Below are 102,428 nucleotides of genomic sequence, written 5' to 3'. Positions count from 1 at the left end.
AGACCTCTTCAGTGGTCTGCAGCATCTTTGGGATAAAGCCAGACTCCTTGGTGGGCCCTTCAGGGCCACAGGACTCCGCTAACCCTCCAGACACCTGCTGCATTGCCGTAATCAGGCGCCTGAAATCACGCTGCCTGGCCTCGGGCTTCCCACCCGTGCCGCCTTCACTACACCGCAGAGACCGTGGCCTTGCCGGCTGCCCTCCCACTGGCTGGGGCGGCGGGACAACCAGACCCGAATCCGGAAAGCCCTAGTACACATTGGTAAAGATGGGCCGCCCGGGGAGCGGGGGTCAGATGCGCCATCTCCTGAGAGATGGGCAAGCGGGGGTCCCGGGAGCGCGGCCGTCCTGCGGGGCAGCACCCCCGTCTGCGCGGCAGCCAGCCCGGCCTGCCCTGGGCACGGGCCCCCCTACTTCGCGAGTCCACAAACTCCCTCCCAACTCCCGGTCTCCGTCCGCAGCCCGCGCTCTCCTCCCACCCGGGGGACCCAGGCCAGCCAGTGGGGGCCGGATCCGGTGGGTGAGGAGGCCAGGTGAGCCCTGAAAGGTGGGGCGGGGCGGGAGCGCCCTGGGCCCCACCCCGGGATCCGGTGACGCCGGCGCTGGAATTTGACACCGGACGGCGGCAGGCAGGAGGCTGCTAAGGGATGGAGCTGGGCTCGGCCCCCAGACACGGCCCGCGGGCCCCGCCAGCAGCCAGTCCCTCGGGCCCCAGCCCTGGCTGCCACTGGGGCTCGGAGCCCCGCGCCCGAGGTAAGCCCGCCGTTTGCCCACCCCCAAAGTGGACGCTCCCGGGGCCGGGGGAAGGGACAGGACGGCCTTCCTCCTCTCGCTCTCATCCTCCCTCTCCCGGGCCCTCTCAGCACAGCCCTCCGCCCCTCCCAGCCCTTCCAGTCCCCGGGTTAGACTGTGCTAGCCCTGCTGCTCCGCTGCCACTGCAGGGCACCGACCGGCTGCCGCGGCCTCACTTTGGGCTAGAAGAGGTGCCGCCAGGTGCACAGCCCTGGGCATGAGCCACCCGAGCTGCCGGAGGAAGTCGAGCACTGGCCCCAGGAAAGGCGCCTAGAAGAAACCTCGTGCGGGACCCCCCGTGGTGAGTAGTGGGCCGGGGAGCGGGATGGCCACCGCGGGAGGACCCGGCAGCCGGCCTGGCAGGCACGAAGAACGACGTGCTCCTGGGCGCCCCCTAGCGCAGAGGCTGCCTGGCCTGGCCTGGCCTGCCCTCCATCCCTCAGGTCGGTCCCCGGCCTGAGTCCAGTTAGCCAACAGGCACGCACCTGGCCCTGGGGGACCATTTACTACAGGAAGTGGGCGGTCTGTCCCACAGATGTGCAGCCATTCTGTGTGCTGTGACCCACAAGGAGGAGGCTAGCTAAGGAGGCCTCATGGCTTGGGGGGTCCCCAAGGCTTGAGAGCGCAGGCCAGTGGGGCTCACAAAAGCTGGCAGCACTCAAGCAGGCTAGCTGGTATGGGGAAGGATGGTTGGTGGGGGAAACGAAGCACAAGGCTGGGCCCTACAGGAGATGGCAGGCCTGAATCAGCTCTGAGAGTAACTCAGCTTTACAGCCAGGCTGCTACGGAGGGTTGGCTGGCTCTCTGGGGTGGGGGAGGGAGAGGGAGGGGAAGAGGCTGAGACCTGAGAGCTCTGAGGGTACTTTTAAAGCCCACCTCCCCCTTTGAGTTCTGCACGGACTGGCAGACTCTGCCCCCCGGTGGCCATCAGAAGTCATGGCACAGTCCTTGTGTTTTCAGATGGACCATCCACCCCAGTAATCTGGCTTCTAAGAGACATCTGTAATTAGAAAAGAGGGCAGGGGCTGGGAAGGTGGCTCAGTGGTAGAGCGCTTGCCTTGCATGCATGAGGCCCTGGGTTCTATTCCTCAGCACCACATAAGAAAAAAGCTGGAAGTGGTGCTGTGGCTCAAGTGGTAGAGCGCTAGCCTTGAGCTGAAGAGCTGAGGGACAGCGCCCAGGCCCAGAGTTCAGGCCCCACGACCGGACCCAAAAAAAAAAAAAAAAAAGAAAAGAGGGCAGAAGTGGTCCAGAATAGAAATGACAAAGGAGCAAGTTACACAGGCTTTACTGCCATTAAATAACCCTCAGAGTGACCATCAGACACTCTTAATTCCCCAGGCCTTTGCTTCCTTCCCTGTGATGTAAAGGCTCGATGTAGGACCTAGAGTGGCCAGCTAGTCCTGGAAGCTCCAGGCCTACACCACAGAGCAGAAATGTTCTGCTATGTGGCTCTACACTTGTGACCTTAGACAATCTCTGACCTTCTTCTAGTCTTGTTTGCTAATCTGGAAAAAAGAAATTAAACCATTTACCTCATGAAGTTGTGAAAGAGGAAATAGCTCCATGTTACACATAAGTAAGGTTCTCAATGCAACTACTTCTGCTGAGTTTGAATCTAGCTACCCAAATCTCCTAGCTTAGAGACACTTAGGTGGAAGGATGATCTCCCCAAAAGATAACTCATCCCTCAGTTTGCAAACCACATCAAGAGGAGGGTTGGGAAACATGTCAACAAAGGCTGATGGGAGCTCCTGGTGTTGCTAGAGATGGAACTTGGACTTGGAGACCACACAGCTTGGAGACCCTACTGTCCCTTGCCTAATCGACAGGTGAGTGATTTTTCCCAGCAAATCCCAGCTGGTATCAAGAGAGGGTGATTTGATTGGGGAAGGAAGAAGATGGGACCTGGTCAGGGGTCAGATGTGAGAGGGGAAATAGTCAAGGAGGCTGGAACGAAGCACAAAGAAGGAACAGGGCTTATCTGGAAGGGCCGTGAGTCCAGGAGATTCTTTCCCTGGGCTCCAAGAAGCAGTGCACCCATTATTCTTGAATCTAAGCTCTTCCCGGACTCCGGCCACCCAAGTAGGAGCCCGCGCCCATCTCTGATCTCGACTGAAAATAGCCCCTCCCTGAGTTCCTCCCTCCGCAGCCCCGGCCCGGTGCCATCTTCTTCCTCCCTGACGCTCCACTTGGTTGGTCTCTTGCGCAGCCTGCCCTGTGGCCAACCCTGGCCGCCCTGGCTCTACTGAGCAGCGTCACCGAGGCCTCTCTGGACCCTGCACCCCGTAGCCCTGCCACCCGTGAAGGCCCCGCGCCAGTGCTGGCGCCCCCCACCGGTCCCCTCCCGGGTAGGTAGGAGCACAAGAGGGCGGCCCAGGGATGGGGCTGGGCCAGGGCCCCCCGCGTGTGACTCAATCTCCTTCCAGGGGGACATTCGGCGCGTTTGTGCGGCGCAAGAACCCGGCGGCCACCGCCACAGTCTCCCCAACCCGCACCGCCGCCGCCCGAGTCCCCGCTGCAGTCACTTCCCGCCGCTGCCCACCGAGGGGGCCGCGCGGCGCGAGCGGAGACCCGGGGGGCCCGGCAGCCGGCGGCCGGGGCGCGGAGCTGCCGCCTGCGCTCGCAGCTGGTGCCGGTGCGCGCGCTCGGCCTGGGCCACAGCTCGGACGAGCTGGTGCGATTCCGCTTCTGCAGCGGCTCGTGCCGCCGCGCGCGCTCCCCGCACGACCTGAGCCTGGCCAGTCTGCTGGACGCCGGCGCCCTGCGGCCGCCCCCCGGCTCCCGGCCGCTCAGCCAGCCCTGCTGCCGGCCCACTCGCTACGAGGCGGTCTCCTTCATGGACGTGAACAGCACCTGGAGGACCGTGGACCGCCTTTCCGCCACCGCCTGCGGCTGCCTGGGCTGAAAACGCTCTCCAAGGCCCTGCAGACTCAGCCTTCACCCGCGCATCCGCCTGGCCTGGGATCCAGACTCGCCAGGGCCAGCAGCTAGGGATGGGAGGCCTCGGAGCTGAGGTTCCAGCCTGGTGAGGGACAGACACCTGCCCTGGAGAGATGAAGAGACAATGGATCTGCAGCCTCAAAGCGCTCACCTTGCGATTCCAGCCCTACAGACACCAGAGAACTCTGCTGTGGAGACCGAAGGACAGACTTCTTACAGACTCTGGCACTGGTCAGGCCTTGGACCTGGAACCCACATCCTCAGGAGAATCCAGCAATGGCCCCGGGCCCTAGAGGAACAGAATCTCCAGGAGACACATTGCAGTCACATGTCTGAAAGTGCCTGGTGTGCTGGAGCTTGTACCTACTCGTGGGAACTGGACCCCTATTTATTATTATTTCTAAGTTATTTATTTACCTTGCTGGTTTGTCAGATCTTTTTCTGGGCGTGGGGGATGGGTAGGAGTGGCTGGATGGAGATGTGCCCTGACTTGGCCAATGTCACATTTCACACTGACTCAGCAATGATAGGCCTGGCCCAGATCTCTTGCTGTTGCCTCAGCCCCCCTCTGGGATGGGAAGCCAAGAAGGCAGCCGAGTGGGTGGCAGAGGTGTATTTGCAAGCCGCCTCATACCTTCTGCACTTAGGTTTTGTATTGCCCATGGGAAAAGAAACTACAGCGCCTTCTGTGAGCAGTGGTACTCTTGAGGACCCTGCTTTGTGAGGACACAGACAACCAGGTGTTGCCCCTCCCCACTGTCACTGATTAGTGGCTTACCATCCAAGGAACTGTTTTGAAGGCACCTGACCAGTGCAAACACTGCCTCCACTTGCATATGGTCCTGCACAGGGAGCTCACTACCGTCATTCCATGAAGTAGCCCAGGGCAAGAAAGCATTTGAAGATAGGCCAAGGGTAGGAAGAGGGTACACTGGAAAACTGGTGTGGGATAATGAAGCACGGAGCTTTATCAGGAGGATACAAAGGCAGGAAAGAACAGAGGGCCCCAAGGGACCTACAGTTTGGGTGATAAACAGGATACTCATTTATTCATCCAATAAATACTGAGTAGGTACTAAGGACACAGAAGTGAAAAGAACATAATCCTACAAGGAGAGACAGACAAGTAATCCTGTGCATAATTATTTAAATACAATTTTATGAATAGTATGTAAAAGAATGGAAAGGTAAGAGGTACACACTTTCATCTGAATGGAATATTAGTGCTGGGGCTGGGAAGGTGGCTCAGTGGTAGAGTGCTTGCCTTGCATGCATGAGGCCCTAGGCTCAATTCCTCAGCACCACATAAGCAGAAAAAGCCAGAAGTGGTGCTGTGGCTCAAGTGGTAGAGTGCTTGCCTTGAGCTGAAGAGCTGAGGGACAGCACCCAGGCCCAGAGTTCAGGCTCAACAACTGACAAACAAAAACAACAACAACAACAACAACAAAAAACGTGGAATATTAGTGCTGACCCTGGCCTCTCAATCCCCAGTCACCTCCCAAAGACCAAATGATTCCACTGAGAGTTTTGGGATTGTTGTTTTTTTGGCCAGTCCTGGGGCTTGAACTCGACCTGGGCACTGTTCCTGAGCTTCTTTTGCTCAAAGCTAGCACTCTACCACTTAGGCCACAGTGCCACTTCAGGTTTTTTCTGTTTATGTGGTACTGAGGAATTGAACCTAGGGCTTCATGCATGCTAGGCAAGCACTCTACCATAAGCCACATTCCCAGCCCGACTGAGAGTTTTTTTTTCTATGCCCTTTGCATTTGTATTTGAGAGATCCATGTGATTTTTCTTCTTGTTGGGAGGCAGTAGGATATGGTGGCTGGAGTGGAGGAGGGGGGTCTGGGCATGGATTTGAGAGCTATCTGCACAGAAGCCATGGTCAAAGGATGATGAGAGCATCCTCAGAGTGAAACAGGGTTGAGGGTAGGGTAAAAATCCTTCTGACAAATTTCTTCCAGTCTTTCCATGAGCCTGCCTGTTTTGGTACAGGTGCCCCATAACCCAAGCTAGTGAGGAGCAGCAGGAGCTCCGAAGGCTAGGCCCATTTGGGATCAAGAAGGTAAGCTGCCTGCCTGTGCTTCCTCCTTTGTCCCTTCACTGCCTCCAAACAGATTCAAGATCCTAAGTTCACACACACACACACACACACCCCAGAGAAAACAACACCATGTAGCCAAACATGGTGGAACACATCTGTAACCTATAATACTAATATTGGAAAGACTTAGACAGGAGGATCTTGAGTCAGGACCTGTCTGGGTTTCATATAGAGCCTTTATCTCAAATAAAATAAAAATAAAGCTGAGTGCCAATGGCTCACACCTGTAATCCTACTCAGAAAGTTGAGATCTGAGGCTCTCAACTGGAAGTCAGTTTAGACAAGAAGGTCTGCAAGACTTTTTTTTTTAACCCAATCCTGGAGCTTGAACTCATGGGCCTGGGCACTATGCCTGAGATCCTTTTTTTTTTTTTTTTTTTTTTTGTCTTTTGTGGGGCCTGAACTCTAGGCCTGGGTGCTGTCCCTCAGCTCTTCAGCTCAAGGCAAGCACTCTACCACTAAGCTACATTCCCAGCCCCTGTGAGACTCTTACCACCAATTAAACACCAAAAAAGCTGGAAGTAGAGCTGTGGCTCAAGTGGTAGAGCGCTATCTTTGGGCATAAAAAGTTCTGGGAAATAGCCAGGTGCTCATGGCTCATGCCTGTAATCCTAGTTACTCATGAGGCTTAGATCTGAGGATCATGATTCAAAGTCAGCCAGGGCAGGAAAGTTGGTGAGACTCTTATCTCCCATAAACTACTCAGAAAAAGCCAGCTTTTTTCCCTCCCCTTATGGCTCAAGTAGAAGAATGTTAGCCTTGAGCAAAAAAAAGTTCAGGGACAGTGCCCAGGCCCTGAGTTCAAGCCCCAGAACTGACACCAATAATAATAAGAATACAATAAACCAAAAGAGAATCTTGCAAGTTTGGGGCTGGCAAGAACATTCCACCAATTCTAGAGTGATCTGGGCTAGGGAGCACCCAGCCAAGGACACTGAAGCCTAGCCTAGTGTCCACATCCTCTAGGTCCTGCCAGTCAGTGTACATTGCTGCTCTTAGAGTTAGTCCAAGGAGAATGATGGCGGCCACCTTTGAAAATGCTCACAGATGGTCAGATGAGAGGCCATTCCAAGTGCTGGCTCTTGATACTGGCCAAATTGCCAGTCCCTGAGTCTATCCCTAACTCAAAGATACATGGTAGGCCCTAGAGAGCTTGTACTCAACATCTCAAAGTACTAGAGGAAAACAACAACCTCTCCCAGAATGCATTTGCACAAGAAATAGCCTGTTTGCAAATCAGAACAATCCAGAGCCCTCAAAGGGAACAGACTGCAGAGCTGCCCCACCATGTCCAACCTCACAGAGTAACCTATTATATGATCACGTCAGGATGCTCACTGGGGTCCTGAATCTGGTAGTGCCATTCACACTGGTCTCTGTTTCATATTTGTGAAACCACAAATATTTCCTCTTCAGTGGTCTAGAACTAGGGCATGGTTTTCAAAAGGGTATCCGTCTTACAAGACAGAAAACTATAGGCAACTTAGAAATGACTGCTTTTCTATCTACAGTAAACACCTCAACCTCTCTTCCCAGTCCACTTCTTCTGGATGGTTCCATTGAATCATAGTTCCAGATCCACTTGCTGCCCCCTGCCCAAAGCTTCTGGGACTGACAGATGCTCTTGTCAATGACATTCTTTCTTGTCTGAGATTGCCATCTTGTCTCCATCTAGATAGCCCTGTGACACAAATTATGTGGATTAGCATTATTGACTGAAGTCTCAGCTTGGAAAGAAGAGGCTGGGTAGAAGGTCAAGTATCAGAAAAAAGGTTTAAAAGAATCTGAGTCAGGTGATGGCCTGTTGTCCACTAGAGTGGGTCTCAATCTGGGTTGGAGTTTTGGGGTCCTTCAAGAACTCAGTGAAAGCTATGTACCTTCCCTCCAAAGTGTCAGAAAGGTCACTAAAGCATAAGACTGGTCAACAATTTTAGGAAGGTCTATAGGCTTTCTGAAGCTCATAGCCCTCATATACTGATATCTTATTCTATCTATAGTCAATGTCATGTAGCTGGATTGATTCCTCCATCTGTACTCAGGCAGGCTCCCATTATTTACTGTTATCCACTCTTCAATCTTTTCCTATCTTATATCTCCTTTCCTTCCATATTTATACTGGCTCAAATACATCCCATCACTTAAAAATTGATGTTGTGCCAGGCACCAGTGGCTCACACCTGTAATCCTAGCTACTCAGGAGGTTGATCTATGGATTATGGTTTGAAGCCAGCTGGTCAAAAAAGTCTATGAAACTCTTATTTTCAATTAATCACCAAAAAGCCAAATGTGGAGCTGTAGCTCAAGTGGTAGAGTACTAGCCTTGAGACAGTGCACAAAGCTCAGAGGCAGTGCACAAGCCCTAAGTTCAAGCCACATGACTGGCACACAAAAAAATGATGTTATGGGCTGGGAATGTGACTTAGTAGTAGAGTGCTTGTCTAGCATTCATAAAGCCCTATCGGTCTGATTCCTCAGTTCCACATAAACAGAAAAAACTGGAAGTAGCACTGTGGCTCAAATGGTAGAGCGCTAGCCTTGAGCAAAAAGCTCAGGGACATTGCCCAGGCCCTTTCAAGTCCTAGGACTGGCACACACAAAAAAATTGATGATGTGATGAGAGAGGGAGAGGGTAGGTGGGGAATATGTCTGTTTGTCTGTTTGCACCCGTCCTTCATTGAAAGAGCTTTTGTCATGCTCACTGGCAGCCTCACCTGTTAAACCTTAAGTCTATTTCTCAGTTTGTAGTCCTTGGAATGCTCGATGTTGCCAGGCCTCCTTGGAATCCTGTCTTCCTTTGACTTTCTTGATCCCATGTTCTCCTGGTTTCCATGCTTTCCTCCAACTGCTCATTCTGACTACTTTTGAGTTCCTCTTCCTTTCTCTGCTTCTTCCCTGGGACTGGGACACTGAAATCAGTTATCTTCCTCCCCCTACCATCTCTGCAGGGTTGATTTTTGTTGTTGTTGTTGTTGCTTTTGGTCAGTTGTAGGGCTTGAACTCAGGGCTTGAGTGCTGTCCCTGAGCTTTTCTGCTCAAGGCTAGTGCTCTACCACTTTGAACCACAGATCTACTTCTAGTTGTCTGGTGGTTAATTGAAGATAAGGGTCTCACAGACTTTCCTGCCTGGGCTGGCTTTGAACTGTGATCCTCAGGTCTCAGCCTCCTGAGTGGCTAAGATTACAGGCCTGAGCTACCAGCGCTTGGCTTCTTGGCAGCATTATATATACACTTATGGTTGCATTGGGCTAGTTGTGGCAATTCCAAGACCAGTGAGAAGCATGTGCTACATCAAGATTTAGCACATAGGGGCTGGGAAGGTGGCTCAGTGGTAGAGCGCTTGCCTTGCATGCCTGAGGCCCTGGGTTCAATTCCTCAGCACCACATAAGCAAAAAGAAAAAAGCCGGAAGTGACGCTGTGGCTCAAGAGGTAGAGCACTAGCCTTGAGCTGAAGAGCTGAGGGACAGTGCCCAGGCCCAGAGTTCAGGCCCCATGACTGGACCCCCCACCAAAAAAAAAAAAAAAACAAACATGTTTGTTGCTTAGCTGATGTTTAAATTTGGGACACTGGGTGCTCTCAATTTTTTTCTGATAATCTTATTCAATCACATTACAATTCAAAATTCTTATATTAGTTGGGTGTAGTGGTAAGTGCCTATAACTCTAGCTCTCAGGAGGCTTAGGCAGGCAAATTGAGAGTTCAAGGCCAGCCTGCACTACATAAAGAGAACTTGTCCCCCAATCCCAAATAACAAAACAAAATTTCCATATTAGACTTTTCCTGTGGGTTTCCTTCTTCTGATTAAACCCAGACTGGCACAGAGCCTTTTTGACAGAAACAGTAGCATGAATAAAGTTAGAGAAGTATGAAACAAGATCCTGTGTTATGGGCTGGGAAGGTAGCTCAGTGGTAGAGCGCTTGCCTTTCATGCCTTTCGATTCCTCAGCACCACATAAGCAAAAAGAAAAAAGCTGGAAGTGGCGCTGTGGCTCAAGTGGTAGAGCGCTAGCCTTGAGCTGAAGAGCTGAGGGACAGCGCCCAAGCCCAGAGTTCAGGCCCCACGACCGGACCCCCCCCAAAAAATATCCTGTGTTGTCAGGATTGAGAATGGTCACTCATTAAGATGAAGGACTTTGGAGAGCGTATGAGGTCTTGAATATACCGAGGAGCTTAGACTTTGACCTCTAGGAGCCACTGAAGGGTTGTAAGGCATGTTTCAAATGGCACTGGCAACTGTGTAGCATGGATGAGAAGAGGTAAGACAGGGACCAACTAACGCCATGAGTTGTGGCAGTAGAGCTATGCAGGCAACACATCCTGGTGGCTGGAGATAGGGCAGATACCGTATGTAAAGACAGAAGAGAATTAAGGCACAAAAAGGCATCATTTAGTGACAAACTGATTTTGTGAGGGTGTGATGAAAGGACAGATTCCAGTATCTGGCTTGGGTGACTGGCAAAGAAAACATGGGATTGTTATCACATGACAGTTTGGTAAGGTGTGGAGGGATTAGGGTTTTTTGTGTTTGTGTGTGTGGTTTGTTTTCACTTTATTCCTTTTTTTTTTTTTTTTTTTTTTGGTGCCAGACGAGGCTTGAAATCAGGGCCTAGGTGCCATCCCTGAGCGAGTATAGGGGTCTACTTGAGCTCCACCTCCACTTCCAGCTTTTTGGTTTTTAATTGAAGATCAGAATCTCAATGGACTTTCTTGCCCATGCTGGCTTTGAACCACAATCCTCAGATCTCAGCCTCCTGAGTAGCTAGGATTATGGGCATGAGCCACCAGCACCAGGAGCTTTATTCCTTTTCTTAAAATAACTTTTTGTTCACTGTCTCACTTTCTCACTTTAGCGTTTAACTCAGTCAAGTTCTTGATGAACAGTGAATGGCCATGAAGACCAAAAATGTGTTTTATGGTACAAAAACACAAAAGAAAATTAATGGGTTAATTAGCATAAAAGAAATCTAACTTCTTACATCATCAATCCCTTTCCAAGGATAAAGAATGGATATTATCACAGACAAAAACAGCAAGTATTTGATAAAAAGTACTTGATAATAATTAACAAGTGAATACTTACATATTGTTGCTGGGAATGTAAATTAGTACAGCCATTATGGAACATAGTTTGGAGGTACTTCGGAAACCTGGAAACAGAACTACCAGGCTGGGGGTAGAGCTTAATAGTAGAGAACTTGTCTACCATGTGCAATGTCCTGGGTTCAATGCCTAATGAGTTCAGTTTTGTTCATGCTCAATTTAAGGTACCAGTGACACCTTCAGGAGGCACAGAGGCTGGAGGCAGCTGAAGGTGTGAGTCTGAAACTCAGAGCAATCATCATTCCCCACTTGAAACCCCATCATGGTTCCATATTGCACTTTTCCTTCAGCGTTCAAACTCCTACAAGAGTCTATTGCATCCACCTTGTCTATTTTCCAGGCTCTCATCCTCTCCCTCACCCCACAAATATTCCCTTAAACTGATCAGAAATGACTAGTGTTCTTTAAACTTTTTTTTTTTTTAATCAGTTGTGGGGCTTGAACTCTGGGCTTGGGCACTCTCCCAGTGCTCTTCAGCTCAAGGTGAGCACTCTACCTCGAGAGCCACAGGCTACTTCCAGTTTTCTAGTGGTTTATTGGAGATAAGAGTCTCACGGACTATCCTATCTGGGCTGACTTTGAACTGTGATCCTCAGATATCAGCCTCTCGAGTAGCTAGGATTACCGGCTTGAGACACCGCCCTGGCTAAACATTTTCTTGATAAAAGACTTAATGAGTAAAGAGTACTAATGGATTTTGTTTGACCAATTAAGTGAGTACTCCCCCTTCCCAGTTTTCTCTGTTCATTCTTCAAGCTCAGATCAAGTATCTATCTCCTCCACGGGGAAGCTTTCATTCACCTTCTCAGGCCTCAGCAGCTGCTGCTAATGCCAATGTCCTCAATTTTTAATCATTTTTTTCTTCCCTGATGGAATAACTGGCATGAATTGATATAAGGACAACTGGAAGGGTGAGAGGCCAGGACCTCGGCTGGAGCCTGCAGATCAGGTGTCTGGGTACATGCTGCCCCCTTAGTTCAGCTTTCTCCAATCTTGGTTTCCTCATCTCATCTGAAAATGATGAGTTAAAATAAACCTAGCTCAGATTGTTGAGGGAATTGAAGATGAGGGGCAAAGTACTGCCCCTAGTACTCAAATGTGAGTTTTTGTTGTTGTTTTTTCATTTGTGCCAGTCCTGGGGCTTGAACTCAGGGCCTGAGCACTGTCCTGGGATTTTTTTGCTCTAGGCTAGTGGTTTACAACTTGAGTCACAGCTCCACTGCTTGCTTTTTTGATAGTTAATTGGAGATAAGATTCTCTCACACCTCTAATCCTAGCTACTCAAGAGGCTGAGATCTGGTTCAAAGGCAGCCCAGGTGGGAAAGTCCACGAGACTGATCTTCAATTAGCCTCCAGAAAACCGGAAGTGGCACTGTGGCTCAAAGTGGTGAAGTTCTAGCCTTGAGCAAAAGAGCTCAGGGACTCAGGGACAGTGCTCAGACTCTGAGTTCAAGCCCCATGACAGGAAACAACAAACAAAACTCCTAGGCTTTCTTGTCCGGGCTGGCTTCGAACCACGATCATCAGCTCTCAGCCTCTGGAATAGCTAGAAGCTAGAATTGCAGGTATGAACTACCAGCACTAAGCAGTGAGATACTTTTATTCACATTACACATAAAAAGTTCTTAAGTCACCTGAGCACTGTCCATGGTAGGTAGTTTCCTGGTTGCTTATTGGGAGTCCCCAGCCATCTTTTTTCATTATTATTATTTTTTAATTCTCTTCACTGGGTGATGTTGACACCCCCATCCCCCAGAAGCAGTCACTTTCCTGTCAGCAGTGGGGCATCAGAGTTTCTTGACCCCTGCTTCCACCTCCATCCATTGACCTCCACCTACCCACCCACCCAGAGTGCTGAGCTTAAGCCCACCTCGTGGGAAAACTAGGCAGGTGTCTCCGACGCTGTAGGCCTGCAACTGTCACCACGGCTCAGGTCCCCCAAACCCACGTGTTCCCAGTCTCCCGTCCCAGGCACCGCCTTCCGACCAGGCGCAATAAGAACTACACTTCCCAGGGTGCATAGCGGAGGGGCCTTGGCTCCGCAGGGTCCTCGGGTGGCGCGCCACTCCGACGCCTGCTGGGAGCGCGCTGGCAGGCGCGAGATCCGGGGCCAAGGACCCGGAATGAGTTTCCGCGTAGTTCCGCTGGGTCGTGCCGGGCTGTGCCGGGTCTTGTCGGGCCGGGCTAGAATAGGCGGGGATCGGAGCCCGAGTTGTCAGTGCCGGGAGCAGGCGCTTGGGACAGCCTGCACCTTGCCGGAGTCTCCGCCCAGTTCCAGCCGGCTAGCTTGTCTGTCAGTCACCGGGGCGGAGGCAGCTTTGGTAGCGGCCCGGGAGCCGGGCGGAGAGAGCGGAACGCGGGCTAGGCCGACCGGAGGAGACCTGCCACAGCCCCGCAACTCCACGGACTCCGACCGCTCCAGACCCGCGCACCTGCACCCCGGGCGCTTCTGTGGACGCCTTCGTAACCCGCGGATCTCCGCCGTGATCCTCCAGCGCCGTGACCCCCTCAGAGCACCCAGACCGCACTCAGACGAGGCTGTTGTGGGTGCAGGCCTTCGACCCCGTGACCCCTCACGGGCCAGGGGCTCGGTTTCCCTCGTAGGCCTCCCGCCCCTATGTCTGCGCCTCAGATTCTGGTGACAGAGCCGTGACCTACCACTGGGACCTCTGTCTTAAGGCGCCTCGTGGACGGCCCCCCTGGCTGGAGTCCCCATAGAAGGGGTCTCCAAAGAGCAACACCTTCTGACCTCTGGCAAGCCCCCCACCGCCAAGCGAGGTGGGGAGGCCTCGGCAACCATGCCCACCCTGGGCACCGCTTCACCCCACCGTTCCCCGGGCACCCAAGCCGGGATCTAGCAGGGGCCCAGCAGCCAAGGGGCTGGGACAAGAGACAGATCCGGGTCCTCCTTTTTGTCGAGGGAGGGAGCAAAGATGGAGCGGCGGGAGGAGCAGCCAGGGGCTGCAGGGGCTGGAGCAGCATCAGCCTTGGACTTCACTGTGGAGAACGTGGAGAAGGTATGAGGGCTTTGGGGGTGGGCACTCCGGTGACAGAGCAGAAGTTCTGGGACTGACACTAATGCCAGAGCTCAGGCCTGGCCTGGCTGCCTGCTAGAATAGTGCCCCAGAGCACCTGGCAGTTGCTGTCTCTCTGGCAGGCAGGACAGCACTGTTGTGCGGTGTCGACTGGGCTATTTTTGGTTTTCCTTAGGCATAGATCTCCTGTGGACTGATACCCTAGGGTCTCAGGCTATTCCCTTCAGGATGCTGGTGCCTTAGACTAACGCAGCCATACTGGCTGTCCTCCAGCTCCATGGGAAATACATGAACAGTGCTGTAGGAAACTGGGGACTAAAAACACCCAAACTCAGTGCAACCCATCCCCCCCCCCTTAGGAATCCACGGATGCCCAACCGTCCTAAACCTGACTGGTTCAGCCAAGGGGCCCAGAAAATATATCTGGAACCAAAACAATCTGGGTTATGTTTTCACTCTTTGGAAAGGGGCCTTCCTTTACTGGGGAGAAGCCAAACCAGTCCTGGGCAAGCAGGAGTGGGGCTGGCTCCAAGGGGCTTGACTGCTGGCAGCCTTAAGGGCCCTTCCTTACTCACCTGTCCACATGGCTCCCTGCCTCAGCTTTCTGGCACTCATACTACCCAGTCCGATCTTTTCTAAACTGCTTCTCTTCAGGCTGTCATTTCTCCACCCCCCCAGCCTAGAATGCAGAGATACATGACAGTCCTTGGGGCTATCTTGTTGGAAAGGTGGAGATAGTTGTGGAAGTTCACTTTGTTGTTGTTGTTTGAGCCCTGTTTGTGTAACAAACATGGAGAATACTTTTTTGTTGTTGTTGTTTTCTGCCTCCCTTGGTATTCCTAAGGGACTAAACATGGAACAGTGGCCATAACTAGCTGTATCCGGTACAGATAGAAACTAAGCCTTGTTGGTTGGAACTTGTAGAGGGGCCGGGGTCCTGGGCTCACTCCCTAGCCCTTGAGGCTGGCAGTGTTGACATGGTGGCTCCAAGTTCTATGTGCTACCAGGGAGATAAGCCACTGTTTTCTTGCTGTGTGAGGTCCCATTAGAATTGAGGCCCTTGGGATCCTTTTAGCTGACAGCTGCAGGTTTAGGTATTTGCCTGGGATGCCTATGGCCAAGGCTTGTCTTGACCAGTGTTTATTGGACCCCTCTGTGTGTTCTCTGAAGGGCATTCTCAGCATTGCCTCTAGTATGACTCTACCCCAGACTTGCCTTGCTTAGTCTCAGATTTCACACTCACTTTGGTGCCAGCATTTGTGTGACCAGAGATGATCCTAGGGGAGCAAGGGAGCTAGCTGTTGGAGCTGATGGGAGGGGCCATGCATGGTCGAGTCAGAGCCCCTAAGGCTTAGCTTCATTCCGTCTACCTGGCCCTGGCCCTCATGTGCCTCCAAGTGGGGAACTCAGCCTTTCTTTTCTGTTTTTCTGGGATTTCCTCTCTGAATCCATATTGTTTTTGTATGAGAAGAGGATATGGTAGAACATGGGTAAGATTCAGGCTTTCAAGATACCTGTAGGAAGGACCTGGGACCCAGGGAACATTTCAAGGTTCCAAGCTCTCCCTTTTTCGCTTAGCATACCCCCACTCCCACCCCTCAGTCAGAAAGAGGGAAAAATCTTGCAAGACCAAGTCATGGGCCCTCTGTTCTGGGCTCTGGAAGGATTCAGGGTAGCCAGCACCTGCTTAGTCCTATGCTCTCCTACAGGCGCTGCACCAGCTCTACTACGACCCCAACATTGAGAACAAGAACCTGGCTCAGAAGTGGCTAATGCAGGCCCAGGTCTCTCCACAAGCCTGGCACTTCAGTTGGCAGCTCCTGCAGCCTGACAAGGTACCTGAGATCCAGTACTTTGGGGCCAGTGCCCTGCACATCAAGATCTCTCGCTACTGGAGTGACATCCCCACTGACCAGTATGAAAGCTTAAAGGCGCAGCTCTTCACCCAGATCACCCACTTTGCCAGTGGCTCCAAGATTGTGCTGACTCGGCTGTGCGTGGCACTAGCCTCACTGGCTCTCAGCATGATGCCTGACGCTTGGCCATGTGCCGTGGCAGATATGGTACGACTCTTCCAGGCTGAGGACTCACCGGTGGATGGCCAGGGCCGATGCCTGGCCCTGCTAGAGCTGCTGACAGTACTTCCTGAGGAGTTCCAGACTAGCCGCCTGCCCCAGTATCGTAAAGGCTTGGTACGGGCCAGCTTGGCTGTTGAGTGCGGGGCCGTCTTCCCATTACTGGAGCAGCTGCTACAGCAGCCCAGCTCACCCAGTTGTGTGCGTCAGAAGGTGCTCAAGTGCTTCTCCAGCTGGGTGCAGCTCGAGGTGCCTCTGCAGGACTGTGAGGCCCTCATTCAGGCTGCCTTCACTGCTCTTCAGGACTCAGAGCTCTTTGACAGCAGTGTGGAGGCCATTGTCAATGCTATCTCACAGCCTGATGCCCAGAGGTGAGCTGATTTCCAACTGCCCAGAGAGGAACAACCTGTTTGGACAGCCACACATCCATCCATTTGCTCAGTAAACATTAGTGGAAGCCAGGTACTGGTGGCTCACCCCCATAATGCTAGCTACCCAGGAGGCAGAGATCTGAAGATCTTTTTTTTTTTTTTTTGGTCCGGTCGTGGTGCCTGAACTCTGGGCCTGGGCACTGTCCCTCAGCTCTTCAGCTCAAGGCTAGTGCTCTACCACTTGAGCCACAGCACCACTTTCAGCTTTTTTCTTTTTGCTTATGTGGTGCTGAGGAATCGAACCCAGGGCCTCATGCATGCAAGGCAAGCACTCTACCACTGAGCCACCTTCCCAGCCCCAGATCTGAAGATCTTTGTTTGAAACCATTTAAACAAACAAATTCTTGTGGTTCTTGTATCTCCAATTAACCATCAAAAAAGCTGAAAGTGGCCGTGCTCTGGTGGCTCACGCCTGTAATCCTAGCTACTCAGGAGGCTAAGATCTGAGGATCGAGGTTCAAAGCCAGCCCGGGCAGGAAAGTCCATGAGACTCTTATCTCCAATAAACCACTCAAAAACCGGAAGTGGCGCTGTGGCTCAAGTGGTAGAGTGCTCGCCTTGAGCTGAAGAGCTGAGGGATAGTGCCCGAGCCCAGAGTTCAAGCCCCCCCCCCCCCAAAAGCTGAAAGTGGAGGTGTGGTTCAAGTGATAGAGCACTAACCTATGTAAGAGCACAAGGCCCTCAGTTTAAGTCCCAATACTGGCACATACACAAAAAGCAAACAATGGAGTACCTATTGTATCTTGATCATTAGGCCCAAGCAACCAAATAAGACATGGTCTCTGTGCTCATGGTTCAGAGCAAGGCTGATATTAAACAACTAATCATCTAGAAAATTATCCAGTTAAAATATTTGACCCTTTTTCTCTCAGCTAATCCTGGCTGTTCTACTCTTGACCATATTACAAATCTATATTATTCAATTTTCACTGCACCATCCGAGTCCAAGTTGTCATCATTTCTGTTCCTGATTTCAGGAAAACTTTCTGACTAGTCCCTTAGTTTTTATTGTTATTTTGTTTTATTTACTTAATATTTTGTCAGTCTTGTGGTTTGAACTCAGGGCCTGGACACTATTCCTGAGGTTGTTTTTTGTGGTGGTTGTTCAAGGCTAGCGCTCTACAACTTGAGTCACAGCTCCATATCTGACCTTCTGGTAGATAATTGGAGGTGAGAGTTTCACAGACTTTCTTGCTCAGCTAGCTTCAAGCCATAAGCCTCAGATCTCAGCCTCCCGAGTAGCTAGGATTACAGACAGATATGAACCAATGGCGCCAAGCTGGTTTTTATTTTTATACCCTTTATTGTCCTAGAACTTGAGTGATCTTTTGAAAATGAGTCATCTTGTTTTCCTTGCTGATCAGAATCCTTCAGTGGCTTTTTTTTTTCTGCTTTTAGGATAATCTTTAAGGTATTCATAAAGAAGCTGCATAATATGGCGAACACTGGCCTCATCTATGTCACTCTCCTTGCTTTCTCCACTCTTTATTTTTTCACTTCCTTATGCTCCACATTCCCTCCAGCTTTTGAATATCTACTTGACACATTACCTCCACCTCAATTTCCACTTCCATAGAAAAGACCTCAATAACTTTGAAGCCTAATCTTCTCTGTTACATTATCTCAGAGCTCTTAGTATTTTTCCTGTGTCATATTCTTAGCCCATAATTTATTATTTCATTATAAATTAATGTGTGTCTCCACATTATCCACTCAAACCTGTGAGGAAAGAGACATTGTCATTTTACTTCATCTCATTGTGCCTTCAGCATTTCTTTTTTTTTGAAAGAATGGAAAGTAGGAGTTGCCTGCTGAAGAGAGTAGGAGAAATTGGGCTAGGAGAAGAAATGTTTCAAGCTTTGCCCTTTCTGGGTACTAGGAGCCTATACATAAGTGCTTTGACTTCTGTGTGCCATGTGTCAGACACTCACAATCGTGTATGCATAAGAGTAGGCTGGTACCATCAATGTGATGAAGACTGCTGGGGAAAGCAGAGTGCTCTAGAATCCCAAGGGAGGCATTTAACCCAGTCAGAGTTTTGAAAGCCTTCCCAGAGAAAGTAACAACTAGGCTATGCTTGGAAGGCTGCATAAGAGTTAGCCAGAGGGAAGCAATAGATATGGGGAGAACATTCTAGACAGATAAAGGAGCCCAAGTAAGAGGAGGATGTGAGAAAACCTAATGAGTGGTGATTTGTACATAACGATTGTGATTAGACAGTAAGGTTTAAGGTCCAGAATTGCAGGAGATCTAAGACCAAATCATGCAAGGACCTTGTCAGCCACATTTAAGATTTGATCTTTATGCTGAGGATAGTGCAGAGTTATTAAAGGATTTTAATCAGAGAAAATGGTCAGCTAAGGTTTTTGGTATAAGTTGGATTGTAAAATGCAAAACTTGGAGACATCTTAGAGGTGGGGTTCTGGGAATTCTTAGCAGAGTTGGAGGGGAAAGCCACAGAAAGAGGAGTGCCATTAGTCATGTCTGAGTGAATCCCAGAGGTCCACTTATTAAATCTGAGACCTTGATTTCTGAGCCAAAATAGAGATAATCATATCAGTAGACATGATGGGAAGCTGTAAGCAAGATAGGGTGCACAGAATAGGGCAGTTCTTTTGTGTCCTCTGCTTGGGCAGAGGAATCAGCAGCTCCTATTTGTACATATAGATTATTTTTAAATTTTAAATTAACTGTGTGCTTGTGTTCTATTTCTTTATCATGTGATATGATTAATAGTAACTTTTTTTTTCTTTTAAAGAGAAACACACCTTGTTACTATTAAACCAGTTAAGGATTTTTACTTTTAGAATAGAATTGGTCAAAAAGTAGAAACTGAATCATGCATTAGACAGTGGGTCTATTTGACCAGTGACTAGAACACAGAGAAAGAGAGAGAGAAAGAGAAAGCAAGAGCGCGAAGCAATATGTGTTTAGTCACTGCCTTTTGAACTTAAAATATTAGGGTTGGCTTTAATATGAGAATTAAATAAAGGAATCAGAAGTGGGTAGCCTGGTTCCTTTATACTCAATAAACAACAGTTGCTAATATTGGGTATTATGATTGCATTGGCAATTAGTATGAGAAACTGTCCCCCAACTTCCCAGGTTTTTTCAGCCTAAGGTGGATACCAAGTCCTAAGAGAAGTCTCTCATGGCAGCCTGAAGCTCAAGTGTCAGGTGGTTTCAGAGCTCAGACAATTGGTGTTTAAGAAAAATTAATCAGGGCAAATTCCTGGGTAGTATGGGGTGCCCGTGGATATACCCAAGTTTACTCAACCTAATCTGTAAGAAGGGCTTTAGCAAGTAATTGATGCCCCCTTCTCCTGAACAAATGAACGAGCAAGGAGCTGATGAGGGAACCCACAGCCTCCTGGGTGCCCATTGGCTGCAGCCCCTTGGTTGCTTAGCAACTCTTCCTATTTTCTCAGCTCTTCTCTTATAGCTCTCTCTAATTGCAGGTCTGGGCTGAGCTCAGTATGAGCCAACAGCTTAGGAGTCCCTAGCAGCCCTGGCCCAGCTGCTTGAACTGACCAACTCAGCCAGGCCTCTTGAACCCAGTCATAGCCATGGTATCTTTAGATACCTTCCCAGTTTTCCTCCTCTGTATCTTGGGGCCTCAGGCTTGTTCTGTCTGCTCACAGGTCACAGGAATGTGTACTCAGGTGGTAGGGAATATATGCAGCAATTTCCTTCGTGGATGGGCTATAAACAGTGCAGAGTCAGAGCTTTGGCCTTGCTCTATGTATCTGACGTAGCTTCTACTGTTTAGCTTGAGAAGGTCACCTTCAGTGGTTTTGATTCCTAGGTTATCCAGGCATCCACCATACCCAGGTGTCCTGACATCTGGCTGAGTCTGCACTCCAATCACTCCCTATAGCTACTGCTGCTTCCTCACTCTCCTTTGAAATGTACTCCCCCCACCCCCAAGATGTGTTTTAATCCAGGAATAGATTTTCATAGAAAGTTGGGGGATAGGGAGAAGAGATGAATTAGATTGGCTGTTGCAGGCTTCCACCAGTAAGCACTGGAGAGATCTAGAAGGAGATCACACAGGTCCTTTGGGGAAATTGTTTGGGCTCTGAAAGGGAAACTGACTCCAGTTTAAGGGGTTATCTCAACCTGGCATCTGCTGTTTGACCTTGAAAACTCTTCTGGGCAATGTTTTTTATGAGGATAAGATGAGACAAATCAGGCGCCTTCATTGAAGGTCTTCATGAAGTTTGGCAGGAGGAGAGGTACTTGAAATACAGTGGGATGCTCTGGAATTCGGGTACCACCTTCTGCTTCCAACTCAGCTACTGAGACGCTTGTGGGCAATAGTCTTGGCTCTGCCCCTGCTCCTTGTGCCAGAGCCTGGCCTGAAGGTGCCCATTGTCTAGTGGTGCAGCCCGTGTCAGGATCATGGGATTGAAGCTATCTCAGCTGTCTCCAGACAGCACCCTCTGCAGCTGTCTCTGGCTTAAGGTGTCCTGATATAGATGATTTTTCCTAACAAAATGGGCATGTGGAGAAAGAAGCAAGGAAGGAACAAGTAGATCTTTGTGAGGCTATTGCCTAGATACTTAGGAAAAATATAACTCCTGGGTCCTCAGTCCTTCATCCCTCCCTAAACTGCTGTGAGGACACAATCACTGACTATAGGGGGGTCCCAAGCATGATTATCTGTGACAATATGGCTTCTTCTGCTTAGTTGGATCCCAAAGAATAGTATAGAGCTAGTTTTCTCTCAGTCTTTCTCTGTTCCTTTTTGTTTGTTTGTTTGTTTTGTTTGGTCAGTTGTAGGGCTTGACCTCAGGGCCCAGGTACTGTCCCCTGAGCTCTTTTTGCTCAAGGTTAGCACTCTACCACTTTGAGTCACAGTGCCACTGTGGTAAATTAGAGATGAGAGTCTCACAGACTTTCCTGACCAGGCTGGCTTTAAACTGTGATCCTCAGATCTCAGCCTCCTTAGTAGCTAGGATTCCAGGCATAAGCCATCAGCACCCAGCTCTCTCTTCCTTCTTTAGGGATTATGGGCTCTGACCTGCACATTTTCCTCTTAGTCAATACTTTGTACTCTGGGGCAGTTGAGTGTATGAGAGTGACATAAAATTTGGGGAACTAGAAGGCAAATTGTTATTGAAGTATATCTCTACCAAAAGAATATGTTGATGTCCTCACCCCTAGTACCTCAAAATGTGACTCTATTTGCAAAAAAGAGTCATTGAAGATGAAATCATACTATTGGAGTGAGTGCTCCTAATTCAGTAGCACTGATGTCTTTACAAGACAACCATGTAAAGACAGACATAATGGGAGAACGCTAAGAACGAACAGAGGTAGAAGTCAAGAGTTACATAGCTGCAACCAAGGAATACCAAAGACTGACAGCAAATTATCAGAAGCCAGGAAGAGGCAAGGGAAGAGTCTCTACTAGGTTTCAGAGGAAACATAGCCTTACCTTCTACTTCATTTCAGACTTCTAGGTTTTTGAAGCCATCCTGTTTGTGGTATTTTGTTACGGAAGCCCTGGGAAACTAAGAAATCAGTGTGAAGGATGACTGGACGAGAATGTGCCTGTCAGGAACTCTTACAGAAGACTCTAGAAAGTAGCAACAACTAATGAGAGCACCATTGCCCACCCTCTACCATCAAATCCCAACTCCTGTGAAGTCTGGTGGCAGGAGGAAGTGAGAGAAGTATATGCTGAAGTCAGAGAGCTAAGAAGCAAACTGGACAGCACTGGGAGACTGGTTAGATATAAAAATGGCAAAAATCAAGGACAACTAAGTAAAGGATAAACTACTTCTGAGACCTTGGGAGGGTAGAGGAGAGCAGTCAATATTGGGCATGGAATGCAAATAAAGATGTTTATAAAGAACAGGAATTGGTGGCTCACACCTGTAAGCCTAGCTACTCAGGGGGCTATGATCTGAGGATCAGGGTTTGAAGCTCTCCCAGGAAGGAAAGTCAGTGAAACTTCCAATAACCACCTGAAAAAAAAAAAAAAAAAAAGGAACTAGAGCTATGGCTTCAGTGGTAGAGCACTAGCCTTGAGTTCAAGCCCCAGTAATTCACTAACTAGAACAGACTAGGATAAGATAGGATAGGATATCAAACCTTGAAGCCAACACAGTGGCTAAAGCAGGATGCATAGATTCTGGAGTCATCAGCTAATATCTAGAAATTGAAGCTAAAGGGAGTAAATAAGAATTTCCTAGGGACTAGGAGCGGGTGACTCATGCCTGTAATCCTAGCTACTCAGGAAGCTGAGGTCTATATGATTGTGGTTCAAAGCCAAACAAAGTAGGAAAGTCTGCAAGAATCTATCTCCTAGCCTGGCACTGGTGACTCATGCCTATAATCCTAGCTACACAGGAGGCTGAGATCTGAGGATCATGGTTCAAAGCCAGCCCTGTCAGGAAACTCCGTGAGACTTCAATAAACCACTAGAAAACTGGAAGTGACACTGTGTGTTAGTCGGTAGAGCACTCACCTTGAGCTGAAGAGCACAGGGACAGCGCCTAAGCCCAGGTTCAAGCCCCATGACTGACTCCCCCCCCAAAAAAAAATCTATCTCCAGATAACAAGCAAATGCTGGAATAGAGGTGTAGTTACAATAGTCTGCTGTGACTGGTGTGTATGTGTGTGTGTGTGTGTGTGTGTGTGTGTGTGTGTGTGTGTGTCTCACACTAACCTCTAAAGTCAATCCATCCTAGCATTAGCTTTCAGTTGTCATTCAGTCTGAAACACTGACTTCATATTTCCTTCCCACAGTCCTCTTGGAGATCTTTGACCTAATATTCTTCTCAACATGAGCAATATCAAAGATACCATAAAGGCTCTAATCTCTTTTTTTGCTTAGATTTGATAAGAGGCAGAGAAATTGTGCCTTTCTCTCAAAGCTGGTGGGTAGCAGGCAGATATCTCTGATTACCATCCTCATCTCATGCTTTTAGGTATGTGAACACACTTCTGAAACTCATCCCACTGGTGCTGGGGCTCCAGGAACAACTACGACAAGCAGTGCAGAATGGGGACATGGAGACCTCCCATGGCATCTGTCGCATTGCTGTAGCCTTGGGCGAGAACCACTCTCGGTAAGGAGTGGGGAGCTGGTAGGATAGCATGGCCCTCTAAGAGGTGGAGTTATGGAACCCCCTTGGAAAAGTACAATGAACATGATTTTGTTTTCTCTTTCCCAGGGCCTTGCTAGACCAAGTAGAGCACTGGCAGAGCTTCCTGGCACTTGTCAACATGATCATGTTTTGCACGGGCATCCCAGGCCATTATCCTGTCAACGAGACCACCAGCTCCCTAACGCTTACCTTCTGGTACACGCTGCAGGTGTGTCTGTTACCACCAGTAGGATTGGGCTGTTATGGAAGAAGGTGGATCATGGGCTTCTATGGCTGCTGCTGAAGGGGCTAACTGTCTTCCCTGGCTCTCTCAGGATGACATTCTGTCTTTTGAGGCAGAGAAGCAGGCTGTGTACCAGCAGGTATACCGGCCAGTCTACTTCCAGCTGGTGGATGTGCTTCTGCACAAGGCCCAGTTCCCTTCTGATGAGGAATATGGATTTTGGTCCTCAGACGAGAAGGAGCAGTTCCGAATTTACAGGTGATGGTGGCAGACCAACCCTAGCTCTAAATGGAGCCCTGAAATAATAAATTCAATAAGGGAAGGGGCCCAAGGCCAGGCTTTCTGACTTTTGGGGCTCCTTTCTCTTATTCTTTAGGCAATTTTACAGGGTTATGAGGGTGCTGGGGCAGGCCCTTGGTCTTGGATTCAGAATCCAATAATGAAAGGCCTTCATCTGCTTTTCAGGGTTGATATCTCAGACACACTCATGTATGTCTATGAGATGCTGGGGGCTGAGCTGCTCAGTAACCTCTATGACAAGCTGGGCCGTTTGCTAACCAGCTCAGAGGAGCCCTACTCCTGGCAGGTACCTCCCACACCTGATTCCCCCAGCCCTCCCTGACCTGTTACACCTTCCTCCTCATCAAGCCAGTGGCACCCTCTTTCCCCAGCACACAGAGGCCCTGCTCTATGGCTTCCAATCCATCGCCGAGACCATCGATGTCAACTATTCTGATGTGGTGCCTGGACTCATTGGGCTCATCCCACGGATCAGCATCAGCAATGTGCAGCTGGCAGATACTGTCATGTTCACCATTGGTGAGACCTAGCGTATATATCCATGAGCACATTCCTTCACCATGGCCAGCCTGCTGGGATCTGTCCAAGCTGGGAGAGATATAAGCTCCCATATACAATGAGGGTTACAGCCAACTGACTGTCCTAGGTCTTGGGATCCTGCATTTCAGTGAGGCTATTTCTCTGTCAATGAAATAGCAGGGCTGGGCCTCTGTTGAGTGATTTTTTTTTTGGGGGGGGGTCCAGTTGTGGGGCCTGAACTCTGGGCCTGGGCACTGTCCCTCAGCTCTTCAGCTCAAGGCTAGTGCTCTACCACTTGAGCCACAGTGAATACTTGCAGCTTTTTTCTTTGTGCTTATGTGGTGCTAAGGAATCGAACCCAGGGCCTCATGCATGCAAGGCAAGCACTCTACCACTGAGCCACCTTCCCAGCCCTTGAGTAACTTTTTTGTTTCTCAGCTGGGAGGCTCATGTTTGAGCCTCTGTATGCATAGTTGCCCACTTGATCTTCTGAATGAGCACTCTTCTGTGCTGGGATAGAAATTTGACCCTGCTAGGAGCTCTGCCAGCCTCTGGGGCATGGTATAAAGCCAGTGTGGCCTGTCTCAGAGAGCCTTCCCTTTCTCCTCTTCTCCTAGGAGCTCTGTCGGAATGGTTGGCTGATCACCCTGTCATGATCAACAGTGTTCTGCCCCTTGTACTACATGCGTTAGGCAATCCTGAGCTCTCTGTCTCTTCAGTGTCCACCCTCAAGAAGATCTGCCGAGAGTGCAAGTATGACCTACCACCCTATGCTGCCAACATCGTAGCTGTCTCCCAGGTAGGAAGCAGCCCTGGGTGGTGCTGGACCTCAGTGTGCATTCTCTTTTGCTCAAACCATGTTCCTCTTTTCTACTTCCAGGATGTACTGATGAAACAGATCCACAAGGTGGGGCTCAAAAGTTTCTGGCTTGGTCCCTTGGGAAGGGAGGGTTGTAGGAATCCTTACCCTATCCCCAAATCCTTTCTTCTCTATTCTCTAGCCCGTCTCCTATCCTTTAGTTTCTATTCTTGGAGCCTTCTCCAAAGAGGCTCACCCTTCTTTCCCACTCACAACTAGGTGTGGTCAGGACAAACCATCCCTATTTGTTGCTCCACAGACAAGCCAGTGCATGTGGCTGATGCAGGCGTTGGGCTTCCTGCTGTCAGCCCTGCAAGTGGAGGAGATTCTTAAGAACTTACACTCGCTCATCTCGCCCTATATCCAGCAGTTGGAGAAACTGGCGGAGGAGATAGTGAGTGAGCTTTGGAGGGCAGGGACAATGCTGAGTTCTGGGGCTTTCCCTTTTATGACTAGTGATTGCTGAGAAATAGGATTTGAAAGTGGCACTCAGAGTTGAGGTTGTAAGATCTGGAGATTGATTCACTTCTCTCCGTAGCCGAATCCCTCCAACAAGCTGGCCATTGTCCACATCTTGGGGCTTCTCTCCAACCTCTTTACTACGCTGGATGTCAGTCATCACGAGGATGATCACGAAGGCTCTGAGCTCCGGAAGCTGCCAGTGCCACAGGGACCCAACCCAGTGGGTGACTTTGTCTTTGCCATTTTCCCCTCCCCCATGGGAATGTCTTTGTCATTCCCCAACTCTGAGTAATGTCATTGCTTCCCAGGCCCTAGAGGGGCCATGTATTTGGTCTTCTGACCCTGTAAATGACATGTTGTCCTCTACTTTGTATGTATCAATGTCATTGTCTGATTCAACCCCACTTTGCTTATCCCCAGCTCAATTGGTATGATGGTCATTAAGGTTCATTTATCCTCCTGTGATACTACGCTACAACCCCAAAGAGTTGTTATTATGGGCCTTTGTTCAACCCCTAACTCTTTGGGGCCTTCTACTTCTACAGAATTCACTTGTCCTTGAAAACATTGATTATGTTTATATACTTCTCACATAACAGTACTCTTGCCTGAGGTCCTCCTTGTCTCGAGAAAACACACAGAATGCTGCAAAGCAGTGTGATAGGTACTATGATGAACTTGGACACAGGGGTTTCTATAAGCTGTTTCATCTGGGACAAGCCTCAACTTCTCACTTAAAACTAAAAACATCAGAATACCTGGCTTGCTCATTTCATTGGCATTTTTTTATTAGCATCAATTAATTATATATAAGAAGTTTCATTTGGACGTGTTCATATACATATATATATATATATATATATACATATATATATATACAGTTCATATATGCAAAAACTCCTATCCCCTCCTCCATCACTCCCTTTTCTCACACATAGATATGGTATCTATAGATATAGTCTTGAGTGAGAATAGTTTTCATATTGTAAAGATATTTATGAAAGACTGCTTTGGTCATTGTCCCTGAACCCTTTAGGTTTTCTAATGAAGAAAAGAAAACTTGTGGGTTTTCTGTCCCTTTGCTCAACTCAACACTGCAATTTCAGTTACCTTCAGACCAAGCTTGGATGGCCATCACCCGACACAGCCTGTTCTTTTTTTCTTTTTCTTTTTCTTTGTTATACCAGTCTCGGGACTTGAACTTAGGACCTGGGGTGCTGTCCTGGAGCTTTTTAGCTCAAGGCTAGTGCTCTACCACTTGAGCCACAGCTCCACTTCAGGCTTTTTAGTGCTTAATTGGAGATAAGAGTCTCACAGACTTTTCTGCCTGGACTGGCTTTAAACCATGATCTTCCTTTGATTTGATTCTTTTTTTTTTGGGGGGGGGGTCCGGTCGTGGGGCCTGAACTCTGGGCCTGGGCACTGTCCCTCAGCTCTTCAGCTCAAGGCTAGCGCTCTACCACTTGAGCCACAGTGCCACTTCTGGCTTTTTTCTTTTTTGCTTATGTGGTGCTGAGGAATCGAACCCAGGGCCTCATGCATGCAAGGCAAGCACTCTACCACTGAGCCACCTTCCCAGCCCTTTGATTTGATTCTTAAGAGTTGAAAATTTTCTTCTCTTTTATTTCTGGGGGTCCCATCCATTGAGACCTCAATATGCAGTCAGGGGTAATGGGTTTGAACTACCCATCTATTGCCTATTTACCTGTCCCTTCTCAGGTGGGTGACAGTGATGGTAGGGTACCTCACTTTTCCCTATATCTTCAGGTGGTGGTGGTGCTGCAGCAGGTCTTCCAGCTTATCCAGAAGGTGCTGAGCAAGTGGTTGAATGATGCCCAAGTAGTTGAGGTGAGCCCTGATCCTTCTTCTCTACTACCATGATCATTTTACTGACAGACGGAGCAGGAGTTGCTGTCCCATTTTGGCTTGAACAATGATCTGAAGAGAATAAAAGGAAATCTTGCCCCACAAACACAAGGAATTTCTGTTTGTACATGTGTGTACTGATACTGGGGCTTGAACTCATCCTGTATGCTGTCTGTTAGCTATTTTGCTTAAGCTTGGTGCTCTATCACTTGGGATACAGCTCAAGTTGATTAACGGAGATAAGAATCTTCACAGACTTTCCTGCCTGGGCTGGTTTCAAACTCTGATCCTCAGATCTCAGCCTCCTGAATAGCTAGGATTATAGGCATGAGCCACTATTGCACCCAATTATAAAGAATCTTTAGCAAAGACATTCAAAACCCAATATCTTTAATAGTACTCAGTGAAAGGACCATGATATTAAAGTTAAAAGGACCACTGGGTGCTGGTGGCTCACACCTGTACTCCTAAGCTACTCAGGAGGCTGAGATTTGAGGATTATGGTTCAAAGCCATCTCATGCAGGAAAGTCCATGGGACTTTTATCTACAGTTAATTACAGAAAAAGCCAGAAGTGGCACTGTGGCTCAAGTGGTAGAGTGCTAGCCTTGAACAAAAAGGAGTCCAGGGAGAGCTCCCAGGCCCAAAATTCAAGGCCCAGGACCCAAAAAATGAAAAGATAGTTAAGGGACAACGAGATATCTGTTAAGATCAGAGAACTACCTTTGGTCCGTTTTCTTTTATTGGGAGGGGATTGAACTTTTTAATTTATTTTATTGTACTACAGCTTGAACTCAGGGCCTGTCCCTTAGCTTTTTTAATTAAGGCTGGTTCTACCCCTTGAGTGATGGCTAGCTTTGAACTGAGATCCTCAGATCTCAGCCTCTTGAGTAGCTAGGATCTTAGTCGAGAGTCAACAACACCTTTTCAATTCAGGTTTCTGTTGCTGTTGCTGCTCCGAGTGAAATGGTGGTCGTAGGAGTTAAGTAACAAAGTTGTGGCCTGTGTGCCTCTGAGAAGATCCTTTTTGCTTCTTGCCTTTCACAATTAGGGTCAGATTGTTTCCTTTCCATGTTTGTAGGTCTCGAAGCCAGGTTTCTAGTGAAGGGTCCTTTCTTAGGCTCCCTCAGTGCAGAGCTTCAGTCCTGTTCCAGCTAGTAATAGTCACCTATTAGCTAGAACAAGATCTCTTTGCTTTCTTCTCAAGGCGGTATGTGCTATCTTTGAGAAGTCTGTTAAGACACTGTTGGATGACTTTGCCCCCATGGTGCCACAGCTGTGTGAGATGCTGGGTCGGATGTACAGCACTATACCCCAGGCCTCTGCTCTTGACCTCACTCGACAGGTAGGCCTTCTGCTTTGGGTGGCTAGTGTCGTGGATGGCATCCTAATCCTGCATGGGGGTGGGTTAGAGGAATGTCAGGCTGTTGTCCCTACCTGCATTCCAGGTCCGTCCTGGTGAGGTGGCCCTCAGCTGACCAGCATCCCCTGTTTTGTTGTAGCTGGTCCACATCTTTGCTCATGAGCCTGCCCACTTTCCCCCCATCGAGGCCCTCTTCCTGCTCGTCACTTCCGTCACACTCACTCTCTTCCAGCAAGGTAGGTCCCAACAGGGTCTCGTGTGCTGCCGCCACTGCCACTGCCTCCGCTTCCCCAACTGGGGAGCCAAAGCTGCCCACTCTTCTGCCCAAGTCGCACATGGGACTTGATGGGAAACTTGTGGGGTGAGGAAATACAGCACAGTTGCCACCTAGAGTTGACACTTCAAGTTGAAGTGGATAAGAGGGTGAATGGTGTCTTCTACTGGCCTGCCTGGCTCAGGGCCAGCCTGGATATGGGAGAAACTGGGCGAAACTCTGAAGGACTTGGGGTAGTAGGCTGGCTCCATTCCTTTGGGATATAATGAGAAATGGGAAGAGCATGGACTTTGGAGCTAGGTAGTAGATGCTAAGCTCATCACCACGAACTAGTTGTGTGACCTTGAGCAAGTCACTTACCTTGGCTGAGCCTCATTTCCATATCTAAGAAATGGAGATGTCACCTACTTAACAGAATTGCTGTAGGTATTCAAGTCATTCACTTTGGGTGCATGGCTTGGATTTTTGTACATGAAGTTCTCAGAGTGTTGATTCCTTTCCCCATGTCAAGGTGTAGTCCTTTTTGGAGATCCAAAGCCAAGTACCTTTGGTGGCAGTCCTAGCCCTCACTTGTGGCTTTCTGCCTGAGAACACTGAGAGCTGGCCTCCAAGATTCCCCTCTGTCTAACACAGGTTTTAATCTGGGAATGAAGCAGCATTATTCTTCCAGCTTCATGAAGCTTATGTGGCTTTATAGTCCCAGGTTGAAACCCACCAGGTCAGCTGGAGGCCAGAGTGCTGTCTGCTGGTATCTTTAGTGTCTGGTCTCATAGTCCTGGTCTCCTGTTCTGTGGGCATGGGATAGATCCAAACTGGGGGAAAACCTGAGCCAGAACCTGGTATAGTCATCTCAGCTCCACCTGTATTACTCCTGGTACCTTCTCCACCATGACAAGTACCCCTCCTCTCTACCCTTCAGAATGATCCCTGCTTTAGTTTAGGGTTTCACTTGAATTGACTCCACAAACTTCTGCTTGACACTTGTCCATCTCTCCAGTCTATTTTGCATACAGCCATCATAATGTTAAAAAAAAAACAAAAACAAACACCCCCCCCCCACACACACACTATTCTGAGTACTGGGTACAGGTGGTTCATGCCTGTAATCCTAGCTACTTAGCTGAGATCTGAGTTCAAACCAGCCCAGGCAGGAAAGTCCATGAGATGCTTTTCTCCAGTTAACCACCAGAAAACTGGAAGTGGAGCTACGGCTTAAAGTAGTAGAGTGTTAGCCTTTAGTGAAAAAGTTTAGGAACAATGCCCAGGCCCTGAGTTCAAGCCCCACAACCAACAGCAACAAAAAACACTAATCTGAGTATTTTTTCTCCCTGGCTTTCACTGCTACCTGTTGTTCTCAGGCTGTTGTCCCATTCCCATCCATTTAACAGCACTGGCAGGATTCTAAGGTCCTCCTCTGCCAGTGTCCTGGTGACTACAGCATTCAAGACACACTGACTTTGCTTGCCATGTCCTTTTTGATCCTTATGCCTTGCTCCTCTGACTGGAATGCTCTGTGCCCTTTATTGGGCATGCTCTCACTTTTCATGCCTCAGACAAGAGGAAGGCTGCATCAGTCTTCAGCAAAATGACTTTGAGGCAGAACTGGGTGCTTCTAAGTCTGCAGAAACCACATCATAAACATCATACACAACAAACAGCCTTCATGTCTATTACACTTGTTGTTGTCGTCATCCCCAGTGTCCAGAATAAGGCCAGCCTCAGTAACTGTTAAACAAATAAAGGATGATGAAGGCTCCCTGTCCTTGGAACCTTTCTTCCTCACTGTCTGGCATACCTTCAACAGGGAGGTTGCTGAATATGGAACTTGATGTTCTACAGTGGGACCCATTGGCCCTTACTTTCCAGTATTTAAGTAACTGAGGGATTGAAATGTGAAGGGACAGTGGCTCCTAGTAGCTTGAAGGAAGCATGGCAGAGATGATTACCTTAGTTACGGGAGGTGAAACAGAGCATTTGTGGCTTGCACAAGATCACACAGCTACTTAGTGGTGTCTTAGGTAGATGTTTTCTCAATGCACCCTCCTGAGAGTGGAGAAGCCCTGGCAGGAGTTCCAGGTGCATGCCTTGTTCTCAATCAGGAGTTATCAGAACTAGAAACCAAGGGGATCAACATCATATTTTTGGGATTGTTGTCTTGTTTGGCAGGATGGACCCCATCCCTGTTATGCTATCCCAGCCTTAGGCTTCCTCAGGCTTTGCCTTCCAGTGGACCATGGGATGCCACATGAGCTGGTTTCCCTCATTTCTGGCATGTCCGGATGGTGGGAGCTGGTCATTGGCCCTGAGCTTTGCTCTCTGTATAATCTTGTGTTCATTTGGAGGAACTTTGCTGGGGTAGGGCTCACATTTTTGGCCTTATGAGGCCATTTATTCCCTGCCAGCCCTACAGCACACAGGGCTGTGCCCTACCTAATCAGAAGTCCTCTAGTTTAAGCAGATTGAATAGAATCTTTGCTTGGGCCAGCCCCAAAGCCATAAGGCCATTGCAGTGAGAGGATATTCCTCAGTTCCTGGTATTCTGGATCATCTGTCAAGCCTGAAAAGGAGGTGCCAAGAGCCAACTCCTACCATCCCTGCCCTCTTGCTTCAAGGGCTGTGATGGGGAAGTCTATATGTAGAACTACCCAGCCTACTGGAGGCCAAGGTGAAAGTGTGGGGGCCATTTCTTCACTTCCCTGGAGTTCAGAATTGCTCAAGCACCAAGGATCACTGGGGGTTGGCCTGAGGAGGAACCGGGATAGGTGGAAGGCCCCTTGGGGGGAGCTGGGGCAGGCCCGTCCTTCACTTTGCCGTCTCTTTCTGTTGGGCTTCTCCCAGTTCATGGTTTTTGTATGTTTTGTTTCTTTATCTTGCTTCCTGCTGCTCATGTGCCCCCACGCTGTCTCCCTGCAGGCTCTCAGTCCCACATAACTATATGAGGTTGAGTTGCTGTTTGTATAATTTTTTCTTAAGTTCCATCTTTATTATATTTTAGGGCCCAGGGATCATCCTGATATTGTTGATTCATTTATGCAACTCCTGGCACAGGTGTGTTTTAGTTTTATTCATTCACGTTCTGTTCTCTCTCTTTCTCTTTCTCTTATGTTGAAATTCAATTTAAGCCTATTTTTAGCTTTCTGTTGACAAATTTTTTTTTCTGTTCAGTTGAAAAGAGTTTCTTCATCTGTTTCCGTGAAAGTTGATAACCTAACATCCTCCTTTAGTGTCCCTTTGCCTCAAGTAGCTCAGTCTCGTCAAAGACCAGGGAGAGGCTGATCCTGAAGGGAGGGAATGAAGAAGGGTGGGGGTGGTGACTGTACCCAGCAGGACCTGTGTGGCTGGACAATCAGGAGTAGGGCTGGAGTTGAAGAGTCTGAGCTTCCCTATTCCCGTGCTCCTGCCGGGAACTGCCTGCCTCAGTGCTCCCAGCCAGCTTCTGAGAGGTACGATGAGAGCAGCTCCAAAGGGAGGGGCTGCAGGTGAATGTGTCCTGTGGAGCCCAGAGCCCCTGGTGCAGAGGTTGTGCTGCTGCTGGACGGTGGGGTACAGGCCTCACTGTGAGACCTTTTTAGGATGTGTTTGTGTCTGGTATGTGTTTATGTGTGTTGCACCTATTTTGTATGTTTTAAGTTTGGGTGTTGGGAAGGGAACAGAAACCACCTGGTGTAAGTACTACGTGTACTGTGTTGAGCATTGAGAAAACTGTGAAGTTGGTGTGTGAGCATGTGTACTGATGCTTGTTGTATGTTAGTGTGTTGTGTGCTCTGTGCCGTTTGTTGATGGATGTCGAACATGGATGTGTACTGGAGGTATATATGGATATATTTTTAATGGAGGATAGGAGTGTGGTGATGTGTCTGGATTAAAGTGAGTGTGGCTTGGCAGGTGTATATGCTGACTGTGGGAGGCGTAGTTAGATAAAGGGTTCTGTGCATTAGGGGTTCCTGTGGGTTGAAGGGGTCCTGAAAATGGTGTTGCTCTGCTTAATCATTCCATAGATACTTATTGAGTGTATAATACAGATTTGTTCTTTTGCTAGATGAATGATGAACAATGTAGACATGGTTCTTGCCCTCCTGAACTCAGTCTAGTTGAGAGTGGGCAGGAAGAGTGAGGAATGAAGATGGGGATGTGGGTACCTGTGAAGATGTAGCTTTGGCAGGGAGGGTATTGGTGTATTTGAGGGGATGTTGGATGTTGGGGTGAGAGAGAGAGAGAGAGAGAGAGAGAGAGAGAGAGAGAGAGAGAGAGAGAGAGAGAGAGAGAGAGAGAGAGAATGTGTGTGCTGTGCTGGAAGACTGGACATGTAGAGTGGGTGTGTAGATAATTTTGGATTTAAGTAGGGTATTTCAAGTGAAGGTGCATGTGAGGGTATGCACAGGAGGAAACATGGGCATACAGGGTATGTGAGGGGTCAAAGGGTGGGGGGTCTATGTGGTGTGCTCTGGGAGCATCACTGGAGAACAGCAGCATTTGAGGGGTGCTGGAGCTAAGCCAAGCATCTTCTGTGACCTGAGGATGTGCCAGCCATGTCTGGTACCACTTGAGGCAGACCATCTGCCCCTTGTACTCTGCTCCCCACATAATAGCACTGATTACTAGGGTAATGGCTAGGTAATGGCTAACAAGGCCCTGACCACATGGTTTCCTGGGTGGAAGATGGGGCTGGGGCTCCAAGGCTCCTGTCCTATTTTTCTTCCTCTTGAACAGCAGCTCAAGGGAGCCTGAGGAATGAAGGCAGGACATGAGATGAGGGTTATTGAGTGGGGGCTAACTGTCCAGCTGCCATCTTTTAGCTGCTCTGTTCACAAACCCAGAGGGCCTCTGTGAATGGAAGTGATGTCACTACTGTCTGCCTAGAGTCTGGGGGAGGGAAGATAGGAAGGTGCTTACTCAGAGAGTGATTTGGTTGGGACCCAAATATTCTGCATTGTGTTTCCTACCCACAACCTCTCTTGCATACACCCGTGGATTCATGTACATACTACATGTACATAGCATCCCTTGGCCTGTTCCTCGTCTGACCAGCTGAACTGTGGGGTGGTTTGGCTTCCCCAGAGATGACTGGGTAGCATCTTCTACCTGTGATGCGTGAAGTTAGGGGCTCGGGTGGCAGGTGAGTGGGGGGGATGGTCCTTGGAGCTGGCTGGGGCTGGGCTTACCAGCTGCACCTCCTGCAGGCTCTGAAGCGGAAGCCAGATTTGTTCCTGTGTGAACGACTGGATGTCAAAGCTGTGTTCCAGTGTGGTAAGTGGGGGCAGGTGGACAGGTGGGCCTGGGGCTTCCCTGGAAGGAGCCTTAGGCCGAATCTCATCTGTCTCTGCCTCTCCCACAGCTGTGCTGGCCCTCAAGTTCCCTGAGGCACCTACTGTCAAGGCCTCCTGTGGCTTCTTTGTGAGTTTCATGCTGACCCCTGGCCTCCCCCCTACTCCCTGCCCTGCCCTGCCCAGGACTCTAGAAGGTAGGGGTATGGTATTTGGATCCTGTCCTTAGAAAGAGGTGGGAAAAAGTGGAAGCTGACAGCCCTCTCCTTCCTCTGCAGACAGAGCTGCTGCCTCGATGTGGGGAAGTAGAACCCGTGGGAAAGGTGGTGCAGGAGGATGGTCGGATGCTGCTCATAGCAGTGCTCGAGGTAAATGGTACGGGGAGACCCTCACTGCGAAGACAGTGTTCTGCAGGGCTTTTGCCTTTGATTCCCTAACTCGCAGATTCTGTTTCTTCCCCAATTAAAATGGTTGAAGGTTGTTAAGATTACTGTGAGGATTGGCTGGCTTACTTGTATAGTTTGGCTGCAGAATTGTCTGGGAGAGTCTGGAGCATGGTTATGTCTCCTGGCTGCAGAAGAGGCAAGGCCCTGGTATACTGAGAGCCCCTCTCCCTCAGGCCATTGGGGGCCAGGCCTCCCGCAGCCTCATGGACTGCTTTGCCGACATCCTGTTTGCCCTGAACAAACACTGCTTCAGCCTCCTGAGCATGTGGATTAAGGAGGCACTACAGCCACCTGGTTTTCCCTCCGCCCGCCTCAGCCCTGAACAGAAGGACACCTTCAGCCAACAGATCCTTCGGTGAGCAGAGCAGTGGGCTCAGGTAGGGAGGAGGTGACAGTGTTAGTGGATGGTGCTAACCAGCTCTCCTTTCCCTCCACCAGTGAACGAGTGAACAAGAGGCGGGTGAAGGAGATGGTGAAGGAGTTCACATTGCTGTGTCGGGGGCTCCATGGCACAGATTACACAGCTGACTACTGAGGGGTGTCTTTATCCCTTGTACCCCTTCTCACCCTTTCCTGTCCCCAAAGAGTAAACCTAGACCCACACTGTTTGTCTGTTTCCTTTCTGCTGTCACTATCACCTAACTGAAAACCTAGGTCTAGAGACCTGAGAAGGATGGGGGAACATTAGACCCAGGCTTTGGTTTGGAGTTATGGGGACACCCTCTGGCTCCTGTGGTAATAGAGGGTACAGGTATGGCCAGCTGCTTAGGCTGGAGCCATTCAAAAGGCTGTCTTTGCCCTTGGTGTGGGAGCAATGCGGTGGTATTGGCAACTCTTACTACCATTAAATTAGCCTAAGTGTGCTATGCATGCATGCATGCATACGTTTTTAAATTATTAGTACTGAGAACTATGTTTTAGCTCTACCCTAAACAAAGACTGATATAGTTCATAGCTATCATGCTATGCCTTGCAAACAGGAGGAAGGCTGAATTATAGGAATAGGAGGCTTAGGAAGCCTAGGAGGCACAAGACTTGGGGCCTTGGGTAGATCCACTAGGAAAGGAAGAAATGGATGGGATTTGGAGTTTCCCAGAGGGTATTCAGTGTAGGGTTTTTTGGGTTTTTTATTTTTATTTATTTATTTTTTTGGTCAGTTGTGGGCTTGAACTCGGCCTGGGCGCTGTCCCTCAGCTTTTCAGCTCAAGGCTGACCCTCTACCACTTTGAGCCACAGAGCCACTTCTGGTTTTCTGGTGGTTTATTCAAGATAACAGTCTCAGGGATCAGGCGTCGGTGGCTCACACCTATAATCCTAGCTACTCAGTAGGCTGAGATCTGAAGCTCATAGTTCAAAGCCAGCCAAGGCAGGAAAGTTGGTGAGACTTTAATAAACCACTCCGAAAACCAGGAAGTAGCACTGTGGCTCAAGTGGTAGAGCGGTAGCCTTGAGCTGAAGAGCTGAGGGACAGCACCCAGGACCAGAGTTCAGTCCCCACGACCACAAAATAAGAAAAACTCTCATGGACTTTTCTGCCCAGGGCTGGCTTTGAACCATGATCATCAGATCTCAGCCTCCTGAATAGCTAGAATTACAGGCATGAGCCACTGGCACCTGACCAGTGTAAGGTTTTGTAGCACCTCAACTTACACAAGGTTGAAAACGGCTAGAAAAAAAGTATAGGGGAGAGGAAAAGGCATTGCAAGCTTCTGAAGGAGAACAAAGGCAGGACCTAGTATTGTTTGTGTATCTATAGCACATGATGAGGGCTCACTTAGGACCAGGGACAGCAGCTGCTGGTTTACTCTTCCTTCTTAGCAGAATTGCCCCACTTTCAGCCTCCTCAGCCATAGATACATCTGGGCTCCCTCTCCAGCACCACAGCCTTCTCAGTAAGATCTAGAGAGAAGGGCCCAGTTCTCCCCATTCTGACCCATGAGGTTCGAGTCCCTTGATGAGGTTATGTCTATATGTCCCACATCCCCTCCCCCACTTTTTTTCTAATACTGGGGCTTGAGTTCAGGGTCTTGTGCACTGCTTTACTTTTTTTTTTTTTTTTAGTCCCATTTGTCTGCCCTGGTTGATTCCAAACCTCAATTCTCACATCTAAGCTTCCTGAGTAGCTAGGCTTATAGACTTGAGCCACTGCTGACCTCTGCATGAGTTCTGTGTTCTCCATTCTTCCTCATTCAATTTCTTCCTGCACCAGATAGCATCAGTCACTTTATTATAACTTGTCCTCCCTTCAATCCTCTTATCACCCAACTCTTCATCTGTACTACGCAGAGATGTTACATCTCTTTTGTGCATGCAGAGATATACATACTTTTGGTCCTTTAGTTCTAATACATGGCATCCAGCTGTTTTCTACCTCCCCTACCCTTCCCATGGCAAATATAGTGTATATAAAGTAGGAAATGAGAGCTTTTGAAATCAGAAGAACTGACTTTCAAGTTTATTGTGCCACTGACCTGTTGTGTTGGATGTAGACCTATGGTATACTGCTAGACAAGTAGAGTCTTCAATTCTGTTTCCTTGTCTTAAGGATTCTTACAAACACACCCCCTCCCCCCCCAAAAAAAACCCTTAGAAATGTAGTCTCAACAGGTGCTGGTGGCCCAGGCCTGTAATCCTAGCTACTCAGGGGGCTGAGATCTGAGGATCATGATTCAAAGCCAGCTCAGGCTTCCAATGAACTTCACTAAATGGCTCAAGTGGTAGAATGCTAGCCTTGTGCAAAAAAGTTCAGAGACAGAGCCCAGGCCCTGAATTCAAGCCCAGGACTCATAAAAATTGTCTCTGGTGAACAGTACTGCTCAATGCCTGATTGACAGACTACTGAGAATAATAGCAAATGAGATGTAAATAACTACCTCAACGTATTATAAATAAACTTAACCCTCAAGACAATCCCATCAGGAAGTACTGTTGTTAAACCACCTATTCTTCAGATAAGGAAATTGGCATAGACATTCCTGTAAGACTCATAAGTAGCCAAACACAATTTTCAGATCCAGGCAGTTTGTACTGAGATAAAAATTACACAATGTGGGTTGGGAATGTGGCATAGTGGTACAGTGCTTGCATGCATGAAGCCCTGGGTTCCATTCCTCCATACCACATAAACAGAAAAAGCCAGAAGTGACTCTGTGGCTTAACTGGTAGAGTGCTAGCCTTGAGCAAAGAAGCTCAGGGACAGTGCCCAGGCCCTGAGTTCAAGCCCCAGGACTGGCAAAAAAAAAAAAAAAAAAGTAGTGTGTGCACAGCTGCTTAACATGAACGGCACGTAGGCGCTACTCAACTTGGGGTAGTAACTTAGGGGGCCGGTGTTCTGGAGGGGAGTGCCAGTGCCTGCAGCAGGCTGATAGAAGCACTCTAGAAGAGGAGGGAGAGGGGGCCAGGAGCCAGTGAAACTACAACACCCAGTATGCATCACGCCTCCCGCCTAGGCACTTCCGACCTGCCCTCAGCATAGGCTGTTCATTGGTTCTCTGTGCTAGGCGATGATTGGAAGATAGTAACAGTGCTAGCCTAGGATTGGTGAGGCTGCCATAGGCCACGCCTCAAACCCGGAAGTAATCGCCCCACAAACCCATGTGTGGTGGAGAAACGAGTTTGAAGGGAATGTTTCTGTGCCTCAGCGAAACATCTCTGCCCCTACCCTTCTGAGAGCTATTTTTAAGACAAAACTTCCCCCAAACTGTTCCCGCTGAGTCCGGACACGCAAGCTGTGCCTAATGGAGTCTACGTTCAGCAGCCCTGCAGAGGTGGCCCTGCAGAGGGAGGCGGGCGTCCCAGGATTGCTCACTCCATCTGAGGACCTCGACCGAGTGTACGAGCTGGAGAGAGTTGTTGGATTTGTCCGAGACCGGCAATGTCAGCGGGTAAGGGCCGACTTACGGTATGTGTGTGGTGGGGTGTTCGTCTCCGAGTATGTGTCGTCTAGAGGATCGGGATCTTGGGGAGATTTTCTGAGGACAAGATAGGACGAGGGCTCCTCTAGGATCTTTGAAGGCTTAGTATGGGTGGAGAAGGGGTTGGGGGGAGTCCCAGAGGTTTTCTGTGATGTGGGAGAAGCTGTTTCTGACTCCACGGCTTATGCTTAAAGGTGGCCTTGCAGTTCCCTGACCAACTACTGGGAGATGCAGGAGCCGTGGCTGCACGATTAGAAGAGACCACTGGATCGAAGATGTTCATTTTAGGCGATACCGCCTATGGCAGGTGTGAACTTGGGCATAAATGGGGTAGGCCTGCAGTCCAGGCTTGGGATTTCCCTGCTATGTTAGTTAGCGTTTGCCTCCAATAACATGGTAATGATGATGAATAGCGTGGTGGTGGTGGTGATGACGGTGAGGATAATGACAGTGACTCCTCTCACTGACCATAGTTCCCATTGGTGACAGCTTGTCTGGGGTGGGAACAGATCTCACGATGGTATCTCTCCTGCAGCTGCTGTGTGGATGTGCTGGGTGCCGAGCAAGCTGGAGCTCAGGCCCTTGTACACTTTGGCCCTGCCTGTTTAAGCCCTCCAGCTCGACCACTGCCTGTTGCCTTCATCCTTGGTCAACGTTTTGTGGCTTTGGAGCTCTGTGCCAAGGCTTTTGAAGTCCAGAACCCAGACCCCACAGCACCTGTGGTACTGCTGAGCGAGCCAGCCTGTGCCCATGCCCTGGGTGAGAGATTATGCCTGTATAGAAAGAAAAGATTGGCCGTGAAATTCCCCATTTCAGTACACTCCTGTAGAGCTCTTGACATGGGTTGGCCTAGCCTTTATTTTCCAGTCTCCTGGGGATAAGGGATCTTGTATTTTTCTAAGCCTCAACCCTGATACTACATTCCTTTTTTTCTTCCAGAGGCCTTGGCCACTCTCCTGCGCCCAAAGTATCAAGATCTGCTTGTCTCTAGTCCAGCTCTTCATCTGCCAGTTGAGTCTTCCAATCCAGAGTCTGAGCCTCTGGAGTGTTTTGGGCGTCACTTTCCTCTAGCCCCAGGGAGGAGACTGGAAGAATATGGTGCTTTCTATGTGGGGGGTTCTGAGGCCCACCCTGATCTTGACCCAGACCTGAGCAGGCTGCTTTTAGGGTGGGCACCAGGGAAGCCCTTCTCTTCCTGCTGCCCAGACACAGGACAGATACAGGATGAGAGTGCTCGGGCTGGACGGCTAAGAGCACGAAGACGGTATCTGGTAGAGAGGGCCAGAGATGCCCGTGTGGTAGGGCTGCTGGTAGGCACATTGGGTGTGGCCCGACACCGTGAAGCACTGGCACACTTGAGGAACCTGACTCAGGCTGCAGGCAAACGTAGTTATGTGTTGGCCCTGGGACGGCCCACCCCTGCCAAACTTGCCAACTTCCCTGAGATGGATGTCTTTGTGCTATTGGCATGTCCTGTGGGTGCCCTAGCCCCGTATCCTTCTGAGAGCTTCTTCCGGCCTATATTGACACCATGTGAGTTGGAGGCTGCCTGCAACCCTGCTTGGCCACCTCCAGGCCTGGCTCCATACCTCACACATTATGCAGACTTGTTACCTGGTGAGTGATGGGACACTCCTGATAGAAACTTGGGATATAGAGTCTGGGAACCAGTATTGATTTCTTTTCTCCCTTCCAGGCTCTCCTTTCCATGTGCCCCTCCCACCACCTGAGTCAGAGCTGTGGGACACCCCAGATGTGTCACTCATTTCTGGGGAGCTCCGACCCCCACCTTCTTGGAAGTCATCAAATGATCCTGGATGCTCTGCTCTGACCCCTCGGCCCTCACTGCAGCTGGCTGAGAGCAGCCCTGCAGGTAAGTGTACAGCTCTCCACCACCTGCTGGGCTCTTCCCCAAGTCCAGCTGACTTAGACTATGCTCCCTCTCTCTACAGCCTCATTCCTTAATTCCCGGAGCTGGCAGGGCCTGGAGCCATGCCTGGGTCAGACTCCTGTGACAGAAGCTGTGAGTGGAAGACGAGGGATTGCCATTGCCTATGAGAATGAGGGAAGCAGTTGATACTGTAGACCAGACACACAAACTTAAGAGTCTCTGTAGGGATCTTTAATGCTCCAAGATCCTTGAAGGAGCCTGAATGGAGAGATGTCAATGGTCCCTCATTGAAAACAGAATCCATGTCCTCTCCTCCTGGTACTGAGAGCCTTATCTCATATTGGCTCAGTAAATGCATTGTTTGATGGGGAAAAGGGCTTAGGGGTTTCCCAGAGGCCTTCTGGGCCCATCTGTTGTGAGCACAACATAAGACCTTTAGCCAGTCACACACAGTTCTTCATCTACAGGTGACCATCTGCCCTTGTTAAGGGACAGATGTGTTAGATGGTTCAAAGCAAGATTTCACAACCTAAGCACTGTTGACATTTTAGTCTGGGTAGTGTCTCCAGACAATGGGAATGTCCTTTTTAGGGACATAACCAGCAGTAGTTATGCCTCTACTGATCTCCCACTGGTCTAGGACTACACTGTCCAGAATAACATTCACTAGACACATGTGGCCATTTTAATTTCAATAAAATATATTAAAGCCTCTATTTCTCAGTCACACTAATCACATCTCAAGTACTCAAATAACTGCATGAGGGGACAGCACAGCTAACGGGCATCTCTGTTACGGAAAGTTCTATTGGATAATGCTGGTCTACATTGACTCAAAGCTTGTTTTGCCAGGGACATCACAGAAACTCAAATAAGCCAAATACTTTTTCTCCTGTTTCTTTTTATTCATCCAATAGTCAGGCCATGTACAGATCCTATGGGTGGAGATTTGAATTTTATTTAACTAGATTTCTGCCTTAATGTGGTTCAGAAGTGAGTTAAGCCGGGAGCCAGTGGCTCAGGCCTGTAATCCTAGCTACTCAGTAGGCTGAGATCTGAAGATCATGGTTCAAACCCAGCCGGGGCAGGTCTGTGAGACTCTTTATCTCCAAAAAACCACTCAGAAAACCAGAACACTGTGGCTCAAGTGGTAGAGTGCTAGACTTGAGCTGAAGAGCTGAGGGACAGCACCCAGGCCCAGAATTCAAGCCCCACGACCAATCAAAAAATAAGAGAGAGAGAATTAAATAGGCAGTGACCAACTAGTAAAACAGTATTATCTGTGAAGAGGGAATCCCAGGTGTAGGTGGATCTCATAGCAGGCATTTGATGAAGACTCAGGCAAGGCTAAGATGGTTCTTGTAGAGTAAAAAATAATTGCCAGGAGAGCCAGGCACCAGTGGCTCACACCTGTAGTCCTAGCTACTCAGGAGGCTGAGATCTAAGGATTACAGTTCAAAGTTAGCCAGGCGAGGAAAGTTTGTGAGACTCTCATCTCCAACTAAACACCAGAAAACCAGAAGTGGTGCTGTGGCTCAAGTGGAAGAGCACTCGCCTTGGGCTGAAGAGTTTAGGGACAGCACCCAAGTCCAGAGTTCAGGCCCCTCAGCCAACAAAAATAATAATAATTGCCAGGGGGAAAAAAAACAAACCCAAAACAATAAAAAGCATTTGGGCTTAATTACAGGCATCCATCAACTGACATGGTGGGTGCTTTAAGTAAAGTGGAATTGTGGGCTGGGAAAGTGGCTCAGTGGTAGAGTGCTTGCCTCGCATGCATGAGGCCCTGGGTTCAATTCCTCAGCACCACATAAGCAGAAAAAAAACTGCAAGCGGCACTGTGGCTCAAGTGGTAGAGTGCTAGAGCTGAGGGACAGTGCCTAGACCCAGAGTTCAGGCTCCACGACTGACCAAAATTTAAAATAAAATAAAGAAAGAAAGAATTGCTAGGGCTGGGAAGGTGGCTCAGTGGTAGAGCGCTTGCCTTGCATGCCTGAGGCCCTGGGTTCGATTCCTCAGCACCACATAAGAAAAAAGAAAAAAGCCGGAAGTGGCACTGTGGCTCAAGTGGTAGAGCGCTAGCCTTGAGCTGAAGAGCTGAGGGACAGCGCCCAGGCCCAGAGTTCAGGCCCACAACCGGACCAAAAAAAAAGAAAAGAATTGCTAGACCATAAAAGTTGAGAAAGTGAAGTGAAAAAACTGACTGATTCTTCTGTTTTTCTTGAGAATCTTCTTATATACTAGCATTGTCCAGATCTAATTCCCTGACTTTGTCTAATGGTAGAGGCAAAGCTGTGTACTAACTGTGGAAACTGGAACAAAGTGGGCATCAATCATGTTCTTCAAATGTATTGAGGACCCACTGTGTCAGTGCTTACATTCTTTCAGGGGAGGTAGACAGAATACAATATTTAGTATAGCCAGTTGTGGTAAGTAAGCCATCCAAGGAAATACAAAGCTGGGCAGAAAAGGAGTGTTCAAGGAGATGGACATTACAGTATTAAATAGGATGGTCAGATAAAGCCTTTGAAAGTGAGCAGAGACTAGAAGTTACAGAGAAAAAACCAGATGCAGAGAGAACAGATGCAAGGACAAGTAGGGTATGATAACAGGAGCCGAGGCAAGAGGGCAGCCATAGAGAGTGGAGTATTAGGGGCCCAGGGAGGCAACTCAGTGGTGAATGCTTGCCTAGCATGCCAGAATTCCTGGGTTCCAGCCCCAGATCACCCCACAGTGCCCCAACTCACCCCAAAGTACCCCACCTTCACTCCCACCCTGGGTGGGAGCATGGGACGCTATATAGGTAGAATCTTGTTTTTTTTTGTTTTTGTTGTTGTTGGTCATGGGGCTTGAACTCTTGGCACTGCCCCTGAGCTCTTCAGCTCAAGGCTAGCCCTCTACCACCAGAGCCACAGCGCCACTTACTGTTTTCTGGTGGTTAACTGGAGGTCAGAGTCTTGTGGACTTTCCTGCCCCGGCTGGCTTTGAGCCGCGATCCTCAGTTCTCAGCTTCATGAGCAGCTAGGATTACAGGTGTGAACCACTAGCACTCGGCCGAATGTTAAGATTTTGTCTTTTGTAAGTGAAATGGGAATGCTCGGGCATTTCAGCTAGGAGTGACAGGGCCTTACAAGGATCACGGGGCATAATGGGAACTCAGAGCTGACACACGGAGATCACTACTGTTAACAGTACATACTAGGGATAGATACAGTTGGGTGCCAACACAGCTGCCAATAGGTTAGGGAAGGGAAGAACTGAGAACCAGCTGGGGTTAGCCAGGCAATAGGCTGCGCACAGAAGAAACAGCCCAACACTGAAAAGGACGTTGGTGACCAGAGACCCACAGGAGCTGAAACCTGGCAAGAGGGCGCCAGAACCGCCCCTGAGGCGGAACTACAAGTACCACAATGCTCTGCGCCTGTCGGACGCCGCCGCCAAGCTCTAGCCCGATAGCAACGCAGCACGCAGGGGCTCATTGGAGGTCACGTGGTACGGCGGAGTCACGTGGGAACGTCAGGTGACGCTGCGGGCGGGTGTGTAGACTGCGGGTGGAAGGTGGACGCAGGGACTCGGGTTAGCTCTGGCTGCACCAGTCCTACCCCCGCCGTCGTTGCCACCATGTCGGGGCTAGTGCTGCTGTATTCCGGGGTCTTCGTGGCCTTCTGGGCCTGCATGGCTGTCGTGGGTGAGGCCGGGCCCGGGCGGGCGCGGGCAGCGGCGGGGCGAGCCGACCGGTTAGAGGCCCCGGGGCTGCGGTTGCAGGAACAGCAGGCCCCGGCGCCTCTCTCCTGGCCTCCCGGACCTGCCTTCCACCTGCTGGAGCCCCCGACCGCTGTGGAGGCCAGGTTCGGGCGGTGGCAGGTGGGAGCCACGGGTCCTGTCATAGCATCTTACTGCTTCCGTCCCTTTTCTTGCTCGCGACCAGCCTGCTTGGGTCTCAGCCGGCCGCTCTGGTTCCCCTTTTCCTTCGTTTACACCGTCCCTCTCCCCCTTGTCATTCCTCACAGCATGTTGGGTAAACAGCGGCGCCGGCGGGATCCGGTGGGGTCTGGCAGAGTCTGGCCCACACTTACTGCTCCCTCCTGGCCTCCAGGGTTTTCAGACCTGCCCAACGCGTCTGTGAAGGGTCTTTGTGACATTGAGGGAAACTATGTTAGAGGGAGTGGCAGAAAAACGGAGGACTGAGCAGAAGGATGTGTTTCACTGGGGGGGCTAGCCCGAGCACTTCCTTGTCTTGAATGTAGATTAGATGGTCGCCAACTGGACAGTCCATCTCTAGGTTGGGGAGCTTCTCCCGAGAGCAGTCCCTCATCCTTTTTCTCACTGCTGCAGGAATCTGCTACACCATTTTTGACTTGGGCTTCCGCTTCGATGTGGCATGGTAAGGGAGGGCAGGGAGTGGATTCCCTAACAGCTGCTTCTCGCTGTGATCTGAGCCCCTGCCCCACACCATGGGCCTTCAGGAGATTGAAAGCTATCTTTGCAGCATGTGAGCTGGTGGGGTTTGTGTCCCCTTTCCAACAAGAGCTGAGTTATTCTTCCCTTTTCGACACCAGGTTCCTGACTGAGACTTCCCCCTTCATGTGGTCGAACTTGGGCATTGGCCTAGCAATCTCCTTGTCTGTGGTTGGGGCAGCCTGGTGAGTGTTGGGATGGTGGACTTGGGGGGAGGGGCTGAGTCATTGCAAATGGTATCATTTGGTTCTTAGTCATCCACGGGGCAGTGTCTTAGCCTTTCCTTAATTGCTTCTCCTTCCACCAGGGGTATCTATATTACTGGTTCCTCCATCATTGGCGGAGGGGTGAAAGCCCCCAGGATCAAGACCAAGAACCTGGTCAGGTAAGGGCCCTTGGTGGAGGAAGAACTATGTTTGATTTGATGGCATACTGCTTCTGATGAGTCTCTCAACAGGGTGGGATGTGAGTAGAAGAAAGGTTGAAGACTTTCAGGAGGCTGTTTTTTTATATTTTTCTCTTCTCTTCTTCACCCACCTTTACCACTGCCAGCATCATATTCTGTGAGGCTGTGGCTATCTATGGCATTATTATGGCGATTGTCATTAGCAACATGGCTGAGGTAAGGAAAACCAGGGTGAGGGGTGGTTATCCATTCCAGTGTTCTACACATTGTGTAGAGATTGCAGGGAGGGGAAGTGGGTGCATAAGGGATGGTTTCTGATTTTTTTTTTTTTTTGCCTGCCCTCCCCTAGCCTTTCAGTGCTACTGACCCCAAAGCTATTGGCTATCGAAACTACCACGCAGGTGAGTAGGTGGGTGGGTGTCTAAAGGTGAAAAGCTGGGCCTTCATTCCTGCTAAAGAGCTAAAGAGCTCCTGCCTCCCAGCTTGGACTCCCATTTTGATACTCTCTCAGCTATTTGGTCTGCTTTGCAGAGTTGGGGTGGGATTGGTCCTATTAGTCCATGTTGGGCCCTGTCTTCATCCCTCCTATATGTGGCTTGGTCTCAGTGAGCAACTCTCTATCCCTAGGCTACTCCATGTTTGGGGCTGGCCTCACAGTGGGTCTGTCTAACCTCTTCTGTGGAGTCTGCGTGGGCATCGTGGGCAGTGGGGCCGCCCTGGCCGACGCACAGAACCCCAGCCTCTTTGTAAAAGTTCTCATCGTGGAGATCTTTGGCAGTGCCATCGGCCTCTTTGGGGTCATCGTCGCAATCCTTCAGGTGCCAAATCCCATTGGGGAGTCTTTGTCCTTACCCCCGCTTTCAGCCTTACCCTCCTTACAGAGGAATTGAAAGTTCTTCCCTCTCTACCCATAACAGCTTCCACCACCTCATTCCAGTCTCCTGTTTCTCCTTGTTTTTGTCTTTGTTGCTGTGTGTTTCTCTCATTTAGACCCTCTTTCTGTTTTTATCTGTTGTCCTTTTCCTGTCTGCTGCTGACTCTGGAAATACAGATGATGTCTTTGTGGTCTGGATTGGGTTGGGATCTTGTTTATGTCAGTGGTTTCTCTCAAGGCCTGTATCTGTGTCTGACATGATTGTCAAGACAGTCTGTATTATGACCTAAAGGATCAGCTTGAGGGGCCAAATGATGAGGTGCTTGACTGGGTTGACTTGACACTATATGCCACTTCGCTCCATCTATCTGTTCCACACTCTTATCTGGCTGTCCTTGTTCATTTGTCTGCTGTCTGGTCATCATTTATTGTCTGTCTATTGGGTTACAGACTTGCTGGGTCAGGTCTTGTTCACTGTCTTATCAATGGTCTTCTACCCCTGTCTGATTTCTCCCATTCTTCTTTTTCAGACCTCCAAAGTGAAGATGGGTGACTAGATGATCTGGTGGGTGGGGCCATGCCCTGCTCTTATTTATTGCTGTTTTTCCTGGGATAGCTGGAGCTGTACCTCTTAGCCTTCCAGGGGCCTTGGTGTTCAGAGCCCTTCTGCACTCACCTTTTTGCTGCCTGTTGACTTAGAGGCAACACAGTCCAGGCTGCACCTTCAGTGTGAGAAGTGGGCTGTTGATGGTGACTGTGTACAGTTGTGCACCTGTGGCCCCAACTTCCACCCTCACCCATCTTTCCGTTGTTGTGAAATAAACGTGTTATTTGTCTGGGTTAATGCAGCTTCTTTGCCATCTAGCGCCACCTTCACAGAGAAAGGGTAAAGGGCCCATATGACTCCACTTCATCGTGCCACCTTCTGGACACACCATCTCCACTGCTGACTAAGCTAGCCAGCTCTTGGGTGGGGAGGAAAAGGTGCTAGGCTAATCCTGGAGGTCTTCATGGAAGAGCCCGGGGTTCTGGAGTTCTCCTATCCCTATGTCCTCAGTGGCCCTGTTCACTAGGCCCAAATTGACCACAGTTGTTTAGCTGGCTCCTTCCTCAGGCGTCATCACCCCCTATGGTGGGACTCCCAGCCAATTCTCTTCTGTCTCTGACAGTCCTATTCCTGAGCCCATTCCTTCCCGGCAACCCCTATTCTAGTTCCAATTCTCACGGCCCTGACTCAGTTCCGCCCACTCCGGTCCAATCTCTGATTTTCTCTTAATCTTACCCAACTTCCAATTTCCCCAGAAACCTCAGCCACCCCCCCCCCCATCCATGCCTTTAAGGGAATGCCCAACGGGCAGCCCCCTCTGCACAGGCTCCCAGGAACTGGCTGCAAAATCCCTAGCCCCCGACCTGCCTCCGTCCATCCTCCAGTCCCCGACTCTCCGCTAAGGGGCTAGGCCAGTTCGCGCCCTCTCTCGTCCCACCTCGGAGGCCTGCGGTGGGGGGCTGGCGGGCTCCCGGGCCCCTCCCGCCTCGGCCTCGCCTGGCTGGGCGGCGCTCGTCCCCGAGCGGGGCGGGCGTGGAGCGGCGCAGCGCGTGCGGGCGCGCTGGAGGCGGGGGGGGGGGGGGGGGACGCGGGGACGGGGACGCGCGCGCGGGCGCGCCGGCCGGCCCGGCCTTGCCCCTCCGAGGCGCCGTAGCGCGGGAGGGAGGGAGGGAGGCGGCGGCGGCGCTGTGGTCCTTCGGTCCGCCGGTCGGTGGGGCTGCCCGGCCCCGCCCTGCCCCCCCGGGGCGGCTCGGCTCCATGGCCCGCGGCAGCAGCGGCGGCGGGAGGCGGCCTGGGGGCCGCGGGGCCCGCTGACCTGACCGGGTGGCTGGAGGCGGTGGGGCCGGGCCATGGGGGACGGAGCCGTCCGCAGCCACCGGAGCCAGGAGCCCCGCTGGAGCTGGAGCGGCGTCCCCTGCTGAGCCCCGAGCGCCGGGTGAGAGGAGGGCGCGCAGCCCCCCACCCCGGGCCCCGGCATTCCAGACCCGGCCTCTCCGGGGGCAGCCCCAGCTCGGCCCCAGCTCCCAGCCCAGGACCGGGTGAGAGAGGCGCCGGCCGCCAGCCCCCGGCCTGGCTTCACCCCATCTCACCCCACCCCCATTTCTCCGCTCCCCCGCCTGGGTTCCTCCGCCCGCCCCCAGCCAGCTTCCCTTATTGTCCTCGCTCGCCCCAGCCTCGTGGCGCGGGGAGGCGCGCTGTTCACGTCTCCCGTGTGCCTCGGCCCCCGCCCCCCACACCCCCACTCCACCCTCGCCCCCAGGCTCCACACCCACCACCCTGTCCCGGGGTGCCACGTGTCAGCCTCTCAGCCCCGCCCAGGCGCACCCCTCTGCTTGGTGGCCAGCGTGACCCAGAACCCCTGCTCCAGAGGGAGGGGTGGGAATGCTTGCACGTGGGTCTGGGTGTGAGCTGTCCCGGAGTCTGCCTGTATGGCTGTATTAGTCCCAGAACAGCCAGCTTTGTCGGTGAGTGTGTGGTTCCTCAGTGACCGGGGTGTGTCTGTGACTATGTGTAGTTTGGGGTGTCTGAGTGTGGGTAACTACCGCTGGGACCAGGGGTGCCTGTGTTTTTCTCTGGGAGACCAGTGCCCCTAGAAGCACTGCCAGAAGTGGTTGCTGTTCTGCTGAAAAACCACAGCAGGAACCAGAGGTCAGACAAGACCCCTCCCTACTAGTCAGAGAACTATACCCTTTCTCTAGGGCCTAAACATGTTTTGTTTTGTTGTTGTTGTTGTTTTTTTCCCCCTGAGAATCTGGAAGCAGCTGTGCTGGGTGAGATCCAGAGCTGCTTTGAGGTCTCCGGTGAGGGTATCTCCTGCCCCACCCTGTACATGACCTCTCACTCCTGTGGGAAGGGATGATGTAAATATCTTATCTGCATTGGGCCCAGTGGATGCTGAGGGCCACTCCCAACCTGGTCCCAGTTGGCCTGGCCTGCTTGCCACTGGGACCTGAATGAGTGAATCACTTCCCAGCACGGCTCCTGGAAGGACCGAAAAGTTATGAGTATAAAGTGCTGCTGCATGTGCCTACCAGTGCATGGTAGGTACTCAGTGAATGCTCCCCCTTCCTAAGCCGTGAGCCCTGAGTTAAGACCCATGAGGGTCTGTAAGTGTGTTTCCATGCTTAGATAGAAACCTGTGTGTTCAGAGCTGATGTGTCTTCATTCCTTAGAAGTATATATGTAGTTGTAAAATAGGAAGTGTACCTGCTTGTGTTTGCATAAGGATCAGGGAGGACAGCAGTGTGTAAGTTCATGTGCTTTAGTGCCGAAGTGTGCCTGAACGTAAATGAGCCTTGAGTTGCCAACTGAGTGTTTGCAGATAGAATGTGACTCTGAGTGTCAAGTGGTGTGAGCAGGCAAGTATGAGGATATGGGTCTTTGAGTGTGAACCACTGGGCTGGTGGCTGGTAGGCAGCCTTGCCCGTCCTTCTCTGACCTGTGGGGTCTCTTTTTCTCCTTCCTTGCTCAGGCCGGCAGCCGGATGCCCCGGCCCATCGGGCGGGCCAGCGGCCGCCTGCGGGATGAGCAGACTGCTGGGGGGGACGCTGGAGCGGGTCTGCAAGGCTGTGCTTCTTCTCTGCCTGCTGCACTTCCTTGTGGCTGTCATCCTCTACTTTGACGTCTACGCTCAGCACCTGGCCTTCTTCAGCCGCTTCAGTGCCCGTGGCTCTGTCCGTGCCCTCCACTTGGCAGCCAGCAGCAGCACCAACTGCTCAAGGCCCAACGCCACTGCCCCCAGTTCTGGGCTCCCTGAGGTCCCCAGTGCCAAGCCTGGCCCTACAGCTCCTGTCCTGCCACCTTGTCCTGACTTGCCACAGGGTCTTGGTGAGCTTGCAGGGTAGGGCCTGTATCTAGGGGTGGGAAGAGGGTCCTACCAACGTGACTGGGGAATGGAGTCTGAGACCCATGGGGGTGCCATGGGTCTAGGTCTGTTGAAAAAGGGTCATTCCTGGGGTTCCATCACCCATTCCCAGGAGGCCAGTGTCCCTGGATTCTGGCGAAGGCCCTGATTCCTAACACTGTCCTGCCTGCAGTGGGCCGACTGCTGATCGAGTTCACTTCACCCATGCCCCTGGAGCGGGTGCAGAGGGAGAACCCAGGTGTGCTCCTGGGCGGCCGCTATGCTCCACCTGACTGCACCCCCGCCCAGACAGTGGCCGTCATCATCCCCTTTAGACACCGCGAGCATCACCTACGCTACTGGCTCCATTATCTACACCCCATCTTGAGGCGGCAGCGGCTGCGCTACGGCATCTATGTCATCAACCAGGTGCGTGGTCTGTGGCACCTGACTGGGCACTGAGCCATCACGGAGGCCATACACAACCTGTGGGAATGCCTGCTCAGGAATGCAGGGGCCCATATGCCTAGTTGTATATACAGGGGTTGGAAGGCATCTGAGGGTCCTTGTTTGCCCACGGTTGTCAGTATGTGAGTGCATGGGCATGGAGGGATTACCCGTGTGTCAGTGTACATATGTGTCAGTGTGCACAGGAAGATTCATATGTGCAAAAGGGCTATGTGTGCACATGAATGCTCGCTTGTACACTAGCAAGTGCATAACCACCAAAGGAGCTGATCCCTACTGTCTGCCCTTAGCAGGCCCCACCCCATGGTAGGAGAGGCCTAGGGTACACTGACTAGATAGGAGGAGGTATTGAGAGCTCCAAGGAGAGGGAAAGGTCGACTCAGAGAAGGACGAAGCCTAGGGCCTCTAGGTGCATGTGTTTGGGCACAGCTGTGGCCAGAGGGCTGAAAGCAGCATGTAAGTTCTTGCAAGGCTGGCAGTGTCTCAGAGCAGATCTGGTGTAGGCCCTCTCCTGGACTTGAATGTGGATCCCTATTGACTCCATGAGGATGCTGTGTGATTGGAGTTGGAGCGGGAGCTCTGGCAGCACAGAGGGCCTGGGCCAGCCCTGATGCTGGGAAGCAATTGTTGGGATGAATCTTGAGGGATGAATAGGCAGCAGCTGGCAGAGGCAAGCATTCTAAGGAAAGGGACCTGGTGGGCCAGGATCAGTAAGAAAACTGGTCTCCTGTGTTTAGGAACTACTAGCTGAGGTATAGCTGAGTAGCAGAGATTACTGGAGGGATTGATGGAAGCCAAATCAAGAGGGTCAGTTGAACTCCAGCCTGGAGATAATGGGGCACCATTGTGTTAAGTGGGGAATAAGTCCTGTGTTTGCCTTTTTAGAAAGACTTTTGAATGGTAGAGAGGGGGAAGCAAGAGGCAGTGTGACCATTTAGGAAGAAGTTACAGTGGTCAGGAAAGAGATGGTGAATGTGGGTCTAGGACAGTCCCTGTGACAAAAGAGAGATGTCAAGACAAGACGAGGATTTCAGTCTTGGCTGTTGGCTGTGTGGATGACCACACCTGTGGATTACAAGGGGAGCACAGGAGCTGAGCCATGACTAGGGAAGATTGTGATTCTGAACCTCTCTCACCTGCTAGGAGTTTGAGAGCCTGGGGAAGGTGCAGGAGGGAATACAGGCAGTCAGATGGTAAGTCTGGACCTAAGTAGGAAAGGGATCCAGAAATCCAGTTTGTAGAGGTTTCTTCAAACCACCATCAACATGCTCACAGTGCCTGGATGTAAAAGGAGAAAGCCAGCCCTGAAAGGATGGGTGGAGAGAAGGAGGCTGCTACAGATGCCTAGAACATGGGCTAGAGGGTGACAAGGGACCCAGGAGAGCGGGTGTCCCAGAAGCCCAGCAGGTGTCAGGAAGGAAACGCAGCAGCTGCGTGAGCACTGTGGGGGAGTGAGGAGGCATGTGGACCAAGAAGCGTCCAGTGGATTTAGCAACAAGGTGGGCCCAGCAAGAGCCATTTCAGGGGCATGGTGGGGGCGGAAGCAGATTGCAGTGGGTTGAGGAAGGAATTGGATTTGACAAAATAACTGATTGGAGACAACTCCTTAAAAAAAAACAAAAAACTCTCTGCTGTGAAGGAAAGGCAAAAGGTATAGTGTGATGGCAGGAAGAAGGTTTGCTTTTTCTCTCTCTCTCTCCAGGGAGAGAATTGAGCCTGTTTGTGAGCCATGTGGGGGAAACCTAAGGCCTCTAGCTGGTGAGATAGAACAGAAGGAATGCGATGAGCCAGGGGGACATGGACAGAAACCTCCACAGGCTGAAGAGAAGTTCAGTAGTAGGAGGGGAAGGCAACTTTCTACCCCTCAGACTCAAGCTGGGCTGCAGTAGAGGAGGGTCCTCTATTTCTTCTCTCTCTATAGAGGGGCCCACTCACAGACTCCCCCCCCCCCAACAGTTTCTAGACCTAACCTAGGTGTGGTAAGCTGTCAAGAGTACTTCTTTTTTTTTTTTTTGAATTTTATTTTATTTTGCTTTTTTTTTTTATTGTGAAAATACTGTGCAGAGGGGTTACAATTACATGGGCAAGATAATGAGTGCATTTCTTATCAAGCATTGTAGCCTCCTTCTTTGTTTCCCCTTCCCATCCCTTCCCATCCTCCCCCACCCCCTCCTAATCCTCCCCCCCTTCCCCGCACCAAAGTTGTAAAGTTCGTTTTTGACATAAAGACTTGTACATCTCATTGTTGCAATGGGTCCACCTGTATCCCTATTTAAACGATTTGTTTTGTTTTTCCCCTTCCCCTCCACAAATTATACCGACATGAAATATAGTGAAAGCAGGGGTCAAGATACTTCTTAGCCAGGCACCAGTGGCTCACACCTGTAATCCTAGCTACTCAGGAGGCTGAGAGCTGAGGATCTGGGTTTGAAGCTAGCCCGGGTAGGAAAGTCCATGAGACTCATCTCCAATTAACCACCAGAAAACAGAAATGGAGCTGTGGCTCAAAGTGGAAGAACACTAGACTTAGAAAAAGCTCAGGGAGGGCTGGGAAGGTGGCTCAGTGGTAGAGCGCTTGCCTTGCATGCCTGAGGCCCTGGGTTCGATTCCTCAGCACCACATAAGTAAAAAGAAAAAAGCCAGAAGTGGCTGTGGCTCAAGTGGTAGAGCGCTAGCCTTGAGCTGAAGAGCTGAGGGACAGCGCCCAGGCCCAGAGTTCAGGCCCCATGACCAAACACCCCCCCCCCAAAAAAAAAGAAAAAAAGCTCAGGGACAGTGCATAGACCCTAAGTTCAAGCTCTTCTCCTCTTCCAAAAAGAGTACTTACTCTGATCTAATCTGTCTTCCTCTATCCAGAATTTGGTGATTTATCCTGCAGCCCCATTTCTTAGGGTTCCTCCGTTTACTGAGATGTGACTACCTATAGCTCTCTGTTTGTCACTTAGTTGGAGAGACAGGTGAATCTAGCTCAGTCCAATCCTTGTTTCAGAGGCTGCCTAGGAGGTACCCAGCTTGTGGGTCAGTTCTCGTGGCTTGCATCTTAGACACTGGTCATTTGGGGCATTCCTCACTTCGTGACTGTATGCTCAGCAGGGATCAAGACTAGGGCTGTGTGTCTCTAGAATCCCTGCTGGCACAAAGGAGAAGGCCACAAGGTCATATTTGAAAGAGTGAATGAATGAGAGCTCTAAATATCTTTTTCATGGACACTGGTGTATAAAAGAGGACCAGAAGAGAGAGGGATGAATTATATTGGGCTATGAGGTTTAGTCCAGAGTATCTTTCCAGATATGAGTATAATAAGCAGAGGAGAGGGCTGGGAAGGTGGCTCAGTAGTAGAATGCTTGCCTTGCATGCATGAGGCCCTGAGTTCAATTCCTCTTCATCACACAAGCAGAAAAAGCCAGAAGTGGCACTGTGGCTCAAGTGGTAGAGCGCTAGCCTTGAGCTGAAGAGCTGAGGGACATCGCCCAGGCCCAGAATTCAGGCCCCACGACTGATTAAAAAAAAAAAAAAAGAGGAGAATAGATTGATCTAGTGGGATCTGTTAATTCCAAAGCCTGGAGACAAAAAAGAATCTAGAGTGTTGTATGTTCTGTACTTGTTGAGGTCTGAATGGGTCAGAAAGGATACTGGAACTAAATTTTGAAAGTTCTTTGTGAAAGTTTCCCAGGGTGCCATGCAGAGAAGGAAAGACTGGGTGGTTCCCCGGGGGACTTCTCTGGAAAATGAAGTGGCAGGCACTTGAAGGCCACAGATCCACAGCTGATCTGTCCTGTTCCCCTCAACCCTTCTCCCTAGCATGGTGAGGACACCTTCAACCGGGCCAAGCTGCTCAATGTGGGCTTCCTAGAAGCACTGAAGGAGGACGCTGCCTATGACTGCTTCATCTTCAGTGACGTGGACCTGGTCCCCATGGATGACCGCAATTTATACCGTTGTGGTGACCAACCCCGCCACTTTGCCATCGCCATGGATAAGTTCGGCTTCCGGTGAGGTGTTTTTCTTAGCAAGGCCCAAACCTCCATACCCCCACTTCACCTAGACCCTCACTCAGTCCTGGTACCCTGCTAGACCCCAGCCCAGATCCTTCTGGCTAAGCCAGCTCCCCATTAAGCCTCTGCTTGAATATCTTCCCCCACACCTTATCCCTGGTCCTTCACCTTGAATCCCCTTGTGGTCCTGACAACCTGCCTTCCCATCCTATAGACTGCCCTATGCTGGCTACTTTGGAGGTGTGTCAGGCCTGAGTAAGACTCAGTTTCTGAGGATCAATGGATTTCCCAACGAGTACTGGGGCTGGGGTGGCGAGGATGATGACATCTTCAACCGGTGAGTAGGGGTCTGGGTCAAGAGCAGACTGAGTGGGCCAGCGGGTAAGGCACAGATTGGGTGGGCTTTTGTGGTGCCTGCTCCAGGCTGTCTGTTCCATCTTCAGGATCTCCCTGACGGGGATGAAGATCTCCCGCCCAGACATCCGAATAGGCCGCTACCGCATGATCAAGCATGACCGGGACAAGCATAATGAGCCCAACCCTCAGAGGTGACTTCCCTGGCACCCCTACCCCAGGCACCCCTAATTCTTTGTCATTAGAGGTGCCTTCCCTGATCCTTGATCCCACCTGGCCTCCATTCCTGAACCCCTAGAGATGTTCTAGGAGCATCTTTGACTCCTGACTTTAGAGGCCACTGATCCGTGAAGGTAATCCAAGGCCTCTGACCTCTGACTCATAAAGGTGACTCCAAGAACTAATCCCTGCTCCTTCTACTACCTGTTCCCAGTTATCTCTCAACCCTGGCCTGATTTCCTAGGGGTGACCAGAATTTAAAGTCAGGGTTCATATTTCCATTGAGTAAAATGCATTCCCCTCTGTCCTCAAAGATCTCACTTGTGTGTCTTGGGTGACCCCTTGTCTTATTGCCCTTGTGGGAGCAGAGAGGATGAGACAGTAGGCACTGGATACAGCTCCAGGGTATCACACAAAGGAGCAGTTTGGGGCAAGTAGTAGAAAGATGTACCAAACCCCTTTGCCATGGGAGGAAGGAGTCCCAATTTTAGGGAATTCTTGGGTGTCTGGTGTTGGCTGGAAGAAGAGCTTATAGGGCATGTGCAATCCAACAAGGACTTCTTGGATGTCCTAACACTTATCTGTGACTTGCATCAAACCTGAGGGTGGGAACAGGTTTGGTCATGCCCTTTCCTTGCCCTGCTGTCTTACACAAAGCTCATTATAAGTAAGGGGACAGGCAGCTCCAGGTATTGAGGGCAGTGCTGCCAGGGCTGAATAGAGAGTGGAGTGATGGGGAAACTTGCTAGTGGAGGGGAGTTTGAAAAGAATTATTCATTCACCAAATAGTTGTCCTATACCCACCTTGGGCACAGTGGTGCATTTACCAAAGCTACAGGCTGGGTATGTGGCTCAGTGGTAGAGTGCTTGCCTAGCATGCATGAAGCCCTGGGTTCTATTCCTCAATACCACATCCACAGAAAAAGCTGGAAGTAGCACTGTGGCTCAAGTGGTAGAGCGCTAGCCTTGAGCACAGAGAGGCTCAAGGACAGTGCCCAGGCCCTGAGTTCTAGCTCCAGGACTGGCAAAAAACAAACAAATAACAAAACTAATGGAGGAAGCCAGTGTGGATGAAGGTGTTTTTTTTAAATTCATTTTATTTGACTTTATTTTTAAAATTTTTATTGTTATTATAAAGGAGATATACAGAGTAATCAACCAGAGTCAGGTACAGAGGGGTTATAGTTATGTAAATCAGCTAATGAGTACATTTCTTTTTGGACAACATCACCCTTTCCCTTGCTCTCTCCCTGTGAAGATGTATTTTTAATAAGTCTAGGATGTAAACATGCATGGCATATATTGAGACTCTTAAGGCTGGGAGAGACAATAGGGGGGCAGTGCTGTGTGTCTGAGGTCTCGAGCACCTTCTGGGTGGAGAGTTTTAGCTTTTGTGCCTGGGGGTCTGGGGGAGTAGGAAGTAGAAGGGCTTAGAGCAGGGAGGGGCAGGACCAGATTTGAAAGACTTTTGAGCTTCAGGGGGATAGATGAAGGCTGGCCCAATTGATACGGACACTGGCAGGGCTGGAAGGAATTGGTGGAGCTGAGCTGCAGGGAGTGTGCTAGGGCAAGGACCTAGGGAACTACTGTTTTCCCAGCATTTCTGCTTTGAACCCAGGATGGAGGAGTATGGGAGGTAAATGAATTTATGCACTGATGTGAGGTTGGAGTTTCACCAAAGCAGGAGGCCCCAGGAAGACCAGGAAGTTGATGAAAAAAGCAAGTGGTTCAGGGCAGTCGAGGGGAAGTACACTGAGACCCTAAAGAGAGGGGGCTGATGGGGCTGGGAATGTGGCTCAGTGGTGGAGTGTTTGCCTAGCATGCATGACGGCCTGGGTTCGATTCCTCAGTACCACACAAACAGAAAGAGCCGGAAGTGGCACTGTGACTCAAGTGGTAGGATGCTAATCTTGAGCAAAAGAAGCTTAGGGACAGTGCCCAGGCCCTAAGTTTAAGCCCCAGGACTGACAAACAACAAAAAGAGAGAGAGGGCTGAGCCGACCTGAAAAGGGCTGCAAGGAGGGGAGGAGTGGGGCCCTTGGTCCCATCTGCTGCCATCAAGTAGTGATGCCTGATTGAGTGTGGAAATGGCCAAGTAAAAAGAGATTTCTGAATGATGGTTCTATTACCTGTTTTGCTTCAGATCTAGTTGTAGATTTCTTTCTCACCACACCTGCCCAAACTATCAGCAAGTCATGTCAGTTCCACCCAAAAACATTTGAGCTCTTGCCAGTACTGGTGGCTCATGCCTATAATCTTAGCTACTCAGGAGGCTGAGATCTGAGGATAGCAATTTGAAGCCAGCTTGGGCAGAAAAGTCCCCATGAGACTCTTATCTCCAGTAAACTACTCCAAAAAGCTGGAAGTGGTGCTGTGGCTCAACTGGTAGAGTGCTAACCTTCAGGCCAGGAGGCCAGAGAAGCTCAGGGACAGCACCCAGGCCCTGAGTTCAAGCCCATCTTTTTTTCCCCTTTTCTACCTCTAGTCTGACCTCTGGTACACACACACACACACACACACACACACACACACACACACACACACACACACACACACACACACACACACACACACACACACACACACACACACACACACACACACACACACACACACACACACACACACACACACACACACACACACACACACACACACACCTTTTTTTCCCCTTTTCTACCTCTAGTCTGACCTCTGGTACTTGCCTACACACACACACAAACAACTGGATTAAGAATCCATCAGTAACTTCTCACAAAATAGAATATGAACTGCTTACTCTGACTTACAGATAGGCTGTTTTCCCTTTTGTTCACACACAAAGTTCTAGCCATGTAGCTGTGCAAAATCTTGTTCTCAGTGTAGGGGTAGCATGTACTGTCACCTCTGCCCGGGATGCTTTCCCCACTGCCTGCAACTCATGTCACATACTCTTTTTTTTTTGGGGGGGGGGTCTGGTCGTGGGGCCTCAACTTGGCCTGGGCGCTGTCCCTCAGCTCTTCAGCTCAAGGCTAGCGCTCTACCACTTGAGCCACAGCGCCACTTCTGGCTTTTTCTTTTTGCTTATATGGTCTGAGGAATCGAACCCAGGGCCTCATGCATGCAAGGCAAGCGCTCTACCACTGAGCCACCTTCCCAGCCTCACATACTATACTCTTTTCAAGGCTGCACCTCATCATCCTAGCCCGCTGGTTATTCCTTTGCCTGTTACCTGACAAACTTGCCAGGAGAGGAATGACCTCACCTGTCCTGTTCATGGCTGTATCTCTGATGCTCAGTGCATAACCTAGCACGTAGGGACAGACTGTTCACTAAGTGGATGAGGAAGAGGTGACTAAAGGATGAGGAACTGAAGACAGCACAGGTTTGCAGAGTAAAGATGACACATCTGACATTGGACACAGTGCATTTGAGACGCCTATGGGAGGCCTCGTGTCAGGGTCTACAGCTTAGAATAGAGGTCTGAGCTGACACTTGTGAGACTTTCTCACAGGTTCTTCTGGGACAGGAATGGAGGAATCATTGGCTAACCCAGACTTCCCTCCACCCCCATGCAAAGATGAATGAAGGGGGTGAGATGTCATTTTTGAGGGCAGATGCAAGAACAGAGGATTTCTGAGTTACCCCTGGCAGGAGTGAGGTGGTTTGAGCTTTAGTCCCTAGAGATCCCATATTGAGCCTGGCAATTAGCACTGATCTGCCCATTTCCATTCTTTCTAGGTTTACCAAGATTCAAAACACGAAGCTGACCATGAAACGGGATGGCATTGGATCAGTGCGATACCGGGTCTTGGAGGTGTCTCGGCAACCTCTCTTTACCAACATCACAGTGGACATTGGTCGACCCCCATCATGGCCCCCTCGGGGCTGACATTAATAGACAAAAGTTCCTGGTGCCAAGGATTGCTTGCCAGAGGACTGACCTACAGCCTGGCTCGGGCATCTGTTCTATGGGCGACCCCCAGGACTGAGACTGGGTTATGTTTGAGGGTCTTATAGAGACCGCCAGTTGGACCTAGAAGTTCCAGAACCCACTTTGAGGGGCTTCTGGCCTGGGCAGGCCCCTCAAGTGTGGCCCTCTCTGGGGTCAACCCTTCTTTCTGCCCCACTTCCCCCAGCCCAGCCTTCCTCACTGTCAGGGTCGGGCCAGTCCCTGCACTGCCTCGCGGAGTGGCCTGGGCTAGGTCACTCCACCTCTCTGTGCCTCAAGTTTCCCTCCTCCCCCTTGAGTCCCCTAGGGCCTGGAAGGATGGGAGGTATGACTAGGGGGCAGTGTCTCTTCCAGGGGGAATTCTCAGACATGAGACTCCCCCATGCTCCCAGGGGAGGGGAAACCTTTTTCATTCAACATTGTAGGGGGCAATCTTTGGTGTGCCCCCTGCTGAGGAGCAGCCCCAGGAGGGGACCAGAGGGGGTGCTGTGTTGCTGCCTGGGACCTTGGGGTTGGCTTTTGCATGGGAGGGTAAGGGGACTGGATTAGTCTATAGTTCCCGCCTCCCTGTCTCAGAGAGGAGGCAGAAGCCCCAGAGGCCGGCTCATGTTTGTACATTGCACAGAAACTTGTGTGGGTGCTTTAGTAAAAAACGTGAATGGAACGTCCTCTGTGTCTGCTGGGGAGGGAGACACGGGTCCTGAGACTTCAGTCAGCTGCAGCACACAGGGACGTGGACACTGCCCCCTCCCCACCCCACACCCCCACTGGACTTGCAAACTTAACTTGCCGTTGCCTAAGGCCAGTGAAGTAATGAACTCAAGAGACCAGATTTCTGTCTTCCACCTGCCTAGAGGCGGAAAGAGCCCAAGGCACTGTGGACGGCTCGGGGGTGGAGCGCCCACGCCCTAGCCCTTTTACACCTGCCGTGCACCCACACTAATTAGGCCGACAGCAGGGGTTCCCAGGGTTCCACCCGCGCGGCCTTGGGGGCGGGACCTCCCGGGGGCGGGGCCTATGGCGTGCGCGGTTCCCCGAGAGACGGCTGTGTCGAAGGGGCGGGGCCAGGACCTGGTTCCCACCGGGTGGCCGTGGCCAGCACTGCGGATGGCCCTGGGACCTTCCAGAAGCAGGACGGACGAGAGAGCGCCGAGGGCCATGACAGAACAAGGCGGGACCTGTGATGTCCAGGGGGGCGGGGCCGGGGGGCGTGACTCCAGCTCGGGCGACCGGTGGTCGGAGTGGGGGAGAGCGGCCGAGCGGGCCATGCCCTGGGACTCCCCGTCGCTGTGGGAGCTGGTGGAGGAGCACGTTCCGCTCCCGGAGCGACCCGAAGTGAAGAGGATTCTGGGGGAGGCGGTGGTGGACCTGAACCTGGAGCTGCGAGCGGAGGTGGGGAGCGGGGAGGTGGGCCACGCCCCGGGCCGGCCCCAGGCGTTGGGAGCTTCCCCCACCTCCTCGGCGTCCCGGCCCTGCCCGGGGACCTGCCAGCGCGCCCTGGTCCTCTCCTGCTCGACTCTGCCCCACCCCGCCCTCTCACCTCTTCCCTGCCCAGTCGCAAGGTGTCCCAGCTCTCCTTGCAGGTGGCGATGCTACAAGCACTGCTCCAAGAGGCCCGATCCTCCCGAGCCCCTGGCTCCCACCCCATCTCCGACCCTTCCTCCCTTCTGGCACCACCGCCTCTCCTGAGGGACCTTGTGCGCCAGGAACTGCGACAGCTGCTCCACAGTCTCCGCCACAAGGCTATCTGCGAGGGCAGGTGGGCATGGCCGGCTTGGGCCCCTCCCTCGGACATCACGTGGGCTAGCCCCACCCCTGACAAGAGCCAGGGCGGCCTTTCCTATGGTTTCCTGACAGCACCCCTTAAGCTCCCTCCGTGTGTACCTCTTTGTAGGGACCAGGCCCAAGCCTGGGCCCAATATAGCCCCAAAGTCCTTCGCTTTGCCCTGGAGGAGCCCACGTGTGACCTTCCAGAACAGGAGCAATTTCAAGGGAGAGCGGTGGAGCCCAGGTAAAGTGATGGCAGAGGAAGAGGGCTTGCCAGAAGGTCCTAGTGAAAATGGTGGAGCCCACCTGACTCTACAGGGTAGCTGCCAGGCTGGGGCGGGACTCGTTAATAGCTGCTTGTGATAGGGGTCTGTACATGAGGGCCACAGAAGTCCTTTCTTGGGGGTCTCTTTTTTTTTTTTTTGGTCGGTTGTGGGGTTTGAACTTGGGGCCTGGGCGCTGTCCCTGAGCTTTTTTGCTCAAGGCTAGTGCTCTACAACTTTGAGCCACAGCATCACTTTCCCGTGTCTTCAGAACTTTCATGCCTGGGCTCGCTTTGAAACACGATCCTCAGATCTTAGCCTCTTGAGTATCTAGGATTACTAGGCATGAGCCACCAGCACCCTGCTCCACAGAAGTCTTGAGGAGACACCTGCTCAGCCTGAAGGCAGGCAAGGCTTGCTGGAGAGTGACTGGGTTGATCTGTACCTGGGAGAATGAGGCAGATACAAGAGCTTTTCCAGAAGAGAGGACAGGAGACCATGTGCAAGGGAAAGTTGTTCTCAGGACTAGGGAACAGGAGTGAGAGTTAGGCAGAAGGCACTGAGAAGGAGCACAAGGTGTTTCTAGCTGAGGGTTGAATATGATCAAGGATTGGGACCACTTTGGAAGAAGTGGATGGTAGCAGTTTCTTATGTGAATTCTCACACAGCTCTGTAAGGTAGACAACATCCCCATTTTACAGATGAGGAAGTAAGGCTCAGAAAGAAGAGGCAATATGTCAGAAGTAAGAGTGTCCATGTGCAAGCCCAGGTTCTAGAACTCCTACTGTCACCTAGGTTGACTTTGTGAGAAAAGATACAAAATTAACCTAGATGTGGCATTTGTGTGAAATATGGGGAGGGTGATGGTGACTTTTATCTGTCAGCAGCAGTCAAAGGACCCTCAGTGTCATCAAGGACCAACTGAACGTGTCCAGCATTGACCAGGTTGCTGGATACTTGAGGTGAGGACCGGGAGCATCTGAATGTGTATAGGTGGCAGACAGGACAAAAGACAGACAGTAGATGGCTCTTGAGGGCCTGGGACTAACGAGAGGAAAGGGGGACAGCATGGGATTGGGGGAGGCAGACCCTCCCTCTGCAGGGCTGAGCGGAGGGCAGAGCTGCTGCTGTAGAGATAGTAGTGGGCTGCTGTCAGGAGGTAACCAGGAGATGCCAGAGTCCTTGGATTTTTTTTTTTGTTTGCTTTTGTTTTTTGGTTGTGGGCCCTGAACTTAGGACCTGGTTTCTGTCCCAGAGTTCTTTTGCTCACAGCTAACGCTCTACCACTTTAAGCCACAGCTGCACTTCTGGTTTGCTGGTAGTCTCACAGACTTTCCTGCCCAGGCTGGCTTTGAACTACAATTCTCAAATCTCAGCTTCCTGAGTAGCTAGGATTGCAAGTGTGAGCCACCAGTGCCCAGCAAGGTCCTAGGAGGGTCCTAAGCAGGGAAAGGACTATAATAGAGGGGAGGATGGGGATGGTAAGTCACAGGCCCAAAGAGGAAGATGGTGCCTGCTGTTGTGAGAGCTGTGGGTGAGCCAGGAGATAACATCCTGCTTAGAAAGGGGTCTGATCTAGAAGGAAGAGGGCAGTGTCTGCTCAAAAAGGAGTCAGGAGGAGCTCCTGGGCTCCTGCCTCCCTGCTTCTGACATGCTCCTTTGTGTTCCAGGGCCCTCTTGGAAGAGGACTGTCGTAACTTGGAGAGAGAGATCTCCACTCTGCAGGTGAGCACAGCCCTGGATCTTCCTCTAGGTTCACTGCTCAGCAGAGACTCACATGCTTCTCCAGGCACGTGTGTTGTTTGCATATGTAAGTGCACATCAACATGGTGAGTCTTGCATCCATTTCTCATGTGTGCACACTTGTATATGAAATCCTAGTTCAGGATTCTGGCGGAGTCCCCAAGTCCAAGGTCAGCAGTTGTATATTAAGCTGCCAGACAGCCCAGGTTTCTTGTTTTTTTCTTTTAAGACTGTACAAGCCCAACCACCATCTTGCCAAAACCTTCAGCAAGGCTGGTGTTCACTCTGGGCATACCCTCATGGCAGCTGGCTGAGTTGCTTTCCAGGCCCAGCTCTAGGGATCTTGGCCACTGCCTTCAGGCAGGGCTACTGAGCAGCTTTCCCTGCAGTGCTGCCTGGAAGTGGAGCATACACGGGCTTGCCAATCCTCTGAGACAATCCCAGAGCCTACCCTGACAGGTGAGACCCCTGAACAGGCCCCAGAGCACCCCACTTCCTTTCCCCAGCCCCACATTGTACATCACCTAGGAGAGCTGGTCCCTGTCTCAACTGTGCCCTCCCTCAGAGCTGAAGGAACAGAAGAAGGCCATGGAACAGGAGCTGAAGGCCTCTCTCAGGCCTCCCTGCCCCTCTGCGATGCACAGGTATATCAAAGAACATGGGTGGTGGGCAGAGAGGGTTGAAGGGTTAGACTGTGACCTCCCCTCACAGCCATTCTTTCTCATCCAGGCAGCAGTCCTCAGAGTCCTCCACTCAGGGTCTCAGACCCTTTCCTTGTCACCCTGGGACGACCAGAGTCTGGTCTGGAACTCTCCAAGGCTATCAGCCTGCACCTCCTTTGGAGCGCTGTCCCCAGCCTGGAGGCCGGCCTGCCACTTGCCGCTGGGGCCGACAGCTTCGGTGCAGCCCCAGGAAAGGACCAGCTTCCACAACTGTGTCCAGTGCAGCACCCCGGGCTCCACCCGGAGCTCCAACCTGAAGGGCTGGCCACAGAAGCAGGCTTCTGATGGAATTCACCCCTACCTGCTGTGGCTACCTCCGGCTGCTATGGCTTGCCAGCACCTGGTCTAGTCTTGGATGAGCTTTGCCAGAACCTCAAGGCTGTTCGTCAACGGGTCCTTGCCCCACCCCTTTACCAGGCCCCTTGTATCTAGGGGTGAGTAGCTGCCTGTCTACCTAACCATCAAAGCCTTTGGCCTTTCTCCTCCCAAGACTCCACAAAGGGACAACAGAGGTCCTATCCCAGCCAGACTCTTGTCCCCTAGGGGACCCAGACAAAGCACAGCAGCAGCTCAGTGACAGGAATAGAAATTTCATTAAAATCTATGGACTTTAAAATCCTAGTGGTGCACGAATGGGCAGGGGCGGGCAGCCCACCGTTATTGCTACAGAGGATTAGAGGCGGCTCTGCCAGGGCTGTCACTGCACAGAGGGCACAGGGGACAGACAAACGGAACACTGCAGGGCTCTGGAGGAGGAGATGGGCACATGGGCTGGGGCCATTTGGCACGTGAACAAGGGCAGCAGATCTGGAAGACTGGGCCTTTAGCCTAGTGGAGGAGGAGGCAAGAGGAAGTCGTGCAGGGTCCCCTGCTCCCAGGGCTGTGGGCTCAAGGCTCCTGTTGAGCAGCCCCCATCCCTGCCCTCCAGAAACAAATGCTTTGGGAGGGCTGCTGGGTCACAGCCTCAACTGGCTGGGCCTGACAGCCAGGGCTGGAATGGGGCAGCGACCCAGGAGTGGCCGAGTGAGGTGCAAGCAGGCCTGGAAGACAAATTGGAACCGAGGCTGGGGCAGGGGGTGGCAACCACAGATAATACAACTTTTACAAAAATAATTACACAGATAAACAGGGCTAGGTGGTACAGTCTGAACAAGTAACACTGTGCAGCCCCCAGCCCCTCACCCTGCCCCAAGTAGAAAGATCCAAATTTGCTTGGGCAGAGGTGGCGTCTGCTCTGGGGGCAGGAACACTGGTCATGAGGCTGGAGGCCAACCTCAGAACCTCAGCTTGGGGCAAAGTGTGAGGGAGTCAGGGGCCATGGGAAGCCTGATAGGCCTTTGGGGACCTGGCCCAAGACCCCTCCAAAGTGCTTTGGGCCCTCCAACAATCCTCCTGTTTCCTCCCCAACCCCAGCTGCCATCTTGGCATCCAAAGGACATGTAAACACTGGGGACACGAGCACAAATGACTGCACTAGCAGTGGTGGTCAAGGTGACAGCAGCCATCCTGGCCAGGGCGTGGCGGGGCGGGGCAGGCGGTGACACCTGTCTCTGCCTCCCCAGTCTCTGTGTTGGGAGCAGAGGTGGGGTGGGGCCACTCTCCTGGCAGCTGTGCTCATATCCGGGAGTCCTGAAGGCGGCTGGAGCCATTACTGCCCACCATGGGGATCTGGGCCTTGTCCGGGTGCAGTGGCTGGACCTCGAATCCATCTTCAGGAGAGGGGGCTATGGTGGGGGCATAGCGCCCAGTCCGATGCTCCAGGAGGGCAGGGCCCCAGTCTCTGCTTGGCTTTGTGGCATTTTTCAAACGCTGTAGGCAGGAGATAGGGTGGGCAGGGCCAATCAGAAGGAAGCCCTCATCCATCTACCCCCTCCCCTACTTCCCATTTCACCTAGTTGCCCCAGGCTGTGCCACCCCTTACCTGGAGGAGAGTGTCCCCATCTGTGCGACAGAGCTGGAACAGGGCATAGAGTGGGATGCAGATGACAGAGGACAGGGCCATGAGGAAGCCGATGGCCACGGCCCAGCCTGGGTACTGGTAGTGGTTATAGGTGATTGGCCGGTACTGGATCACCGTGAAGATGAGAATGAACTGTAGGGGTAGAGATAGGGGTGGCATGAGGTGGGCCTAGAGCCCCTCCTAAGCCCTCTCCAATTCCCAAGCTAGGAATATTTGGGGTCAAGAAGTGAATGAAGCAAGCAGAACCAAGGCACAGGGCATGGTAGGCGCCATGGAAGGGAAAAGCTGTATCTTCCCCAGTGTCCTAGACTAGCCGAAGAACAACCAAGTTGCTGCTCCCTTTGGAAGTCAGTCAGGTTTCACTCCAAGAGCTGAAATGGCTCCCTTCTGCCCATTGAGGTAGGGCTGAATTCCTGGTCTTTAGGCCTTTGCCTGGCTCCAAGACTACAGTTTTCTGGCCATATCACCCCTGCCTGAGGGTTTCCATTACTCTCAGAACTTTTCAGCTTCTGTCCATTCATTCTGGGGAGGCAGCTTCTGTATCTTCCACTGCCAAACCCTAAGACACCTCCTTCGGGAAGCCTTTCTGAAGGAAGACCCCTGAGTGCTAGTTCCCATCCATCTTCCTATTTCCTAGGAGTTCCCAGGACCTGGGAGCTCCTGGGGTTGCATCTGCTCTGAGTCTCCAGTGCCTGTCATTATCCCATTGACTGTTTAAACTGATTTGTGCCAAGAGATTGGGGGAGGGGGAAGGAGAAGGGGAGGGAGAGCAGTGTGAAGCGTGTGAAGCCCTGCTGTGGTGGTGAAGAAGTGACATTCAGCTGGGGGAGGGCCCAAAGGCTAAAAAGGTCAGGCCGTGGACACACTAGGGAGCCTCTTAGGAAGGAGGTGTGTGTGATGGAAAGCAAAGGCCAAGTCTACAGCAAGAGAAGCTAAAAAGAATGGGATCTGGGATTTGGGCAGGTGGCTCATGGTTCCACCTGGAAAGCTTGAACCTTGGCTTGCCAGAAGGGCTCAGTGACTTCTGAGGGTTGTTTTTTTTTTTTTTTTTTTTTTTTGTCCTGGGGCTTGAACTCTGGGCCTGGTGCTGTACCTGAACTCTTAAGGCTAGCGCTCTACCACTTGAGCCACAGCACCATTTCTGGTTTCCTGGTGGTTAATTGGAGTCTCACGGACTTGTCTGCCCAGGCTGGCTTTGAACCTCAATCCTCAGATCTCAGCCTTCTGAGTAGCTAGGATTACAGGCATGAGCCACTGGCGCCCTGCTTCTGAGATTTTTAGCTGCATCCTAGAACTCTGGCTCCTTTGGGCCTTCCCTGACCCAGACCAGGGGTCTTCTTAGTACCCCGAATATGGTCACCTGATGATGTCATATAAGAATATGACAGTCCAGATGTTTCTACAGAGCCTGGAGTCTTCTCCTCAAAGGACCTCCAGCCTGGCTTTCTGGGCCTAGAGAGGCACTATCCCCTTTGTCTCAAGAAGACACATCCCAGGCTGAGGCTGCACTCATAGGCTCTATTTGTTTCTGTCTGTCTGTCTCCTCCTCCTGCCCTGGACAGGTACCCCCAGGTCTCCCCAGGGCAGTCATTAGTCCACCCTGAATGCTGAGAAGCTGGGTCAGTGCCATGCCCCAAGAGGATAGGGTGTGGGGTGGTGGTATCTGCCTTCACTGGCCTCCAACTCCTGACAGGAGACGTCTGCTCCTCCTGTTTCAAAGCTGGGCCAGTGGCCAGAGCTGGTACTTGTGCCAAGCTGGGGAAACATCCCCATACCGCATGTGGTGGAGGCCTCTGCCCTCCAGGGACCTTTTTATTAGAAATATGAGCCAGAGTGGAAGTTCAGTGTGGAATTCCCTGTAGCACTGAGAAGTTGAGCGGGACCAAACTGACTAGATGCTGCTTTACCACTAGGTGACCTCTCTGACTCTCTGTGTACTGTTATACTATCAACTCATGCCCCCAGCCTCTGACCTCAATGATCTGGTTTTCAGACTCACAGGCCATTCTTCCTTCCTATGGCATGATTTCTAGAGTCATGGTCACCCAGCAGGCTGGTTCCAAACTAGGCTACCTGCTCCACACCATTGACCTTTATTAGCTGCCTCTTGTAAGCTGGGTAATTTGGGCACTACTTAGTATCCCTATGTCTTGGTTTCCTCATCACCCCTGGAGGGTGGTGGTATGGGAATACTGTTCAGGAAGTGCCTATTTCCTTGTAATGGGGGGAGGAGGGGAATAGGGAATGGTCTTCCTACCAGTTCTGCTCTCCATTCAGCATTTGTAGAATTAAGGACAGCACCCCCCAAACCAACCCAGTTCCTAGTAGATTGGAAAGCTGCCCCCACAGCAGAACTATCTCTTGACTCCTACAAACTAGCATCAAAAGGGGATGCTTCTGGGACATTCCACCATTCCTGATCCTGCCATGCCTCTCCTTCCTTGAGTGAGAGCAGTGACATCAATCGCAAAGCCTCCTGAAACCCCCTCGGAAGAAGCCAGGCAGAACACACCAGGGAGGGGCTGACTCACTGGAGTTGCTGCAGCCACCGTCCCCTTCAAGCATGGACATTGCCTTCAGTCAAATATGAGGCTCAACATCTCCTTCCTAAGCCAAGGCCAAGGCCTGGTGGCTTACACCTATCTGATCAATCTTTCCCTCAGACACCAGAAGCCAGAATTGTGGGTGTAGAGCTCTGGCCAGGTCGATGGACTCCTGCTCCCTTTCTGCTGGTTCCTAAGTAGACACTTGGCTGAGGGCCAGTAGGGGGCAGGGAGGGCCCCAAGGCACTCACGAAGATGATGGCTGGAGAGACAAAGCGCCAGCAGATCTGGAAGAAGAAAGGTGGAGGGAAGCCCAGCATCATCTGGATGTCTTGGAAGTAGTTCCGGTGCCCTGGAGAAAGGGTGGGGGATGGGTCAGCAGACCCAGCAGGACTGGCCAGGGATGGACAGGCAGGGCCATGGAAGTGCAGGCACTTACCGTAGATGTACATGATGGACACACACATGATGCAGGAGATGACAACCAGGGAGAAGCTGGCTGCATAGTTGTCCATCAGCAGCAGCCAGTAGATGCCTGCCTGTGGGCCAGCAGGCAACTGAGCCAGGAGGGTCCAAGGCCCCAGGCTCCCTTGTTTCCCATGTACCCTGGCAAGTGCAGCCCAGCCTTTCTCCAACTCAATGTGGTTCTTACCTGGCTGGTAAGGGGGATGCCCAGCAGGAAGCCAGCCACAGCCACACCCAATGTCACATAGGTCTTCTTCTGCAGGATCCACTCATTCCCCACCTCATCCACGATGGCAGTGACCAGTGTCTCCAAGAGGCAGAACTGCAGGACACAGCTATCAGAGCGGGACCCCGACCTCGAGCCCTGCTTCTCCCTCCCCAATCCCCCAGCTCACCCTGCACCTGTACCTGAGTGCCCAGCCCCAGCAAGATGAGCATGAAGAAGAAAAGCAGGGACCACAGCGGAGAGATGGGCAGCAGTGTGAGGGCCTCAGGGTAAGCCACAAAGGCCAAGCCAGGGCCGTGGTCTGCCACGCGAGACACATCCACACCCAGGTGATTGGCCATGAAGCCGAGGATGGAGAAGATGACAAAGCCTGCATAGACACTGGTGGCACAGTTGGTGATGCTGATGATGACACTGTCCCTGAGAGAGGGGAAAACAGGGGCAGAGTTCAAGAGAGGGGAGCAGATCTATATTTGACAAATCCCTTTATTGGACTAATGGAAAAGATGGAGTTTACCAAAAAAAAAAAAAAAAAAAAAAAGAACTTGGACTCAAGTCCATAGGGTGTCAGCTTGCTCCCCAAAGAGAGAAGACATGGAAAGCTCTAGAATCAAAGGCTCCCCCTATTCCTTTTCTTGGGCCTTGTGAAAGTGAGTCGTAGGCCCCTGAGCCCTCACAGATTCCTGATATCTGTTTCATCTCTTCTGTCTTGGCCAAAGCTTTTCCTCCCGCTCTGGTGACTCCATCCAGATACAACATTGTCAAGACTTGGAGCTGTGAATGGGAGGCGAGGGCCCTGGCAGGGCAGAGCCTGGGAGTCTGGGTGATCAGGCTATGGAAAGATCAGGGGACAGGGCAGCCTCCAGGCAGGTCGGGGCCTCTTACCGGTAGCAGTTGTTGTGGAACTTGTTATAGGAAGCCATAGTGATGAGCCCGCCCCAGGCACAGCCCAGCGAGTAGAAGATCTGCGAGGCGGCATCGCCCCACACCTGCAGAGGGTGGCTAGTGAGGTGATGTGGGCAGAGGTAATCACCCTAGTCCCACGCTGACTCCTCTGGGGTCCCCCTCCGCATCCCACCTTGGCCTCCAGGATCTTGTCCCACTGTGGAGTCAGGTAGTACATGATGCCCGTGAAGGCTCCTTCCAGGGTCACTCCGCGGATGAACAGGATAGTGAGCACCACATAGGGGAAGGTGGCCGTGAAGTACACCACCTGGGGGGGACAGGGCTCCATGGACTTCTCTGCCCCCCTTCCCACTCTGCTACGACCTCTCAAACCACCCCCACCGCCACTGGGCTCTGGCCTTTCTTTCTTTCCCATGACCCATCGTTACCCCCTCCCCACTACCCACCCACCCCCCAGGAAGGGCCAGACCCTGTCGGGGAAGGTACTTGCTTTCCCTGAAGACTTGACTCCTCTGATGAGGCAGAGGAAGACGACCACCCAGGAGACACCGAGGCAGCCCAGGAGGGGCAGCCGCACCTCCCCAAAGTTCCCGATGTCATCTGACAGCTTCAACACGTAGAGCCTGGGGAAGGGGAGGCTGTCACTCCACGGCCAGCCTCCATGCTGCAGTTCCCAAACCCCATGGGCCTGCTAGCTGCTCCCCTTTCTCCCACAACAGCCTGTTTGTGTGAGACGGGAGCCACATTCAGGACCCCAGTCCCAGCCAGCCCAGCCCCTAGCAGCCAACTGCAACTCCTGACAATTTGACCCAAGTCCACTGCCATGCAGCCTCTCTTGGGACCCTCAAGGACTCAGCGTCCTGGCCTCAAGGAGTTATCTGAGGCCCAGGCCTCCCCTGGGGCATGGGCATCTCCCAGTTTTTGCTTGGGCCCACCCACAGACACTTGCCCTTTGTCTCTGCATTTTGCCCTTTGGGAATCCCTCTTTCATCCTGTCAGAGCCACCTCTTCCAGGAAGCCTTCTGTTAAGTATTTCACCCTAGTCTTCTCCATCTCCCACCAAGTAAGGGAAGTCAGCCAGGTGCTAAGCTCCTGAACTCCTCCCTATGGGCCCAGCTGTGCTCTTTCTATCAACAGGACACTCATATGCCAGGCTATGGGCCAGGCCACTGGGTATCCAGACTTGCATGGAGCAGCTTCTTCCTCATGGAAGAAGGCGGAGGGCCGGGCGCTGGTGGCTCACGCCTGTACTCCTAGCTACTCAGGAGGCTGAGATCTGAGGATCACGGTTCAAAGCCAGCCCGGGCAGGAGAGACTGTGAGACTCCTATCTCCAATAAACCACCAGAAAACCGGAAGTGGCGCTGTAGCTCAAGTGGTAGAGCGCTCGCCTTGAGCTGAAGAGCTGAGGGACAGCGCCCAGGCCCGGAGTTCAAGCCCCACGACCGACAAAAAAAAAAAAAAAAAAAAGAAATAAGGCACTAAAACTAGCCTTGAGCATAAAAGCTCAGGGACAGTGCCCAGGCCTTGAGTTCAAGCTCCAGCTCTGGCGTGCGCATGTGCACATGCGCATGCACGCACACGCGTGCACGCATACACACACACACACACACACACACACACACACACATCAATGAAGGGGTTATCATAACCACTCTGAAGGGTAAATACATGAGGTTGGATGACTTCCCAAGACCCAAGAGGACATAAATGGCAGAGGCAAGATTTGAATGGGGGAAGGTGGGCTAGGATTACTGTGTTGGGTGTTAGGTGTTGGATGCCACAGAGGTTGTGGAGCTGGGAAAACCTGGTCATGAAGCTAGGGCCTGGTGGCAGGACTCAGACCAGCACAGATAAGAATGTGAAGGTCGGGGGATGGGAATGGGAAACAAAGGAGGAGGCTACAATGCTTGATAAGAAATGTACTCATTATCTTACCCATGTAATTGTAACCCCTCTGTACAGTATTTTCACAATAAAAAATAAATAAAAATTAAAAAAAAAAGAATGTGAAGGTCAGGTGGAAGGAAATGGTGAAAGAGAGGAAGAGGGTTTAAGTGGGAAGGGTGGGCAAGAAGCAGATGTAGCTCAGAAATCTGCCCTCTGGACTTACCTTATATTAGAGGTATCTTTTTTTTTACGCTGCTAGGATCAAAGGGGGCCGCTTGCATGCTCGGCAAGCACTCTATCTACCACTAACCATAAAAAAATTTTTTTTGGTCTTGATTTCCTAATTCATATAATGTTAACTTTTTTGTTTGTTTTGGTGTCTGAGACAGGGACTCAAACTCCGTATCTGATGCTTTCTCTCATTGGCTGGCGCCGTACCACTTGAGCCATGCCTCCAACCCCATAAAATGGTATCTTGAAAATTACACCTGCATAATCTACCCAACACAGAGTTGTAATGGGCTATCATAACCACTCTAATGCCACTATTCAAAAGGTTCTTGTGGGCTGACCACATCTGTCAGGCCCCCCTGACCAGATGGCCCTGTTACTGGCAACCACTTAACCTCTGAATATCAGCCTCCAGATCTGAACCTGGGGATAATAGTGTCTACTGAAATAATATGTCTGCACAGAGTAGATGCTCAGGATATGGGGTCGGGGGCAACTCTCGTGAAACCAGCTCAAAGGCTATTGTGACAGGTCACTTCCCAGGACTTCCAGGAGGTGGCAGTAAGGAGCTATTCTAGCAAGAAGCTATGGAACTAGAGACAGCGCTGGTTTTAGGAAGGCTTGGTACAACCTAGGCTTGTGTGCAGGGCTCAGCTGGTCACCCAGTGCCCTCCACCACCACCACCCCCATCAGCTTTCTTTTTATTTTTTTCTTCTTCTTTTCCCCTGGTTGTGGGGCTTGGACACTGGGCCTGGGTGCTGTCCTGGAGCTCAAGGCTAGTGCTCTACCACTTGAGCCACAGCAGCTTTTTCTGTTTATGTGGTACTGAGGAATTGAGCTTCATGCATGCTAGACAAGCACTCTACCACGAAGTCACCCTCCCAGCCCCCATCAGATTTCTGAAGGCAATTCTCTGATTTTACTAGATAAAAACCTCCAGAGATTTCTCCTGGGAGTTTTTCCTGGGACAGGCACTATGGAGGACCTGATTGGGGGGAGGGTATAGGGAGAGAGTATAGAAGAGGAGCAGAAGGCTTTGTGGTTCTGGAAACATCCAACAGGACTTATCATCCTCAGGCTAGATCAAGCTGCCCAGTTTACACCTTGCATTGGGCAAATATCCGCTTAGCTCTTCCACTGGATGAACACTATAAGACAATGCTCATGTGTATCTTACGCACTGTCCTGCCTTGCCCCTGAAACAGCTTGTCCAGCGACTGAGCCACCAGGCCTGTCAAGCTCTCACTGGAAGACAGGTTCTGTTCCCTAGACTGCGATCTAAGGGCAGTTAGCCATGTCTTACCCACCTTTGAGGGCCTATCCTCTGCCAGCAGAGGCTGGCACAGAGGATCTAGTGCTCCAGGTTTGTGCCCTTTGGACTGGACTTGGAGGACCCACTGGAACTGCAGAATCCCAGGGGCCTGTGCATCAACCCTGTGGCTCTCCCTGAGGGCAGAGAAAGCCTTAAACTCAGGCTAGCAACGAACTCTTGCGCATGTGCTGCCTGCCGGTCTCTGTTCCAGTTGCCCCCACAAGCACAGCTCCCATAGGCCTCCTAGTCTCTGCTCTCTTGATCCTTATCCTTTTCCGGGGTAGCCATAACTACTACCTCCTTGGTGTTTCCACACCCCATACACGGACCTATACCAAAGCACCTGCCTCTACTATGACTAGCTATCGGTCTCCCACCGGACTTTGAACTCCTCAGGGCAGAGGCTCTGGGCCCTTCGTACCTGCCAGAGAGCCTGCGGCGCACACGTCATGAATGTTTGTGGAGTGAATGAATGAGGTCTACTCACCCATATGCTCTGCCCTGGGGCTCCTCAACAGGATATGGGAAATTCCTTCCAGGATGTCCTGAAGTACCCTCACCTACCACTTTGGACAAGGTGCTCGAGGACACTCGCAGCAATAGCTGCTTTCAGCAGGTCCTGAGATTCTGGTCTCTCACCTCTGAATGGCCTGTTTTGATCTTGGCACCCTAGCTATTCCTTGGCTTCTTTTGGTCTGCAGTACTAAATCGAAGCCTAAGTCTTGTAAGTCCTCTGTGCCTCCACAGGCTATGGTAGTCTCCCCACAGCCTTAGGATCAACCTCTGTTTATCTGGGACCCAGAGCCTTTGCTTATGCTGTTCTCACCAGCACGCCATCCTCCTTTGTCTGAATTCTTTTCTGTAGTCTTGTCAGATGTCTGGAGCTCTCTCTCTCACTACTACTCTGTAAGGATTTCCCAACTCGCCATCTTCCATAGCTCTCTGCGTTGTCAGCCTCTTTACCCACCTTAACACAGCTGAGGTCAGAAAACCCGATCTAGTCTGCACATGGCTGCCTAATGGGGACAAGGAGGGCTTGAGGGCTGCCTCCAGGTCCCCTGTTCTGGCTTGGCTCCAGTGGGGGGGCCTCACCTCCAGTACTCCTCACTTGGGCTGGTCCTCTGCAGGGTGTGGTTGAGCATGTGAGAGAGATTGCTGGGAAGGAGGGAGGACCGGGAGCCATTGGTGAAATTGGAGGCATCCAGAACACCAGCACAGTCGGGCGTGTTCCAAGGGTTATTGCAGTAGGCCCAGGGCAGCACATGTGTCATGGATGAGAAGAAGTAGTAGAAGGCGATGCAGATAACCACGTTGTAGTAGATGCCGATATATGTGGATACCACCATCATGCCATAGCCCACGCCTGGAGAAGGGGAACCAATCAGCACTGTTGGGGGAGAAGCCTCACACATCTGAGCAGAAGGAGGTGAGGTGAACAGTTCCTGAGGGCCCAAGGGGTAGACTTTGATGGATGGCTGCTGGAGGGGCAGGTCAAGGCCATAACAAGGAGAATTAGGGAGTAATTTGTGTGTATATTGGCAGGAGAGGAGGGTGGAGGCTATGTAAACATGGACTCCAGCAGCTATCTATGGCTTAGCCATTGATGTGGGGCTGAGGGTCAGGACCAAGGCTCCACAGGGGATGGCAGTGTTTATACAGATGGGTTAGTGGACAAGGCCTCCAGAGGCCTGTGTGTGTGAGAGGGGAGAGGTAGAGAGAGAGAGAGAGAGAGAGAGAGAGAGAGAGAGAGAGAGAGAGAGAGAGAGAGAGAGAGAGAGAGAGCGCCAGCCCCACCCACCCAGGTCTTACCTTTAAACATGGGGCTGATCCTCCAGACTCCCAGGCAGCCCTGGCTTGCGAACTGGCCAAAGGAGAGCTCCATGAAGAAGAGGGGGATCCCACAGAATATCAGCATGATGAAGTAGGGGAACATGAAGGCGCCTGGTGGGCAGGGAGAGGTAGGTGTGGCTCAGGGTGGGCTTGGGAAATCCCCCTGGCCTTCTTGCTCCAAACCCAACAGTAAAACCCTGTGATTGGATAGGATTAGAGTAGGGGTGTGGCAGGCACTGAGGAGGAGCTGGGATCTGAGGCATAGTCCCCTAACGGCCTTTGAACTTGACAGAGGCTCCTGGGAAGTCGGCTCCCCACAGAATCCAATCCTGGAGCTGCCATGTTTGGGTGGGAATGGATGGTTTAACCAATCAGTTTCACAACATGACACATGCGAGCAGATGCTGACACACGAGGGTAAGAGAGTGAACCCCAGGAAGTTGCGCTATTTTCTTCACTTCTTGCCTCAAGGGAGCAGGGTTGAAGGGTAGTCTTATACTTAAGCTAAGGAAGGGATACAGATGAGGGCCAGAGGCCAGCCCTTCTGGAGCAGGGTCTGAACCAGGGAGAGAGTAGCCCAGGCCCTGGTGAGTGGGCTCTACCAGAGTGAGTGGTCCCTGCCCTGTGTCCACTGGGTACCTCCCCCGTTGCGATAGCAGAGGTATGGGAAGCGCCAGACATTGCCCAGGCCCACGGCATAGCCCACGCTCGTCAGTACAAACTCGATCTGGTTGCCCCAGTTGCCCCGTGTGAGGTTCTGGTCCCTCTTGGTGGCCTCGCTGGGCACAGCACCATTCTGTGGGGACAGGAGAAAAGTCACCATCAGCAAGGCGTTTGTCCTCCATGCTTGACCCTCTGAGCCTCCCCCAGTGGGAACACCTTGGACCCTTCAAGCATCTTCCTCCTGGGCGTTCCCTCTGCTGGCAGACCTGACGGAGGAGGGGAGCAAGGACCAGTGGCTGCCAGAGGATGCCCAGCAGAGCCTCCCTTACTGAGCCCCAGCAGCCGGTGCCAGGTGTGTACGCACACCTGAAGGGCTGTTGTTCACTACTGGGAGTGGGATACTGAGGGGGGAGTAGAGATGAGATCTTCCCACCTCTCTCAAACCTCCTTCTCCCCTCGGGGTACGGATCTGGGAGCAGCTGAACCTCATACCAAGCAGCCAAGTCAGGCTGGGCACAAAGGGGCCTGTGTCCAGACAGCCCCCCCCACCCCCGCCCGGCTGCCTACTACATCGCCAGGCTGAGCACGCTGCCCATGGGCAGTCATTGGCAAGACCCCTCCCCCAGCTGAAGGCTTCTTCCTAGGGTATAGAGTGGGAAATGTCTGGAGAAAAGTGGGGAGCAGCTGAGCTGGGCCAGCTCTAGGGAGGACATTGCAAGGCTCCATGTGAGAGGATCCAGGGGAGACTCCATAGTGCCCACAGCTGGGGAGGGGGCTCTGGAGAAGCTGACTGAGGTTACAGCTAGGGTTGCTGGGCCATGAGTCAGGGGAAGAGACCAGAGTTAGAGGCACCGTGCTAGACTTTGAGGACAGACTGCGGACAGACTCTGCTGGGGGAAACCATAGTTCTAGAAAAGCGTGGAAGGGAGAAGAGTCTGGGTGTATTAAGAGAGTTGCCTGAAGAATATGAAGTCACAAGGTGGAGAACGTTGATGGAGGGCTGTGCGCTGGAGGAGAATGCAGGCCCTGCCTGCTGGAGGCATCAGACTGGGCTGGGTGGCCCAGGGCTCCACTGAAGACAGCTCATGGGCAGCCTCAGTCTCAGAGTTGGAACTAGTGCTGCAGGTCCCTTAGTAAAAGGGAATGTGTCCCTTCTCTGGACCACACCACTGCTAGCCGCCTTCCACACAGGCCTCTGGCTTGATAAACACCCTGCACCCAAGGGCTGAAGAGTCTCGTTAAGAAGACATAAAGGGGGCTGGGAAGGTGGCTCAGTGGTAGAGTGCTTGCCTAGCATGCATGAAGACCTGGGTTTGATTCCTCACTAGCATATAAACAGAAAAAGCCAGAAGTGGCACTGGGGCTCTAGTGTTAGAGTGCTGGCCTTGAGCAAAAGAAGCTCAGGGACAGTGTCCAGGCCCTGAGTTCAAGCCCCAGAACTGGCAAAAATAAAAATAAAAAATAAATAAAATAAAGACCCTGAGAGGCACCAGATAAAAAACACATGCAGTGTTTAAGGGCCAAGCATGAGCTATGCTCCTGTGAGAGGAAGGGACAGAAATCTCTGAAGGAGGGGCTGGGAAGGTGGCTCAGTGGTAGAGCGCTTGCCTTGCATGCCTGAGACCCTGGGTTCGATTCCTCAGCACCACATAAGCAAAAAGAAAAAAAAAGCCAGAAGTGGCGCTGTGGCTCAAGTGGTAGAGCACTAGCCTTGAGCTGAAGAGCTGAGGGACAGTGCCCAGGCCCAGAGTTCAGGCCCCACGACTGGACCAAAAAAAAAAAAAAAAAAAAAAAAAGAAATCTCTGAAGGACACCTGGATCAGAGATAGAGCAATGTGGCCTCAGAGACAGCAGCATGACGCTGACACTCAGCTTGAAAGAGATATCGCCAAGGACAACAGTTGCTTGGCCAATAATAAGCAAGGTGGCCCATCACTTTGAAATGCTGTCAGACTGCGACACTGGCAGACAGACAAAAATGGCTTCACAGGTGCCCTAGAAACTTCTGGAAAGGTCCATAAAGGAATACAAACACAAGCGTACCAACCTCTGGCAGACAAAGTTGTGAGGGGCCAGCCTGCACACCCAACTCAGGGCTGCTCCAGCAGCCAAGCTGTCCCTCATTCCCCTGGACAGCATGGGAAAACAGGGTGTGAGAGCTCCTTCGAGAAGCACTCTGAAGCTGGGTGGTGGTGGCTCACGCCTATAATCCTAGCTACTCAGGAGGCTGCTATCTGAGGATGATGGTTCAAAGCCAGCCCAAGGCAGTAAAGTCTGTGAGACTCTTATCTCAAATTAACCACCAGAAAACCGGAAGTGGTGTTGTGGCTCAAAGTAGTAGAGTATCAGCCTTGAGCAAAAGAGCTTAGGGACAGCACCCAAGCCCCATGACTGACCGACCACAAATGGACTTTGAAACATGGTTCTCAGATCTGTCTCCTGTGTAGCTGGGATTATAATCATGTGCCACTGATGTCCAGCCTACATACATCATTTAAAATGCAGCCTCAATGTGACTGCAAAGGGCACACTGTCAGAGTTATAAGAGCATGGGAGGAGGACAGGAGGCCAAAGAAGGCCTTCCTGGTGAGGGGACGCAGAAGCACACTAAGCTGTGGGAGAGAGTGGCCCCCCTATGGAATCTTACTTGAGCATATCACCACCTCCAAAGGCCCTCTTTGGGACAAGTATAGCAAACCAGAGTCAAGGGACCATTTTCAGAGGGAGGGTGCAAGGCCTGACCCATTCCCAAACAAGTAGCAGCCAAATAGGCCTCCTATATATTAGCTCTACAATAACACTTTTATTCTGTCCTAGGCTTGTTTACTTAGGGGCACAATGTAGGATTGTGGCAGCTGCAGTCTGTGGGTGGGGTCATAGGGCAGTGGTTAGAAATGTAAAAGGGACAGCTGAGGGTCCCACATGACCCAATGGATAGATCAAGGTCAAGGTCCCTGGAAGAGACTGAGTTCTCCAAGGCTTAAAGTTCAAGACCTCTCTCCTGGCCGAGCAGTAAGAAGGAACTGAGCTGGGTCCCCCGACCACATACAACAGGAACAGACCTAGACCTTCCAGGTTCACCATTTTCTAGGCTTGGAGGGGGACAGGAAGGAAGGATGGTGGTGCCCCTAGCCACGTGCCACAGGGAGCAGCAGTCTGCCCAAGCCCTCAAGAGCCAGCTAATGAATCGCACACCACTGAGCCATGTGCTAACTGGTTCAGCCGTGCGCACAATGCAGAACGCCAGCGCCTGCAGGACGGGGACCAGAATGGGGTTGGCAGGGAGAGCCTAATGATATTAGAGGTCAGCTGGGTGCAGAAGCTCCCCACAGAAGGGGCACCCATCTCCACCAGCCCAACCCTGAATCTCCTCACAGGGGTGCCCTGACTTCCAGACTTGCCCAGTTGGCCCCTGACTTCAATTCCACTGCAATCTAGATTTAGGAGGCTGGGTGGGGATGAGTGGTTCCTCAGCTTTCAGTGGAGACACAGCCAAGACTTCCTTTTTGCAAGCAAACCAAAGGAACAATCTTCAAATGCTCCCTCACTGCAGGCTTTTCTGGGTGCTCTGATTCTACTCCTTGTCCAGCTCTGCTGTGGCTTCCTCCCTGTCCTAGCCTCCTAGGGGTAATGATTTCAATGTTGCGGCATTTTTCCCCCACCTTACCTTTATCTTTCCCATTTTAAGACTTTTGCTTTTCTTGATCTGATGAGTGGACAGTTCTATCATTGATATTAACTGTACCTGAAATGGGTATCGGCTCCAAAATGCCCACAAAAACACCCCTCCGTGCTTATAATTTGATTGTCTACTGTCTGCCGAAGCCCGAGGCTCAGACAGGCAGAGCTCCAGGCTTCTGCCTACTGCATGCCATCCTGTCTGCTGCATCCCCTCCTCACGTGCTCACACCTTAGTGAGAAATAAAAACATAGTGGGAGGTTCTCCTCTGATCCTCCTGCCTGTGTCCTGCCACCCTTCCCAGCAGCCATGAGAGACTACAGTCACACAAGCAGGTCCCACTCACCACTGCCATGGACTGCTGGGTAGTCTCCAGGAAAGAGACTGCCCTGACCTGTACCCAAGCTCTCCCAGACTGGGAAGAGTGCAGAGTGCAGGCTTGGGAGCTTTCCTTCTATAGCTGAGCAGGGAATGCTACTGCCATACACATGTATGCGTGTTCTCTCTCTCTCTCTCTCTCTCTCTCTCTCTCTCTCTCTCTCTCTCTCTCTCTCTCTCTCTCTCACACACACACACACACACACACACACACACACACATGCACACCGGTATCTGAAGCTCCCTGATCCTCAGAACCTGCCTTGGAGGGCCTGGTGCCCCTCCTGTATCAAGACTACGATCTTTCTTGGGTTAACAGCCTCCTTCCCCGTCTGGCCCAGCCTGGCTGGCTAAGCCCCACTGAGCAGTCACTTATGTAAGTCCTTTACATAGCCCTCTGCCTGGCTTATTTGGTGTCCTGGACAAGCTACTGGAATTAAGGCTGTTCAGCTCTGAGGGCAGAATCTGGATCTCCTACTCTACCCCGAGCTTGGCTGTGGTAAGAAGTACAGAGGGTTAGAACTCAGATGTTCTAGAACCTGCTTCTCCAGTAGCCAAGGGCAAGTCACTTCCACTTAGCACCCCCATCTTGGAAACCAGGGTATAGAGGTCAGGTGATCCTACCTGCAACTTGGCTGTTTCTAACTTTCCCTGTATTTCCCATTTTGTTCCTACTAGTTCTCTAGATTACTTTTTAAAAAGTATTTACACATTTTCTTCTGATTGTAAACACACACACACACACACACACACACACACACACACACACACACACACACACACACACACACACACACACACACACACACACACACACAATTTGGAGAAGTCCAGAAAAGCATAAAGAAGGAAACAGTGGCCAGGCTATTACCCTAGAGATAACAGTGAGTGAAAGACAGAACTCCCTCCTTTCTACCATGCCTGAACACAGCCCAGCCTTCAACCCTGCACTCTGGCTCTGCTTCGGCTGGGGACTCCCGCCATCCCCCCAGTGTCCTGTGGGTATTTTTGTGAATTGTGAACTCCTTCCCATTCTCAGTGGACACAGAGGAATCCTGGAGCTGCCCTGGCAGGGCGGGCTCCACAGGGACCCAGCAGGCTGCTTGTTTCGGACTCTCCGGCCCCAGGGCTTGCTCATGGGATGAAGTCCTATCCAAGACAAACTTTATAGACGAGAACAGGCAAGACCTCACATCCCAGACTGACTGAGCCAAATCAGATCACTGGCAAGTTTCTCTGAGCTCCAGTGGGGAAATCAAGTGCAATAGCCATTACAGCCAACTGTGCTGTCTTAGATCCCACGTCTACCCTTGGTTCTTTTCTTTTTGGTGCTAGTACCAGAGCTTGAACTCAGGGCCTTGTACTTTCACTTGGCTTTTTTGCTCATGGCTGGCACTCTACCATGTGAGCTATGCCCACTAGCGCAGCATTTGCTGGCTAATTGGAGATGATGTCCCAAGAACTTTTCTTCCTAGGCTAGCTTCAAACCATGATCATCCAGGCCTCAGGCTCCTGAAAAGCTAGTGTTACAGGCAGGAGCCACTAGCATTGAACTGGTGGTTTGTTTACTGGAGTTTTCTCCCTTTAGGCCAGGAGCTAAAGTGGCTCTTGGGCAGCATCTGCCATACAGTGACAGAGGTTGTCTATCCTTTACTGGCAACACATTGAGTGGTATCTGGAAGACCCAAAGACAGGCCTGATCTCTGGCCTCAGGCATCCAGATGTGGGCAGAGTCAGGAGCTGTAGGTAGAGGAACAGAATCGTGGGAAAATCTAGTCCTCCATCCCCCTTTTGCCAGAACAATCTCCAGGGTTGTACATTCCTCTTGGCTCAGGAAAGCTCTGGGCAGGGCCCCTCCCTGAACTCCTCCCAGATTGCCTGCAGAGTCCAGGCAAGTATATACCTTGTGTTCTGTCACAGAGCCCTGAGTGGCAGAGAGTGACCTGCCCATTTTGTGGGCAGCAAGCAGAAGATTGGCACCTAGGCATGCTAGGCTCCACTCTAGACTCTGGGGAGAGTGGTAAAGGATGCTAGATAGGTCCTGCCCATACTCTCACCTTCCTCGCCAGGGGGAACAGTCTTAGCCTGCACTGGGGCAGCTGTGGGCAGCTTCTGGCTCCTTGGTTGGCAGCATGGTGGCATTCTGGGAAAAGTGGGCTCTAGATATTGACCCTAACAGTCTTGAAGTTTACGGGTGCATAACACGTCTCCCAAACCCCACCCACATGGCCTCAAAGGACATTTCTTCTCTTGTCTTTGGCAGGTCAAGTCAGGATGTCCTACAGGGGAGAAGGGCAGCTTTCCTGGTCTCCTCTGCCTCACTGCCATCAGCCACATTGTGCCTGGCATCCTTGTCAAGTCCTAACTTCAAGAGGTAAGGACGCATGGCTCCCATCCCCATGGGCACTTTGTCCTGGACACTGGCAAACCTTCCACAGGGGGAGGGGGGGTCCCCTACTCCTCCCAGCTGAGAGTCTTGTCCCCTCCCCTCCCCCACCCCCACCACCGAGCCATGTACCACATTTCTCTGCCGCCTCACCCTCTCTCCCCATAGGAGTAACTGCCGTGGCACAGACAATGAAGCTGTATTGATTAGTACAATTCCTGGGCACCTCCGGCCCGTCTCCCCGGGAGCTGGGACAATGCAGCTTTGATACTCAGAGCAGATTCTCAGCAGGTCCTTGGGCTGGGGGAGCCCTTACCCCCCCCAACTTGCCTCCCCTGCACCCCCACCACACAGCTAACTCTTCCTGAACTCCTTTGCACAGTTGCAACTTTCTGGGTCACTTCGGCTGGTGTCTGTCTCACTGGCTGGCTGTGCCTGTCCCTCCCTGGCACAAACCACTCAGCCCCTTGCCCCACTGCCAGCTGAGCTTCCAAGCCTGCCTGACACCAGGAAGGGGGCTCAATCTTCTGGAAAGTGACTGACCTGTTCTGGGGGAGAGGGAGTCACAGGTCCATGAGCTGTGGCCATCCTGGGGTGAGCGCTGGGAGCAAGCCGCGTGTCTCCACCGCTCATTCACACCTCTGCCAGCTTCAGTGCGACACTGACGCATCCCCTGCCTCTCCCGCTGCCGGGCTGGGCAGCGGCAATTACTTTCACCTCACCTCCTCCCGAAGCTCTGCCTCCCCCTGCCCTGGCCCTCCCCCTCCGGCCAGTCCCCATGCAGCTCCACAGAGAATGAGGCATAGGGTTTGTTGTGTTTTTCCCTTGTTCCCAGCAAGTTGTTAGAACAAAACACACATACTCCCTCCCTCTCTCTCTCAATTTCCCCCCCCCCCTTTCCCAGAGTGGGGCAGAAGGAGTGTAGGACAGGGTGAGAGGATGGCCACCCCCTCCCACAGCTGTGGGTGGGCCCCTGGGGTAAGGTAGTTGGTGGCCAAGGATTGATGGTCCTTGCTTTGTGGGGGCCCTGGTGGTGAGGGCTCAGTCCACAGGGCAGTACCAGGGCATCTCAAACATCTTCTTCCAGTGGTGTGGACTGGGAGATATTGGTTCCTGCAGCTGTATCTTTCTTTGGGAGTTGGGGACTCTCTACTCAGCCAAGATAACTGAAGGGGTGTCCTCACAGGAGAATGTGAAGAACCATGCAAGAACTCTCTGACCTAGTGACTGTGCCATTACCAGTCCAAAGACAGATGGTGCTAACCAAGACAGGGTCACTACTGAGTCCAAAGGGAAGGAGGGATGGAATAAGGACTCAGAGGGATTTGTACTGCATCATCCAGAACCTGATACACAGGTCTGAGAGTGTGGTATATGGGCTGGGTGATCCTGGCAGTGTCCCCATGACTACAGTGGGGTCTCATCCAATCCAGCCCTTCTCCCCTGAGGCTATACTCACTGGTTAGTCCCTAGCTGACACTCAGACACAAGCCTGAGCTAGGAAAGTGGGCTAGGAAGAAGGTGGGACCAGTATTCTAGTCCTGGGAAGGGCTAAGTCCCTTTGGAAACTGGTAAGATGGTAGAGGAAGGAATGGTAAACAGCAGGAGCGTAGTAAACACTTGTCAAATGAGGTGTACATGAATTCTGCTGGAAGGACATTTTTTCTGTGAGTTTGGAGAATATAGGGAAGACTGACTAGGGAAAGATAACACTTTAAAAAATATCTGAGGCCAGGCACCTGTGGCTCACGCCTGTAATCCTAGCTACTCAGGAGACTGAGATCTGAGGATCACGGTTCAAAGCCAGCCTGGGCAGGAAAGGCCGTGAGACTCTTTTTTTTTTGGGGGGGGGGGGCCTGAACTCTGGGCCTGGGCGCTGTCCCTCAGCTCTTCAGCTCAAGGCTAGAGCTCTACCACTTGAGCCACAGCGCCACTTCCGGCTTTTTTTTTAATGTGGTGCTGAGGAATCGAACCCAGGGCCTCAGGCATGCAAGGCAAGCGCTCTACCACTGAACCACCTTCCCAGCCCTGGCCGTGAGACTCTTATCTCCAATAAACCACTCAAAAAACCAGAAGTGGTGCAATGGCTCACGTGGTAGAGCACTAGCCTTGAGCTGAAGAGCTGAGGGACAGAGTTCAGGCCCAGAGTTCAAGCCCCATGACTGATACACGCACACAAAGAAGTCAGAAGTGGTGTTGTGGCTCAGGTGGTAGAGTGTTTAGTCTTGAGCACAAAGAGGTTCAGGGACAGCACTCTGGCCATTAGTTCAATCCCCAGGACAGGCAAAAATAAAAAACAAAAAAAAATTTAATATTTGAAAAATGGCACAGTCAGATAGGCCTGAGTTCAAATCCAAGGTCTGGCAGCCTCTCACCATATACAACCTTAAATAAGTTGCTTAACGTGTCTGTTGTCCATTTCTGCATCTTTAAAATGTGGATATCTACCAACCACTGAATATAGGTAGCATTAGTAATAACAATAAGCAACAATAGACATTAGGCATTTTCTGTGAGTCCTAAACACTTCATGTATACTAACTCAGTCCTCCTAACAGTCCCATGATGGCTGCATGGGCCTTTGGGCTCCCTCCTAAGTATAGCCTTAGACCTTTCCAACTTAGCTACTCAATGGGCCAGGCTCATGCAACCAGGCCCCAGACACACTCCCCTGAATTCCTTTGGGCACAGTCTAAGGGCCAAGGCCCTGGTCGGGCCACTGGCTCCAGGAAGGCCCAGTCACCCATGATGCCCAAAGGCTCACTTCCACCCAGGGTGGGCTCTGGCTGCCCTGGTCTGGGCTGGGTTCCCAGAACAGGCAGCCCTGGCTGGATGGCTTTCCCTGGCTCTGGCTATGGGGACAGGAGGCGGCAGCAGCCCAGCTGGGCCCTGGCTGTAATGAGGCCTCATTAGTGGGATCCAGCTGCTCCAGCCCCACTTAGCAAGGCTGACTCCCCTAGCCCCAGCCTTTTGACTTTCCTTAATAAGAGTGGGCATCCTTCCAGAAGGGCAAAGATTCTAGGGACTTTGTTGTCCTCTGTGACTCTGGAGGGAAGGTCCTGCTGAGCTAGTATTCAAGAGTGCTAGGGACATGGGGATGACTAGGGGAAGCTGTGTACGGGAAGATGAGGCCATAGGACTGAGTATGTGGGCTACAGAGGAAGTGAAAGGGGAACGAAAGGAGGGTCTTAGAGTCCAAGAAGCCTGAAGAAGGCAGGGCCTTTTCCTCTGGATCTGGACATTCCATTTCCCCAGGGAAGTAGTATTCGCACATCTAGAACCATCAGAAAATCATTGCTTAAGCTGTCTTGTATAGAAGAGCACTTTCTTATAGACTGTGTGCCATCACTGAGCTAGGAGAGTATCTACTACTATGTGCCAACACCTGGGTTAGAATAGTACTAGATGCCAGAAGCTGTATCAGCAAGAGTGCCCACTGTGTGTCAGGTCCAATACTGAGAGAAAAACATTGCATGCTAGATGTGTGCCAGGAGAATACCCACATTACCAGAGTAATGCTCAATCCAATGCTGGAAGGGTACAAATTATGTGCCAGGTCCTGTGTTAAGCGAGGGCCCACTATGTGCCAGGCCCTAAGCTGAGAGCTCCGTGTGTCTACCCATGTCAAGTGAACCCCTGTGGTATGCTAAGTCCTTCACATGAGGTGAAAATGCCCATCTCTGAGTTGAATAAGCACCCACTGTGCACTGGGCACCATACTAGATGAGTATCCACTGGGTGGCAGGCTCTCCACTGAGTGCTCAGGCTGTGCCAAGTTTGTATTAGCTGAGCATTTCCCACATGTTGCAACTTGTGCTGAGTGCCCAGGGCTGATAGGGCCTTCTACCAAGGGAGCGCTCAACATGTGCCAAACCCTGTGCCTGGTGAATTCCCAACATATGCCAAGCCTATACTAGCTGAGCACTTGCTACATGCCAAGACTGGACTGGATGCACGAGCACTCACTGTGTTCTAGGCCCTGTGATGAATGCTGCAGACAAGAGGTCTCCAAATCCTCAAGTCAAAGCAGAAGGGTGGGGCAGGCCCAGGTGGCTGCTGGTGTTTGCAGAGTCTTCTGGGACTTAGAAGCTCTGACACCCACCGTCCTGGTATCTGGATGACTCAATCAAAATGTTCAAAGACATGGGAAGAAGCCAACCTGGCTCAGGCCAGGGGAAGAGACTGAAATGGCCAGCCTGGGAGCTTGGTGTGAGTTGGTAGGGTTAAAACTAAGCCAGTCAAGACTTCTGCCTACTCTCCTGTGCTCCCCTCCTCCAGCTCCTGTCCTTTGAGACCCAGACAGCCCTGCCCTACACGTGTACAGAGGCCCTGGGCCTCCATGGAAGGACCATCCCACCCACCCTCGGTGCCCCCGAGCATCCCAGCTGCTCCCAGCTTGGAGGTACCCTGGCCAGCTGGGTCCTCGCAAGGCCCTGTCCTAAGATCCACTGAGGCGTGAGGGAGGCAGCTGAGCTGGCCTGGCAGAGACCATCTGGGCTGGGAGTGGGGGTAGAGACACGTGCAACAAGCATGTGGGCCTGGGCACGTGCTGGGAAATGGCTGGCTCCTCTCTAGGGCACCTGCCTGAGAGCCCAGAAGAAGCTCCTGTGATGATACTGAAGAGACCTGAAACCAGAGGTCAAGGGCAGTGGAAGTGAGGACCTCAAGGTAGAGGCTAGTTGTCCAACTCTTTGATAACAGGAAACAAACAGTGTAATAGAAGCCACAGAAAACCAGGAAGTTCTCGGCATCATCAGCTCACAGACACGTCTTCATCATCCTCTCTTCTGACCTAGGAGGGCATCTAGTGATGTAGCATTTGGAAGGAACTTCCTCAGCCACTGGGCCTTAGGAAGACACAAACACCTAGCAAGTGCTGACTTAGCTCCATGTTAGTAAGCAGGGATGGGTCTTGGCAGGGACTGGCTGTATCCTAGAGACAAGCTCTGAATGGAGCTGCTTCAGTTCCAAACTGGGACCCAAGAATAGAGTAGCCCAAGGTCATCAGCAAAGCTGAACAAGAAGCAGGAATAGAAATCTCTGAGTAACCACCGGGGGTACCCATGGGACAGATGCTATGAGCTTCAAACACAGCAGTGGGTAGAAGGCAAAGGGCAGAGGGCAAGCCCCAGCTATCTTTAGGCCATCCTGGTGCTGGGAACGGGAGTCCCAAGACAGCATTCCCTCCCACGGGCGGCTGGAAGGCATAGCACCGGTCCAGGAAGCTCAGCTGGGACCTAGTAACTCAGGCTCTCTGAGCTGCCCACATGGGTACCCCAATTCTTGTGCTCACCAGCTCTCCTGCCTGCCAGCCCTGCCAGGGTCACTCCAGAGAAGAACCATGGAGTTCTTGAAGGGGCTCACAGGGCTTAGTGTCTCAAGGAAAGGAGAGGGGAGGGCTGAGATTTCCCAGGGAAAAGGTGAGGTCCTGCTTAGGTTCTAACACAAGATCTACCTCCCAGCAAGAGTTAATATCATAAACTCTCCATCTGTGCCTAACCTGAGCATCTCAACTGATTCTAGACTGGCTCAAGAATCCTTTCAGCTGGGCACCAGTGGTTCAGCCTGTAACCCTAGCAACTCAGGAGGCTGAGATCTAAGGATCACGGTTTGAAGCCAGCCCAGGCAAGAAAGTCCAGGAGGCAGTTATCTCCAATCAACCACCAGAAAACTGGAAGTGGCCCTGTGGCTCAAAGTGGTAGATTGCTAGCCTTGAGCAGAAGAGCTTGGGCAGCGCCCAGGCCCCAAGTTCAAGCCCTACAACCACCTCTACCACCACCACTAACAAAAAATCCTTTCAGAAGTCTGGTTTATTCAGACTCCTTGAAGAGCTGGATGCTAGAGATTCAGAATAGGATTGGACAGAAGCAGAATCACCCCATACCTTTCCCCAAACCATTCCTCTGAACCACGTTCTCTAAATCCCAGAAATTTTTGGTGAGAGACTAGGTTAGCTAAGAGAAGGCTTAACAGAGACCCCAGGCCAACTAGTCTTTAATTAAATGAGGGAAGCAACAGAAGGCATTGATGGGGAGGGAGCTGTTGAGGGAGGGCTGTCCTCGGTCACTGGCTTCCTCCCCTGACAGCTGTCCAGTCTGGCTTGTCCCTGAGGCAAGATTCTAAGACAAAAAATACAACCATAGCCCTCAGGATAGGCTCTGGCTTCTTTCTCTTGCTTCCTGCTTCCGGTGCCAACCTGCTCCATCCATCAATGAGTCTTGCTCCTTCAAGACCATTCCCCAGGCTCTTGTTTCTTGAAGGGCCTTCCCACCACCACTCCTATGCTCTGAAGTAGAGGACAAAGGAGGGGCCGTGGCTTGGAGAAGGGGAGGAAGATTATTGAGGAGATTTCAGAAGAAAATTCTAACAAAAAGTTGGTTTTCTTGTTTTTTATTTTTGTTTTTTGGTCGGTCATGGGCCTGAACTCTGGACCTGGGTGCTGTCCCTCAGCTCTTCACTGGGCACTGTCCCTCAGCTCTTCACTGGGCACTGTCCCTCAGCTCTTCAGCTCAAGGCTAGCGCTCTACCACTTGAGCCACAGCACCACTTCCAGCTTTTTTCTGCTTCTGTGATGCTGAGGAATCGAACCCAGGGCCTCATGCATGTAAGGCCAGCACTCTACCACTGAGCCACCATCCCAGCTCCCCAAAAGTGTTTTTTTTAATGAAATTTGCATGAGAAAGCACCAGAGAAGTAGAGAAAAACCAGTGTCAGAGAATCCCTGATGAGCACATACTTGAATGTGCCCTAAGGCACAGCACTGGGTGGGCAGGAGCTGCCCAGGTACAGCCATGGCACAGTCCTGGCTGTTCTCCTCTCCTCCTAACAAGAGGAGCTGTGTCCTCTCCAGAGCACCTATCACCAGGATAGGCAGAGTGCCTTCCTGCCCCCTTTGCAGCAAGACTTAGCAGGGTTTCTGGTGGAACCTGCCCAGCTGTGAGCCTGGAGTTTGGTGCTGTCTCACTTGCTGGGTGAGGGGCTGCCTGCCTGGGATTTGGGAGAGCCCTGGTAATTGGGAGCCCTGGCAGTGCCAGCCCTGGTCTAATAGAGCCTCCTATACCCTCCCTTGTGCCATAGCAAGTAATTGGTAGGATGTCATGTAGGGCTGTGTGTGCCCTTTACCTCCATCATCCTGGCCCTTGTACTCACCAACATCCCTTTGGCACCTTTTCCTACCATGGTGGCAGTGGGTGGGGGGCTCTGGAGACCTGGATCACACTCACAGGCTCTGCTTCCAGTGCCTTTCAGACAACGGACCTCAAGAGCTGTAGAGAGAATAGAAAGTAAGGTGAGACCTAGGCCCAGGCAGGCTAGGAGTGGCCCTCAGAACTCTCCAGAACAGGTAGTACAGAGCCCCACACTACGAGCTAGGAGGTCTTTGTGTCCCCCTCCCCCCTCCTCCTTCAGCCTGGCCATTTTGCATCCTGCTCAATTCTGATGACCCTGGGGGACCAGCCCCTTCCAAGTTCTTCCCCCAACCCCTCTCCTGGGTCTTTTATTCTCCAGGCTTCCTGTCCCAATGGGCAAAGGTCTATTTTTGACTCTCCAGATGCCCAATCCTATAAAAGACAGAAAATGAACACAGAACTGGGACAGAGTCCAAGTCCTTCATCGTCTGTGTGAATGGCCACAGCCTTTGCCCAGGAGGGGAGTCAGCTTGGATCAGCACATGCTCCCCAACTTCAGCCCAACCAGCCACGATGGTCTTGCCCCATTCTGGTGCCATTCTGCTGCTCTGCACATGCCAGACTCACCAGGTGTAGCCAAATCTTCTTGCCTTCCTGGTTTTACACCAGGCTCACCAGGTGAAATTCTGCAAGTCCTTTAAACCTGTGGCCTATATGTCTTCTTCGCTCTGTAGCTTGTCCTAGCACTCCACTGCCAGAATGAACAAATTGCTTCCTCCTTTCTGGATCATGCAGACTTCAACCTGTGCCCTTACCATCTCATATAGACATATTTGCCTAGAAGTCCATCAACCACAAGCCAGTTCCCTGAGGGCTTGGGACTGGCTTTCTTTTATTCTTCTGGGCCTAGCACCCAACACTGTGCTGGAGCTAGTAAGATAGTTGAAATGGTTGAAATGAAGGGGAACCAGTGGGACAGGGGCCTGGAATTCAGGTCTGGTTTAGCATAGGCTCTCCTAGGAAAACATCGAAGAGCCCTCAGGGCCAGATGAGATGGAAAGGTGTGCAGATAAATGATAGGATCAAGTCATGTGGCAAAGCTCATAGGTTTAATAATAGAGATGAAAAAGGAATCATTTCTTTTCTTTTTTTTTTGGGGGGGGGTCCGGTCATGGGGCCTGAACTCTGGGCCTGGGCGCTGTCCCTCAGCGCTTCAGCTCAAGGCTAGCACTCTACCACTTGAGCCACAGCGCCACTTCCGGCTTTTTGCTTATGTGGTGCTGAGGAATCGAACCCAGGGCCTCAGGCATGCAAGGCAAGCGCTCTACCACTGAGCCACCTTCCCAGCCCCCAAAAAGGAATCATTTCTGACAGGCCTTAGGAGAAAAATCAACCTTCAGAGAGCCTTAACTCTTTCATGAAAGGATAGTCTTGGGTCAGAAAGATGAAGAAGTTCAAACTCCACAGTGCCTGACCCTAAGGTTGATTTGGCTGTGCTTCTGAGACCTTCCCTGAGCAAACTTCACTGCCACAGCTCTTCCGGGTCACTCAGCCTCACCCAAGTTACCTAGGAAAGTTACCACCTCTCACCCACAGGAAATCCCTGGAAGGATAAGGGAGAAGCAAGGAAACTACCTTTGCAAATAAGCCCTTGACTTCATTAAACCCTTTGCCTTGAATCATCTGATCTCTTGCAGGACTTGTCTCTTCAAAACAAGTAAGTGAAGAACTATGTGAACCACTTTTTCCTCCTTCCTTCTCTCTCTTCTTCCTTCATCTCTTTTCTTCTTTCCTTCCTTTCTTTTATTAATTATTATTATTTTTTTTTTTTTGGTCAGTCATGGGGCTTGAGCTCTGGGCCTGGGCGCTGTCCCTCAGCTCTTCAGCTCAAGGCCAGTGCTCTACCACTTGAGCCACAGTGCCACTTATGGTTTTCTGGTGGTTAATTGGAGATAAAAGTCTCACCAACTTTCCTGCCCAGGCTGGCTTTGAACAACGATTCTCATATCTCAGCCTCCTAAGTAGCAAGGATTACAAGTATGAGCCACCAGTGCCCAGCCTTAAATTTTCCATGGTACCCAAGGGTTCAACCTCAAAAATGGCAGTCTTCCCTGTAAGAGTCCTTGTGAAAATCTGCATCTTGGTAGTGGTCTCACTACCAGATGGTAGATGGGAAAGGAAGAGCACCATTTCCTTTTGCCTCTGCCCCTCAGTGTCTTCTCCCAACAAGATTCTGTTCATATCTTTGGTCTTCTGGCAGCAGTTAGTTACAGAAGGAAGCTATGTCCTTCAGAAAGGGATTGTATCCTCGTCCTTCTCACTCCTGGCACTGCCTGTGGCCCCTCCCTAGCAGTACACTCTCCATCAGACTTCCCTAAACCTGTCATTGAAGGAGTAATAATGACAATGATGGTAGTAATAACAGCAGATGGTGTTATTAAGAGCCACCTCAGGGGCTGGAAATTATTATTCCCTTTAGTCAGGTGAGTAAATTGAGGACAGTGTCCTGGGACTGAAGCTACATAGTGTTCTCACTCAGGTCATTTCAGAGTTCCTCATCTAGCTTCCAAGTGGAAAAACCAACCGAGGCCAAATGCCTAGCCTGGAAGCACTGAGCAAGTTTCATCTCTGACATCTCTGACTCAAGCCATTATAATCAGGCAGTCACCAGAATCTGTTCTCAGCTAGATCCTCAGAGCTAGCTGCCTTTAGGTGGTTTATGGATTACTAGAGCAAGAACACTTAGTGACTAGACCAGGAGAATGAGTTGGTTTAACTCTCTGCTGCTTCTCCTGCCTTTCTGTGTAACGGCCCTATCTATCCAATCAAAAAGTGCCAGTTGACAGAATCAGAAGGAAACAGGTGATAAAAATACAGCAGAGGGGTCCATTAGCTGTACTGGACATTGACGAAAGTGAACTAAGCAACTCAAGGGCAGCGATGGGAGGGAGGGAATGAGAGGGAAAGAGGGAACTGCTTACACCAAGTTAAAGGAAAGAAATGTACATATCACCTGATTTGGAAGAAATAGTTGTGTTGTGAAGGTTTGTAGAGTTCACAAATTTTATAGACCATGATATTGATAATTCACCTTGTGAAGGTTAAAATGTGTGACTTAGCTAAGTATCACTTTCCCACAGTATTGTGAAATTTATGTAATCAATCTCAATAAATAATTTTTTTAAAATAAAAAGTGCCAGTTGAGTGGTAGGGGTATAGCTCAGTGATAGAGCATTAGCTTAATATGCTGGGTTGAATCCCCAGCACAAAAACAGAAAAAGCCCACAACACTATGCCAGACCCTCTTCTAAGTATCAGAGGCTCATAATATCCAGGCTTTGGGCCTGTCCCAACCCATAGATAGGCCACCATTTACAAGCAGCAGGTCAGTTCAGCATATATGAAGTCCTCAGGCTATGGGATCTGATAGACTTAGGCTGGGTTCTGACTCTGCTACTCACTAAGCACATGATTCTTTTTTTTTTTTTTTTTTTTGGGGGTCCGGTCATGGGGCCTGAACTCTGGGCCTGGGCGCTGTCCCTCAGCTCTTCAGCTCAAGGCTAGTGCTCTACCACTTGAGCCACAGCACCACTTCCGGCTTTTTTCTTTTTGCTTATGTGGTGCTGAGGAATCGAACTCAGGGCCTCAGGCATGCAAGGCAAGCGCTCTACCACTGAACCACCTTCCCAGCCCCACTAAGCACATGATTCTAAAGCAATGCCTAATCTCTTTGAATGTGATTTTTCTCTATCTGGAAGATGGAGCTAAGAGTAATTTTCTCATAAACCCTGAGGTTTCTCTCTCTCTCTCTCTCTCTCCCTCTTCAGTCCTGGGGCTTGAATTCAAGGTCTAGGCACTGTCCCTGAGCTTCTTTTGCTCAAGGCTAGCACTCTACCATTTAAGTCACATTGCCACTTCCAGCGTTTCCGTTTATGTGGTACTGAGGCATCGAATGCAGGGCTTCATGAATACTAGGCAAGCACTCTACCACTAAGCCACATTCCCAGCCCTCTGCCTAATTTTATTTTATTTTTTTTGGTTGGTTGCGGGGCTTGAACTCTGGGCTTGGGCGCTGTCCCTGCGCTCTTCAGCTCAAGGTGAGTGCTCTACCACTTGAGCTACAGCGCCACTTCCGATTTTCTAGTAGTTTATTGGAGATAAGAGTCTCATGGAGGCCGGGCACTGGTGGCTCACGCCTGTAATCCTAGCTACTTAGGAGGCTGAGATCTGAGGATCGCGGTTCAAAGCCAGCCCCGGCAGGAGAGACCATGAGACTCCTATCTCCAATAAACCACCTGAAAACCGGAAGTGGCACTGTAGCTCAAGTGGTAGAGTGCTTGCCTTGAGCTGAAGAGCTGAGGGACAGCGCCCAGGCCCAGAGTTCAAGCCCCACGACCGACAAAAAAAAAAAAAAAAAAAAGAGTCTCATGGACTTTCCTGCCCAGGCTGGCTTTGAACCTCGATCCTCAGATCTCAGCCTCCTGAGTAGCTAGGATTACAGGCGTGAGCCACCGGCACCTGGCTTCTGCCTATTTTTTGACTCCACATTTTTCTCCTTTCCACACCATTAACCTTTTCAAAGACTTAAGAGTCTTCTTGATAGTCCACCACAGCCAAAAGGATATATGACCTAACTTGCTTAGCAGGCTGCCTACAACTAGATTCATTTATTCCACAAATACTTATTACAGGTCTGGTCTGGGCCAGATCTGTACCAAGTACTCAAAGGTCACCGAGTACTCAAAGGTCTCTGCCCTCTCTAGACCTGCCCATAAACTGAGAGGAAAAGAGTAAGATCGATGAGTCAAACCAAATAATTACAGACTGAGATAAATAGTATAAAGGAGATCTCTTTATATGCTCTACAGCAGGGTTGAAAGTCCTAGAAGTGGTGTTTAAGAATCAGAAGAAGATAATTCCGCAAAGTGACAATAGTAAGGAAGAGAAGGGGCCATTCAGGAAGTCAAAATAATCCAAAGGAAGGCTCAGGTAGCCCAGGAGAAAGTTGAAGGCAGACCCATAACAAGGAGGGCCTGTAGGCTCTGGATTTTGGTCTTTATTCTTTTTTTGGGGGGGGGAGGAGGGGGAAGGGTGTCCCGTTGTGGGGCCTGAACTCTGGGCCTGGGCGCTGTCCCTCAGCTCTTCAGCTCAAGGCACTACCACTTGAGCCACAGCACCACTTCCGGCTTTTTTCTTTTTTCTTATGTGGTGCTGAGGAATCAAACCCAGGGCCTCAGGCATGCAAGGCAAGCGCTCTACCACTGAGTCACCTTCCCAGCCCTTGGTCTTTATTCTAATGGCAATAGTGGCTATTAAAGGCTTTTAAGCAGATGATTAACTTGGAGAATGGATTAACAGAAATATTTTTTGAAAGCATCCCTCCTTAAGTAAGGTAGTGTGGGCCTGCAGTCCAGTTAAGAGGGAATCTGAGGTGGCAGAATAACCTGAGTCCACAAGCTTGAGATCAGCCTGAACAACATAAGGAGGTCCCTCTTCTAAACAGAACTGTGAAAGAAAGAAAGAAAAAAAAAAAAAAAAAAGGCAGGACAGGATCATCCTATTCACAGTGTGGAGAAAGGACCGGAAGGTGAGAGTAGTAAAGAAGAAATAAACTGAGAATGGGTCAGGCCAGAGGAGAAGGGGGCTTGGAAGATAATGTTGGCCAAGAGAAGGAGCACAGATCTGAGAGAAATTTAGAAGGCAGCACAGTAGGACTTGATAATACATAGGATACTAGAAAAGGGCAAGCTTTGTTAGTGAAATGGGAAGAAGCTGGTAGCAATCTCAGACACAAGAATGTGGCTGAGCTGGGGCTGGGAAGGTGGCTCAGTGGTAGAGTGCTTGCCTTGAATGCCTGAGGCCCTGGGTTCGATTCCTCAGTACCACACATAAGCAAAAAGAAAAAAGCCGGAAGTGGTGCTGTGGCTCAAGTGGTAGAGTGCTAGCCTTGAGCTGAAGAGCCTGGAGGCACAGTGCCCAGGCCCAGAGTTCAGGCTCCAGGACCAGACCCTCCCCCCCCCCCCCCCAAAAAAGAATGTGGTTGAGCTGGGTGATGGTGGCTCAGGACTATAATCCTAGCTTCTCAGATGGCTGAGATCTGAGGATTGTGGTAAGAAGCCAGCCCAGGCAGTAAGGTCCATGAGACTCTTATCTCTGACAATTACTCAGAAAAAGCTGGAAGTGGTGCTGTGGCTCACGTGGTAGAGCATTAGCCTTCAGCACAAAGAGGCTCAGGGACAAAGCCCAGCCCCCCTGAGTTCAAGCCCCAGGATTGGCAAAAAAAAAAGTGAGTGATATTGTAGTTTTGGGGAGGGGAGAGGGCAAGCTACAGTTGACTAGCAGGCTTGGGGGTACTAGCAGGCAGGTGTACACACTGCTAGTACTTCACAGTTTGTTGGGAAGATACAGAAGGAAGTATGATCTTGGTTCACTGTGATGGAGAGTTTGGAGGAGCAGTGGGAGACAGAGAGGCTTCCTTCTGCCTGAAGCCAGGATACCACCTGGGACCATCACCCAGGTGCATTCCCAGCAGGTCCTTCTTCTTTGATCACTTGTCCCCACTTCCACCTATATATATAACCTACACATCTTCAAAACCTGTCTCAAAGCCATTGTCTTCAAGACTTCCCGTGTCCTCCCAGTTGCTGGCAGTCTTTCTGTGGTACCCCTTAAAGCACACGGTGTGCTCTAGTATGCTAGCCACAGGTAGCATTGCAGCATGCTTGTCTGTTGGTGTTCAAGTCCGGCTCCCCCACTAGCTGGAGAGCTCTTCCAGGGCACAGGTGTGCTTCTTCCATGTCCTCAGCGCTGGTATCTCTACAGTCCTCAAGAATAAGTGTGTGGATTTCTCTGTGGTCCTTGGGAACATGGGCATGCTCAGTGTTCCTCCTTGGTCCCAGAACTATTTTCCTCACCCAGTACTCTCCAATCTTTTATTGCCCCTTCTCTTTAGGGACACCTTTTAGGTTCCTCTCTCCTTTACCACTCCTTCTCCTCAACCCTCTATTCTTTATCTCCTAGCAGTTTTTCCAGATAAAAAACAGACTGGGAGGGGGCTGGGAAGGTGGCTCAGTGGTAGAGCACTTGCCTTGCATGCTCGAGGCCCTGGGTTGGATTCCTCAGCACCACATAAGAAAAAAAAAGCCGGAAGTGGCGCTGTGGCTCAAGTGGTAGAGCGCTAGCCTTGAGCTGAAGAGCTGAGGGACAGCTCCCAGGCCCAGAGTTCAGGCCCCACGACTGGACCAAAAAAAAAAAGAAACAGACTGGGCTTTGTGAGGGGAGCTGTCAAAAACCTGTGTGCGCGGCTCCTTTAAGAATGATCAACGAGAGGGCGTGGCCTGCAGGGTGCAGGCCCGACCGGGGGGGGTGCGGCTCCTTTAAGTAGCGGCCGGCGGGCAGCGCTCGGGCCGCGGGTGGGCGGCCGGGCGGGGTAGGGGTGCGGTCGCTCCGCTATCTGCGGTGCCTCCCGGAGCGTCCCGGTTCCTCGAAGCGGGACGTGTCCACTGTAATCGGGGTGCGAGGTGTGTGGGTGGGGGGCAGGCGTTACATCAGCCACCACGTGTGGGCCTCTCAGCTGGCGTGGAGCGGGCGGCCCCGCCCCCGGCCCCTGCGGTGGAAAAGTACCGGGGTGCCGAGGGCCCCGCCCCCGGCCCCGCCCCCGGGCCGCGGCGGCCCCGCCCGGCGCTCGGGGCAAGCCCCCCCACCTCCATCCCGGCGCGACCCGGCCCCGCAGCCGTCTGCGGCCCCGCGGAGACGATCGGGTGCGGGGCGCCGGCCGCGGAGGGGGCCGCGGGGCTGCTAGGCCCCCCGGTCTCACCTGCGGCCGCCGGGGCTCGCCCTCGGCGCTCCCGGAACCAGGTTCCCGGTGGTGAGGGCGCAGATTTTTTTATCCCCCTCCCCCAAGGTAATAGTCCCCCCCCACACACACACCCCAAAGAATCCCCTCTTTGGCGGTCCCTTCCCAAAGCCGTGGCCTCGGGAGCCCGTGGACAAAGAGATCCGGAGGGCCCCGTGACTTCCCACGGCTTCCCGAGACCCGCGGGCGCGCGGGAACCCGCGGCACCCGGCGGGCGAGTGGGCGGGCAGATGAGGGAGGCCGCGGGCTGGAGCGGCCAGATAGATAGGCAGCGGCCGCCAGGCCGGCGGCGGGGAGGAGGGACGCAGAGCCCGCGCGAGGGGTGCGGGACCCGGCGCCCGGCCCGGCGCCCCGCGGGGGGCCCCCTCATCCCCGCACGCACAGACCCACCGGCGCCCCAGACAGACCGCGACACGCTCTGGTTCCGGCGTTCCCCGCACCTCCCGCCGCCCCCGACCGAGCCGGCGTCGGCACGCAGCACACCCCCCTCCACTCCCGGCACCGCTTCTCTCCCTCTCCCCCCCCCCACCGCGTCCCCGCACCTCCCGATTCCCGCCCGCCTCGGCTCCTCGGTGACAGCGGTGACACCCAGACGCGCGCACCTACCCCGACCTCCGCGGCGAGACAGACATCCCGGTGCGAGCACCCACACTCGCAGCCCCAGATGCCGCATGCATGCGCGATCGCAAACACCGCACACACACAGAGACACGGACACACGCACGCGCGCGCTGGCCGCGGGGCTGAGCACCGCAGCGCCCCGGCCCCCCAGCCCCCTCTTACCATGCTGCAGCCCCCGGCCCAGGCGTGCCGGGTCCGCACCGCCGTGCGCCCAGGTGGCTTTCTTAAAGGGAAAGTTGCATCAGCCTCCCGAGGCTCGGAGCCGCCGCGAGTCCGCCCGCCCCGCCGCGCCGCTCGCCGCTCCTCCAGAGCTTGTTGTGTTTTGGTTTCGGGGAGGCGGGGGCTCAGAGTTTGGTGAAAGTTTGAAGAGTGAAGAAGGCTGGAAAGACCCAGCCAAGTCCCTCCTCTCCCCGAACAGCTCCCCTGGCCGCCCTCCCTCCCCCCGCCCCGTCCCCTCCCCTCCGCTCCCTTCTCCCTTCCCCTCCCGCGTGCCGACTTCTCCCAGACTCCTCCTCCCAGGGAATAAAATTACAAGTCGCTCCGGCTTTCAGATGATTGATCCCCACAAACCCCTGAGAGTGGGGCTCGTCGACGTAACCCCAATTCTCCGCCCAGGCCTTTGCTACCCTCCAGCTGGGGCCCTTGGAAAGAAGCAGATGTAGTTCCCTTCGGGCTAGGCTGGAATGAAGCCAAAAGGCCTGGGGCACATGAAGGGGGGGGTGCAGGGGGGGTTGAAGTTAGCCGCCCGGGCCCCTGGCCTTCTGCGCCTGCGTTCCCCCTAGAGAGAAGTCAAAAGCAAATTCCGTTCCCTTTGGAGCTGCGCCGCTAGAGACTGGGCCCAGCTGGGTAAGGCCTGGGACCTACTCCTTGGAATTGGAGAGCTGGGGGAGTCCTTTCTCCAGTACACTCCCCTCCCCGCCCCCATGCTACAAACATCAGCGTGAGCTTCCTAAGTCCCTCAGTGGGGAGACAGACAAGGGGCCCCCAAACCCAGTTAAAGGAGTCTTGGCTAGGAGTTGCTTTGTGGAGCCTGTTGAAATGGAGAGGATTCGTTAAGGAAATGCCTACCTATTCACTTGCTGGCTAGTGGGGCCTGGAATTTGGAATGGGCCCTCCATATTTGCTTATTTGAAGATAGCCACCTTTCCAGGAAAGGGACTGTTAACAGGAACTGTTGTTGTTCCAGCCTGAGTGGGACAATCTATCTACTCAGGGAACACCCTAGGCTGGAGAGGCTGACGCCATTGTGTCCACCACCATGGTCTTATTTTTTCCTCTGGGGACACTCAGCCTTGAAGAAGCAGATGCATCCCTGTCAAAATTACACAAGACCAATCAAGGAATGAGATTCTACTTTATTAATTTATAGTCAGAGGCCCTGAACAAGATAACAGGTGTCCTGCCCATTCACCTCCTGTAATGTGTGCCCTCTCTGTCTATTCCCCAGCTCCAGTTCACACAGACAGCTCTCCACTGCCTTAGAACTCATAACCTAGTAGCTGTTGGAGACAATCAGGTCTGCAAAGACACTTATATCCCTTTTTACTTTGTCCTTAAACCTAGCCAATACTGTTAGGACAATAGTGTTAATCATGAGAGTATTAGAATAAAGAAAGAGCAGAAAGTGAACTCAACAGACCAGATCAATGGAAAGTAGAAGTAGAAGAGGGATGCCTTAGTGACCAGAGGAGAGTCAGGAGACATGAGGTGTAATGGAGCAGGGGTGCAGGGAATTAAGAAGGATAATGGTTGTGGGCAAGGTCACAGCACAGGTTGCTGGAGAGTGCAAAGAGTTTCCGGAGTTTAGGGCACAGGCCTGGCTTGGGGAACCTATAGTTTGAGCAAGTCCTCAGCTGTATCTGCTTGGAGGAATTCAGGTGCTTATTACCTGGAGTGGGGTGGGGTGAAGGAGTGGGCTTTCATATATAGATTAAGATTCTAGGCTGGAGAATTTTGGGAAGGTCCCCTGGGGAAGGGTAGTCAGTGGTCCAAGCCTTGGGAGCAACATTGAGTTATGAGGACAAAGCAGATTCCCATCATTTGAGATTCTCATCAAATACAATCTCTTTCAGGTTAATATTCTGTGAACCTGTTGTGGGTGTTTGGGCAATCTGTTGTGCTGGTGGCTCCTGACAGTGAGTGTATGCAAGTTCATCCAGAGGAATGACTGTAGATACTTCAGCAGGCCTGTGTATTTGTATGTGTGCCCAGCTTCTGGGTCTGAGCAGGTAGGATCCAAGTCCTCCTCATCTTTCCTGCCAGGATTAAATTCCTCCCAGAAATTGTTTCTGATCTGTTCTTCCCTTCCTCCTCCCTGTCAAAAAGTGCTCCATTCCCAGGGAAGGCAGAGTGGAACTAGCCTCTAAGGAGAGTGGGAATTAAAAAGAGGATGACAGAGAGGGATGGGAGGAGGAGACCCCCCCCCTCTAAGGGGGGGCTAGAGGTGAGCCTAGAAGGCACTAGGAAGGTTCTGGGAACACTCAGCAAAAGTTTGGAGAATTTTCATGCCCCAGGGAAAGTGGAACTTTCTAATTACTCTAAGGAATCCAGGTGAACTGAGGCAGGGGCAGGATGCTCTCAGGGCCTGGGGAGATTGGATGAAAAGAAAGAAAAGGTATTCAGAGTTGAGCTGCCCCCTCTCCCCCATCAGTTTTGAGATTCGTGTGGGGATAGGGAGGCAGCCTAAGACTTGAGCTCATAAAGTAGGGAAAAGAGAAGATAGTCCTTGGAGTGTTTGGGGAAATTGGAGCAGTTGACCACGAGGATTTTGCTAGCCTAATAGTGACATAGCACAAATTGATTAGTGTACACAAGTTAATAGCTATATAAGTTTTGCCTACTTTCACCTATAAAGAGCATCAGGTAGCCACCTAGTGAGTGAGTCTTGAGGAGAGGCTGTTTCAAAGATTCTGAATTGAAAAGCTGTCTCTATGAGACAGGAACTGGAGTGGCTTGTGTTTTGTCCCCCCCCCCCACCCACCCATTAGAATGAAGTCCCAGGGGAGGCAGGTCTGGGCCTAGCCCAGGTCGTAGCTGTGATGGCCTTTATGCCTGGCTGTGAGCTTCCTCTTGGGCAGTTGGCCCACAAGGAGAGAGAATATAGTCAGCCTATGCCACTGTGGGAATGAAGGGAGATCAAGTCTGAAGATAGACAGGAGGACTGACAGGGTCAGACATTCCAGCTGGCCTGCGTCTTCCAGGACCAGCACAGCAAGAGGCCAGGCAGCCACTGGGCCCACCCACTGTTGGCTGAGGCCTGTCTTAGAAGCCTCTAGTTACAGTGCTATTTCCTGGGAGAGCTGTGCCCAACATCAGATCTCCTAGTGCTGGCTGGGTTCCCTCCTTTGTCTTCATCAGCCAGCAGGATCAAGTCCTCAGTGTTGAGACTGAGAGTCAGGTGTGGGAGCAGGAAGAATGCCAAACTTGAACCACTTTGACAGAGCACCTGACTAGAGGGGTGCTGAGAAATTATGAGAAGATAGGTTTTGCTGGGTGAACTGGAACCTGGCCTGATCTCCACTTCCTTGGAGCCCCAGCCTTAGAGGCCCAGAAGCATTGTTAGGAATGCCCTGCCTGGGCTTGCTTCTCAGATTCTCCCTTTCTTGAACTTGGCACCCAATGGTCAGTGTTTGACACTTTCCCTTCCCTAACCCAAAGCAGGGCAGTAGCTTAGATTGGTATCAGATCCAACAGTTGTCTCTGGGACTTTAAGTGTCCTTCCAGCCATCTTGCCTCATCCTTTAGTGTTCCTAGCACAAGCTAATCCAGGTTGGACTTCAGAGACGCCCCCCTCCCCGGTAAACTGCCAGACAGACAGGACACAATGACTTTGGCTCTGCCTGGGGAGCTGTTGCAATCGGCAGTACAATCACCCAGATTCCTAAATACCTTTGAGTTTATTGTGAAGTCCAGGATTCCCAAAGCCAAGGCTGCCAGTTTCCAACACCATGGAGAACTCAAAACCCAGAGTTGCCAGTGTCCAGAGTCTCTAGTGCCCAACTCTCAAGGGGCCTAATGCTTAGGATGCCAAACATCTAGACCAGTCAGTGCTTCTAATATCCAATTTTCAGGGCATCAGTGTCCTAATTCACTGGGCAGGAGGGGGGAGGGGCAGCTCAGCATGACCAAGATCCTTCCAGTAATTGGTATGATCTCAGAACTAGCCATGACTGAAATGGGCTGGGACAGTGCTGGCATCAGTAGCCTTGCTTTACTGATGCTCTTATCTTGGATCTGGTCTAAAATTAACCCCTAGAGCTGCCCTGCAGAAGGATGTAGGTTTCTTCCT

General features: G+C 51.5%; 7 protein-coding genes across 18 annotated transcripts; 6 read left to right on the top strand and 1 right to left on the bottom strand.

Moving 5' to 3' along the window:
* The first annotated feature begins 617 nt into the window (after positions 1–617).
* LOC138803265 (artemin-like) lies at positions 618–3,779 on the top strand. Its single transcript, XM_069987086.1, has 5 exons — positions 618–754; positions 943–1,094; positions 2,561–2,625; positions 3,006–3,144; positions 3,223–3,779. The coding sequence occupies exons 3-5, from the start codon at positions 2,563–2,565 to the stop codon at positions 3,699–3,701; spliced, it is 681 nt and encodes a 226-aa protein (XP_069843187.1). The 5' UTR covers positions 618–754; positions 943–1,094; positions 2,561–2,562; the 3' UTR covers positions 3,702–3,779.
* Positions 3,780–13,099: 9,320 nt separating this feature from the next.
* On the top strand, positions 13,100–35,771 carry LOC138803429 (importin-13). The gene is made up of 20 exons (XM_069987426.1): positions 13,100–13,956; positions 15,684–16,420; positions 23,419–23,559; positions 23,665–23,806; positions 23,913–24,079; positions 24,287–24,407; positions 24,493–24,640; positions 25,258–25,439; positions 25,521–25,547; positions 25,759–25,893; positions 26,038–26,181; positions 27,729–27,809; positions 29,034–29,171; positions 29,329–29,425; positions 32,459–32,511; positions 34,644–34,710; positions 34,799–34,857; positions 35,006–35,095; positions 35,347–35,528; positions 35,612–35,771. The coding sequence occupies exons 1-20, from the start codon at positions 13,873–13,875 to the stop codon at positions 35,706–35,708; spliced, it is 2,892 nt and encodes a 963-aa protein (XP_069843527.1). The 5' UTR covers positions 13,100–13,872; the 3' UTR covers positions 35,709–35,771.
* Positions 35,772–38,753: 2,982 nt separating this feature from the next.
* Positions 38,754–44,428, top strand: LOC138803426 (2-(3-amino-3-carboxypropyl)histidine synthase subunit 2-like). The gene is made up of 6 exons (XM_069987423.1): positions 38,754–39,057; positions 39,282–39,394; positions 39,623–39,846; positions 40,027–40,704; positions 40,784–40,960; positions 41,040–44,428. Exons 1-6 carry the CDS (start codon positions 38,911–38,913, stop codon positions 41,162–41,164), a joined length of 1,464 nt encoding a protein of 487 aa, XP_069843524.1. The 5' UTR covers positions 38,754–38,910; the 3' UTR covers positions 41,165–44,428.
* A 76-nt stretch (positions 44,429–44,504) lies between these two features.
* On the top strand, positions 44,505–47,560 carry LOC138803427 (V-type proton ATPase 21 kDa proteolipid subunit c''). The gene is made up of 8 exons (XM_069987424.1): positions 44,505–44,666; positions 45,314–45,362; positions 45,538–45,621; positions 45,744–45,821; positions 45,989–46,058; positions 46,192–46,243; positions 46,470–46,660; positions 47,247–47,560. Exons 1-8 carry the CDS (start codon positions 44,600–44,602, stop codon positions 47,271–47,273), a joined length of 618 nt encoding a protein of 205 aa, XP_069843525.1. The 5' UTR covers positions 44,505–44,599; the 3' UTR covers positions 47,274–47,560.
* Positions 47,561–48,461: 901 nt separating this feature from the next.
* LOC138803428 (beta-1,4-galactosyltransferase 2) lies at positions 48,462–60,237 on the top strand. The gene is made up of 7 exons (XM_069987425.1): positions 48,462–48,698; positions 50,235–50,590; positions 50,800–51,035; positions 54,876–55,066; positions 55,284–55,406; positions 55,513–55,617; positions 59,363–60,237. The coding sequence occupies exons 2-7, from the start codon at positions 50,287–50,289 to the stop codon at positions 59,511–59,513; spliced, it is 1,110 nt and encodes a 369-aa protein (XP_069843526.1). The 5' UTR covers positions 48,462–48,698; positions 50,235–50,286; the 3' UTR covers positions 59,514–60,237.
* Positions 60,238–60,816: 579 nt separating this feature from the next.
* LOC138803424 (coiled-coil domain-containing protein 24-like) lies at positions 60,817–64,684 on the top strand. Of its 7 annotated transcripts, none has more exons than XM_069987417.1 (8): positions 60,817–60,965; positions 61,157–61,332; positions 61,468–61,584; positions 62,488–62,565; positions 63,274–63,328; positions 63,736–63,805; positions 63,912–63,990; positions 64,080–64,684. In XM_069987417.1, exons 1-8 carry the CDS (start codon positions 60,840–60,842, stop codon positions 64,351–64,353), a joined length of 975 nt encoding a protein of 324 aa, XP_069843518.1. In that variant the 5' UTR covers positions 60,817–60,839; the 3' UTR covers positions 64,354–64,684. The 7 variants fall into 7 exon arrangements, with proteins under 7 accessions (XP_069843518.1, XP_069843520.1, XP_069843519.1 ...); XM_069987419.1 differs by having other exon boundaries at positions 62,491–62,565; positions 64,076–64,409; XM_069987418.1 differs by having other exon boundaries at positions 64,076–64,409.
* On the bottom strand, positions 64,643–98,555 carry LOC138803423 (sodium- and chloride-dependent glycine transporter 1). 6 transcript variants are annotated; one of them, XM_069987411.1, is made up of 14 exons: positions 98,303–98,555; positions 89,687–89,802; positions 76,071–76,227; positions 75,411–75,542; positions 74,694–74,964; positions 70,659–70,791; positions 70,341–70,475; positions 70,148–70,251; positions 69,445–69,682; positions 69,224–69,358; positions 69,011–69,110; positions 68,823–68,923; positions 65,990–66,160; positions 64,643–65,877 (listed from the first exon to the last, which is right to left on the bottom strand). In XM_069987411.1, exons 2-14 carry the CDS (start codon positions 89,714–89,716, stop codon positions 65,683–65,685), a joined length of 1,902 nt encoding a protein of 633 aa, XP_069843512.1. In that variant the 5' UTR covers positions 89,717–89,802; positions 98,303–98,555; the 3' UTR covers positions 64,643–65,682. The 6 variants fall into 6 exon arrangements, with proteins under 6 accessions (XP_069843512.1, XP_069843513.1, XP_069843510.1 ...); XM_069987412.1 differs by having other exon boundaries at positions 76,154–76,227; XM_069987409.1 differs by lacking the exon at positions 98,303–98,555 and adding an exon at positions 98,126–98,189.
* Between the last annotated feature and the right edge of the window lie 3,873 nt (positions 98,556–102,428).

This window comes from Dipodomys merriami, unplaced genomic scaffold, assembly GCF_024711535.1.
Source record: "Dipodomys merriami isolate MVZ:Mamm:240054 unplaced genomic scaffold, mDipMer1.0.p SCAF_34, whole genome shotgun sequence".
Classification (NCBI taxonomy): Eukaryota; Metazoa; Chordata; class Mammalia; order Rodentia; family Heteromyidae; genus Dipodomys; species Dipodomys merriami.
The sequence above is the reverse complement of the archived record's forward strand: the minus strand, read 5'-3'. Positions and strand labels throughout refer to the sequence as shown.

Excerpts from the sequence above, each read along its gene's own strand:
- LOC138803429 (XM_069987426.1), top strand. The coding sequence starts at position 13,873 with ATGGAGCGGCGGGAGGAGCAGCCAGGGGCTGCAGGGGCTGGAGCAGCA. Across the intron at positions 16,421-23,418 it reads TCACAGCCTGATGCCCAGAG|GTATGTGAACACACTTCTGA; the intron begins GTGAGCTGATTT and ends TCATGCTTTTAG. Across the intron at positions 35,529-35,611 it reads TTCAGCCAACAGATCCTTCG|TGAACGAGTGAACAAGAGGC; the intron begins GTGAGCAGAGCA and ends TCCCTCCACCAG.
- LOC138803265 (XM_069987086.1), top strand. The coding sequence starts at position 2,563 with ATGGAACTTGGACTTGGAGACCACACAGCTTGGAGACCCTACTGTCCC. Across the intron at positions 2,626-3,005 it reads GTCCCTTGCCTAATCGACAG|CCTGCCCTGTGGCCAACCCT; the intron begins GTGAGTGATTTT and ends TCTCTTGCGCAG. Across the intron at positions 3,145-3,222 it reads CCCCACCGGTCCCCTCCCGG|GGGGACATTCGGCGCGTTTG; the intron begins GTAGGTAGGAGC and ends ATCTCCTTCCAG.
- LOC138803423 (XM_069987410.1), bottom strand. The coding sequence starts at position 83,170 with ATGAGCGGTGGAGACACGCGGCTTGCTCCCAGCGCTCACCCCAGGATG. Across the intron at positions 76,228-83,080 it reads CTCCCTCTCCCCCAGAACAG|AATGGTGCTGTGCCCAGCGA; the intron begins GTCAGTCACTTT and ends CTGTCCCCACAG. Across the intron at positions 75,543-76,070 it reads CTGCTATCGCAACGGGGGAG|GCGCCTTCATGTTCCCCTAC; the intron begins GTACCCAGTGGA and ends CCTGCCCACCAG.
- LOC138803428 (XM_069987425.1), top strand. The coding sequence starts at position 50,287 with ATGAGCAGACTGCTGGGGGGGACGCTGGAGCGGGTCTGCAAGGCTGTG. Across the intron at positions 50,591-50,799 it reads TGACTTGCCACAGGGTCTTG|TGGGCCGACTGCTGATCGAG; the intron begins GTGAGCTTGCAG and ends TCCTGCCTGCAG. Across the intron at positions 55,618-59,362 it reads AATGAGCCCAACCCTCAGAG|GTTTACCAAGATTCAAAACA; the intron begins GTGACTTCCCTG and ends CATTCTTTCTAG.
- LOC138803427 (XM_069987424.1), top strand. The coding sequence starts at position 44,600 with ATGTCGGGGCTAGTGCTGCTGTATTCCGGGGTCTTCGTGGCCTTCTGG. Across the intron at positions 45,363-45,537 it reads TTCCGCTTCGATGTGGCATG|GTTCCTGACTGAGACTTCCC; the intron begins GTAAGGGAGGGC and ends TTTCGACACCAG. Across the intron at positions 45,822-45,988 it reads AAGACCAAGAACCTGGTCAG|CATCATATTCTGTGAGGCTG; the intron begins GTAAGGGCCCTT and ends TACCACTGCCAG.
- LOC138803426 (XM_069987423.1), top strand. The coding sequence starts at position 38,911 with ATGGAGTCTACGTTCAGCAGCCCTGCAGAGGTGGCCCTGCAGAGGGAG. Across the intron at positions 39,847-40,026 it reads AGCCTGTGCCCATGCCCTGG|AGGCCTTGGCCACTCTCCTG; the intron begins GTGAGAGATTAT and ends TTTTTCTTCCAG. Across the intron at positions 40,961-41,039 it reads GGCTGAGAGCAGCCCTGCAG|CCTCATTCCTTAATTCCCGG; the intron begins GTAAGTGTACAG and ends CTCTCTCTACAG.
- LOC138803424 (XM_069987415.1), top strand. The coding sequence starts at position 60,840 with ATGCCCTGGGACTCCCCGTCGCTGTGGGAGCTGGTGGAGGAGCACGTT. Across the intron at positions 61,333-61,467 it reads AAGGCTATCTGCGAGGGCAG|GGACCAGGCCCAAGCCTGGG; the intron begins GTGGGCATGGCC and ends ACCTCTTTGTAG. Across the intron at positions 62,566-63,273 it reads CAGGTTGCTGGATACTTGAG|GGCCCTCTTGGAAGAGGACT; the intron begins GTGAGGACCGGG and ends TTTGTGTTCCAG.